The 144,179-nt window shown below is 50.8% G+C and overlaps 1 pseudogene; it reads right to left on the bottom strand.

Annotated features, from left to right (window-relative positions):
* Positions 1-33,736: 33,736 nt before the first annotated feature.
* Positions 33,737-37,259, bottom strand: LOC149525485 (GTPase IMAP family member 2 pseudogene; annotated as a pseudogene).
* Positions 37,260-144,179: the final 106,920 nt, after the last annotated feature.

The following is a 144,179-nucleotide window of genomic DNA, read 5'->3' as shown; positions in this document are numbered from 1 at the left end:
ACCTGTTTGTGGTTTACACACCATGCCGTCAATCATTTCAAGCAACTCAAATGGAAGCAGACTTCTCATTTCCTTCTGCTCTGTTAGGAAGGTGAAGCATCAATTTCCACTAGGGTCAATCAGACTCCCAAGAATGCCATTACCCTCTGGTAAGGACTCTTCCAGGGTTTTCTTCCCTAAATCTTCTGTATGGGGGAACAGGAAGATCACATATGCCCTTGCTTCAAACTGAAAACGTTTTGTATCTCCCTAACCACTTCCTTTTCTTCTTTGGTGAAAGGACCTGGCCGCATGACAGGAATAACAACATGGGGAGAGGAGTTTAACAAAGTCACCTTTTTGGGAGGAAGTCTCGTCATTCCATGTGTGGGAGCATGTCTGCACCAAGAAATTATTTTGAAATAATAGCTCCTGAAAAAACTATTTCAAAATAGCGTGTCCACACTACAAGGCAGCATTGAATTACACACCTACCACCCCCACTGGCAGGTTCCCATGTAGAGGTTCAGTCTCCTCCATATCGCTGCTCTTGACCGGGAGTAGATGCTGCCTAAATGTGAACATGAGCCTGTGCCCGGTGCAGCACAGCTGTGTTCCTTAGTGGTGGCTTGGTGGTGGGAAGGAGTCCCACCACGGAGGCTTGAATAAGGCAGGCCTCTCCAGGAACCTTGGGAGAAGGCTCAAGGGGTTCCTGTGTGAGAAATCCCCAAAACCTCATACTCTTTTTGTGTCTGCAAAATGATTTTTTTATCTGATTCGTAAAGAAACTTACATGTTAATTCAACTTTGTACACTGCAATTTTTTTAATTAAAACATGTTTCCAGTTTAGCTGTATTTTTCTCCCCTCTTTTCCCTTTCATCCAATTTGTTCACCAGAGAAAGATGGAGGAAGGGCAGCAAGTGGAGGATATAGGAATTTCCCTGAAAGTGAAATTTGTTAAATGTTTCTTCTTGACTCAAATTAAATCAAAATCAAGTTGACATGAAACTCCCACCTCCCTCCCAAATGCTTCTATTCCATGTAAGTGAGTGAGAGAGAATCTGGTCTTTTTGTTTGGTAGAATTCTGTCTCTTTGTGTTGCTCAAAATAACCATTCCTGTAAGTGACTTTGCGCTTAAATGATAGCACTAATCCATTTGGCTACGTCTACACTGGCCCCTCTTCCGGAAGGGGCATGTAAATTTCACGAGTCGTCGTAGGGAAATCCGCGGGGGATTTAAATATCCCCCGCGGCATTTAAATAAAAATGTCCGCCGCTTTTTTCCGGCTTTTAAAAAAGCCGGAAAAGAGCGTCTAGACTGGCCCCGATCCTCCGGAAAAAGTGCCCTTTTCCGGAGGCTCTTATTCTTACTTCAAAGTAAGAATAAGAGCCTCTGGAAAAGGGCACTTTTTCCGGAGGATCGGGGCCAGTCTAGACGCTCTTTTCCGGCTTTTTTAAAAGCCGGAAAAAAGCGGCGGACATTTTTATTTAAATGCCGCGGGGGATATTTAAATCCCCCGCGGATTTCCCTACGACGACTCGTGAAATTTACATGCCCCTTCCGGAAGAGGGGCCAGTGTAGACGTAGCCCATCAGTACATTCAGCAGAGCCATAAAAGGAGGCTTTGTGTGTTTCTGCCTGGTGGTCTCTTTCCATTTCCTGGTCCCCCAAACCACATTTCCATTCATCTACTGTATATTTAATAAACACATGTAAAATAAAAGAAGACTCCAGAACTTTTCACCCGGTCCTGATTGCAACCCCAACTATGTACCCAAGGGTGGGGGAACTTTCATACAGCCTTTAGGCTTAGAGAAAGGTGAAGAGTCAGTAAGCGCCAGTTACTGATGAAATTTAAAGAAACTGCACTAGCAGGAAGTTTGTATGATAATGGAGGTATTATCACACAAACTATTATTATAGGGTGGCACAGAGACTTTTCTCTGCAAAGGGCACACAGAAGATTGTAAAAGATTCTTTAGATGGAAGGACTCAACTGTTTTCTTGTGTTTAGTTATACTTTTATGTTAATCTTTGTAATATAAGATTCCTATTGGCTGTCGCAACCATTTTCTTCTAGCGATAACCTTGGTAAATGATTAAGTTGTGTTGTTCATTATACAGGTGTTCTTTCCAGAAGAGGTTTCTTGATTTTCAAGAGAATGCATCAATAAAACAGTCTCACTGTACAATGATCCTGAATGGGGTGCCAATTAACTCATACAACTTCTACCATGGCTGCAATGAAAGAAGAGACTTATTTCATTACATGTAATAGAGGGTTACCCTGACACTTTCTGGGCGTCTCTGGGCAAGGTGGAAAGGAGTATAAAAAGGATGATGTCACAGTAGGCGTTTATTACAGACCACCTAACCAAAAAGAAGAAGAGAATGAGGGAATCTTTAAATGACTAACAAAATCATACAAAGTGCAGGACATGGTAGTGATGGGACACTTCAACTATCTAGACATTTGTTGGAAAAATAATGCAACAGAGCACAGATAATCCAAGAGGTTCTTGGAATGCGTTGAAGACATTTTCAGAAGGTGGAGAAAGCTACTAGTAGGGAGGCTGTTCTAGATTTGATTTTAGCAAATAGGGAGTAAGAGGCTGAGAATCTAAAGTGGAAGGCAGCTTGGGTGAAAGTGATCATGGAATGACAGAGACCTGAGAGATGGGTTGGAAATGGGAGGGAGCGTGGGCTATAATGGCAGAGAGAAAGGAGGGACAGGGAAAAACTGGGAGGCAAGGTCAAATCAGTATCTTAGGTTATGTCTACACTAGCTCGTTAGTTAGAGCTAGGTAGGGTAATGCGGGCAACCGGATTTGCAAATGAAGCCCGGGATTTAAATATCCCGGGCTTCATTTGCATGTTCCCGGGTGCCGCCATTTTTAAATCCCCTTTAGTCCAAACTCCGTGCCCTCGGCTACATGTGGCATGGACTATGTAGTTCAAATTAAAGATCCTAATTCAAACTACCGTTACTCCTCGAGAGAGAGCCAGCGGACACCACCCAGTGGAACTCCATCCAGATGCATGAGTGGAGGAAGGACACCTGCAGAGAGCCAGCTTACAGCCCCGGGTGTTCATAGTGGTAAAGATGATTGGCAGCATTAAGAGTGCTGGGGAGAATCCCCACTGGCGGAAGTGCTGGCAGTCCCCATTGGGTCCTGCAGCAAACTGTGACCACACCCAAACGTGAGCCGGGCATCACAGAATCTGCAGAACCTCTGGTAAAGTCCTACCACTCACTCCCTTTACCCTTCCCTAAAATGGCCTTTACGGTATGCAGGATGAGATGGAAGACTCCCCAGCAATGAAGGGTGAGAGCCACTTTGTTCCTGGAGACCAGCTCCTCTGGCTGCACCTGGGAGATTAGGGTAAATTATTTACAGACCATGAGGACAAGTGAAGTTGTGTGTCTCAGAAGGGTAACTAAAAAGAAGGAGGAAGCTCAAGCACCAAACAAAAGAATGGGTGGTATGGGGACACAAGAAGGTGGGGGAGGGATAAGCAATGGAGAGGGAAGGCAGGCAGTGAGGAGATGCCTGCTCAAGGGGGAGAAGGGGCAGATAGACAAGGCTGGGGGAAGGGAACCCATGTGCCCACAGGCATCTGAATAGCAGGCCCACAGCACCTGCTGAAGGGCCCAGCAGAGCAGAAAAGGGGCCAGGAGGCAAGCAGTAGGGCTGACAATGGGAAGATCCCTACAGAAACTGGGGTTGGTAAGGAAGTTGCACCAGAAAGCAGAAGCAGAGGAACTGGGGGAAGTGAACCAACCCCTGCCCCCAGCACCCCACAAGAGCTGCACCAGCCCCCACCCAGCAACACTAATGGAAAGGATCCTCAATCTCCCCCCCCCAACACAGGGCAGGCTGTGGGGAGAGAGAACCCCAGGGGCTGCCCTAATGCAGCCGCCTTCCCTCCTCCACCTCAGGGAAAGCAGGAGCAGGAGGATTGGTGGAGTGTCTTTATGACACAGCAACAAAGAGAAAGGCCAAATAGACCTCCTGGAAAGTGGAAAAGGGGGTTCTTCCTCCTCCCCCACGCAGAGGCAAAACTGAAGAGGCCCCCACCTAGCCCTGCACCCAGCACCCTCAACAGCAAGCTAAGGTGAAGCGGTGACAGGAGGAAGCCACCTGCAAGAGAGGCAGGTGGGGGAAAAAGGGAGCCTGGCCCAAAATAATGACAGTAGCTGAGGCCTTCCTGCCTGCCCACCACAACAGCCTCCCTCCACAGGCACCCCCCTCCCAAAAAAGAAGAAGAAGAGAGGAGGGGTGCAGGAGAAAGTACAACACCCTAAGAGCATGGGGCTGCAGAAGCTGGGTCCTATTTGGTGTCTGGGAGGTGGGTGGGCATCACCCTACGGGGAGTGTCCACAGAGCCCAGAAAACCAACAGATTAAGTAGCACACATAAAGAGAAAACAGGGATGGGTGTGAGGGTCAAGGGGCTAAAACAAGGGAACAGGATGGGGACACTGAGGAGAAAGCCCCAGACAGAACCCATTGCTCCTTGAAGGTCTAGAGAGAGCCAGTGGACACCACCCAGTGGAATTCTGCCCAGATGAGTGAGTGGATGCAAGAACAGAATAGACCCCACAGTTGCAGGCCTCTCCCTCAGCCAACTTCTGACCAAGAGGTCCCGCCACAGATGGGATGTGTGTAAATTAACAAGTGATGGAGCAAATTACATGGGATGGAGGAGCCAAAAGAGGGGCTGTAAGCTGGCGCACTCGAGATCCATGTGTGCCAGGGTCTCCCTCACGCCACAGAAGGGGAAAGTGTTGGGAACAGGAGTGAACTGTGCCAAGCTCACAGCTCCATGGCGGATTCTGCAGCTGACTGTCACTGGTGGGCCATGGAACCAAGGTGGAATAGAGACTGGCCCACTGAGGCTCCCCACCCTCAAATTGTGGTAGGAGGTCCCGACACTTGGTGTCTGGGCTGGACACGAGGGTGGGGAAGTGGAGTGTGTGAATCACGATCATGTACAGGTGACTCTTTGGCCCGGTTCAGCAGGAGACCGGCTGCAACACATGCAGCTGGCTTGGGTGATGAGGAGCCTGGGGTCGATGGAGGGATCAGGAGAGCCGAAAGAGGGGCAGGTGGGCTGCACCTTCTCACAGGATCATGTCAACATAAAATTGGGCAGTGGGTAGCACATGATGGCATATATGTACTAACGTAATATGTACTAACGTAATATATGCCATCATGTGCCAACAATGCCCCACTGCTATATACATCGGCCAAACAGGACAGTCCCTACGTAAAAGAATCAATGGACGCAAGTCAGATATTAGGAATGTCAATGTACAAAAACCTGTAGGGGAACACTTCAGTCTCCCTGGACACACAATTGCAGATCTAAAGGTAGCCATCCTGCAGCAAAAAACTTCAGGACTAGACTTCAAAGAGAAACTGCTGAGCTACAGTTCACCTTCAAGTTTGACACAATCAACTCAGGATTAAACAAAGTCTGTGAATGGCTCGCTAACTACAAAAGCAGCTTCTCCTCTCTTGGAATTCACACCTCCAGATCAGCTGCTAGAAGTGGGCCTCGTCCTCCCTGATTAGATCCACCTCTAGATCATCTCTAGCCTGATTCTGGCCTGCATAATTATACCTGCCTCTGGAAATTTCCACTACATGCATCTGACGAAGTGGGTCTTTGCCCACGAAAGCTTATGCTCCAACACTTCAGTTAGTCTATAAGGTGCCACAGGACTCCTCACCGCTTTTACTAAAGTCTAGGTATACCATGTCCACTGCTTCTCCCTTATCTACAAGATTCGTTATCCTATCAAAGAAAGCTACCAGATTGGTTTGACATGATTTGTTCTTTACAAAGCCATGCTGGCTGTTCCCTATCACCTTACCAACTTCCAAGTGTTTTCAGATGATTTCCTTAATTACTTCCTCCATTATCTTTCCTGGCACTGAAATTAAACTGACTGGTCTATAGTTTCCTGGGTTATTTTTATTTCCCTCTTTATAGATGGACACTATATTTCCCCGTTTCCAATCTTCTGGAATCTCTCCTCATAGACTCATAGACTCATAGACTTTAAGGTCAGAAGGGACCATTATGATCATCTAGTCTGACCCCCTGCACAGCGCAGGCCACAGAATCTCGCCCACCCCTCTTAGAATAATCCTCTCACCTATGTCTCAGATATTGAAGCCTTCAAATACTTTGAAGGCCCCAACATGCAGAGAGTCCTTCAGCTGTGATCTGTGCCCAATGCTACAGAGGAAGGCGAAAAACCTCCAGGGCCTCTGCCAATCTACCCTGGAGGAAAATTCCTTCCTGACCCCAAATATGGCGATCAGCTAAGCCCTGAGCATGTGGGTAAGACTCACCAGCCAGATACCCAGAAAGTTCCCTATAATGAATGGTCAATTAGTTACCAAGATCATGTTATTTCATCCAACCATCCCCTTATCATAGAATCATAGAACTGGAAGAGACCTCAGAAGGTCGTCAAGTCCAGCCCTCCACTCTAGGCAGGACCAATCCCATCTAAATCAACCCGGCCAGGGTTTTGTCAAGCCGAGACTTAAACACCTCTAGGGATGGAGACTCCACTACTTCCCTAGGTAACCCATTCTAATGCTTCACCACCCTCCTAGTAAAATAGTTTTTCCTAATATCCAATCTGGACCTCTCCAACCACAACTTGAGACCATTGCTCCTTGTTCTGCCATCTGTCACTACTGAGAACAGCCTCTCTCCATCCTCTTTGGAACCTCCCTTCAGGAAGTTGAAGGCAGCTATCAAGTCCCCCCTCACTCTTCGCTTCTGCAGACTAAACAGACCCAAGTCCCTCAGCCTCTCCTCGTAGGTCATATGCTCCAGACCCCTAATCATTTTGGTTGCCCTCCGCTGGACCCTCTCCAATGCGTCCGCATCCTTTTTGTAGTGGGGGGCCCAGAACTGGACACAGTACTCCAGATGTGGCCTCACCAAAGCCGAATAAAGGGGAATAATGACATCTCTGGATCTGCTGGCAATGCTCCTCTTAATGCATCCTAATATGCCATTAGCCTTCTTGACTACAAGGGCGCACTGTTGACTCATATCTAGCTTCTCATCCACTGTAACCCCCAGGTACTTTTCTGCAGAACTACTACTTAACTGGTTGGTCCCCAGCCTGTAACCAGGCTTGGGATTCTTCCGTCCCAAGTGCAGGACTCTACACTTGTCTTTGTTGAATCTCATGAGATTTCTAGTGGCCCAATCCTCCAATTTGTCTAAGTCACTCTGGACCCTATCTCTGCCCTTAAGCGTATCTACCTCTCCCCCTAGCTTAGTGTCATCTGCAAACTTGCTGAGGGTGCAACCCATCCCCTCATCCAGGTCATTAATAAAGATATTGAACAAAACTGGTCCTAGAACCGAACCTTGGGGTACTCCACTAGAAACCGACCACCATCCTGACATCGAGCCGTTGATCACTACCCGCTGGGCCCGGCCTTCTAGCCATCTTTCTATCCATCTTACTGTCCATTTATCCAATCCGCATTCCCTTAACTTGCTGGCAAGAATATTGTGGGAGACAGTATCAAAAGCCTTGCTAAAGTCAAGGTATATAACATCCACTGACTTTCCCATGTCCACTGAGCCAGTTACCTCATCATAGAAGCTAATCAGATTGGTCAAGCACGACTTGCCCTTTGTGAATCCATGCTGACTCCTGTCTTCCATGATTTTCCAAAGATGATAGTTAAAGGCTCAGATACCTCCTCTATCAGCTCCTTAAGTATTCTAGGATGCATTTCATCAGGCCCTTGTGACTTGCAGACATCTTAGTTTTCTAAGTGATTTTTAATTATTTTTTTAATCATCTAAACCTACCCCCTTCTCACTAGCATTCACTGAGCCTGACCAAACACTCTGAGAGGTCGTACAGCACCTGGATAAAACCCACAAGATGGGGCCAGAAGCTGAAGGCCTGCAGAAAGCCCAGAAGATATCCATGGTGCACCCTGTCAAACGCCTTCTCCTGGTCCAGGGACCCTAAACCTGAGCTCCAAGAGATCCTGGACCAAATAAAAATATCAAAAATGCTACAGCCTGGAATGGTGTAGGACTGGTCAGGGTGGAGCACGTACACCAGCAGAGACTGCAGCTGCTGTGAGGTAGCTTTTGCTATGACTTTGTAGTTCATGCTGAGGAGCGAGATGGGACGCCAGTTGCAAAGGTCATAGAGGTCCTCCTTCTTTGGTAGCAAGGAGAGCATGACTCTCCTGCACAACAGAGGGAGGACCCCACTTTCCAGGGATTCGGCTCAGATGGTGACGAGTTTTGGGCTGAGGATGTCCCAGAACATGCAGTAAAACTTCACGGCCAGCCCATTCATACCAGGGGTTTTACTGTTGGGCATGAATCAGAGGGCTTCCAAGAACTTGGCCAGAGTGAGAGGCAGATCCAGCCGGTCTCGGTCACCTGCACTGATCATCTGGAATGCGGTCCAGAGCACCCTGCAGGTGTCAGCTTCAGTCAGATCCAGGGAGAACGAACTGGCATAGAAGGGCCTGGCCCTTCCAGGCATCTCCTCCAGACCCATGAGAGGGGTGTCGTCTTCTTCCAAAAGGCAGGTGACGGGCTTTTTAGCCCCCCGCTTTTTCTCTAGGGCATAGAAGAAGTGGGAGCTGCGTTTCATCTCCTGAAGGAGACAGATGCGGGATCAAACAAAGGACCAATGTTCTGTGAGGGCCAGTTCCTCCCGCTTCACCCAGTATTCTAGACAAAGGGGTGGATCCTTGGGGTGAGATGCCAGGCACCTCTCAAGCTTCAAAACCTCCCACTCCAGCTGCTCTTTTGCCGCACCCCTCCACCAGCTGGAGCCCTTGGAGTCGTCACAGCATAAGAGCTGGGTGTGCACCTTCTGCACATCCCACCATCACTGCGCCAGAGGAAAGGTGGGCTGCTGTCCCTGCCTGCCAGCCAGAACTCCTGGAAGGACACCATAAAGCCCACGTACTCCAGCAGGCTATGGTTAAAGTGCCAACAGGCTGGCCCCAGCCTCTCCTGACTAAGACAGGCTTTCATGGCCACCGAAAGTTGGTGTGTGAACAGGGGCTGCCAGACACTAGAGGTGTAAGCTCATGCTAGGTTGAAACATTATAAATAGATGTGGTCCAACTGGGAGTCATGTGACCGATTGTCCCCCACCAGCAGCCCCCACCCCAGGCAGAAGCAATGGAAGGCAGCAGAAGCAGCAGCAATGTCCAGGGGGAGCAGGTCCAGCAGCCGGGTCCTCAGCAGGCGGGTGGTACCTGGGTAGGGCAGGGAGCGCTCCAGCTGGTGCAGGGACAGCAGGAACAGGGGGGAGAGGAAGGAGAGGAGCAGCAGCTACAACGTGCTCCTTCTCCGTCTCTGCAGTGGGGCACTGTATTTGGAAATCATGGGAGGGGTGGGCGAGCATAGCCCACCCACTTCTTAAAGTCTCTCCCCCAGCCCTACAAGAGGGATGACTAGACCCAGGGTCCAACTGATTTCCGGGGACAAATGATGACAAACAGGATCAAGGTGTGGGGATCAGGTTTAAAACAAAGGAACCGGATGGGGACATTGAGCAAAGAACCCCAGACAGTGCCCACTGCTCCTCAAAGCAGTCGGTGGAGCCAGTGGACGCTTGTAATCCCCAGGTCTTTTTCTGCAGAACTGCTACTTAGCCAGTCGGTCCCCAGTCTATAACAATGCTTGGGGTTCTTCCGTCCCAGGGACAGGACTCTACACCTCTCTTTGTTAAACCTCATCAGATTTCTTTTGGCCCAACCTCTAATCTGTCTAGGTCACTCTGGACCCTTCCCTGCCCTCCAATATATCTACCTCTCTCCCTAGCTTAGTGTCATCCGCAAACTTGCTGAGGGAGCAATCCATCCCCTCATCCAGGTCATTAATAAAGATATTGAACAAAACAGGCCCTAGAACCGATCCCTGGGGAACTCCACTTGAAACCAATCACCAACCTGACATCAAGCCACTGAACATTGCCTGTTGGGCCCAATATTCTAGTCAACTTTCAATCCATCTTCCTGTCCATTTATCCAATCCACATTCCCTTAACTTCCTGGCAAGAATATTGTGGGAGACCGTATCAAAACTTTGCTAAAGTCAAGGTCTATCACATCCACTGACTCCCCCACATCCACAGAGCCAGTTACCTCATCATCGAACCTGATCAGATTGGTGAGGCAGGACTTGCCCCTGGTGAATCCACATTGACTATTCCTGATCACTTTAACATCTTCCAAGAGCTTCAAAATGGATTCCTTGAGGATCCCTTCCATGATTATTCCTGAGACTGAGGTGAGACTGACCAGTCTGTAGTTGCCTGGATTTTCCTTCCTCCCTTTTTTAAAGATGAGCACTACATTTGCCCCGTTATCTGGGACCTCTCCAGATCTCCACAAGTTTTCAAATAAGCACAGAATCATAGAACACTAGGACTGGAAGGGACCTTGAGAGGTCATCGATGCCCAGGGGCGGATGAGAGTTTTGCAGAACCCAGGGCAGCACAATTTGCGGGGTCTCCCTTTGGAGAAAAAAATACAAAAAAAGGCATCAAATGCGCAAACTGAAGGCTATTTTCATATTAAATGGGAATTGGGTGAATTTGATAGAAGCTTAATTTAGTTGGATAATTTTTATTTTAATTATATTGTAATTCATTCTTAAACAAAATTATGCATTAAGAATTAAACATTTTCTTTTGTATTTAAGTCTATTAGGGTATGCCTACACTACCCCGCTAGTTCGAACTAGGAGGGTAATGTACGCATACCGCACTTGCAAATGAAGCCCGGGATTTGAATTTCCCGGGCTTCATTTGCATGAAACCGGCTGATGCCATTTTTAAATGCCAACTCATTCGAACCCCGTGCTGCACGGCTAGACGCGGCATGGGCTAGATAGTGCAGACTAGCAAGCCATTCCGCACTATCTGTACACCTCGTTCCATGAGGCGTACAGATAGTGCAGAATAGCTAGTGTGGGAGAAAAATCATATAACTCCAATTGTGTCAAAGGGGGGACTGTGCAGAAATCAAAACTCTCTGAAAGAAAACTGCTGTAAGGGTTAAGTTTTCCTGGCCTCTCTCCCTGTAACAGAGAGAAATCAAATTAGCTCTAATCAAGACCCTTACAATGCCTCCTATCTCAACTTCATAGAGACTCCTAGTCTGTCACAATTTGTCATGTAAACCCTTATCTTTGTCACAGTTTGCCTTGTAAGACCACTCACTCCACATTCTCATATGGCTTTGTTCTGTAAAACTTACTTCTAGCACTCCTGGGGTGTACAGAAGTCTCAGAGTGCTTCTGCTGAGACTTTGATATGTTAAAGAAATCAATCAACAACTGAACTGTCTAAGCATTCTGTATATAGGATCCCTGAATCTGTCTGTCAGGGCTGCTTCACTCTTGGAAGTGACAGCCTGCATGCATGCATCATAAAGTTTTTCTTTCTAGGTTTCTCTCCTGCCTCACTGATTTGACCTCCGGCCTCGGACCCTTCTGGGGGCTCTGTACCCCAGGGGAGCGAGATTTCCCCCTCAATTTGGTGTTAGAAGTGGGATGACTTGGAACTCCAGTTGGAAAGGCTGATGAAGGGGAATGGGAACGGACTACAGTGCACATCTGGAGGGTAAGGGATCCATTTAAAATTCCCCAGTCCGCTTCCCTGTTCTCGTCACCAGCTGGACCGGCTGGCAGTAAGAGTCATCTTTTACTTAAAATTTTTTTGTTAAGAGGCTTGCGGGAAATTTAAAACGAAAACACTGGGTATAGCCAAATAGGGGTTGGATTTTGTTGTTGTTGTTGTTGTTGCTGACTGATTGGTGGCGAGTCCAAGCGCATGGTTTCGAGTGAGTGAAGTCCGGAGGGGGACCGCAGCCGCACCAGTGCTGACAGTGTCACTGCACAGCTGCTGAAAGCAAGGGCGGTTTCCCCCGGCACATAAGGAGTGTAAGTGAAGCTGACAGTTTGTGTGGACTCCCGCACTATCCTTGGAGAGGGTAGTGCTGCTGGACGCCTGTGCTATCCTTGGAGAGGGTCGTACTGTTGGGCTCCTGCGCTGTCCTTGGACAAGACAGTGCTAACATGGATAAGATTGCTCCCTCAAGTCTGTCTCCGACTGAGGGGAAAGGTTTCTCACAGCCTGGGACTCCCTTGTCTCAGATGATCAGTCAGCTAGGTATTGCCTGCAGGTTTGAAACTAAGGAGACTTAAGGAATTATTGAGCATTTGGAATGGCTATACTCAGGGGAATTCCCAGAATACATGGCAACTAGAGCTTTGATTTACAAAAGCTTTCTTATCTTACAGTTTTCCTCGAGGAAAAACATCCTAACCAGATGGAATATTGGTGCCTCTGGGAGGATGTGGCAGTAAAAAAAAAAAAAGAATCAGAGCATTATGGCTAGCCAAAAAGATTCTATTGAAAAGCTGCAGCAAAAATTGGCTACTCTAAAGAAACAGCTTGATTCCCCAGATGTGCCATCTGCACCCCCACCCCCTTTGGACCCTTGTCAGCTGAACATTCCTTCCTGTTATCTCCCTGTTCTCTTGTAAACCTTATGGGACGTGACTTGTTGTGTAAATTGGGTGCAAACCTTCTCTGTAGAGAGGAAGGGATATTTGTTGACCTTCCCCCCTATCAGGCTCCAAATTTGATGGCATTACTACTCTCAGAGGAATCTGATGAGACCTCAGGAAATACACCCCTCCTGGACCTCTCAGATGTCCCAGAGACATTGTGGGCAGCCCACGCGAATGAAGTGGGGTTGCTAGCCTCTGCAACACCAGTGCAAATAACATACAAACACAACAAGCCTTTACCAAGGGTACCCCAGTGTCCATTGGCTAGGGAGGCACAAGAGGGCATTAAGCCTGTAATCTCTCCCTCCTTAAACAAGGGATACTTGTTTATACAACTTCACCATGTGATACACCTATACTACCTGTGAAAAAGCAAATCTATAGATTTGTAGAAGACCTAAGAGCCATTAATAAGTTTGTAATCCCTAGATTTCCAGTAGTACCTAACCTGGTTTTCTGTAATAGGTTTATGTTCTGCCTTCTTTTCTATTCCAGTGCATAAGAATTCCCAATTTCTCTTTGCCTTTTCCTTTCAGGGTCATCAATTAACCTGGACATGTTTTTGTAAAGTTATTGTAAAAGCCCTACTCTGTTTTCTCAGTTTTTAAAAAGCTGACCTATCTCTCTTCCCTGCAGTTCTGTGTTGGTTCAGTATGTTGATGATGTGCTAATTGCTAGTAAAACTGAGGGAGGATGTAAAACTGATAACCTTGTATGTGTTAAAGTGTCTTGCTAATAAGGGTCACAAGGCTTCCAAAGCCAAATTGCAGTTTGTAAAACAAAGAGTTCAGTACTTGGGACATTTACTTTCAGGAGATGGCTGCCAGTTAACACCTGAGCGAATCTCACAAGTTTTTTCCATTCCTCACCCTTTCACCAAAGTCAGGTATACAAATTTCTGGGTACTGCAGGATATTGCAGACAATGGATTCCTAATTTTTCTGGACTCACCAAACCCCTTACTATTCTACTCTTAGACTTAGCTCCTGACCCAGTGACCTGGTCCCCAGAATGTGAATCTGCTTTCCTTTCCCTTAAAACTCTTCTCACAGCCCCCTGCTCTGGGCTTACCTAATTATAGCCAGCCCTTTACTCTATTTTGCCATGAACAGGATGGAATTGCAGCTGGAGTTCTCTGTCAACCCCTTGGACCCACACCTCGTCCAGTAGCTTATTTTTCTGCAACACTGGACTCAGTAGCCCGTGGGTTCCCACTTTGTCTGAGGGCAGTTGCAGCTGCTGCTGAATTATTAAAAAAAAAAAAAAGCCCAACCTGTCACATTAGGCCACAGCATTATCTTACAGGTCCCTCATGCTGTCTCTGCTCTCTTACAGCGACACCGCACTCAGCACCTGTCTGTTCAGAGACAAACCCGGTATGAGAATGTTATCCTCTCTTCCCCAAATGTGAGAATTCAAAGATGTAATGTACGTAACCCAGCTACTCTTTCTCCTTTACCCTCTGATGGTGAACCACACGCCCATAACTGTGAAGAATTGCTTGAGCACTGTGTAAAACCTCCCCAAAGATTTGTCTGATCAACCCCTGGAAAATGCAGATCTTGTATTGTACACTGATGGCTCATGTAAAAGAAATTCAGTTGGTAAACTAGAGGCTGGATATGCAGTGGTCTCAGATAATGATGTTTTAGAGGCTTTTTTTCTCTTCCAGGAATCAAATCAGCTCAGTCTGCTGAGCTCATCGCTTTAATTCGTGCTTGCCTTTTAGCGTCCGGACAGTCTGCTGCCATTTATACTGACTCAAAGTGTGCTTTCTCTGTCTGTCATGGCACAGGACAAATTTAAAAACAACAAGGTTTCCTTACCTCTTCTGGCTCTGCTATCTCTCATGGTCCCCTTATCTCTCAACTCCTTGATGCTATTCAGCTACCCACATCCCTCTCTATTACCCATTGCTCAGCCCACACAGGTGCCACTGATCCTGTTTCTCTGGGTAATGGAGGGCTGATGCAGTAGCCAGACATGCAGCAACACATGGACCTCTGGCTCCCTTTCAGATTCTGGTCTCTCTTTCTCTCCCTGTTTCTTTGCAGGACCTGATAGAACTACAGCAAGCTGCTCAACCTGCAGAGAAAAACCTTTGGAAGAAAGCAGGCTGCTCCTTATCCCCAGCTGGGATAATGGTTGCACCTGATGGCTGCCCAGTCGCCCCAAGATCTCTCACACGGCAGCTTGCTCAGGTGTCTCATCAAATGACACACATGAGCAAAAGGGGGGTGGCCTCACAGATCCCAAAACAAGGGTACGCCCCAGGCGTGCACCTAGAAGCTGCAAGGCTATCTAATTCATGTGTGATTTGTAAGCAGTTTAATGTTGCAGGAGGAGACTCACAGGCTAGCAGCCACACAGAAAGAAGAAACCTAGACATAAAATGACGGTTAGGAGAGCTTGCACCTGCAGGTGAAGGAAGCCCTCCCCGTACCTACTGATGTACCGTGCCACAACATCCAACCAGGCGACTACGTGTTCGTGAAGAAACATCGCGGAAAGAATTCCCTGACAGCCCGGTGGGAAGGACCGTTCCAATTGCTGCTCATCACCCACACAGCAGTAAAGGTGAAGGAGCGCCCCTCGTGGATCCACACAAGTCATGTACGCCGAACTGCAGATCCAACAGAGCTGACTGACCCCGTCACCCAGGACCCCTCCCCGGAGGAATCACCTGAGGACGAGGTTCAGCGGACCGAGGCGGCAGACTCTCAAACCAGACTGTTACCAAACTGGCCTCCACCAGGAGCTTCGAGGTACAACCTGAGAGGTAGGACTGTACCAGCAAAGACCTACAGGTGAGCCTGGCGCCCCGTAGCTCTCACAAAGGGGAATCCATTCCAGTATTGAGTGAACTAGGAGACTACGAAATCTCGAAGGGTGCCTGCAGAGGCAAGCCAAACAATACTAACTGATTAAGCTTAGTTAAAAGACTGCTTTGCTAGTTGCTAGCTAATTACTGTATTATTATTATCCTTTCTACTTTAGAAATTTAAGATACTATAATAGGATGAGGATTGTTTTCCCTCTTTTAGTAGTCAGAATAGCCTTAGTACATAACTTTCCCCACCCTTATCGGGAAGCCCTGCAGAAGGTTGTGTCCCTCACCAATACAAGTGACTGTTGGATATGTGAACAGCTTATCAAAGGCTCTGAAGGCCTTTTACCATTACAGTTTATCCCAACTCCTGCCTCCCTGTGGACCAGACCCCTAAAATTCAGATTTACTGGTAGTCAGTACTCTACAGGAGAGCGGGAGTGGGTAGATGCCCAGAATGATAACACTGTGCCAGAAGTACATAGTCATGGGGGGGAACAGGCAGATTTGGCATAAAAATCTGATTGCCTCAGGGATTCCCCTAACTCAAGCATTACATCCATCAGGGACTGTTTCCCTTATGTTTTGAAAGCAATATTGGCACTGGTAAAAAGATCTGGTGGTGAATGGGCAGTGGGTCATTTACCCAACTAATTAAGAAACCCTCCCTCTAAGATAAGAATTCATCCCAGCAAAAGAAGAATATCTAAGACTGTCCAGAATAAACTTTGAGTAATACTCCAATAGGAGTATTAAAGGGGGGAATTGTGGGAGAAAAATCCAATAACTCCAATTGTGTCTAAAGGGGGGACTGTGCAGAAATCAAAACTCTCTAAAAGAAAACTGCTGTAAGGGTTAAAAGTTTTCCAGGCCTCTCTCCCTGTAACAGAGAGAAATCAAATTAGCTCTAATCAAGACCCTTACAATGCCTCCTATCTCAACTTCATGGAGACTCCTAGTCTGTCACAATTTGTCATGTAAACCCTTATCTTTGTCACAGTTTGCCTTGTAGGCTCCTCACTCAGGTTCTCATGTGCCTTTGTGTACTGTAAAAACTTACTTCTAGCACTTCTGGGGTGAACAGAAACGTCTCAGAGTACTTCTGCTGAGACTTTGATATGTTAAAAAAAAACAATCACCAACTAAACTGTCTGAACATACTGTATAAAGGATACCTGAATCTGTCTGTCAGGGCTGCTTCACTTTTGGTGTGACAGCCTGCATGCATGCATCATAAAGTTTTTCTTTCTAGGTTTCTCTCCTGCCTCACTGATTTGACCTCCGGCCTCGGACCCTTCTGGGGGCTCTGTACCCCAGGGGAGCGAGATTTCCCCCTCAATTACTAGTCCGCACTATCTAGTCCATGTCACGTCTAGCCGCGTGGCATGGGGTTCAAACAAGCCAGCATTTAAAAATGGCGCTGGCTGGTTTCATGCAAATGAAGCCCGGGAAATTCAAATCCCGGGCTTCATTTGCAAGTGCGGTATGCCTACATTACTAGGAGGGTAGTGTAGACATACCCTTATAGCTGTCTAGCTCTTTTGGGAGTACATTCTTCAATTATGTCATTAAAGTCCTTTTCTTTACACAGGTCATTTTCATTCGATATAATCAAAAGACCTACAAAACACTCCTGGCTCATAGTAGATTTTAAGAAATTCTTTATTAGTTTCACATTAGAGAAACGTCTTTCTGCTGAAGCTACTGTCACCGGACAAGTTAGAAGTATCCTAAGAGCGATATAAATATTAGGATATATGTCTTTCATATTGTTCAAACAAATTATTTTCAAACAAGGGCGGGATGCACTGAAAACCTGGCCGGGGTGATGCAGAAGGGAGGGAGGGGTTAAACCGTGTGTGCGCAGCAGGTCAGTAACCCCTGTTCCGATCCACCGCCAGGGTTTATTTCAAACCGGAGATGCCTGGTCAGGTCCAGCATCGGGATCCCTGGCGTAAGCCGAACAGGGATTCTCCAGACCCAAGAGACAGGCCTGGCCACGGCAGGTTTGCAGGCGCTGCAACTAAACATTTCCCACCCCGTGCACAGGTGAGTGCCCCGCACCCAGCAGGTAAGCACCACTCTGGCCACACCCTGGGAACTTGGTGCCCATCAGGCCCCAGCCCTGGGAAGGGCCCTGAGATGCCCCCTGGAAACACCCATCCCACGGGCCAGTTTGCAAACATTGCAGATGGGTCCCCTCTGCCCCTCCCAGCCTGGATTTCCCTCTGCCCTGTGCGACCCTGCCCCCGCATGGTCTGGGTCCTGAACAACCCCCTCCAGCTCTAAGCCCCCCGCCCCTCACGCACCAGACTGCAACGGTACTGGCAGCTGATCTGGCCCCATGGATTTGTATATTTCTAACTTTTCTAAGAGTCCTTAACCTGTTCTTTCCTCACCAAGGGCTGTTCACGTCCTACCCATACTGAGTTGCCTAGTGCAGCAATCTGATAGTTGACCTTGTCCATGAATACAGAGGCAAAGAAAGCATGGAATACTTCAGCTTTCCCCACATCATCTGTCACTAGGTTACCACTAGGTTGTCACTAGGGGTACATCTAGACCAGTGTTTCTCAACTTTTTTTTGTTCATGGCCCCCTTCTGAACCTCGTTTACCTCTGTGGCCCCCTCATAGCTGCTGTTAGTTTGAAAAAAAGGTACATAATTTACCTAATGTTCCAGTTTTTCTATGTGGCCCCATAGAAGTAGGGCGTGGCCCCTGGGGACCCATATGGCCCACGGTTGAGAACCACTGGTCTAGATTACAGGCTTTTGTCGAGAGAGGCTTTGTCGACAGATACTGTCAACAAAGCCTCTGTTGACAAACAGCGTCTAGACGACAGCCAGTTCTGTTGACAAAGCAAGCCGCTTTTTCGACAGAGAGTCTAGACGCTCTCTTTTGAAAAAGCACAGTGTGGATGCAATAGCGCCTTTTGTCGACAGGACTCTGTTGACAAAAGACATTATTCCTTGTAGAATGAGGTTTACCACCGTTGACAAAACTGCCGTGTTCTGTCGACTTACTGTCGACAGAACTCGGAGGTAGTGTAGATGCAGGTATCGTTTTGTTGACAAAAATCCACTTTTGTCGACAAAACCCTGTAGTCTAGACATACCCTAGGTTACCACCCTCATCCAGTAAGGGCTCCTCCCCCTCTCTGATCACCCTCTTATTGCTAACATGCCTGTAGAAACCTTTCTTGTTCCCATTCACATCGCTTGCTAGCTGCAATTCCAATTATGCTTTGGCCTTCCTGATTACTCCCCTGCATTCTCGAGCTATATTTTTATACTCTTCCCTGGTCACCTGTCCATGTTTCCACCTCTTGTCAGCTTCCTTTTTGTGGTTAAGCTCATCAGGTATTTCCCTGCTAACCAATCTGGTCACCTGCCATACTTAAAATACACCCGGCTCTCCTGGACTCCTTTCCCCTTCATGTTAGCATTCCAGGGGATCCTGCCCATCAGTTCTCTGAGGGAGTCAAAGTCTGTTTTTTTAACTTTATGTACCAGCAATATAGTTCCATTTTTGTTTAGGTGGTACCTAGCTATCCTCTGCTGGATTCCCCTTATTGAAATGGATCCCCAGTTCCTAATAAATCTAAATCCCTCCTCCCTTCACCATCATCTCATCCAATAGGACCTTGCAGTTCTGTGTCTAAGAGACTCTGGGCATAGCACTGGAACTAGTTCAGAGAATAGTGCACTGGAGACCCTGGGTTTTAATTTCTTATCTAACAGCCTAAATTTGGTCTCCAGGATCTTTCTCCTATCCATTCCTGTATCATTGGTGCATACTTGTACAATGATACATCTCCTGAACAGCTGCATGACACCTATGGTTCCCTGGGCTATTTTTCTGTGGTCTCTTCCTAGCATCTTTCTTACTACAGTGCCTTCTTTCTAGAGTTTAATAACATCTGTACCTCCCATCTGTTCCACAGCACCTTCTGACACCAAACTCCTAGCCCCACTGAACTAGCTGAAGGGAAGTCCTTTTTATTCAGTCCTTGCTGGCTCATGAAAGGCTCCAGGTTTCCTGATTAGCCTGACTTAATTGGTTCTAGCAAATTCCTGATTGCTCTGAATGCTGACTTTTTTAGCTTACCTAGGGATAGAGGGACCTGTCTAACCTGGGGTCAATACACCTGCTTTCTATAACTCTTCTGTTGCTATGTGTTCCATCCTCATCACATATTCCAGCCCCCCTCTGGTCAACACTATGGGGTTAAGCAATTTGGGTCAACAAGTATTGTGCCCATGTGTGACAGGGGGTGCATACCCCGCACTGCAGCAGGTGGGGTTAAAACCCTGTGGGAGGAGAAAGTCCTGCCCCTTCACCCAGACTGGGAATGCTCTAAATGCTGGGGAAATGTAAGGCAGGAGAGCAGCTCAGTCTGGGCTGGACTCTGAAGGACCCTGACAGTGGGAATTGGAGACCAAGGAGACCACTGGTACACAGCCTTAGAGAAGATCCAGGGAGGAGCAGCTGCCTGGGAACCAGAGGAACCAGTGATCACATAGGATGCTGACCCACTGGCACTGATTTAAATATCCCATGCTTGATTAGCATATTTGCAGCCGGTCGCCATTTTAAATAGTCAGAAGATAGAAATGGTGTCCCTGGCCTCTGTTTGTCAGAGGCTGGAGAGGGATGGCAGGAGACAAATCGTTTGATCCTTGTCTTCGGTCCACCCTCTCTGGGGCACCTGGTGCTGGCCACTGTCGGCAGACAGGATACTGGGCTAGATGGACCTTTGGTCCGACCCAGTACGGCCATTCTTATGTACTTATGGTCTTATGTAGGCTCATAGCAATGTGTCCACAAGAAGCACCAGAGTGCCCAGGGGCAGCTCGGACTCCATGTTGCAGAGTGCTGTGGTGTCCCGATTGAGGGCAACCAGAGTACGTAGAGACACAAATGCTTTGCTGTCTCTCAGTGAAGTAGACAAGCAAGCAGGGAAACCTGAGAACTGACTTTCTGGAGGTACGTCTACACTACAGCGCTAATTCGAACTAACTTAGTTCAAATTAGTTAATTCGAACTAAGCTAATTTGAACTAACGCATCCAGACTTAAAAACTAGTTCGAATTAGCGTTTTGCTAATTCGAACTAGCATGTCCACATTGAGTGGACCCTGAGCCAAGGTTAAGGCTGGCCGGAAGCAGTGCCGGCAGGGCATAAGAGTAGGACGTAGAGCGTGGAGCTGCTGTCTCAGGCTAGCCAAGGGCTGTGCTTAAAGGGACCCGACCCCCACCCCGGACTGACAGTTCTCAGGGGTTCCCTGCTTGCAAAGCAGTCCTGGCTTGGAGTACCCTGAGTGCCCACACTCAGCACCTCACAGCACTCGGCCATCAGACTGGCTGCACTTGCCGCAGGCTGCCATCCGGTGGGGGGCAATCGAGGGGCTGCAGGAGAGCCCACACTCGGCACGTCACAGCACTTGGCCATCAGCCCTTGGCACAGACTGCCATCCGGAGGGAGGATACTCGGGGGGGGGGGGTGCAGAAGATCTTCTACCCCAAGGAGCCTGCAGAACCACCCCAATCCTCCCCATTGGGGGCTTGTACCCCATTCCTCCCTCACCTCCTTCCACTTACCCCTCCCTAACTCCCTTTCCTGATGTACAAAATAAAGGACACGTGTGTCCAAAAATATAATCTCTCTTTATTGAACAAAACTGGGGGAGACTGGGAAAAGGAGGTGGGAGAGGGGAGGGCAACTAAAATGATCAGGGGTTTGGAACAGGTCCCATATGAAGAGAGGCTAAAGAGACTGGGACTTTTCAGCTTAGAAAAGAGGGGACTGAGGGGGGATATGATAGAGGTCTCTAAAAGCATGAGTGGTGTGGAGAGGGTGCATACAGAAAAATTCTTCATTAGTTCCCATAATAGAAGGACTAGAGGACACTAAAGGAAAGGAATGGGTAGCAGGCTTCAAACTAACAGCAGAACGTTCTTCTTCACAAAGCCAATTTTCAGCCTGTGGAACTCCTTGCTGCAGGAGGCTGTGAAGGATAGAACTAGAACAGAGTTTAAAGAGAAGTGAGATAAAGTCATGGAGGTTGGGTCCATGGAGTTTTATTAGCCAGGGGGTAGAAATTGTGTCCCTGCCCTAAGTTTGTGGAAGGCTGGAGATGGATGGCACGAGACAAATGGCTTGGTCATTGTCTTCGGTCCATCCACTCCAGGGTTTCTAGTGTTGGCCGCTGTCGGCAGACAGGCTACTGGGCTAGATGAACCTTTGGTCTGACCCAGGACGGCCATTCTAAGCTCAGGGCTCAGGGTCGGGGGTCTCAGTGGACCACCTTGATTTTCATGCAAACCTGCTCCTGGGTGGCCAGGCTGGCAGCTCTCCTGCCCTAGAGGACCACTTTCCTGTGCCTAGTGCGGAGGTCGTGGACGAGGTCCACGATGTCTGCACTAGACCAGGTGGGTGCCCGCCTCTTGCGGTCCTGGTCAGGCTCCCAGGAGCCGCCAGCCTGGTCCCGGGAAGAGGCGGAGGGCTGGATGGCAGCGGGTGGCTGGCTCGAGCCGTGCAAGGTGCAGGGTCTGCTGGCTGGGTGCCGGCAGGCTTGCACCTGGCACGGGCACCGTAGCCAGCCCATGCCCCTTTAAGGGCTCCGGGGCTGGGAGGGGGGCAGATGAGTTTCCCTTGTGTTGGCAGAGTGGCCACCAGGGCAAGCTGGGGAGGGCTAGCCTCCCACTAGTTCGAATTAAGTGGCTACACAGCCCTTTATTCGAACTACTTAGTTTGAACTAGGCTTAGTCCTCGTGGAATGAGGTTTACCTAGTTCGAATTAAGCGCTCTGCTAGTTTGAATTAAGTTCGAACTAGCGGTTTGTACGTGTAGCACCCATCAAAGTTAATTCGAACTAACGGCTGTTAGTTTGAATTAAGTTTGTAGTGAAGATATACCCTGGGGGAGTAGGGGGGGCCTTTAAGCACAGACCTCAGTTAGCCTCAGGCAGAAGCTGCACACAGTAAGTTCTGATCTGATGCCCTGACGGAACTGGTTCCGGCCAACCTTAAATGTGATTCAGAGTACACTCAGTGTGAATGCACTAATTTGAAATGCTATTTCAAAATCCATTTTGTTTGTAGACGTGTTATTTTAAAATATCTTATTTCAAACTAACTATTTCGAAATAAGATATTTCAAAATAAGGCTGTAGTAAGGTATGTCTACACTTGCCCCCTAGTTTGGACTAGGGAGACAAATAAAGCATACTGAAGTTGCTAATGAAGCATGCGATTTAAATATCCTGCGCTTGATCAGCATATTTGCGGCCGGTCGCCATTTTAGAAAGCTGGTAGCCCATATTACTGCACCGCGTGTAGACACAGTACGAGGGGAGGCCGGACTCTGGATAAAGGGATAGGAGCCAGCGCTCAGATCCTTTTGCTAGCGAATTGCACTGGCAAAGTGCATAAGCCAGGAAAGTGCCCCACACTAGCAGGACCATTCCTCCACTGCCACATGCACCAAAGAGCCAGTGCTGCTTCCTGATTCTGGGGAACTCCGGCTGCTGGTTGGTGATTAGTAGGGTAGTTATTTGAGGGCATGGGAGAGATCCCCCCCCCCTCCTCCCGCGAAGGGCAATCAATGATTACAAGAAAGTTTGTTTGCTTGAGATGACTCATTTAGATTAGCATGTTTAGTTTTATTGTATGTTAACCGTTCCAATGCAGGGCTCTTATCTGCTGTAGCTATTAGTTTCTTCTTGAGATGAACTTGGTAAATGACTCCTTTAAATTATAATTTCTAGGTGCTCCAATTGCTTCTTCATTTCCAAGAAACTTTCTCAATAAAACTGTTAGGGTACGTCTACACTACAGCGCTAGTTCGAACTAACTTAGTTCGAATTAGTTAATTCGAACTAAGCTAATTCGAACTAACGCATCTAGAACTAAAAACTAGTTCGAATTAGCGTTTTGCTAGTTCGAACTAGCGCGTCCACACTGATTGGACGCAGGGGGGCATTTAAGGGCAGCTGAAACCGGTTCTGGCAGGGCATCAGGTCAGCAGTTGCTTTGTGTGGCTGCTGTCTGAGGCTATCTGAGGCTCGTGCTTAAAGGGACCCCCCTGGACAGCCGGTTCTCAGCTTTTCCTGCTTGCTTGCCAACCTCGCCGAGGGACAGCAAAGCGTCGGTCTCTGTGCCCGTCTGTGTCGGTGCTTCCCTTCGGGGGGGACCGTCGCAGGTGGCAACATGGAGCCACGGCTCGCCCTGCACCCTCTGGTGCACGTTCTGGACTTGCTGCTGCAAGCCTGCCACCAATAGCTTGAGGCTGCCTGGCACCACCTGGGGAACGTCAGCCCCCTGCCTCTCCGCCTGGCCGCCCTGGGGGCCGTGGAGGAGCCGCGGCGGCGCCCCGGCACCGGCGTGCCCCGCCGCGTCTGGCGTCTGGACACCAGCAGCGACTGGTGGGACTGCATCGTCCTGGAGCGCTGGGACGACCGGCAGTGGACCCAGAACTTTAGGATGAGGAGGGACACCTTCCTGGAGCTCTGTGAGTGGCTCGCCTCTGCCCTGCAAAGAAGGGACACTCGCATGAGACCCGCCATCCCCCTCCAGAAGCGGGTGGCCATCGCCCTCTGGAAGCTCTCCACGCCGGACAGCTACCGATCCATCGGGAACCAGTTCGGCGTGGGGAGATCCACCGTCGGAGCGGTGCTCATGCAGGTACAGCGCTCGTCGGCCACCGAGCCGGGGGGGAGGGGGGCTGCGAGGAGGGGATGGGCCGCCCCAGGGACAAAGGGGGGGGCGGGAGGAGGCGAAAGCGCCCCGCACCGGAGGGGTCGGGCTGTCCCGGCCATACTACACGCCGCCAGGGGGGTTGCTTCCGGGAGTGGGGCGCGGGGCACTGCCAGGACACGCACACTCCCAGCCACCCGGGCGCCCCACTGATTGGCGCTTTGCTGTGTCTCTCTCCGCAGGTGGTCAAGGCCATCAACCGGGTGCTGCTCCGCAGGATGGTCCGCCTCGCCGACCCGGACGCCGTCATCCGGGGATTTGGCGCCCTCGGCTTCCCCAACTGCGGGGGGGCCATCGACGGGACGCACATCCCCATCCGTGCCCCGGAACACCAGGCGTCCCGGTACGTCAACCGCAAGGGGTACTTCTCCGTGATCCTGCAGGCCGTGTGTGACCACCAGGGACAGTTCACGGACATAAATGTGGGCTGGTCCGGCAAAGCACACGACGCACGGGTGTACCGCAACTCCTCCGTGTGACAGCGGCTGCAGGACGGGACCTTCTTCCCCGACCGCCACATCAGGGTCAGGGACGTGGACATGCCCGTCTGCCTGGTGGGGGATGCCGCCTACCCACTGCAGCCATGGCTCATGAAGACCTACACGGGGCACCTCAATCCCTCCCGCCAGGCCTTCAATAACAGGCTGACCAGGGCCCGCGTCGTGGTGGAGGGGGCCTTCGGGCGACTGAAAGCCCACTTTCGATGCCTCCTCACCCGTCTGGACCTGGCCGAGCATAACATCCCTCCCGTGGTGGCGGCATGTTGTGTGCTCCACAATTTGTGTGAGCGGAAGGGGGAGGATTTCCTGCCAGCCTGGATGGCTGAGGCTGACCACATGGCTGGACACTACGGTCAGCCCCGCACTGCCGCCGTCCGGGAAGCCCAGCGGGGGGCCGGCTGGATCCGGGAAGCCCTGCGGGAGAGCTTCCAGGTGGAGGAGGAGGAGGACTGACCTCTCCCTGCATGCCCCACTGGGGCATTCTTCCACCCTACCCCCCCCTTCCTCTTTCCCCTCCCAACCTACTGTCAAATAAAGACACCTGTTATTCAAACATAAACGTCTGTTTATTTCACAGAACTGGGGTGGGGGGAGGGAGGAATGAAGGTGGGAGAAGGGAGGGGGAAACCTGGGACGAGGGAGCTGGAAGGGGAGGGGAGGGAAGGGAGGAAGGGAAAGGAAAGCTCAGGGGTGGGAGTCCGGCTGCCTCTCGCGTCTCGCCACACTGCGGGTCCGGGGGCGTCGGTGGGGAATGGTTGTGGAGGGGGGGGCAGAGGGGACAGGAGGTGTGGAGGAAGCAGGAGCGGAAGCAGGAGCGGAAGCAGGGGGAGCAAGAGGGGGAGCAAGAGGGGGAGGAGGAAATGGAAAGCGGTCCAGCAGGCTCTGGAGGTGGCCTAGCAGAGCATGGCCCTGCTCCTCCAGGGCCTCCAGACTCCTCCGGCGCAGCCTCAGGTCCTCCTGGACCCAGTGGTCCTGGAGACGGAGCTGTCGGTCCAGGAACCGGAGGTGCTGCCTTTGGTACTCCTCCTGGTTCCTCGCTGTCCTGCTTGCCCGGGCGCGGGCGGCTGCTGCAGGCGGGGTGGTGCGCCCTGCAGGCCCAGGTGCTGCGGCTGTGGTGCAAGAAGACCAGCGGTCAATTACCCCAGGGGCCCAGGTGTGTGAAACCCAGCTCCCCTCTGCAAGGCCAGAGCCCCTGCAGGATCCCCAGCTGCTGCTCCGTGGTGGGCAAGGCCCAGGCGCACGGTCTCGGGGCTCCCTCTCGCCCCAGCCCCCCCGTACACATAAGGGGAACACGAGGGTACTCACAGGTGGACGCCTCCCCGGCCTCTGACGATGCAGGCGAGCGGGTCTGTGGCGTGCCTCGGGGGTCCTGGGTCCTGGGCAGGCTGGCGGCAGGCTCCTGGCTCTCAGAGCCCTCTTCCTCCTCCTCCTCCGTGTCCAGGAGCAGTCCCTCTGCCCTGGGGTCAATCACGTCCCCGGGGGGCAGGGACGGCATGAGGCCCCAGGATGCGGTCCAGGGCATGGAAGTGGGGGCAGGCCTCCGGGTCGGCCTCTGGAAGGCAGGCCCGGGAGTAGGACTGCCGCAAGTCCTTAATTTTGCAGCGCACCTGCTCCCGGCTGCGCTGGTGGCCCCTGGCGGCCAGACTGGCAGCCATGCGTCTGTAGGCGGCCGCGTTCCGGTGGCTAGTGCGGAGATCGTGGACATTGGAGGCTTCCCCCTAAACCTCGATGAGGTCCACGATCTCCACACTTGACCAGGCGGGCGCCCGCCTTTTGCGCACCCCAGGCAGGCTCCCGGGAGCCGCCAGGCTGGTCCTGGGGAGCAGTGGAGGGCTGGGAGCCCTCGGATGGCTGGCTCATCCTGTGGCAGGTGCAGGCTGTGCAGGCACGAGTGCTTGCAGCCTTGCAACTGGCACAAAGTGAGTAGCCAGCCCGTGGCCCTTTAAGGGCTCCGGGGCCGGGAGGGGGGTAATATAGTTTCCCTGGTGTTGGCCAGAGTGGCCACCAGGGAAACCTGGGAAGCCTTAGCCTCCCACTAGTTCGAACTAAAGGGCTACACAGCCCTTAATTCGAACTAGCTAGTTCGAACTAGGCGTTAGTCCTCGTAAAATGAGGTTTACCTAGTTCGAACTAAGCGCTCCGTTAGTTCGAATTAAGTTCGAACTAACGGAGCGCTAGTGTAGCGCCTAGGAAAGTTAGTTCGAACTAACGTCCGTTAGTTCGAACTAACTTTGTAGTGTAGACATACCCTTTGAGTGTGGGATGATCCTGAATGTGGCATCCAATTCAACTGAGTGATTTCTAACATGACTGCACTGAAATAAGTGATTTTTGTAATCAAATGCAAGACCATGCAGTCCTCACACTATAGCTGAGAATCCAATCTTCAGCTTTCTCTCATTTTCTCTTTGAAGAATGTGCAGCACTGGAGAACTAACTCGATATGCTCTTCAGTGTATTAATGTTGCAGTGCCTGGATATGTTAAACTTTAGGTACTAAATCCAACAGCATGATACTAAACATGCTAATATAAATGAGTCATCTCAAGCAAAAATCTTTCTTTTAATCATTGAGTGCCCAGTGCCCTTCGCAGGGGAAAATCTCTCCCACGCCCTCAAATAACTACCCCACTAATCATTCTAATTAATTGCTAGTGTAGCTTCCTTAGATTAAATTTGTAAACATAGGTAAGTGTAGAATGGCTTCATTTCTTCATTAAGGTATCAGGTAAAAGGGAGAAAAGATTTTCATGTCAGCAGAGGGAGATCAGTCATGACTGGAGAGAAGGCTGGGTTTATCTCCTCTCTGCCACCTTCTACCCAAACCCCTTTTATGTCACTTTCTTTCTCTCTCTCCCATTTTTCATTTTCCTCAGATTGTACAGCAGGAAAGCATTTTACACTATGGGATGTCCTGGACCAGGACAGTGATAGTGACTGTGAAATACTAAAGGAGATTAGAGAGGCTATCAAAATAAAAACTCAATAATAGTGGGGGATTTCAACTATCCCCATATTGACTGGGTACATGTCACCTCAGGATGAGATGCAGAGATGAAATTTCTTTATACCTTAAATGACTGCTTCTTGGAGCCCACAAGGGGAGAGAATATTCTTGATTTAGTCCTAAATGGAGTGCAGGATCTGGTTCAAGAGGTAAATATAAAATGGACTGCTTAAAAACAGTGACCATAATGTAATATAATTTAACATCCCTGTGGTGGGAAAAACACCTCAGCAGCCTAGCACTGTGGCATTTAATTTCAGAAAAGGGAACTACACAAAAATGATGAAGTTAACGAAACAGAAATTAAAAGGTACAGTGATAAAAGTAAAATCCCTGCAACCTACATGGAAACGTTTCAATTACACCATAATAGAGACCCAACTTAAATGTATACCCCCAATTAAAAAACACACTAAGGTTATGTCTACACTTAGATCCATCTAGGGATGTTAATGAGGGCGACCAAAATTGAAAATCAAGCGCGGGATTTAAATATCTTGCTCTTGATTTGCATGTTCCCAGCCGGTCCCCATTTTAGAAATTGACTAGCCCGAAGTAACTGCCCGTGTCTACACGCAGCAGTGAAATGGGATTCCGAATTAAAGCCCTAAATTGAATTAGCTGATAAACCTCATTGCAGGAGGAATACCAGCAAATTCAATTTAGGGCTTTAAATTGGAATCCCACTTCACTGCCGCGTGTAGACATGGGCAGTTACTTGGGGCTAGTCAGTTTCTGAAATGGCGACTGGCCGGGAACACGCAAATCATGTGCGGGATATTTAAATTCTGTGCTTGATTTGCATTTCGGTCACCCTCATTAGCCTCCCTAGATCGATCGAGGGGGCTAGTGTAGACATACCCTAAGAGAACCAAGAAAGTGCCACCATGGCTTAAAAACCAAATAAAAGAAGCAATGAGTGATAAAACGGTGTCATTTAAAAATTGGAAGTCAAATCCTAGTGAGAACAACAGAAAGGAGCATAAACTTTGTCAAATTAAGTGTAAAAATATAGTGAGAAAAGCCAAAAAGGAGTTTGAAGAGCAGCTAGCCAAAACCCTCAAAAAGTAATAGCAGAATGTTTTAAAGTACATCAGAAGCAGGAAGATTGATAAACAATAAGGGTGCATCTAGACAACATGGCTCCATCAACAGAGCCACGTAAAGTAGTTTACTCGGCACAGTCAAAGAAGCGGGGATTTAAATAATCCCCTCTTGGTTAAAATAAAAATGGCCACCGCACTGAGCAAACAGTCAGCTGATCCTGCACAGCACGGCAGTCTAGAAGTGCCGCAGTGAACAAGGGACGCCTTTGTCAACCGCTCCTGTAAACCTCGTTTCACGACGTTTCATGTCATTTCACGACGGAGCCATGTAGTCTAGACGCACCCCAAGTGGGGTGCTTGGACAATGGAGATGCTAAAGGAGCACTCGAAAATGATACAGTCATAGTGGAGAAGCCAAATGAATTCTTTGCTTCAGTTTTCATCACTGAGGATACTTGCAATATTCCCAAACCAGAGCCATTTTCTTTAGGTGACAAATCTGAGGAATTGTCTCAGATTGAGGTGTCATTAGAGAAGGTTTTGGAAAAATTGATAAACTTTATAGCAACTAGTTACTGGGACCAGATGGCGTTCACCCAAAGGTTCTGAAAGAACTCAAATGTGAAATTGTGGAACTATTATCTGAGGCTTGTAACCTATCCTTTAAATCGGCTTCCGTACCTAATGGCTGGCAGATAGCTAATGTGACACCAATATTTCAAAAGCGCTCTAGAGGTGATCCTGGCAATTACAGACCAGTGAGTCTAACGTCACTATTGTCGTACTTCAGTGTTCTGTACTTCAGTACCTTTGGTGGTCTGTACTGTCAGTGTCAGCATCGTCTGCTCCGGGTCATCCTGGCACGTTCCTGACAGGACCTCTACTCCGTCGGTGATGATAAACTTTCGGCTGCGTGCATAACAATCGGTGCTCTCTTTATCTAGAATGTTAGACCCCATACACTTGGGTCAACACAGGCGATCTCTGAGAGCTCTCGGAAATGATAGATGCAGGCAAGGTTTGAAATCAATCGAGCAGGTTTATTGTCACATGCGAAGCTCTACCAGTTGGTAACAGAGATCAGTACAATGTTACACCACTGGGCACTATGGCCCGTGTTGACAAGGTACCAACACCGGGCAGGCCTATTGCCATATAACAGATAATTAACTGCAGTTAGTCAGAGGTAAGCCCCTGTGCATTCTGTAGGTCTTAGGCAATGACACCTGCCATTCAGGCACCTAGTGCGTCCCGCCTCCCCCTCCCTCCCAAGGTCGGGCGGAGAGCAGCCTTTGCAGTGTCCTTTTATAGACAGGTCCAAACAACTTACATCACTGCTTTACTTACCTTGTGCAAGGGGGGGCTTAGCTGCTATTCATCATCCTGTCAGTTCCGACCTGGTCCTGAACCTAGGTTGGTATGTGCAAAACTCCTAGGGAGTCCTTGTACCAGGACATTCCTTAAGGGCTGTGTCTAGACTGGACAGTTTTTCCGGAAAATCAGCTGCTTTTCTGGAAAAACTTGCCAGCTGTCTACACTGGCAACTAGAATTTCCACAAAAACACTGACTTCCTACTGTAAGAAATCAGTGCTTTTTGCGGAAATACTATGCTGCTCCCGTTTGGGCTAAAGTCCCTTTTGTGCAAAACTTTTGTGCAAAAGGGCCAGTGTAGACAGCTGAGATTTGTTTTCCACAAAAAAGTCCCAATTGCAAAAATGGCGATCGGGGCTTTTTTGTGGAAAAGCACGTCTAGATTGGCCACGGACGCTTTTCCGCAAAAAGTGCTTTTGCGGAAAAGTGCCTGTGCCAATCTAGATGCTCTGTTCCGAAAATGCTTTTAACGGAAAACTTTTCTGTTAAAAGCATTTCCAGAATATCATGCCAGTCTAGACGTAGCCAAGATGTTCTGTTACTCCCCTTTGGCTTACAGTCTATACTTGGTGCTTCCCTGTGTCCTTCCATGCTTCACCTAACTTACACAATTATACAGTTATCAGTAGGGCCTCTTTTTTGGCTCCTGTGTTCCTGAACCAAAGTCTCGCTCACTAGATTTCAGACCTATTGCTGCTTCCATGTTACAGGCCTCTATTTAGGCCTGCTGACTCCATGTTACTGACACTGAACTTACTACAAGTACCAGGTAAATTAGTTGAAACTACAGTAAAGAGTAAAATTGTCAGACACATGGATGAACATAATTTGTTGGGGGAAAGTCAACATGGTTTCTGTAAATGGAAATCCTTCCTTACTAATCTACTAGAGTTCTTTGAGAGGGTCAACAAGCATATGGGCTAAGTCTAGACTAGCCCCTTCTCTTGCAAGTAGGAATAAGAGATCCTCCGGAAAAGGGCTTTATTCCGGAGGATCGCGCCAGTCTAGATGCTCTTTTCCAGCTTTTCCCCAAGCCGGAAAAAAAGCGGTGGCCATGTTTATTTAAATCCCGTGGGATTTCCCTATTCTGACTTGCCTGCTTTGCATTCCTCTTCCGGAGAAGGGGCCAGTCTAGACGTAGCCATGGAGAAGGGCAATCCAGTGGATATAGTTCCAGAAAGCCTTTGGCAAGGTCCCTCACCAAAGACTCTTAAGTAAAGTAAGTTGTCATGGGATAAGAGGGAAGGTCTTTTCATGGATTGGTAACTGGCTAAAAGACAGGAAACAAAGAGTAGGAATAAATAGTAAGTTTTCCAAATGGAGAGAGGTAACTAGTGGGGTCCCTCAAGGTCTGTCCCCGAACTGATCCTATTCAACTTATTTATAAATGATCTAGAGAAAGGGGTAAAAAGTGAGGTGCTAAATTTTTCAGATGATACCACACTGCTCAAGATAGTTAAGACCAAAGCAGACTGTGAAGAGCTTCACACTGAGTGATTGGGCAACAAAATAGTAAATGAAATGTAATGTTGATAAATGTAAAGTAATGCAAATTGGAAAACATGATCCCAATGATACATCCAATATGATGGGGACGAATTTGGCTACAACTACTGAAGAGAGAGTTCTTGGAGGCATTGTGGACAGTTCTCTGAAGATGTCCACTCAGTGTGCAGGAGCAGTCAAAAAGGCAAATAGAATGTTAAGATGATTTAAAAAGGGATAGAGAATAAGAATTAAAATAGCTTATTGCCCTCATATAAAACCATGTTATGCCCACTTCTTGAATACTGCATACAGATGTGGTCGCCTCATCTCAAAAAAGATCTATTGGCATTGGAAAAGGTTCAGAGAAGGGCAACAAAAATGATTAGCAGTTTGGAACGGGTCCCATATGAGGAGAGATTAAAGAGACTAGAACTTTTCAGCCTGGAATAGAGGAGCCTAAGGGGGGATATGATAGAGGTCTATAAAATCATGAGTGCCGTGGAGAAAGTGAATAAGGAAAAGTTATTTACTTGTTCCCGCAATATAAGAACTAGGTGTCACCAAAAGAAATGAATAGGCAGCAAGTTTAAAACAAAGAAAAGGAAGCATTTCTTTACTCAGTGCACAAACTGTGGAACTCCTTGCCAGAGGATGTGGTGAAGGCTAGGATTTTAACAGGGTTCAAAAAAGAGCTAGATAGATTCATGGAGGTTAGGTCCATGACTGGCTGCTAGCCTGGATGGGTAGGAATGGTGTCCCTCACCTCTGTTTGTCTGGGAGTGGATGACAGGGGAGGGATCATGTGATGATTACCTGTTGTTTTTACTCCCTCTGTGTTACCTGACATGGGCCACTGTCAGCAGACAGGACACTGGACTGGATGGACCTTTGGTCTGTTCTAATATTCTGATGTTCTTATGGACATGCAAATTATTGTTGCAGCCAGTATTATATGTTTGTGCCAACTCTTGGACAAAGTGGGCCAAGGAAGATGTCTGAAAAGCTGATAATTTGCTGATTTTCTTTATATCACTCGTGTATGTTGCACTTTTGCATTACAAGTGATGAGTATCGACTGTGCATGTTTGCTTCTGGGAGAACCATAGGAGGCTCTGCCAGCCTCTGGTGAGAAGACTATGAGCCAAGTGACTAGTGCTTCACTGACAGTGCCCCTTGGACGCTGCCAATCCACATCTGATCACCTTTGCTGTGAATGTTTGGATGAGCATGGGAGCTGTAGCAGCTGCCTACAAAGCACTGAGTCACACACAGGCAGGTGACTTGCTCATGTGAAACTCCATGTGGGGACAGTCTTTCACACAGCAAGAACAACGGTATTGCCTCCACATGGGCAGGGTAGAAAAAGAGCCCTAGAGGGTCTTCTACTTGTCTTCAATCCAGTGAATCATCTATGAAGGATCTCAGCTTGAACTGAGAGCATTGTTGGTCCCATCTGGGCTTCTCAGGAAGGGACTGATGCAAAACCCTCAAGCTATCATCTGCAGCTCTAGCATTTTATGTTGGTTTTCCCTTTCCCCGTGCTTCCTGTCTTCCAGTGCACAGCTTTCTGGTCTACATCCACTTGCATTGATTTTCTGCTTCCCTCTCTTTGGTTCTCTGTTCACTTCACATTTCTGGTACTTTCTCTAATTCCTGTCAGGCCAGCTCTAACCTCCCGGATGTTTCATTGAGGCTCACTCTACTTTGCTCATTTCTTTAAACTTTTCTTTTGTGCAATTTCTATCACTCAAGATAAGCAAACAGAAAATGACAAAGCTGCAACCTTTTTCTGTTAGTTTCCAAACTTTGCATCTGTGACTCTTGTGGAATCTAATTGGCCAGTTCTTGGAGGATGGACCCCATCACACTGTAAATCCTGCCAACAGTGCATCACTAGGATGCTTTCTATAGGTCCCTGAACTATGTCACATTGTTACCCCTCTTCTTAGCCTTTACTTTGCCCTGTTGATAATACTTTGTGCACCCTGGTTCCTGAACCCCTTTTAAGAGCACGACCCAAAATTACCACATTTTCAGGCTCTAACGAGAGCCTATAAACACCAGGTGGCTTGATTCAACTGAGGAGTCACATGTGACTTAATATGACAACACTGAGATGTACTTATGAAAAACAAGCCGTTTATTAACAAAGTCAGAGATTTAAGAGATTTTGAGTGAGATAATGGGGAAATGGTTACAAATAAAACAGAAGATGAATTCGGGTTAATAAAACAAAAAGACAAGTTCTAGTTTCATAGAAGTGGGTTAGCTTCAGGAAATTCATCTTATCTAAAGCAGTTTCTCATCTGCTATCATTGCCCAGTGTCATTGACTCACATAGACATGATCCAACTTTCAGGATTGCAAAAGCCCTGATCTTTTGGCTTCCTCAGTGGAGGATAACCAAGAGTTTGTTCTGTGAAATGTATTCTTTTCCCAGTGTACCTCAGGGACAGGCCCTTTCCCCCTGCCACTTGTTCTCTGCTGGTCTGATAGCATGCTGCTTTCCTCAGTCTGGGGCTAACGTGATCTTTCTGTTTCCCCTATTCCCCCAAATGTTCCTGACCCTCTATCTGGTTCAAAGTACTTGGTTTATATCAGAGATGTAGGCAGACAGAAAAATCAACATTCCTTTGCATGGGAAGAGCTTGTTTGTCAATCTTCATATTTTCAACAGATGTAAGAACATGAATGCAACTTAATTATTTCCTGTACATACATCACACAACCTTAGGATGCTCTGCTTGAGATAAGCTTACACTTCATCTCTCACATGGCCTTCCTGACAGCCTGTAGACATTGGGCTGGACTTCTAAAGGCATTAGCCATTATTACACTAAGGCTACATCTACACTGGCACCCTTTTCTGGGAAAAGGATGCTAATGAGACAAGTCAGAATTGCAAATCCATGGGAGATTTAAATATCTCCCGCAGCATTTTCATTAACACGGCTACCGCTTTTTTCCGGCTCGGGGTTATGCCAGAGAAAAGCGCCAGTCTAGACGCGCTTTTCTGGAAAATAAGCCCTATTCCGGAACATCCCTTATTCCTACACTGCACGCATGTTCTTGCGCAAGTAAATTTATAGTAAAGCATTGGAAAAGAAGGCTTCTTGTGTAAGAGTTATTCCTCTCCGCGTAAGGAATAAGCCCTTTTAAGCAAGAGTTCTTGCACAAGAAGGCCGTGTGGATGAGCAACAGGGATTTCTTCCGCAAGAAAGCCCTATGGCTTAAATGGCTATCAGACCTTTCTTGCACAAGAGAGTGTCCACGCTGTCATTGACACTCTTTCGCAAAAGCACATGGAAGTGTGGACATGCTCTTACACAAGACCTTTTGTGCAAGAATTCTTGTGGAAAACAGTTCTTGTGTAAAAAGCCTGCCGTGTAGACATAGCCCCTGAGTCCCCACTCCCCGGCCAAACAATGTGGATAACAGCTGGGAACCAGGGGAGTTGTGAGAGACACACAGACCCTCCACTTACCCCTAGGCAGGGAAGCTGTTCTCAGCTTCCTGGCCATGTGCCTGCCCCGGGCTCCCTGCCTTGCCCAGGGATGGTGACAGGATCCGCTTCACACAGCTGCTTCCATGGCTCTCCATAATCCAGCTCCAGCCGAGAGGTTGGCCTCAAAGCTGCAGCCTGGCGACGGTAAGAACCACGTGAACAGCTGTGAGAGCCACAGACCCTCCTTCTGCCCCGGCCATGGAATCAGGGACTGAAGAATGGGCTGGGCACTCCGTCCCTTGGACCTGCCACCCTTCAGGCATGTGGAGGGTTCACCAGGGCTGCCCACAGCTGCCTGGCCCCGGGCGGCTCCTGTCCTGGCTGGCCTGCAGGTCTGAGGCCTGCCCCCGTTGAAGGGTCATGAAGGGTCCTGGGGTCTTGCCACCTGGCCGAGGCAGAGAGCCTGGAGCTGGAGAAGGGGCAGTGGATTCTTTCGGCCTCCAGCCTGAGTCGGGGGCAGACTCCCCAGCCCCTCCAGCTAATGGCTGGGTCAAGGACTGGACCTTGAGGGGAAATGGAGGGATGGGGAGATCCCCAGTCTCACTTTCGGGGAAGGCTCCAGTGCCCCTGAAATGCAGCATATTCCTGTGAGTACTGGGGAGAGCAGCTACATGACTGTAAACCCACATGTCAGAACTTACGTTAACTGAGTAATTCTAAACCCGGAGTAGCCGGGTGTGGAAACTGCCTCAGCGTGTGGAAATGATCTAAAATAGATTGGACATGAAGAACAATAAATGCTAAGAGATTCATTGATATTGTATGAATGCTCATATTATCTAAAGGGTGAGGGTGTCTGAGGGTGTGGGAAGCACAGGAATTACATTGCAATTATATTACATTACATCTATCAGGGATGAGCTAGACAGTGCTGGGTCCAGCGTTGGGGGTAGGGGGCTGGACTCAATTACCTCTTGAGGTTCCTTCCAGTTCAAGAGTGCTATGAGCCTTTGATTCTAATGATGCTTTAAGGTGCCACAGAACTCCTCACCACTTTTGCTTTATTAGCAGCTGCTTGTGAGTGAGAGAGATAATACACGAGAAATGTAAAAACTACAATGACCCCAACGGCCAAAATAACTTTCCTATTGTTTGAGTAAAAATCTTTCACAGCCTTCACCGTAGTTAATTTATTCTTTCTAATAATATCCCTCACTTTTTGTTCAGTTGGTTCGAAATAGATCTCACTGTCAAAATATCTGCCCCTGTTCTCCTGCACCATTCTCTGGATCATTCCCACCAGCGCCGATACCTGCTCCGTCTGCTCTGCCCCAGTTGCTCTGTTGTTGAAAGCGCAGTAGCGGTTCCCACACGCCTGAATCAGCCCCTTAAGATCTTTGTTATCTGAGTATTTCACGTAGTCATGGAGGGAGCCAACCCCTAAATCTTCTTTCCGGGTGAACAGGACAATCATGTGCCTCATGGCTCCATCTCCAAATATCTCCCGGACTCGCCTCACTGCTTCCTTGTCTTCTGCAGTGTAACGGCCCAGCTGGGTCACCAGGACTAGTGCGTGGGGGCCTGGGGATGAGAGCCTGACACAGTAAATGATCTCTCTAATTGCTATTGGATCACAAATATTATAGTCAAAAATGGCAGGTGTGTCAATCACCACAAGCTCCCTCCCATTCCAGCTCCTTTGCCCCTTTTCGCAAGTCACGGTCACTGCCTTGGCCCCAAGTTTGGACTCAAACCTCTTCTTGCCAAGGATGGTGTTGCCTGTGGCGCTTTTTCCAGCTCCGGTTTTGCCAACAAGGATGATTCGGAGCTCCGGTCTATTGCCATCATCTGCGGCTGTTGGAGACAGGTGGACAATCAGAAAATCATTGTACAGATTACGGTACATGAGTCGGAGTTACACCTCATTATACACTTGTTAATTAGCCTGCATTAAAATCTTGTGCCCTGGGGTGGAGAGGCCCAGAATACAGCCAGCCTCTCAGCTCCATCCTCTTGGAGGTTTTGTCATTATAACCGAACGTGACCTAACCTGACCTCCTTATCTTCTCTCCCATACCGTCTCCTCTCCCTGTTCTGTCACTCCTCTCAACACCCCCATTCTCGCCATCCCTCAGGCCTGCAGTCTGGGGGCGATTTTTGACTGTGCTCTCCCTTTATCCTACGCCACTAGGTTATACCAAATCCAACCGATTCTTCCCCGCCAGCATCTCCAAGAGCTATGCATTTCTGTCCAATCCCACACCCACTTTCCTTTTTAGAACCTCACAATAGTCGACCTTGATTATTATTCCATCCTCTCCCTGGCCTCCCAGCCCACAGCTCAGAACCTTCAGTCCACACAAGGCACAGCCTCTGTATTTGTCCTCCTTGTCTGGTGGTTTGATCATGTGACTCCGCTCTTTCTGTTCTGCTCTTGGCTGCTTGCCCAAGAGGAGGGGTTCTTAGGCTGCACCCATCGCTGTCAAATCAGAGGGCCTTGGACTCGGGTTTTACACCAATAACCCGGGCACCATTCACAGAGCAGAGACTCTTCTCACCTGATCTCAGCGTCAGACGTGACACACACAAACAAACCCTCGTGTTCCTCTCAGGCCACTTCCTCCTCCAGATGTTAGAGCAGAGCCTTTCCAATCTCTGAGCATTTGGCATTCACATTTAAACTGCCTGTGTCTACCCTCCAATTTCTATACCACTCTGCACCATTTTCTGCTTTGTCAGCCTTTGCTTTGCCCCTCCCCGACCCTGTCGATGCCAATAACAGCATCCACCTGTTGTTCAGATTCTTGCACAATCCTCTAGTGCAGGGAAGGGTCTTACTGAATCATAGAATCATAGAATAATAGGACTGGAAGGGACCTCAAGAGGTCATCGAGTCCAGCCCCCCGCCCTCAAGGCAGGACCAAGCTCCACCTACACCATCCCTGACACATGTCTATCTAACCTGTTCTTTAGGAATTTTTTCCTAATGTCCAATCTAAACCTCCCCTGCTGCACTTTAAGCCCATTACTCCTTGTCCTGTCCTCAGAAACCAAGAGGAACAAATTTTCTCCTTCCTCCTTGTGACACCCTTTTAGATATTTGAAAACCGCTATCATGTCCCCCCTTAATCTTCTTTTTTCCAAACTAAACAAGCCCAGTTCATGAAGCCTGGCTTCATAGGTCATGTTCTCTAGACCTTTAATCATTCTTGTCGCTCTTCTCTGTACCCTTTCCAATTTCTCCACATCTTTCTTGAAATGTGGCGCCCAGAACTGGACACAGTACTCCAGCTGAGGCCTAACTAGTGCAGAGTAGAGCGGCAGAATGACTTCACGAGTTTTGCTTACAACACACCTGTTGATACAACCTAGAATCATATTTGTTTTTTTTGCAACAGCATCACACTGTTGACTCATATTCAACTTGTGGTCCACTATGACCCCTAGATCCCTTTCTGCCATGCTCCTTCCTAGACAGTCGCTTTCTATCTTGTTTGTATGGAACTGATTGTTCCTTCCTAAGTGGAGCACTTTGCATTTCTCTTTATTAAACCTCATCCTGTTTACCTCTGACCATTTCTCTAACTTGCTAAGGTCATTTTGAATTATGTCTCTATCCTCCAAAGAAGTCGCAACCCCACCCAGTTTGGTATCATCTGCAAACTTAATAAGCGTACTCTCTATCCCAATATCTACATCATTGATGAAGATATTGAACAGTACGGGTCCCAAAACAGACCCTTGAGGAACTCCACTTGTTATCCCTTTCCAGCAGGATTTAGCACCGTTAGCAACAACTCTCTGACTACGGTTATCCAGCCAATTATGCACCCACCTTATCGTGGCCCTATCTAAGTTATATTTGACTAGTTTATCAATAAGAATATCATGCGAGACCGTATCAAATGCCTTACTAAAGTCTAGGTATATGACATCCACCGCTTCTCCCTTATCCACAAGGCTCGTTATCTTATCAAAGAAAGCTATCAGATTAGTTTGGCATGACTTGTTCTTCACAAACCCATGCTGGCTATTCCCTATCACTTTATTACCTTCCAAGTGTTTGCATATGATTTCCTTAATTACCTGCTCCATTTGTTAAAACCAAATCCTGCAGCCTGACTACCATGTGCTCGTCAGCATCCCCCTTTGAGACTCACTTCTGCTGTGCTGCACATAGTGAGTCGGGCAGTTTTGCCTACAAATCACTTCCCCCCTTCCCTAGCTCAATAGACCTGCTCACATGGGATACAACTTGGCAGACACATTTGTTTCCATTTTTGTATTTGAAATTTGAGCTCACATTGGCCAGCTCAGTGCAGAAGTGATTCTGGGAGCTGGGGAATGGGTGGGCCTGATACACAGAGGCTCACTGTCGCTGGACTGCAGCAAAGCCCTACCCTGCTTCCACTCTCACCCCCTTCTCGATCAAAAGTGGCAGGTTTGCAGCTTGCAAATGCAGCAGCAGCATGAGAAATGGTGGAAACCACAGATCCTGGGAAAGAGATTTTCTTTGTAGGAGTTGCCTCCAGCATAAGTAAAAAGTCACAGGGGACATGGACCTACCATTCTCCCGTAATCGTACCTGCGCTAGAGCCCCTCAAATAATTTTGAGTCACTCAAGGTATATTCAGAACATGCCTGAAAGAACAAACAAAAAACTAAAAACAAAAAACCAAGTGAGCTGAATAATATCCAGAGTTGAGACCAGAACAGAGCCTTTAGTGTGCTTATCTTACCATTGATGATTACACTGTCTCCTCTCTGCTTCCTCCCATCTATTTCTCTCTGAAATATTTGTAATCAATGGGTTAGTTACAAACATACTTTAACCAATGAGCTTAGACAGTAGAAACCATATTCCATATAGGAAAAAACTCATTAATACAAATAATGAAAAGTAATTATAATAATCACTGCTATGAAGTTTGATTATGGTCAGAAAAGGGAGTTTCTGAACATGACAGCTTGGTATTTCGTGTTTAACCTTCTTTGGTGTTTTCATCACATCTGCTTAATTTTTAACACACGGGTACTCTTAAGTGACATCAAGGGAGTTACTCAGGTGCCTGAAGTTAAGCACATGTTGTGATAGCTACAGGTGCCCCCCCCCCAATATAGACTCCTATAATCCCTAATTGTATCTAATTGTGATATAAAGCAGGGCCTGTGGCATATCAGGAGAGAGGTTATGGCCTGTCAGAAGGATTTTTTCTATCTGACTATGTACAACATTAGTACACGTGAAGTTATGGGATTGTGTTGTGTGGCTGTCATGGCACTGAAACATACTGTAATCTGAGGGTGACCAGATAGATCGCTCCAGCATCAACACAGAAAGTAGCCATCCAGGTGGGATGTCAAATGACACCGCAACAGCAAGGGAGCTGCAATGCAACGACTCACTTACTCAAGGCCACAGCAGAGGAATTGCTCAGCCTTGCTTGGGGAGTCAGAAATGCCCACCATACATGCCTGGACTTGTGTTCTCCAAGCACATGGGACTACGGGTATGTCTAGACTATCCTGCTTTTTCAAAAAAAAAAAAAAAAAAAAAAAAGCTACCCAAAATGTGCTCTGCTTTTTGCGTAGCTTTTTTCAAATCTTTTGTTGAAAGAGGTTTTGGTGACAATTGGTCCGTCTAGACTGGGCCAAATGTTGGACAAAAACCCTCTTGCGGAAGCCCCCTTGTTCCTTGTAGAACAAGAAATACTGGGGCTGCCGAAAGAGCATGTTTGTTCTTCTGCTAAGAAAGCAGAAGAACAAACAGGTCTCCTGGATGCAGTGGGAGGGTTTTTGGATATTGATGGTATCCCAAATCCCCACAGAGGTGTACCCTGAGGGTATATAGCACAGAACAAAGGGGCTCCATGCTGGGTGTTTCTCCTGCTCCTGCCAATGCTGCAAACAACAAGAACACTTTGGCCACGTCTGTGCTAGGAAACAGTTTCCAAATAACTAAATTTGACTTAACTCCCAGTTTTACAAAATCAAACTAGAATGTTCTCACTATGGAGAAGCCTCAACATTGCTCCGAGGCAGCTTCTATTAATGTGGATGCGCTACCTCAACTTGGAGCCCCAGGAAGCACTGAGGAGTAATTACATTGAATTACACCAGGGAGTAGTTATTTCAAAATAGTGGGACTGGAGCACCTACACTGCCACTATTTCGAAGTAACTATTTTGAAATTAGCGTTATTCCCGAGAAAAGCAGGAGTGCAGATTTGGAAATAACTGGTTCCCTTAATTTGAAATAATGGGCTGGGTAGTGTGGAGGCCCCACTTATAAATTTAACTTGTGAACCCTCGACATGCCAAGTTGTTCACAATGGGGTCTTGACAGAATCCTTCAGCATACTCTCAGGAGTGCAACAAAGGTGCCTATGGTCACCTTTCCTGTTCTTGATCACAATGGTCTGGATTATGAGAAGGACAACAGATGGCCATCAATGGGGCATTCAGTGGATACTTCTGAAACAGCTGAAGGACATTGATTTTGCTGACAATGCCACCCTCCTTTCACACCAACATGAAAGCATGGAAGAAAAGATCAAAACGCTAGACAAAATTGCCTCAATGATTGGACTGAGCATTAACAAGGGAAAGACCAAGACAATGCGGATCAACCAGTCCAACAACACCACCATCACACTGGGAGGGGATGACCTGGAAGATGTGGGGAGTATTATGGGCAGAGACAGAGGAACAGACAAGATCAGTGCTGGGATAGGGAAAGCAGCAGCTGCATTCATGACTCTTCATCCCATATAGGAGTTCACAAATAACATGTGCAAAGACGAAACTTTGGATCTTCAACACAAATGTGAAGAGTGTGCTCTTGTATGGATGCGAGACCTAACATACTTAAAAGTTGTCAAATCACAAGCTACAGACATTCATAAACAGATGCCTGAGGTCCATCCTTCCCATCAGATGTGAAGACTTTGTCACAGATGAGGAGCTTTGGAAGAGAGTGGACAAGAACCACTTACCATTCAAATCAAGAGAAGAAAGTGGGGATGGCTAGGCCCCACTCTCAGAAAGCCATCATCCAGCAAAGTCTGTCAAACTCTCACATGGAACCCGCAAGGAAAACGCAAAAGAGGAAGCCCTCAGACAATGTGGAGAAGATCTACTGAGATTGAAGGATACAACTGGGGCACTCCTGGAGTGAGCTGGAAGTTTTGTCTTGAGACACAGTGAAGTGAAGGAAACTTGTAGATGACCTATGCTCCACTCGGAATGCAAGGATTTAAGAAAAAGAAGAAGTACGTACCCACACAGTTGTTCCAACTGATCGATAGTCTGACATTTCTCCCCTAAGACAGGGAAATTAAACAGCTTCTTCCTGAAAAATCAATTGCACTGCTTAGTACACATGAAAGCCAAATCCCAGCCTGTCTGTGTCCCATTGTTCCTGTGCAGACTGTTTCTTAATTATATTGATATGGTTCTGTGATGGGATGCAGTCACAGAAGACCCCTTGGGGGTGCTTCCCGGAGTGCTGACAAAGCCATTGACATTCACTGCTTTGCTTTCTGGGGCTTCTCGTCACCCTGTTCTGCTGTGTCAGATCTTCTGGTCTTTCCCAGCCAAGGCACAGAGCTGACATTGCACCCCGCCCCTTCACCTGCTCCCTGGTCAGCAATGCACATTCTGAATGACTTCAGGTCTGAGGAGAATGTCATTTCAGGCACAGGAGCCATGAACCCAACCCCCACATGGAATTAGAAGCCCAAATAAACCATTCAGGTCAGCCCCCTTTAACAAAGAAAGGGGGAATGTGCACACTGATTGCTCCCCAGGTAACAATAATTTACACTGGGTTTGGTAATATAAACAAGTGATTTATTTAGTGCAAGCAGTACAATTTCAGTGGTTGCAAGCGAAAACAGGCAAAGTAAATCACAAATGTAGCATAACAGAAAATGCTTAGAAAGTTCGAACCCCCTAAAACTGATATCAATCTTTCCAAAAACTGTTCTTATTTCAGCGAAACCTCCAACTCAGGGAAGTTCTCTTTTCTCTGGCATCTCTGAGTCCTTCTCCTCGGAGTGACATGTCAACCAAAGACAAGGATTGATTGTGCAGGGAAGAAGGTGGCTTTCTAATGCATTTGTTCCTCCTCTAACTTGGGATAGATGCAGGAGCAGGAGACAGTTTGGACTCTCTCATAGGTAGAGTAGCCTCCAGGCTGCCCAAATGACAGGTTAGAACAAGTTAAACCAGCTGTGTTTGTCAGGCATTCTCTGTCCAAACTTTATTCCCACTGACCCTAATGCCCGAATCAGGCAGGCTTTCTGCATCCAAATACCAAGGGAAGAGAAATCGGCTTGCCCCTGCATTTCCTCTGCTCAGAAATATTTTCATTTTTCAAGCTTTGTAGGCAACGTAAAATACCTCCCTTAAACCACCGTTCTCCATGTACCCACAGGCATAGGATCGTGAGTGCACACACATACCTTAGCTTGGAGATCTAATCTGTGATATTGTCTTAGATTAAGCAGGTATTTCGAACCTCTGCACAGTCCTCCCAGCTGTTGCTGTTACTCTGAAATGCCTGAGTATTCTTGTTTCCTCTTTCTGCCAGTAGCTTTGTACTAATAGCTGATGGAACTGTTGTGAAAATGAAAATCAGCTACTCGGTGACTTAGAATTCTTTCTACATAAAGGCAGAGCCAGCTGCTGCCACTGACCAGGAAATACCTCTTGCTAAATAAACAAGTCTGCATTTCACAGGAGGTGGGTCGGTGCAGAATGAATTAGAATCTTTGCCCTGCAGCCAGTGCACCCCGTATTCGAGGAGAGAAGAACATTTAGGGTATGTCTAACCAGCATAGTTCGAACTAGGGTGGTAGTGTAATGTAGTCATACGGAGTTGCAAGTGAACCCAGGATTTGAATTTCCCGGGCTTCATTTGCATGATCCCGGGCGGCGCCATTTTTAAATGTCCGTTAGTGCGGACTCCGTGCCCGCGGCTACACGCAGCACGAACTAGCTAGTTCGGACTAGGCTTCCTAATCCGAACTAGCTGTACGCCTGGTTCCATGAGGCGTACAGCTAGTTCGGATTAGGAAGCCTAATCTGAACTAGCTAGTTCGTGCTGCGTGTAGCCGCGGGCACGGAGTCCGCACTAGCGGACATTTAAAAATGGCGCCGCCCGGGATCATGCAAATGAAGCCCGGGAAATTCAAATCCCGGGTTCACTTGCAACTCTGTATGACTACATTAACCACTGTAGTTCAAAGTAGGGTGGTAGTGTAGACATACCCTCATAGACATAAAGACAGCCAGCACAAGGATCACATAAACAGCATGCAGCTGACATAGCCATGTTGAAAATATGAGCCATTGTATGGGAGAAAATGGAGGATTGTATCTGTGAAGATGTAACAAACCAAGGTGCATAACTGGATTCATCAGAGAACTACACAAGAGAGTGTGTGTGTGTGTGTGTGTGTGTGTGTGTGTGTGTGTGTGTGTGTGTGTGTCTGTGTGCATGCACACATGCCTTTTTGATGCTCTGCCAAAAGTGTCCCTGAAAAAGGTGACAAAACTCAGGCTGGGATATTTTTTTTTTTGATGGCACATTACTGGCATTAGTGACTAATCATAAGCATATGGGTATCTATTACTTGGGAGCAAGTAAAGGCTCCAGTTGGACCCCGTCATCCAGAGCACTTCCTGCTCACGAGGGCTTATGAGACAAAGACACAAAAAGATGAAGAGGAGGGGATGGGATTACAACATACAAACACATGACAATGGTGAAGACTGGAGACGTACAGAAAATTCACCTGATTTCCATAAACACAAAAAATCTACAAGTTACAACCTGGAACACACAAGGTGCATCCTTTGAGGGAAACCATCTAAGTTTGCCGCTATGTTTTGAGGCTATTTCTACACCATTGTCTGACCAGAAAATCAATGAACCCCTGGTAGCTTTGGCAGGAGCAGGAAAGTGTAAAAGCTGTCAGGAGCTGCAGAGCCTCAGTCTGGGTTCAAAAGCCAGATTCCCAGAAGCAGAGGGGAGAATTCCCTGTGCAAACACACAGCAGCAATTATGCAGACACTACAGTGGTTGGACATTCACCACATCCACAGCTACACACGCACCAAGGCCCTGTGGCCTCTGCAGTAACCTGGACCTGAACCCGCTGGCGATCGACTCGTTGTTTTCACGCCCCATAGAACCGAGTTCCCCACTTGCTCCCCTGGAGCTGGACTTTGTGGTGATGGCTGAGTGAGGGGCCCCCGTCTCTGAGGTGAGTAGGGGGACTCAGGCCCTTCCTCGCCTCAGCTCAGGGCTCTGTCTATGCCAGCCCCTGAAAAGGGGCTAGTGTCCCTCCCAGCAGGGAGTCCAAATCCATTGCCCAGGGCCACTCCCACCAGTCCACTAATCCCTTCAGTCTGGGCACGGTCCCTCTAGTCCCCCTAGCAGGCAGCTTGCTGCCCACAGGAGTCCCTCTGGGGTCTGGATAGCACCTTGCTGCCGTCCCAGGCTCCTGTGGGCAGGGAACCACAAACTGGTAGGGACGAGCCCCACAGGGCCCTGGATTCGCTCAGTTACCTGTGGTGCGGGGACACCTCTGCAGTCTCACCTGGCAGGATGCCAGTGCTTGCTGGCAGGGCTGAGCTCAGTCCCTTCAGGCAGGGAGACGGCTAGCCTCTGCCTCTTCACGGGTCAGCGCGAGCTGAGCCAACCTCCCTTCTTTTATCCCACTTCCAGGCTTGCCATTGGCTGCAGGGACACTGGGGTGGGGCTAACTGGACTCAGAGGCTTTCTTTAACCCCTGCTGTGCCAGTTGGCAGTTTCTCTGCTTTGTCTGCCAACTCTCCCCACCTGCCAAAGGCAGAATTCACAGTTGCAGTCCGGCCGGTTCTATTCTCTTTACTTGGTGTCTTCAACCGACTCAGAGGCATAACGCGCTTCCTTGTTGTCTTATTCTGACGTGACACTGAGGCCCAGATGGTCCCATCTGTCATGACCTCGTCGCTTAGAAGGAGGCGGTGAAGGAGCTAGGTACGTCTTCCGCAGTCTCCAGCAGCCCCAGGCCCAGTGGCTGGTGTAATTTACTCCATCCAGATCTGATCCCCAAGGGACCCTACGTCAGTTGGGAGCCGTGGAGGGAAACTGCTCTGCCCCATGCACACCTTGGCCTGCCTCAGACCCCACCTGCTTCAGGATGGGACAGATGACTCAGCAGCCACTTTACATCCTCTGAGAGCTTCCCCCAGCAGGGAAGAAAGAGTGGCCAGAAGGGGGTGTGGGGTGAACAGGGGAAATCTGCCCCTAGTGCTCATACTCCTGAGGGGTTAGCTGCTGTAGGTGAAGGAGAAAACTGAGGAAGGGGAGAAATCCCTTCAGTCCTTTTTATGGGCCTCCTCTGGATTCCTTTCCCATGTGTCAACTTCTTCCATGTATTGAAATGTTCTTGTTTGTAGACACTGTTTCTGGAGCTCTACGCACAACAGGGTTAAGTAGGAGACAAACATTGGAGGCTAATACTCTCTCAAGCTTCGCCCATCATCAAAGCTCTGCCCGCTGGCATGGTCAGATATTATGGTGAAGGGCAGCTGTTGCTGTAATAGGCACGACCTAAATATGTAGCAAGAATTGCACAAGGGGAACTGGTGCTTTCAAGGCTGTTTGCGTCAGGTGAGCCCATTCAGAATGACCCGGGGTGCCAAGGGGTTAGTGACCACTCAGGCACAGTGTAACATCACTCACGCCTCTTGAGATGCAATGAGCCTTCCTTCTTTGGTTACCTGGGAACAGGTATCGCTCACCTGTGTGCCTGAGCGTCTGATGTTGCTGATGCTAGGGATGGTCCCAGGTACGACAGCAGTCATGTTGCATAGATGGGTATCCTCTAGCCATCCCTCTGTCGTAGTCCCTTTCCTCTGACAGGAATTTGAAATAGGTGCACCTCGCTGTGGCTGGCCCCTGGGCACTCTCAATGGCATGCCGAGAGAACATCCAGCCATGCTCCTCTTCTAATAACAACCCCTGGCAAGAGTCTAACTCAGCAATACCAGACGAGGGGAAGCTGAGTTAGTCTGTAACAAAAAACTTCAACAACAACCACCACAGCTAAACCCATAAACTAGACTATTTGCTGTTTCTCAACACTACCAGTTATGCAGCCACGGTACTTAAATGAGACTTCACACACCTTCACTTACCTGAAGAGAAGGGGTGTAATGGACTAAGATGAAATATGACCAGTAATTGAAATCCACAGCAAGTAGCTGAATAAAGCCAATTAACAAACACAGGAGACAATAATAAGCACAACATACGTAACTGTCATTTACACTGCCACCAGTTACCCACACAGTGCATTCACTGCTCGGGAGTCCAGAGTCCAAGACACTTGCTTGCATGGGTGTGCCTGAGGATTTGCAGCACAAGGCAGCAGTGTGTACGTTCAGTTCGTCAGTCAGCCCAGAGTACAAGCTGCACAGCCCCTCTGATGAGCAGAGATGGCTCTTCCCAATGTCAGCTGGGTCCTCGGTCCGTGGGACAATCACTCTGCCTCCCCTCAGACTTAGCCTGTCTGCTGTGCCCCTTCCCTTGTCTTGCCTAATCTAAGATTGCTCATGAATTTCCAGTTACCACGTTCAGGGCTGTCCCGGGATCAGGCCTACTATTCAATTATTTTATGCTTGGGAACCCTGATGGGCACAGATGCAACACTCACACCACAGGAACTCTTATTTATTTGCAAATGTAGTTGATTCGTTCAGTTAGCAGTATCACAAACACCCCAATTCCATAAGAGAACTAGAGAATGTTCATCTGTATTTCCATACCATACACTCACCCCATTCCTTCTAGAAAACCCCAAGGAATTAGCCATCCTCATCCTCATCATATTTTCCTCACTAGGATTTGACTTCCACTTTCAAAGGTATCTTGTTAGCTGTCACTGCTTCTTTCACTTGGTTGTTAAGCCATATTGGCACTTTCTTCATTCTCTTAGTGTTTTTCAATTTAGGGTATACATTTAAGTTGGGACTCTATTATGGTGTCTTTCAAAAGTGTTTATGCAGCTTTCAGGGATTTTACTTTTGTCATTGTACCTTGTTATTTAAATTTAATTCTTAACTCATCTGACTGTAGATAACATTGAGGAAGTTTGCTTTGATGGATGGGACCATGGGGGCCACAGGCCTGTGTTTTGCCATGAATCCAGGGAGGTAGGGAAGTGTCTGAAGAGAAGATCTGGGTTGCCAGCTGGAAGATTCCTGGACTAGAACTTCCTCCCAGGAGGAATACAGGATGTTTTGAAAAAGGGTTTTATGTTTGAAAGATCCATGTCTAAACTGCAGCTTTTTTTTTTTTTTTTTGAGAAAAAGCCCTGTTTTGGAAAAAAGCAGCAGTCGCCATTATGCAACTGAAGCTTGGGATACTTAAATTCCTGCTTCATTTACAATGTCAATGTGCCTAATCTACATCCCTTTGTCGAAAAGACACAGCCTAAGAGTCCCCCACTAGGACGTAGCCTCCTAGTGAAACTGGACTCTGGCTTTGATTCACCTTATCATACACATTCCAGAAGACAACCTACTCTGGTAAAACAGCAGACTCTGTAGCTTGGAGAAACACTGGAGAAATTGGAGAGGACAGCAAGAAGAGCACATTCTGGTTTGAGTCTGAGAAAGCGGCACTGAGGCATGTGTGTGCACGTGCACGTGAGTGTGTGGAGAGGGTGAGTTTGAAACTCCAGTTCTGTGTAAAAGAAAAAGGGCGGTGAACATAGAACACTAGGACTGGAAGGGACCTCGAGAGGTCATCGAATCCAGCCCCCCGCCCTCATGGCAGGACCAAGCGCTGTCTAGACCATCCCTGATTGACATTTATCTAACCTACTCTTAAATATCTCCAGAGATGGGGATTCCACAACCTCCCTGGGCAATTTATTACAGTGTTTGACCACCCTGACAGTTAGGAACTTTTTCCTAACGTCCAACCTAAACCTCCCTTGCTGCAGTTTAAGCCCATTGCTTCTTGTTCTATCCTCAGAGGCCAAGACGAACAAGTTTTCTCCCTCCTCCTTATGACACCCTTTTAGATACCTGAAAACTGCTATCATGTCCCCCCTCAATCTTCTCTTTTCTAAACTAAACAAACCCAATTCCTTCCGCCTCCCCTCATAGGTCATGTTCTCTAGACCTTTAATCATTCTCATTGCTCTTCTCTGGACCCTCTCCAATTTTTCCACATCTTTCTTGAAATGCAGTGCCCAGAACTGGACACAATACTCCAACTGAGTCCTAACCAGCGCAGAGTAGAGCGGAAGAATGACTTCTTGTGTCTTGCTCACAACATACCTGTTAATACATCCCAGAATCATGTTTGCTTTCTTTCCAACAGCATCACACTGCTGACATATTCAACTTGTGATTCACTATAACCCCTAGATCCCCTTCTGCTGGACTCCTTCCCATGCAGTCGCTTCCCATTCCATAGTGATAGAAATGTAGTCGTGTTAGTCTGGGGTAGCTGAAGCAAAATGCAGGACAATGTAGCACTTTAAAGACTAACAAGATGGTTTATTAGATGATGAGCTTTCATGGGCCAGACCATTTTCTTCCACTATTTGATCTGAGGAAGTGGGTCTGGCCCACGAAAGCTCATCATCTAATAAACCATCTTGTTAGTCTTTAAAGTGCTACATAGTCCTGCATTTTGTTCCCATTCCATGTGTGTTAAACTGATTGTTCCTTTCTAAGTGGAGCACTTTGCATTTGTCTTTATTAAACTTCATCCTATTTACCTCAGACCATTTCTCCAATTTGTCCAGGTCATTTTGAATTATGACCCTATCCTCCAGAGTAGTCGCAACCCCTCCCAGCTTTGTATCATTTGCAAACTTAATAAGCGTACTTTCTATGCCGATATCTAAATCGTTGAAGATATTGAACAGAGCCAGTCCCAAAACAGACCCCTGCGGAACCCCACTTGTTATGCCTTTCCAGCAGGATTGTGAACTATTAATAACTACTCTCTGAGTACGGTTATCCAGCCAGTTAAGCACCCACCTTATAGTAACCCCATCTAAAATGTATTTGCCTAATTTATTGATAAGAATATCACGTGAGACCATATAAAATGCCTTACTATAGTCTAGTAAGCAGTGACATCCACGGCTTCTCCCTTATCCACAAGACTCATTATCCTATTTAAGAAAGCTATCAGATTGGTTTGACAGATTTGTTCTTTACAAATCCATGCTGGCTGTTCCCTATCACCTTGCCACTTTCCAAGTGTTTACAGATGATTTCCTTAATTACTTGCTCCATTATCTTCCCTGGCACAGAAGTTAAATTAATTGGTCTGTAGTTTCCTGGGTTTTTCTGGTTTCCCTTTTTATAGATGGGCACTAGATTTGCCCTTTTCCAGTCCTCTGGAATCTCTCCTGTCTCCCATGATTTTCCAAAGATGATAGAGGAGGTATCTGAGCCTCTAGCTATCAGCTCCTTGAGTATTCTAGGATGCATCTCATCAGGGCCTGGTGACTTGCAGGCATCTAACTTTTCTAGGTGATTTTTTAACTTGTTCTTTTTTTTAAATATTACCTTCTAAACCTACTCCCTTCCCGCTAGCATTCACTATGTTAGGCATTCCTACAGACTTCTCGGTGAAGACCAAAACAATAAGTCATTGAGCATCTCTGCCATTTCCAAGCTTCCTGTTACTGTTTCTCCCTCCTCACTGACCAGTGGGCCTACCCTCTCGTTGGTCTTCCTTTTGCTTCTAATATATTTATAAAACGTCTTCTTGTTTCCCTTTATTACCATAACTAGTTTGAGCTCATTTTGTGCCTTTGCCTTTCTAATCTTGCCCCTGCATTCCTGTGCTGTTTGCCTATATTCATCCTTTGTAATTTGTCCTGCTTTCCATTTTTTATATGACTCCTTTTTTATTTTTAGATCCCGTGGTTAAGCCAAGGCGGTCTTTTGCTGTATTTTCTATCTTTCCGACATAGCTTGCTTTTGGGCCCTGAACAATGTCCCTTTGAAAAAGTGCCAACTCTCCTCCGTTGTTTTTTCCCCCTCAGGCTCAGTTCCCATGGGACCTTACCTATCAGCTCTCTGAGCTTACCAAAATCTGCCTTCCTGAAATCCATTGTCTCTATTTTGCTGTTCTCCCTTCTCCCCTTCCTTAGAATTGTGAACTCTGTGATTTCATGATCACTTTCACCCAAGCTGCCTTCCACTTTCAAATTCTCAACCAGTTCCTCCCTATTTGTTAGGATCAAATCTAGAACAGCTTCCCCCTGGTAGCTTTTTCAACCTTCTGAAATAAAAAGTTGTCTCCAATGCAGTCCAAGAACTTATTGGATAGTCTATGCCCGGCAGTGTTATTTTCTAAATATATATCTGGATACCTGAAGTCCCCCATCACCACCAAATCTTTGGCTTCGGATGATTTTGTTAGTTGTTTAAAAAAAGCCTCATCCACCTCTTCCAGCTGGGTAGGTGGCCAGTAGTAGACTCCTAGTATGAAATCATCTTTGTTTTTAATCCCTTTTAGCCTAACCCAGAGACTCTCAACACTTCCGTCTCCTATGTCCATCTCCATCTCACTCCAAGGCTGTGTCGAGACTGCATCCCTTTTCCGTAAAAGGACTGCAAATTAGACATTTAGCAATTGCAAATGAAGCATGGATTTAAATCTCCCGCGCTTCATTTGCATAACCATGGCTGCTGCTTTTTTCCAGCTTGGAGCTTTGCCGGAAAAAAGCACCAGTCTAGACGGGGATCTTTTGGAAAATAAAGCCTTTTCTGAAAGATCCCTTATTCCTTATTTTAAGAGCTCTGGGAGAAAAGAAGTGGGTTACTACCTGGCCCTCCATATATTTTGAGATGCCTGATGTGGCCCTCAGGCCTAAAGGTTTGGCCACCCCGGCTTCTGGCATCCTTCACCATTTACTTTGCTATTTACTCGTGTGTTGGCTGGGTAGGGGTGTCTATACTCCGCACACCCTTGCAAGAGTGGATGCAGTCTAAGGCCATAATCCCAAGCAGTAGCAAATCTTAACTGACCCACTTGCCATCCCTTTTCTCTCAAAGAAGAAAGGAAAAGGGAGGGTGGGGTCAGGCAATTTTCCAGGATTACCTTGATGTGTCTCACTGAATCACTTCTCTGCCATTGCAGGGGTTGGACACTGCATGCCCCAGTCCCTCCTATTCTCTGCCTCTGGCATCATCACGGAACCCCCAGAGCACAACCTGGAACTGTGGGACCACTGTGCCCATATGGTGGGGTGGATCTCAGAGATCTGCTTGACGTTGTTGCCCAGTGGGTTGTTCATGGCATTGCTCCACCTCTCTGCCCTATGGGGCACCCTGCTGGGCCAGTTGCTCTGATCTCTGGTCTGCACCAATACAGCCACAGAGCTGAGGTAATAGCCCCCTTGCAGAACATCCCAGACACTGAACCAGCTCAGCTCTGAGTGGTCAGTTACAGGGAGCAGACAGCATCTAAAAGCACAGCCCCATCTTGAATCAAATCCCCAAATAAATCTCTGTCTTTGTATGAACGTTTTACACAGAGAAGTCTCATAACATGCCCCCTCTTTATCAATACAAATGAGACATACAACTGTTGCCCCTCCCCCATTATAATTTTTACACTGGGTTTGCTAAAAAGCAAACGTGTCTCATTAAATAGAAAAAAAAGGTATGAAATAAGTGATTTCAAGTGAAAAACAGATCAAAATGAGTTACTAATATTAAATAAATAAAAGACACCAGATATGCCTAATACACCAAGAGAAATTGTTATCAATCACATTTCTCACTATTCCCTATTCCTAGTAAAATCCTTCAAGAAGGAGCTGATCTTTTTCTCTTACCTCAGGTTCTGAGGCCATTTCAGAAGCCAGCTGAAGATGATCATTGAGTGCTTCTCACCACTTAAATAGATTTTCCTTAAGACAGGAAACCTTTTTGCAGTTTCCCTCTTCTCCCACCCTGGAACAATAGAAAATTCAAAATGGATTCCAGCACCAGGTGTGAGAGGTTATGTGCCTTTTTAGGGCCAAGCACGTTTCAGTATTACAAGAAAAACAAACTCCTTTGCAGATCATTGTTGGGAGCATGAGACTGCTAAGGTCCCTAAATATCACTAATGCCATTCACTAGCAGACCTAGAATTAATAAAACAGATTTCCACTCAATGTTTCTAGCTTCACATGCAAGAATGATACACACATGCAAAAAGAATATACACATTCAGGGATCACAGGCTCTTGAATGATAGATTTCTTGCTCTGTTTTGCTTAAAGCATATTCAAGTTATGCATTTCAATACACAGAAAATTGTTTCCATAAAAATACAGGAATATAGCATCTCATTTTCCCCTGAGTCACTGACAGAGAGTTGTGCAGTGTCCAGTGCAGGGGCAGTGTGTTCAAAATTCCTGTTTGCTTTCTGTTACACTTCCACACAATGACACTAAATAGTATCATGTCATTCAGAGTTTTTTTTTCTCCCCAAAGTTCTGGGTTCCTGCCCCAAGTGCTTCAAAACATGTTGGGGTGTGAAAGTGCTCCCTGAATGCAGATAACACCAGCTTTTTGTAGTGGTAAAGTGGGAACCTAGCATTCCACCCAAATTAAATCCCCCTGCTTGTAAGGTATATGCCCACACAATCGTAACTCGACCCCCCTTGAGTCATGACCCAATATGGTCTTAGCCCAAACAGAGTGTGTCTACACAGCAACGTTAATTTGGAATAACCGCTGTTATTCCAAAATACCTTTGCAAGCGTCTACACAGCAATTCTGTTATTTCGAAATAATTTCAAAATAACAGATGGTTTTTTCCAACTTCCGTAAACTTCATTCTATGAGGAATAACGCCTAATAGACACTTCACTGATGCTATTTTGAAATAGCCCCTCACCAGGGCCATTCCAAGTTATTCCTCCCTGAGACAGCACATCTACATTAGAGAAGCCTCCCTTGGGCTAATTTTGAGGCTTCCCTGCAGTGTAGATGTTCTATTTCAAAATAAGCTATTTCGGCATAACCATTCCAGAATAGCTTATTCCAAAGTCACTGTGCAGTGTAGATGTAGCCATATTGACAAGTTGGTGTTGGAAATAGTGCAGCTCTCTCAGGGTATGTCTACACTACCCCCCTAGTTCGAACTAGGGGGGTAATGTATGCATACCGAACTTGCTAATGAAGCCCGGGATTTGAATTTCCCAGGCTTCATTAGCATAAAGCCGGCGCCGCCATTTTTAAAAGCCGGCTAGTGCGAACCCTGTGCCGCGCGGCTACACGTGGCACGGACTAGATAGTTCGGATTAGGGTTGGACAAAGGGTACGTCTAGACTACCAGGTTTTGTCGACAGAAGTTTTGTCGACAGTATGTGTCGACAAAACTTCTGTCGACAAAGAGCATCCAGACACACTGAGTTCTGTCGACAAAGCAAGCTGCTTTGTCGACAGAACCCTGTAGTCTAGACGCAACCCTACAGGCAATAACACCTTCTGTCGACAGAACTCTGTTGACAGTAGGTGTTATGCCTCGTAAAATGAGGTATACCAGCGTCGACAAAACTGCTGAGTTCTGTCGACGTTATGTCGACAGAACTCAGAGGTAGTGTAGACACTGGTATAGTTTTGTCGACAAAAGTCCACTTTTGTCAACAAAACTCAGTAGTCTAGACACACCCTTAGTGTGTGGGGCTGCTGCCTCAGGCTAGCCGAGGGCTGTGCTTAAAGGGACCCGACCCCCACCCCGGACAGACAGTTCTCAGGGTTCCCTGCTTGCTTGTCTACCTCGCTGAGGGACAGCAAAGCATTTGTGTGTCGTAGTGCTCTGCTTGCCCTCACTCGGGGCACCACGGAACGCTGCAACATGGAACCAGAACCATGGAACCATGCATGTCAGTGCATCTCATGGGGTCGATGCCATCAGCCCAGCTGCATTTGCTGCAGGCTGCCATCCGGGAGGTCCATTGGGGGGCTGTCAGGATCCAGAAGGCCCTGCAGGAGAGCATCCACCCCGAGGAGCCCGCAGAGCCACCCCAGTCCTCCTCATCGGGGGCTCGTGCCCCATTCCTCCTTCTTGTCCTTCCACTTACCCTTCCCTAGCCCCCCCTTCCTGATGTCAAATAAAAGACACTTTTTTCCAAAAATATTAACTGTCTTTATTTAACACAACTTGGGCAGGGGAATGAAACTCTGGGGAGACAGGGGAAAGGAGGCAGGAGAGGGCAGGAGAGAGAGTGGAAGAGGGGAGGGGGAAACTGGGAGGAGGGAGCTGGAAAGGGAAAGCAAGGGGAAGAAGGAGGAGGGGAAGCTCAGGGCTGGAGGTCTTGCCAGGCCAACCACCTCCCAGCACAGCGGGTGCGGGGGCTTCGGCATCCCCGGGGGGATGGGGAGAAGGGTGTGGAGGTTGAGGTGGGGGGAGTGGAGATTGAGGAGGAAGAGGTGGGAGGGGGGCAGGAGTGGGAGGAGGAACAGTAGCTGGGGGGGGCATCGGGCACGGGACTGGAATGGGGCAGCACACTCTGCACCAGGGCCTGCAGATGGTGACAGATGGCATGACCCTGGGCAAACAGCTCCCACAGGAACTCCCGGTTGTCCTGCGCCTGCTGCTCCATGATCTGGGTCTGGGCTCGCAGGGCTGCCGGTGCTGCTCTCTGTGCCCCTGCCACATGGTGGTGGGCCTGCTGAGGCTGCGGGTGCGGGAACATGTCCTGGGCCGGGTGGTGCGCCCTGCACGAGCAGCTTGTGCAGCTGTAGAGAAAGAAGAGAAGTGGTCAGTTCTCCCTGGGGACACAGTGGATGATGCCCAGCCCCTCTCGTGACGTGAGGGTGACTGTGTCCTGAACTGTCAGAGCCGATGTGCTTGCACAGAGGCCGTGGTCAGGATGTCTGGCTCTCCCCAGGACTGGGCACTGCCCCAAGACCACACCCACGCCCCTGTGCCGTGTATAGTGCGGCCAGGGCGGGGGAGGGGAAATGTCTCCTGCCTCCGTGTTGAGGGTGTGTGTGAAGGGAGGGTGTCCTGCTGGGTCTTGCCCCGGGATCAGGAGCATGTCAGGTCTCTTCACACACGCGTGTGCCTATTGGGCCACGGCCCCTGGGTGTCACGCAGATGGAGCCACCTGCCCAAGGGTAGCACAGCATGTGCTCGCATGTGCACAGGTGGCTGCATGATCCATGGGATACATGGCCCATGTGTGCAGTTCCTGGTCTCCCTCTCCACCTCCCCCCCAGGTAGGAGACAATGCTGGCACTTACCTGCTATGGCCTCCCGGGACAACCCTGCCGACTCTGGTGCCAGGATAGCGGGTGGTGGCCCTCCTGGCATTCCCGGGTCAGGGCCCTCCAGTCCCAGCTCACTGCCTCCTGGGCTGGCGCGGACTGCCCTGCCCCCCAGGATGCGGTCGGGGGGGGGGAGGAAGTAGGGACAGGTGGCAGCTCCTTGACCTTTACGTGCACCTGCTCCTGGGTGCACCTGTGGTCTTTCCTGGCCATGATGGCCATGTTCCTCTGTCTAGTGCGGAGATCATGGAAGTTGGGGGCTTCCCCCCAAACCTCAATGAGGTCCATGATCTCTGCACTAGTCCAAGAGGGCGCATGCTGTCTATGGCCCCTAGCTGGCCCCTGGGTGCTGTGGGACTGGGCTGGGGAGAGCTGGCTGCCCCTGGTTGCCATCCTGTGGCCAGTGGCTGATGGTCTGCGGCTGCTGGCAGGCCTGTCTCTTGCACATGCCCAGTGGCCAGAGTCTACACCTTTAAGGGCCCCAGGGCTGGGGAAGAGGAGAGGAGTTTTCCTGGTTAGGCCCAGAGTGACCACCAGGGGGAACTGGGAAGGGCTGGAGGCCCCCTAATTTGAAATAAGTGTCTACAAGGAACTTATTTCGAATTAGCTATTTCGAATTAGGTGTTATTCCTCATATAATGAGGTTTACCTAATTCGAAATAAGGGCTCCTCTATTTTGAATTTATTTCAAATTTATTTCGAAATAGTGGTTTGTATGTGTAAACAGCTATTACAGTTAATTCGAAATATTATCCATTATTTTGAATTAACTCTGTAGTATAGACATACCCAAAATGATTCTGCCACCCCAAACAACCCCACATGTCTTAAATTGTACAACTCCTTCACACACTTTTATATCCTATTCATTGTTCCAAGGATTCCAACTAATAATATTTACTAACCCTTGATTAAACTGGAAAATGACTTATATCCCAATTCACTGTTGACAACCTTTATGCTCCACTACAGACACAACCTTCACAACTCAGTTCTTAAATGATGCATACATGATCCCACAAGGCATACACACTTCTTTTTCCTTAGATCACATAACCTGGGGGGCATCACAGCTCATATCACAATCACAGCTCTCAGATAATTCTCAAACTAGTACCCAGATCTGCTCATCTCACAATCACATCTCTACCAAACTGCTGCAATTAATGCCTGTCCAATACAGCTACACCTAACACAGGGAATGAAATTGGAATGGATGCAGATAATTCCCAATGGCTATTACCACTTTCAGGGAGGCAGAATTCAGATTATGAAAACATGTATATTTCAGTAAAGTCATTCCCACTTTCAGGTTACATTTGTATTACATCACGATATTGGTAATTTAACTTGTTCACTTCAATCAGTATTTCAATATTTTAAACGAATTATTTTGAAATATTGGAATGACATTTCAGAATATTTCATTTCACACTTTTTTGACATTTGAAAGATTGGTTCCCAAGGAGGTGGTGGAATCTCCATCCCTAGAGGTGTTTAAGTCTTGGCTTGACAAAGCCTTGGCCGGGTTGATTGAGTTGGGATTGGTCCTGCCTAGAGCAGGGGGCTGGACTTGACGACCTTCTGAGGTCTCTTCCAGTTCTATGGTTCTATGATTCTATGACAAACCCTTCAGTGGGTTGATTTAGTTGGGCTTGGTCCTGCTTTGGGCAGGAGACTGGACTTGGTGACCTCCTGAGGTCTCTTCCAGCCCTAGGATTCTATGATTTTGTACTAAATTAGGACAAAGCCAAATTTCTATGTCATGAGTTTTAGTGAGGAAAATTCCATTTTTCCAGTCATTTCAACCACAGTTAAGTGTGCCTACGCATTTCAGGTGCAGAATTTAGAAACCAGTATTCACAATCAGGTCCAAATTGTTTTAAAAAATTTTAAAGATGTTTCTTCCAAGTGTGTCATTCACATTTCTCTTCTTTTACATTTAATTTTCTAGCATAATCCTTTCCAGTTCAAAGGCAAAGAGGTAACTTCATAAGGAACAAATGTCTTCAAATGTGGTTGTTGAAGTTTCTCATATATGAATCATAGTAATATGTTCTTCAGGGTTCTTCAATATTTTAAATAACATTGTTTTTCAACAGATATTTCAACAAAAAATGGAAAGCTGGATAGAGAAAAAAACAAACTGCTGGAAAGACAAATCTGTGGTTTGTAACCTATCCTTTAAATCAGCTTCCGTACCTAATGACTGGTAGGTAGCCAATGTAACACCAATATTTAAGAAGGGCTCTAGAAGCGATCCTGGCAATTACAGACCAGGAACTTTAACTTCAGTACCGGGCAAATTAGTTGAAACAATAATAAAGAATAAAATTGTGAGGCATGTAGAAGAACATAATTTGTTGGATGAAAGTCAGCATGGTTTCTGTAAAGGGAAATCATGTCTTACTAATCTATTAGGCTACGTCTAGAATAGCCACAAATTCCGAAAAAGGGATGCAAATCAGGTAAGTCAGCATAGGGAAATCCGCGGGGCATTTAAATATCCCCCGCGGATTTAAATAAACATGTCCGCCACTTTTTTTCCGGCTTGGGGAAAAGCCGGAAAAAAAGCATCTAGACTAGCGCGATCCTCCGGAATAAAGCCCTTTTCCGGAGGATCTCTTATTCCTACCTTCAGGGCTTTATTCCGGAGGATCGCGCCAGTCTAGATGCTTTTTTTCCGGCTTTTCCCCAAGCCGGAAAAAAAGCGGCGGACATGTTTATTTAAATCCACGGGGGATATTTAAATCCCCTGAGGATTTCCCTATGCTGACTTACCTGATTTGCATCCCTTTTCCGGAATTTGTGGCCAGTCTAGACGTAGCCTTAGAGTTCTTTGAAGGAGTTAACAAACATTCGGACAAGGGGGATCCAGTAGATATAGTATACTTAGATTTTCAGAAAGTCGGTGACAAGGTCTCTCACCAAAGGCTCTTGTGTAAATTACATGGCCATGGGATAAGAGGGAAGGTCCTTTCATGGATTGAGAACCGGTTAAAAGACAGGAAACAAAGGGTGGGAATAAATGGTAAATTTTCAGAATGGAGAGGGGTAACTAGGGGTGTCCCACAAGGGTCAGTCCTGGGACCGATCCTGTTCAACTTATTCATAAATGATCTGAAGAAAGGGGTAAGCAGTGAGGTGGTAAAGTTTGCAGATGATACCAAACTGTTTAGGATAGTCAAGACAAAAACAGACTGTGAGGGACTCCAAGAAGATCTCACCAAAGAGAGTGATTGGGCAACAAAATGCAAATGAAATTTAATGTGGATAAGTGTAAAGTAATGCACATCGGGAAAAATACCCCCAACTATACGTACAGTATGATGGGGGCTAATTTGGCTACGACAAATCAGGAAAGAGATCTTGGAGTTCTCGTGGACAGTTCTCTGAAAACTTCCACGCAGTGTGCAGCGGCGGTCAAAAAGGCAAAGAGGATGCTAGGAATTCTTAAGAAAGGGATAGAAAATAAGACCCAGAATATCTTACTGCCCCTGTATAAAACTATGGTACGCCCACATCTTGAATACTGTGTACAGATGTGGTCTCCTCACCTCAAAAAAGATATTTTGGCCTTGGAAAGGGTTCAGAAAAGAGCAACTAAAATGATTAGGGGTTTGGAACGGGTCCCATATGAGGAGAGGTTAAAGCGACTGGGACTTTTCAGTTTCGAAAAGAGGAGACTGAGGGGGATATGATAGAGGTCTATAAAATCATGAGTGGTGTGGAGAGGGCCGATAAAGAAAAGTTATTTATTAGTTCCCTAAATAGGAGAACTAGAGGACACCAAATGAAATTAATGGGTAGCAGGTTTAAAAAGAATAAAAGAAAGTTCTTCTTCACACAGCGTGTAGTCAACCTGTGGAACTCCTTGCCAGAGGAGGCTGTGAAGGCTAGGACTATAATAGAGTTTAAAAAGAAGCTAGATAATTTCATGGAGGTTAGGTCCATAAAAGGCTATTAGCCAGGGGATAAAATGGTGTCCCTGGCCTTTGTTTGTCAGAGGCTGGAGGGAGATGGCAGGAGACAAATCACTTGATCATTGTCTTCGGTCCACCCTCTCTGGGGCACCTGGTGCTGGCCACTGTCGGTAGACAGGATACTGGGCTAGATGGACCTTTGGTCTGACCCAGTATGGCTGTTCTCATGTTCACTATGGTCAGGAGCGTGTGCCAGGAGCTAAGAGATCTCTTTGCCTGGATAGGTTGGCTCTCCAAGGTCCTAACAGGGACCTGTTTTCTGGACACAAATCCATAAAGGGAACATAGAGAAACCTGTTGGAGAACACTTTAATCAATCTAATCACTCTTTAAAAGATCCCCAGGTGCTGTCTTGTCACAAACCAATTCTACTAGCCACATACACAAAGAGGCATTGAAATTACAATGCATCCACTAATTCAATTCTCACACTGATGACCTCCTCAATCGAGATAATGTGGGACATTATCACCCTAACATTCAATGAAGGTGCCGACAGCTCTTTGTCTGTGTAGATTCTTGCCTTAGTACCTCCCTATCTAATTGCTATCCTATGATCCTTATCTGCTTCTTTTAACTATCCAAGGTTTAGGTGCTTATAGGTTACCAGTTCTGCCTACTTGTTTTTCCCTTTAATATTCAAATACCCTCTGCTCCTTGTTTCCTATCCCCTTCCTTTTTTCCTTCCCTCCTCTGCCTTCTCCACTATTTATTTTGGGTCTGCACATCCTAAACTCAAAACTCCAGTCATCTGAAGAAGTGGGCTGTGCCCACGAGGGCTCATGATCCCATCTACATGTTTGTTAGTCTATAAAGTGCTATCAGACCATTTGTTGTTTTTTAAGTTTATAAATATGCAGGCCAGAATCACCTCGTCATCTCCAGCCTGATCCTGGCCTGCATATTTATACCTGCCTCTGGAAATTTCCACTACATGCATCTGACGAAGTGGGTCTTTGCCCACAAAAGCTTATGCTCCTACACTTCAGTTAGTCTATAAGGTGCCTCAGGACTCCTCGCCGCTTTTGCAGCTGTCTATGTTTCTAATCAACTAATCCCCCATTTTATGTTAATGGTAAATGATCAGACTCTTCTGGGAACATGGCTGTGAAATAGAAATCCAATAAATCATTAAGCTCAATTTCTTCAGCTTATCTGAAGGATAAAGTGAGCAACACCCATAAGACTCAGTGATATTGTAAACAAAGGCAAAGCCAAAAGTAAAACTAAAAATAAAAGCTATAAGGAAGTCTTTCAAGGCCAGTAATTCTGTATGTTGTCTGCTGTTTGCAGCTGCCAGCAAGTTAATGTTTCCCCACTACCTTACTGTAACTGTTATTTAGAAATGATCATAAAATCATTTACTGTTCATCTTGTGGAATGGGTCCCCATCCCTGGGCATGTGCCCCAGCTCAGTATGTGACCAAAGGTTGCCTGCTCCCTAACAACACTTCAGGTGGGTTATAATCTCTGGATCTGGTGGAGAGACATGGCTGGAAGTTACAGATGAGCCCTGCTGTGGGAAGGCTGAGATGTGGAATGGGGGATGCAGAGAGACCCTGGGAAGAGGTTTGGATATGGAGAGGTGTACTGATAACCCAACGGCTGTGTCTAGACTGGCAAGTTTTTCCGCAAAATCATCTGCTTCTGTGGAAAAACTTGCCAGCTGTCTACACTGGCCGCTTGAATTTCTGCAAGAACACCAACGATCTCATGTAAGATTGTCAGTGTTCTTGCGGAAATACTGTGCTGCTCCCATTCGGGCAAAAGCCCTCTTGCGCAAGATCATTTGCGCAAGAGGGCCAGTGTAGACAGCTCAGATTTGTTTTGCACAAAAAAGCCCCGATGGCGAACATGTCGATCGGGGCTTTTTTGCGCAAAAGCACGTCTAGATTGGCACGGACGCTTTTCCGCAAAAAGTGCTTTTGTGGAAAAGTGTCCGTGCCAATCTAGACGCTCTTTTCTGAAAATTCTTTTAACGGAAAACTTTTCCTTAAAAGCATTTCTGGACAATCAGGTCAGTGTAGACATAGCCAACGTGTAAGTGGACATGGGCAGAATTTGGACCGTCCCGGGCTTGGGAGGGGTTGGAGACAGAGTCATGTTTTCCATACACAGAAAACTCACTTCACAGGAAACACTAAAAGCAAGGCAGTTACAGGTTAAGACACCTAAATGGACATATTCGCTCTCCCTTCAGCGAAGGCACATACTGCACTGCTCCAACAGCTACTGACCATGCTTGGTCACACACTAATGCCATAATTGTGCTCTCCTCAAACCTCTGTTCTGCATACAAGCCTTTACCAAACTGCCCTCTCCCATTAATATTACTCAGTGTGACAACGCTCCTATGAGAACTTGGTGGGTCCTGCGCTTCCTGCTGGATTTACTTGCCTCAGAGGTTCACTGCAGCCCACAGTTTTAGGCCAGCATGCCCAGGACTTTAGTTTGCTGTTTGCTGAGCTCTTTTCATCATTGGCCAGTGTGTGGTAAAATCAAGAATAAACTCCACAGTCATTTTCCCCGAGTGAAAATGGGGAGGTAGGTGTTTTGGGGTGGGGGAGTACTAGGGCTCACCCTCTGCTCTGGGTTCTAGCCCAGGGCCCTGTAATAGTAGCTGCCTGTGTGAATTCCTGACACCTGCTGTAAGACAGCTCCAAAGCTCCTGGCTACTTCCCCACACGCTCCCCAGCACTGTCCTTCTCTCTGGGTCATCCTCCTGGGCTATGTCTACACTGGCAGCTTCTTGCACAAGAACTCTTTTGTGGACGAGTTCTTGTGCAAAAAATCTTCCACAAGAGCGTGTCCACAATGCCATGTGCTTTTGCGCAAGAGCATCCATGGCAGTGTGGACACTCTTGCGGAAGAAAGCTCTGATGGCTGTTTTAGCTAAAGGGCTTTCTTGCGCAAGAAATTCATGTTGCCTGTCTACACTGCCCTCTTGTGGAAGAGCTCTTGCGCAAGGGGGCTTATTCCTCATGAGGAGAGGAATAACTCTTCCGGAAGAAGCCCTGTTTTCCAACGCTGTACTGTAAATTGACTTGTGCAAGAATGCTCATGCAGTGTAGACAGCAAGCAAGTTTGAGCAAGAACGACTGTTCTTGCGCAAGAAACTCCAATGTAGACATACCCCTCGTGTCCATTTGTTGCCTCTTTTCCTTCTACTCCCAGAAGAACTCTCCTCTCAGCTACACACTTCAACAGTTGGCAAAGCCTCTTTACAGCTAGTCTGAACTGGTTTTCTTAATTACCCTCTGGTGTCATAATTAGCCCAGGCTGGCTTGACTATTCTGTTTGGTGCCTGAGCCTTGCCTTCTTTTCTTGTCGCCCTCCCCCTCACAAAGTTTCACTTACCCCCATGCTGTTGCTAATATAATCTACCCCCGCATCTCCCCAGTGCATCCAGAAGAGCCGGTCTTACCATGCTTTGCTGGGAGCTGTTCCCCTTATTCCTTTGTTCCCCTTTCTCCTTTCTGTATTGTTGCCCTCCCACCCCACTTCCAGTCTAGTGCAGGTGGGGGAGAGGGAGAATGGTGAACCTTCTTCTCCTCCCTTCCCTCCCTTGCACCCTCCCCTGATATTAATGGACTCTCCCAACTGTTTGCTCCTGTCCTTCTCTACCTGCCCATGACCACAATGGAGAGGCTGTCTTGTGATGTCCCTGCTGCGCCTTCCCCCCCACATTTACCTCTGCCAATGCCAATCCCACTGTGGCTGCCGGGCTACCTGCTCATACAGCGGAGGTGGTGGACATGGATGGGGATTGTGGGTCCCCGACTGATCCTGCCATGGTACCTTCTGCCACCAGGGTCACCATTCAGAAGCCCGCCCCCACCCCCACTGTCATGGCTCCTTCCCCACTCTGGCACAATAAATGCAGAAGCGGGGGGCCAGAAAAAGTACCCCAAAACTTGATCTACCAGGCTTTGGTATAAAACTTCCCCCCAAAATCTTAAAAACCTAGATTTTGGGAATAAAACTTCCACTGCCACCACCCAAATATTGATAAAGCAATCAGGGGAAAGATCATTTGGGAAATCTCACCCCTAAAGTAAAAATCAGGGCACCCAATTAACCAATCTCAGGTTAATAAAAAAGAAAAGAGAGAGAACTTTTACTATCATAACAATATTCCTGTTGCAAGCATAATGACCAGGTAGGAAAGTAACAAGGTGATATACTCATGGAGAAACCCCCTGGGCCTAGAACTTAGTTACAGAGAAAAGCCAAAACATCTTTTAAACAGTGTACAGACATCAGATGCCATACCCAAATCATAAAACAAGGAAACCTGATAGATTTTTCTAAACTTTACCCTACTTACAGAAAGTGAAAAATTGTTTCTTGGGGAGAGAGGCATGTCTGTCTGCCTCTCTGTAGCTACAGAGCAACTCCCAGAACAAAGAAGGGAAAAACCCAAATTCCTTTGTCCCAGTTTGAAAGTGCTTCCCACATTCCTATTCCCCTTAATCCCCAGGCTGCTGGCTAACCCTCATAATCATGACACCCACACAAGGGCAGAAAGAGCCAGGGGACCAAAAAGGTCAAGAGCCCCACCCAGAAGGCTAAACATCCCATAGTGGTGGCTCACCCCCTGGCTGTAGCTTCTGTGTTGGCCACAGCTTCCCCTCTTTCCTGCCCACCTGTTCCTTCCACTAGCTTTGGGAGCGACAGTGTCCCAGCACCCAGGGTGTACGCCCAGGTCGCTGCCAGCCCACACCCCGCCTGCCACCTCCCAATCCACTTGGGCCGCCTCCTGGAATTCCATCCCCGACACCCAGGGCCTCTTTCCCACCCTGAACAGGAGGCACGGGGTCCATTGCCTCCTGGTGTCAGCCTCGCCCCACAGGGAAACCTACATGAGGCCATTGGCATATGTGGTGGGGTCCATGGCTGTGGCGGCAGCCTCTAAGATGTTTGGGAAGGTTTTCTTCCTGGCAATTGGGGCTGCTGCACAGGAGGCAGTGGAGAAAGGTTTGGTGGTGGTGGGAGTTCACATCCCACTCGAGCCTCTGGAGGACCTGGGCGTATGGGTGGTATTTTCCTCCATTCCTCCCTCCCCACCGCCACCCTATTGCCTTTCCTCTCCACCCTGGGGAGGCCTTTGTCAGTCCCAAGTCCCATTCCCTTGGGCTGCAAAGATCCTGCTCTCCGCCACATCCTCTCTTTCCACTGATATGTCCAAGCCCAACTGCTGCCCTTGGGGCATGGTGGAGAAGCCCTAGAAGGGTCATTGCTGGTGTCCGATCCAGGGGCCCAATACTGGGTGTACTACACCATGGGGGAGGCCCGGTGCTTTCTCTGTGGGCAACAGACCTAGTGCAAGGGGACTGCCCTGGCCCAGCCTGGAGAGGCACTTGGGACACCCGACAGGGTACTAGCCTTACCCACCTTCCAGACATGACCATCATCTATCCCACTCGGACTTTGCAGGGCGCAGATGAGTGTGTGGGTGCTGCTGCCACTGCGATAGCCTGTAAGGTCCAGCCTGTGAAGAGAGTCACTGCAGAGTCAGTGATGGGACTCGGACTGGAAGGTTTTCCCTTCCCCTGATGCCCAGCCCCTGTCTTCCCTCACCCACCCATTGATGTCCTAGTCCCCTCCCCCTTCACCCTCTAAAGTCCAGCCCTCCTAATCACCCTACCTACTGAAGAGGTGGATACTCTCCTCATTCCTTTGGGGTGGACTTCAGAGACAACCAGTCCCCTGAGCCCTCGGTTGCTTCACAGAACTGCGGGGTGGCTGAGGTGACCACGGAGGTTGCAGAGGGGGTGAACACCTCCTTCCCAGAGTCCCTGAGTGGGGAGGCCATGGAGGATACTCCCATTGCCTACACGTCTGCTGTGCCCTCCACCTCCATGGAGTCGACTGCTGACCCTGACCCTAACAAGGGCAACCACATTTTGTGGTGGGCAGCAGACTCCTCTTCCTTTCACAAGAGGTGGAGGCCCCACGTTTGACCCCGCTGCCTTAGAGGGGGATTGTCTCATCCTGGAGGGATGACAGCTGCCCTCTCCTTCAGTTCTGCCATTCTCTCCTCTCCCTGCCTCTGAGTTGCTCCAGGGTGTGACCATCCGCCCAGCTACTAGCAATGCTTCAGCTGTGGCCACTGGGCCCCTGGGTGCTTCTAGTGGGTGGGAGTTCCCAGAGTTCCCCTTTCTACCCCCCTTTCCCAGTGCTGGGACCTCTGGCACTGCACCACTGGGGCCTGGCACTGGGGAGAAACTAAGATCCCCTACCACCACTACTCTGCCTCTTCTGCTGAGGCTGTTGACTGTCTTTCCACTCCCAACCCCATCCTATCCCTGGGTATGTCTACACTACCCTCCAAGTTCGAACTAGGAGGGTAATGTAGGCATACCGCACTTGCAAATGAAGCCCAGGATTTGAATTTCCCGGGCTTCATTTGCATAAACCGGGCGCCGCCATTTTTAAATCCCGGCTCGTTCGAACCCCGTGCCACACGGCTAGACGTGGCACAGACTAGGTAGTTCGGACTAGGCTTCCTAGTCCGAACTACCGTTACTCCTCGTGGACATACCCCCTGTTACCTGCCCAATCCCTCTCCCATCTGAATTTCACATTCCTCCTGTTCCCCTTTCATACCTTCCTTTTATCCCTTTTCCTGATCCCCCTCCTCTTCACCCCACCTTTGTTCTTTCTATTCTTTCTCTCCCTGATCTTCTCCCTTCCCTTTCCTTCCCCTTATTCCACAGTGTGTAGGCATCTTGGCACTTCTTTTTTTGAGGGACAAAAAGGTATCTTTTAAGAAGTGGAAGTCCAATCCTAATGAGATAAATAGAAAGGAACATAAACACTGTCAAATCAAGTGTAAACATGTAATAAGAAAAGCAAAAAAAGATTTTGAAGAACAGCTAGCCAAAAACTCAAAAAGAAATAATAAAATGTTTTTTAAGTACATTAGAAGCAGGAAGCCTGCTAAAAAGCCTGTGGGTCCCCTAGATGATCGAGCTATAAAAGGAGCAATCAAGGACGATAAAGCCATTGCAGAGAAACTAAATGATTTCTTGCTTCAGTCTTCACGGCTGAGGATGTTGGGGAGATTCCTGAATCTGCACCGTCCTTTGTGGGTGATGAATCTGAGGAACTGTCCCAGATTGAAGTGTCATTAGAGGAGGTTTTGGAACAAATGGAAAAACTAAATGTTAACAAATCTCCGGGACCGGATGGCATTCATCCAAGGGTTCTAAAAGCACTTAAATGGGAAATTGCTGAGCTATTATCTGCGGTTTGTAACCTATCCTTTAAATCGGCTTCCGTACCTAATGACTGGAAGGTAGCCAATGTGACACCAATATTTAAAAAGGGCTCTAGAGGCGATCCTGGCAATTACAGACCAGTAAGTCTAACTTCAGTACCCGGCAAATTAGTCGAAACAATAGTAAAGAATAAAATTGTGAATCATGTAGAAGAACATAATTTGTTGGTCAAAAGTCAACATGGTTTCTGTAAAGGGAAATCCTGTCTTACTAATCTATTAGAGTTCTTTGAAGGGGTTAACAAACATGCGGACAAGGGGGATCCAGTAGATATAGTATACTTGGATTTTCAGAAAGCCTTTGACAAGGTCCCTCATCAAAGGCTCTTGTGTAAATTACATGGCCATGGGATAAGAGGGAAGGTCCTTTCTTGGACTGAGAACTGGCTAAAAGACAGGAAACAAAGGGTAGGAATAAATGGTAAATTTTCAGATTGGAGAGGGGTAACTAGTGGTGTACCCCAAGGGTCAGTCCTGGGACCAATCCTTTTCAACTTATTCATAAATGATCTGGAGAAAGGGGTAAGCAGTGACGTAGTAAAGTTTGCAGATGATACCAAACTGTTTAGGATAGTCAAGACAGAAGCAGACTGTGAGGGACTCCAAGAAGATCTCACCAAACTGAGTGATTGGGCAACAAAATGGCAAATGAAATTTAATGTGGATAAGTGTAAAGTAATGCACATCGGGAAAAATAACCCCAACTATACGTACAGTATGATGGGGGCTAATTTGGCTACGACAAATCAGGAAAGAGATCTTGGAGTTATCATGGACAGTTCTATGAAAACTTCCACAGTGTGCTGCGGAGGTCAAAAAGGCAAATAGGATGCTAGAAATTATTAGGAAAGGGATAGAAAATAAGACCCAGAACATCTTACTGCCCCTGTATAAAACTAGGGTACGCCCACATCTTGAATACTGTGTACAGATGTGGTCTCCTCACCTCAAAAACGATATTTTGTCCTTGGAAAGGGTTCAGAAAAGGGCAACTAAAATGATTAGGGGTTTGGAACGGGTCCCATATGAGGAGAGGCTAAAGCGACTGGGACTTTTCAGTTTAGAAAAGAGGAGACTGAGGGGGGATATGATAGAGGTCTATAAAATCATGAGTGGTGTGGAGAGAGCTGATAAAGAAAAGTTATTTATTAGTTCCCATAATAGAAGAACTAGAGGACACCAAATGAAATTAATGGGTAGCAGGTTTAAAACTAATAAAAGGAAGTTCTTCTTCACACAGCGTGTAGTCGACCTGTGGAACTCCTTGCCAGAGGAGGCTGTGAAGGCTAGGACTATAACAGAGTTTAAAGAGAAGCTGGATAAATTCATGGAGGTTAGGTCCAGAAAAGGCTATTAGCCAGGGGATAAAATGGTGTCCTTGGCCTCTGTTTGTCAGAGGCTGGAGGGAAATGGCAGGAGACAAATCGCTTGATCATTTTCTTCGGTCCACCCTCTCTGGGGCACTTGGTGCTGGCCACTGTCAGCAGACAGGATACTGGGCTAGATAGACCTTTGGTCTGACCCCGTACGGCCGTTCTTATGTTCTAATGTTCTTATGTTCACTTAGCCACGAACACAAAAATACAGTTCTGCCTCAGGTGCCCTTTTCTCATAATGCACAAATTCTGGAATGCCCCTTTTAGAGGTGAGAAGCTTCAAAACTAATTACAGGCAATAACTGTGAAATGCCAGTATCACAAGGCTTCTTAACATACAGTGTGTTCTGTGGTACATTTCTGAACAGTTTCCAAGGTTTTTGCACAAAATCATGAACATTGGACATTTTTACAACATTTCTTGGTAACAACAGCACATAACCCCTTGGTTATGAAAGTTGACATCAGCAATGGGAACAAATCCATAGCATATGTACATTGACAATTCTGGCCTTTTACATTTAAAAAGCTGCAGCCTTCCTTGGCAAACACAAGTCTTGCCCTTCCCCCTTGCCCTGTGGGTTCAAATGCTGAACTCCTTCTCCCAGGCTATATCTAGACTGCAGGCTTCTTTCGAAAGAGGTTCTTTCGAAAGCATCTTTCGAAAGAGCGCGTCTAGACTACAATGCGCCCGAGTTGACTGCTGGACGCTCTTTCGAAATTGAAAGCCCCCCAGAACTGCTTCTGCCAGGGCATGGGGGCAGCATTTCCTTCCGGGTGCTGCTGCCTGCCTGCCCTTTGCAGAGACGCGTGGTGAAAGGGACGCCCCTGAACACCCGTTGCTCTGCTCCTGCAGCTGCCTTTGCTGTCCCTCGAGGAGGTAAGCAAGGCATTGCAGTGCTGGTTTGGAGTGCTCAGCTTCCTGGGACACCCCAGCAGCTTTTTTCTCTTGAGGTTTTTCTGCTTTAGACCCATTTTTGTGGCATGGAGCCAGAGCTGCCCCTGGGCAGGCGATGGCCCCACACCACCATACTGCAGCTGTTGCTGCATCTTCATGACACAGTCATGAGGCTACTTCCTTAGCTGGACCCAGACCAGAGGTACGAGGGGTTCCTCCGTCAAACAGCCGCACTGCCCTTGCCTCCAAACTTCTTTGTGGACAGGCGTGTTTGGAGGTTTGACACCAGCTCTGACTGGTGGGACCGGCTCGTGATGGAGATCTGGGATGACCAAGACTGGCTACGCAACTTCCGGATGCGAAAGACCACTTTCCAGGAGCTGTGTACCTGGCTCGCCCCTGCTCTGCAACGGCAAGACACCCACCTGCGGCCCGCCATCCCCCTGGAAAAGAGGGTCGCCATTGCCCTCTGGAAGCTGGCAACCCCGGACAGCTACCGCTCCGTGGGACACCAATTTGGAGTGGGCAGGTCTACCGTAGGATCCATCCTGATAGAGGTAAGTCATTGTCTGGGGACAGTCACAGTTTGGGGTGGGGGGAAGGGAGACTGTCAGGAAGGGCCAAGTGGAGTGGGAGTGGGAGGGAGCTCCTCCACTCACCCTGAATTGTGGGGAGGGGGGGTTCTGAGGAGGGGATTCCCGGGGTGTTTGAGAGGGAAGGTGGGTGGTGGGTTCTCTTCCTAAGACATGAGGCACCCCTTCTAACATTTTGTTGTCTGTCTCATTCTGCAGGTGGTGAAGGCCATCAATTCAGAGCTGCTGAACAGGCTCGTCTGTCTACCAGATCTGGACAGCGTCATGGCCGGCTTTGCTGCCCTCGGCTTCCCGAATTGCGGAGGAGCGCTCGATGGGACACACATTGCAATCCGTGCACCGCCCCATTGAGCAGCCCAATTCATAAACAGAAAGGGCTACTTTTCTATGGTCCTCCAGGTCCTGGTCGACCATCGTGGCCAGTTTTCGGACATTTGTGTTGGGTGGTCAGGGCGGGCACACGATGCCCGCATCTTCAGGAACTCATACCTGTACCGGAGGCTTCAGGCAGGAACATTTTTCCCCCATCGCCAGTTTGCGGTTGGGGATGTGCACATGCCGGTGTGCATAGTGGCTGATGCCGCCTATCCCCTGATGCCGTGGCTGATGAAGCCCTACACCGGCCAGCTGGATGCGAGCAAGGAGCAGTTTAATGCTCACCTTAACCAGGCTCGCAACCAGATGGAATGTGCGTTTGGCCGTTTAAAAGGCAGATTCCGGTGCTTGCTCACACGCCTCGACATGGGGGAGAGCAACATCCCCGAGGTGGTGGCCGCGTGTTGCGTCCTCGATAACCTCGTGGAGAGGAAAGGGGATGCCTTCCTATCAGGGTGGGGTAGAGCTGCTGATGCCCAGGAGAGGCTCTTTGCCCAGCCCCGGACAGCTGCCATCCGCCAGGCTCACCGGTCTGCTGTTGGCATCCGGGAGGCCCTCCGGGAGCAATTCTCCAGTGGAGGCCACTGAGACTGAGTGCACTGAGGGGCTTCTGCCTGGGGACTGGGCCCTGGCCCAATAGAAGCTTCCCTCCACAACCCATCTCCTGACCCTGTTTGGACACATCAGTTACACCAGGGTGTGTTTCAAAATAAAATGTTCTGTTTCCTTATTGTTTGATAATATGTACAAAATTATAAATGTTGCAAACAAATTTTTTTTTCATTTTTGTTGTTGCCAAACTATTTAAAATAAAAAAACATTTCGTTGAACCCTTTGTTTAACTGGGGTAATGGGGGTGCTTGAAACCTGGAGGGGGGAAGGGGACTGGAAACCTGGAGGGGGAAAGGGGACTGGAAACCTGGAGGGGGAAAGGGGACTGGAAACCTGGAGGGGGAAAGGGGATCAGGTTGAACGGGGCTTGCCAGATTTCCCTCTCCTGCCTGGGCCTCGTGTTTGGGGTGCTCCACGGCTGCGGGATCGGGTGGTGCACCTGTCGGTTGGCTGGCTGGGGTGCTCTTGGGACGTGGAAGCCTGGGGGAGAGGAGGGCCAGGGGGAGAGAGGGGCTGGGGAACTGGGGTGGCCTGGGGGAGAGTGAGGTCCAAGGGGGGAAAGGGATGCTGTTGTGGAAGGGGGGTTTGGTGGGGTGGGGTCATGGGGTGCTGGAGGAGCAGGACCAGGCACAGGAGCAGGCAAGCCGCAGACCTCCCTCAGAGTGGCATACAGGACCGTGCGCTGCAGGACCAGCTCCTCCATCAGCCGGTCACGCCACCAATCCTCTGCCTCCGCCCTCTCTCGCAGGATGGAGTTCAGCTCCTGCACGGCCTCCACGTGCTGCCTGAGGATGTCCGCATAGACATGCCTGTGTCTGCAGCTCCCATGTCCCTGAGATGGAGATGGAGGTGGGGCTGGGGTGCTGCTGCCCTCTTCCACGGCTGGTCCGGCTGTGGAGGAAAAGAAGAAGATACAATCAGTCCTAAAATCTGGACTCTGCAGCACTTAAAATACTAACAGGATGGTTTGTTAGGGGATGAGCTTTCGTGGGCCAGACCCACTTTCTCAGATCAGAGTAACATGGCTACATTTCTATCACAATCAGTCATGTGTGCAACAGCTGTCCAAAAGGGCATGCCCTCTCCTTGAGACAGGGGAAGCAGACATTCTGAAGGTTACACTGTGTGTGTGTGACCTGGGCATCAGCCTGAGCATGACAGGTTTCCCTTGTGCATCACCCACTGTGCACCCACCTACCTCCCCCCCACCCCCGGGTGTGACACAACCTCACTGCACTCACCTGCTGCTTCCTCTCCCACGCCAGATGACGCCTGGGAGGCCTCTGAGGTCTGGGTGACTGGCTCCAAGGTGGTGAGGGTCGCCGTCTCCTCGCTGTCCTCCTCCTCTGGGACCATGTCCCTGTCTCCAGAGTGCTCTGGGTCCTGCTCAGGAGCATCCATCACGGGGTCTGCCAAGCCGGACTGTACGAACCTCCGTGGTGTGCGTGCTTCTGCACTGCCACCCAGGATCTGGTCCAGCTTGGTGTAGTAGGGGCAGTAGTGGGGGGCTGCCCCAGAACGGGAGCTCTCCTCCCTGGCCTTAACGTACCCCTGCCGCAGCTCCTTCACTTTGGAGCGCACCTGGTCGTGGGTGCGGGGGTAGTGGCCCTTCTGGGCCAGGGCTTCAGCCATGCGGCCATAAATGTCGGCATTTTGCCGCCTGCTTTTGAGGGCTTGTAAGGCCTCCTCCTCTCCCCACAGCTCCAGCAGGCTCTTGATCTCTGGGCCAGACCAGGATGGTGCCCGGCGCTTGGAGCCCTTGGCTGGGTCCCCAGAAGGCTCGGTGGAAGGGCCAGGACGGTCTTGGGGCTGGGACATGCTGCAGCAAGGTCGCCGTGTGCTCTGGCTCCTTGTCTGCAACAAGTGTCTGTGAGGGTGCCTGTCCCTTTAAGGAATGGCTGCAGCCAGGAACCACACACGTGCAACCCATGGCCCAGATTGTCCACCAGGGCTTCTTCCTGGAGGCCAATTCTTTCGAAAGAAAGGGCTCCCCCCGTCCAGACTCACGTTCTTTCGACGGATCTCCCTCGAAAAAGGTGTTCTTCCTCGTAGAATTAGGTGTACCGCCGTCGAAAGAAAAGCCGCGTTCTTTTGATTTACTTTCGAAAGAACGCGGCTTGAGTCTGGACGCAGGGGAAGTTCTTTTGAAAAAAGGCTACTTTTTTCGAAAGAACCCCTGAGTCTGGACACGGCCCCAAAGACAAAGGGCTGGCCGGGCATGTCTTGCCTGCTCACAATGGCCATGGAATTTTCTTGCTGCCCCCAGCTAATCGGATAACAAGCAGTCCAGACATTAACCTGGCACCCTGCTGCTTTCAACCTAGTTTTCCAAGTGGGCCACTGCCACACAGAGACAGGACCTGGGTGAACTGGCCTGGTAGACTTACAGATCTCTGGGCCTTCCACCACCAACCTCTGCTTCCTCCTGGAATGAGATTAAACTCACTGATACATTACAAGTGCCCACAGCATCCAGAGATGGGAGTTTACCTGCCATCTCCTGCATTCCATAGAGATTCACTACAACACTGTTCTGTTCTGCATACTCAGCTACACAGTCCTTCCTCTGAACGTGACACACACCTGGTCCACTCACAGAAACAGACAGAAAGATTCTTGTCCCAGCAACACCCCTGCCACCAGTAAGTTGGTCAGCCCTAGTCACTTGGTCACCAGAGGGCTGGTTCATCCCTCTGGCTGCTTCCACTTCATCTGAAACAGCCTCCAATCCCTCTGCAACATCTTCACCACTGTCCATATTAAATCCTTGTAAATCCAAGCCAGTGGAGTCACTATGAACAGAAACATTTTGTCTATTAGGCACTGAATTGGGTGTCTCACAAAATAACTTGCTGCTTTTCATAGGCAGAGCCTTCTCCTGATCATCAATCTAGCCACTGTCACTCTATTCAGGTACAGCAAACTGCTGGCCAACACCTTCATAAAGTTTCTCTTCCTTATGAACTTCTGTAATCAGAAGCTCACCTTCCTGTGGCCCTACAGAAGCATTTCTCTGCTGAGCCACCATCAACCCCGCCTGAGTTTCCCTTTGTGATGAGGTGCAGTCACAGACCGCCCCTCAGAGGTGCCTCCCAGGGTGCTGACATGGCCACTGCCACTCGCCTTCCTGGTCTCTGAGGATCCTCAATGCCTGGTCCTGCTGGGCCAACTCCACTGGTCTCCCTCCAGCCAAGGCCCCGAGCTGAGGTCCCTGCCCCCGCCGAGAGGCAGCACAGACACTGAACCTCTTCATGTCCAAGGAGAGTGCAGTTTAGGGCCCAGCCTCCTGACAGAGCTCTCCCCAGATGGGATCAGACCCCAGAGAATTACGTGAGCCTCCTTTAGCAATGGAAGGGGGAATGTGCACACTGGTTGTCCCCCAGGTAACAATCGTTTACACTGGGTTTGATAGAAACAAAAATGATTGGATGAAGTACAAGCAGTAGGATTTCAGTGGTAATAAGTGAGACCAGGCAGAGCAAAGCAGGTTCCAAATCAAAAGAAACAAAACGCTTGGCTAATTCGACACTGAAACCTCAGCACGAACTCTTCACACTCACCCTAAAACCTCTTTTCCAGCTGCCCCTCCCAACCTGGGCTCTCCTCTACACCCTGCTGTCCCTGGCCTCTTCCTTCAGGTGCAGCCCAGCCCAAAGACCCAGGCCTCTGCTTTCCTATTGTTTTTGTTAAAGCATTGAGGTTGCTCCCTACCACCCACTGCTCAGACTTCAGGACAAAAGAGATTACCAATTGCTCATCAAGACTTTGAGGGTAACACCCTCCATGTCTCTCATTCACACATTTAAAACCCACAAAGTATTCCCCGCTTCATGCATACATCTAGACTATACACTTCTTTGGAAAAAGAATGTCCAGACTCCTTAAAGTTGATCGAAAAAGGGGTCCACTTTTTCAAAAGAGAGCATCCAGACTCCCTGGACACTCAGTCAAGAAAAGGGCACCCCGAACCACTTCTGGCAGGGCATGGGGGCAGCATTTACCTCTTGATGCTGCTGCATGTGCAACCGCCACTGGCTGGCTTTGGATCTGGAAGCTCAGAAGCTGAGTATAGGAGCCTCTACCCTCTGAGCTAAAAGCCAGCTGCTTCCCAGCCCATGTTGTAGAGGTCTCTTGGTCTTATCTGTTGTTGTGGTCTAGGTGCTTCTGCATTGGTCAGTGAATCACACTAGGTATGTGGGTTACACATGCCCTTTGCAGAGACGCACGCTTAAAGGCCCCCCCGCCCGACAGCCATTTCTCTGCTGCTGCAGTTGACTTGCCTACCTCTGAGGGACAGCAAAGTTGCTGCAGTGCTTGGCCTGGTTGCCCTGCTTTCTGGGACACCACAGCACTTTGCTTTTTGGCTGTTTTTTCTGGCTTTGATCTTTTTTTGTCATGGAGCAAGAGCTGCCCCTGGGCAGCCCCACAAATCCATGCTTCAAATTCTGCTGCTTCTACATGACACCATCATGATGCGCCTGCCCCATCTGAACTCAGAACCCAGACTTGAGACCCACACCCTGGCTGTGTCTAGACTGCATCCCTTTTTCGTAAAAGGGATGCAAATTAGACATATCGCAATTGCGGGGATTTAAATCCCTCCCACTTCATTTGCATAAACATGGCTGCCGCTTTTTTCTGGCTCGGAGCTTTGCCGGAAAAAAGCACCAGTCTAGACGCGGATCTTTCAGGGAATGAAGGGGCTCCCCTCAGGGTCAGAGGGTGGCCACTCCCACCCACTACAAGCCCCTGAGCAGTCAGTAGCCCAGCTAAAATCCCAGGCAGAGGCTGCAACAGTCAAGCAATCCAAACAAACAATCCGTAGCCCTGCCCTAATACAAGGCAGGGGCTGCAACAGTTAGCAGTTAGGAGCCCAGCCCTAGGGCAGGGGAAAGGCTTCTCCCAGGATAAACCAACCAAGTCACAGTCAGTACACTCAGGTACATAGTCTGTCTCCTTACTCAAGAACGGTTCAGGTCCTTTGCCTGTGGTTGCACACCGCCGGAGGGGAGACTGCCACCCAACCAAGTGGTGGCGGGGGGGTGCCACGCGCCCCGGCCCAGGGCCCTAAGAGCAGCTGGTAATCAGCCACCAGGTCAGCCGGGATCTGGGCCAAAACTCAATGACCTGTTGCACCGGGGTCATTGGGGAATCCACTCCGTAACCCACTGGCCCCAGGCCAGACCAAGGTCAGCTACCCCAGGGCCTGCTCCAATTCTCTTCTCCGTCCCGAGTACCTGGTTCCCTGGGAAGTCTTCCGGGCAGCCAGGAGCAGGGTCCTCTGGCCACAACAGCAGGCCTGCATGGTAATCTTCCTGAAAAGGGCCAGGAGGCCCAGGCCAGTTGTCCAACTCCACAGGCTCAGGCCCTGGCTCTGGCTCCTCCATTGACCAGCGTGGGGAGGCTTTTGGTTTCTCAGTGGTCGCGGAGGCCTCTGGCTACCTTGCTAGCTAGGGAGAGAGTGGCTGTGCCTTTGCCTCTGCCTCTGGCTCCTCCATTGACCAGCGTGGGGAGGCTTTTGGCTTCTCAGTGGTCGCGGAGGCCTCTGGCTACCTTGCTAGCTAGGGAGAGAGTGGCTGTGGCTGTGGCTGTGGCTGTGGCTCTGGCTCTGGCTCTGGCAGGACCCCAACTGGCCTTACAGGAAGTCCTTTTATATCGCTAGGCCCGCCGCCTGACTTCTTCCCAGGTGAGTCTTTCAGATGAGCCCAATCTGGATCAGGGAGGGGCACTTCCTCCTCAGGATCAGTAGGTGGCCACTCCCACTCACTACAGACTCCCATCTCAATCCATGCACCACCCGATTGAGCAGCCCAGTACGTAACCAGGAAGGGCTTCCACTCCATGGTGCTGCAGGCCCTGGTCAGCCACTGGGGACAATTCACTGACATTTGTGTTGTGTGGTTGGGCCGGGTACATGGTGCCCGCATCTTCTAGAACTCATACCTGTACTACAGGCTGCAGGCAAGAACATTCTTCCCGCAGCAGAACTTTGTGGTCAGTACACCATGTCCAATGCAGCGTCCCCCCTTATGCCCTGGGTCATGAAGTCATACACTGGCCACGTGGACATGAGCAGGGAACAATTTGCATGCACCTGAACTGGGCTCACTGTCTGAAGGGGAGGTTTAGGTGCCTGCTCCCTCTCCTCGACATGGGGGAATGCAACATCCCCAAGGTGGTGACCGCATGTTGCATGCTCCACAACCTGGTGGAGAGCAAAGGAGAGGCCTTCCTCTACAGGTGGGGGACATGGACTGATGTCGAGGGGAGGCAGTTCGAGCAGCCCTGAACAGCTGCCATCCGCCAGGCCCACCAGACCAGAATGCGCATCCAGGAGGCCTGAGGGAGAGATTCTCAGAAGGAGCCCAATGACTCGCCCCATGGCCTCCGCAATGAGGTCTGGGGCTTGGCTCCCTAATACCTTTCCCCCAAAAAACCCATCCGTGCCCCACTTTCAGGACATTAAAGACAGACACCAGGTTTTGTTTGAGAAATAATCTTTGTATTAAATAATAAGCAATGTAAATAACAAAAGCACAATGTTGGTTTCAAAAATACGCTTTGTTTTAAATATAAAAATGTTTCTTTAATTGCAGAGGAGGGGGGCTGTCAACCTGGAGGGAGAAGGGGGGCTGTAAACCTGGAAAGGGGAGGGAGGCTCAGGACAGAGGGTGTCTCCTGGATCACAAAGTCCTGCAGTCTTGGGTCCATGGTCCTAGACGTGATTGGGATTGGGTGAGGCCTGGGACTGTGTGTGGGGGGGGCTGCATCTGGGTCTCAGATGGCAGGGGGTGGGGGGGTGCAAGAGCAGGTTGAGCAGGAGGAGTGGCAACAGGAACAGGATCTGGGAAGGCCATAACCTTCCAGATTGTGGCACATATTCTTGTCTGCTGCTGGCTGGATGAGATCGTCCAGCAAGAGGTCGTGCCACACAGCCTCTGCCTGTATCCTCTCAGCTACGGTCTCCGCCAGCCTTTTGAGGATCTGAATGTGCTGGTGCCTGAGGTCTTGATAAACGTACCAGTGCCTACAGCTTCCATGGACTCAGCTGAGTGGTGGGAGAGGTGTCCCACCTCCCCCGCCTTGTGTGTGTGGCAACTTCACAGCACTCAACCAGATGTTCCATCCCTGGAGTCTGAAGATTCCTGGGAGGTCTCCTGGGCCTGGGGGACCAGCTCCTGGGTGAGAGTCACTCCACTTCTGGGTCCTCCTCCTCATCCTGGAGCTGCTGGTCTTTGGGGGTGTCCTCATGAAGCTCTGGCCAGTGCTGGATGGATGTCTCCATCCCTGACTCCACAAGCACCTATGCAGACAGGAGTTCCCCATCCTCAGGATTCTGTCCAGCTCCTCATAATATGTACAATAGTGAGGCACGTCCCCAGAGCAGGCGCTGCGCTCGCGGGCCCTGACATACTTTAACCTTAGTTCTTTAACTTTGGCCCGTACTTGGTCCAAGGTGCGGGGGTGGTGGCCTTTCTTGGCCAGCCCCTTGGCCATCCTGCCGTAAATGTCTGCATTCCTGCAGCGTGAATGCAGAGCCTGCAGGGACCCCTCCTCTGACCGAGGTTCTAAAAGGGTCAGGACCTCAGGCCCTGACCAGCTGGAGCACAGCGCTTTGTGCCCTTCGATGGGTCCTGAGATGGCTCCCTGGAAAGTCAAGCAGGGTGTCAGGGAGGTTGTGCTTGTGCCATGGCTGGATGCACCTCTGGCAGGGAGAGCCATGTAGTCAGGGTCCTGTTCTGGCTGGCTTCCTGCCACAATGGCTGCCCCGGGTGCCTGTGCCTTTTGGACATGGCTGCAGACAGGAATAGAGCTGTTCAATGGAGACGGAGTGACCACCAGGGCTTTTTCCTGGAGGCCTTTTTTTTTTAAATGGCTTCCTCGTGTCCTCACAGGCCTTTTTTGAAAGATCTCTTTTGAAAAAGGTGCTATTCCTTTTAAAATGAGGTTTACTGCTGTCAAAAAAACCACCACGTTCTTTTGCTTTGATTTTGAAAGAACGCAGCAGCAGTCTAGATGCAGGTGAAGGTTTTTAAGAATAAAGGTCACTTTTTTCAAAAAAACCCTGTAGTCTAGACATAGCTGTAGCCAGACAGGAATCCCCTTGTAACATCCATTTTTGCTTGCCTGGAGCATACAGGGCACACAGAGCAGAAGGCCCAGGCTGTGTGACCGTGAATGGCTATAAACAGAGATACGCCAATTGTTGACCAAGAGGCTGCCAAGGAGTGCCCTTGACTTAACCCATATTGATACGAACACACATCCATCCGCGGGGGGAGGAATCTCTCGCCCAGTAAAAAAATGTCTAGTGCTCACAATTTAGTTATCTCTCTTGCAAGTGTAAATTAACTTGAAACTTGCTTGTAAGAACTGGCGCCACAAAACGGACCAGTAGAATTCGGCATCTTAGATAAGAAAGAGAATACGGGCCCCCAGGGGTATAAAGATAGGTCCAGCAGCGCATTCTCTTTGAGTGTCAATCTACCATTTATCTGCTGGTCGGGTTAGGTGTTTGATCTCCCGAGGTTCCAAGGGGACGCCCACCTCGTATTCGTCTTTCCTAGGAATTGAGAGACCGGCCCTGGCCTGACACGCTGGAGTCGAGAGGCACAGAAGGGGGTAAAAATTGTACCTGGATATGGTCCTTTGTTTAAGTATATATATACATAGACTTAGAGCTCTTTAAAGATTAAGCTGTCACTTGGTACCATTATTTCTATTTTCTATCTTTATTTTCTTTGTAACCATTTTTAAAATCAGTATTTGTTAGCATTTAAGAAATAGAGCAATAGCCATTGTAACCATATGCTTTTATAAGTCTTTTAATAAACCTGTAACTGTTTAAGCTTTAACCTGACTCCTTCAGTTGCTGTAACAGAACCAAGCACAATTTAAAAGAACTTCAGCCGGTCATAAAGGGACAGACATAGGGAGAGCTTGGGCGTTTGGATCTGTGTCACTCCCAGGTGACAGATCCGTTGGGGCACCTTTCCAGCCTTTCCCAGGCTGCCCGCTGCGAAGGAACCCCTGTGTTCTAGCAGTTAAAATCTAAGGTGTAATAAGCTCTTTCTATATAACGGGGCGTCTGTTGGCCTGCTGGCCACCCTCTGCGACGGGACCCCGGTCCTAGCAGTAAAGACACGGACGTTAAACCTTTTCTCGGAAGCATACACACACACACTGCCCTGACCGTCGGCTGACACTAGCCCATATGTCTAATTTTACACCCCAAAATGATACATATACCAAAGTAAGATAAAGAGAACCAGTGGATCATGACATGAAGATTGGTGGGTTACATGAAATAATTCGCTCAAAGCCCCTTTGAGTTATGTAAATTCATGTCCATGGGGAGGTGTCTGTCCCCCCTTACACTCTGAACAGGCAGGTCTCCACACAACTCCCTTTCAGGCAACCAAACAGACTTCTCTGGTAAGATGTCAGAGACATCTCCCTCCCCCTTGAAGCTTTCTAGGCTGCTACACCCTTCCACACTGTCAGTAGATACCACAAGTAACTCACTCTGATGCTCTCCCTGTGCCCTGGCTGGGGTACCACCCTGATCATACACAGTCATTCTCCCCTCCCCCAGCATCAGGCAAAACACAAGCACCAGACTGGCATGATTCCTGGGATCCTGACATGATACTGACTGGACCTGCCCGAGTCACAGCACCACTCTCCCCAGCAGACACAAACCTAGGGCCCTCCCCTTTCTGGGCTTCCATTGTCTCCAGAACTAAATCTGGATGCACCGCACGTTCCTCAGCCACCCCAGACTGACAGGCACCCCGTGCAGACACAGAACTGGGAAAAAAACCCTTCCCCCGCAGGCATACTGCTACTGTACTGCTGCCACACTAGGGCACACACCTGTCTGCTGAGGCAGCTTTTTTCACTGACACACTGCCCCTCCCAGCAGCCAAAATGCCTGTCTCCTCACACAGAGGTTTCTCATGCTGAGTACCCTCACACTTACTTTTTCAAGTGCAGTTTTTCACACTTCACCAGCCAACAGCTAATCACCCTCACTCTGGCCAACCACTCCAGACTGCCCCAGAGAAACACTCCCCTGATCACTGGTTTCTGCTGCTCTGTGTCTGATTCCAGCCTCACCTCTGAGACATCAGGCAGACATGCAGAAACCTCACTCACAGACACACCCAGCTGTCCTGCATAGATACACAGTGAACTCCCATAGGCAAAGAGTTAGAAAAACTTCTCCCTGGGTTACAGTAGGACTGATTAACTACAGACAACTCCCCAGAATCACACATCCCCCTTCACAAATCTCCCTGGGTATGTCTACACTACAGCACTAATTCGAACTAACTTAGTTCGAATTAGTTAATTCAAACTAAGTTAATTCGAACTAACGGATCCAGACTAAAAAACTAGTTCGAATTAGCGTTTTGCTAATTCGAACTAGCATATCCACACAGAGTGGACCCTGAACCAGGGTTAAGGCTGGCCGGAAGCAGTGCCGGCAGGGCAACAGAGGAGGACTTAGAGAGTGGAGCTGCTGCCTCAGGCTAGCCGAGGGCTGTGCTTAAAGGCTCCCGACCCCCACCCCGGACAGACAGTTCTCAGGGATGCCCCGCTTGCAAACCAGTCCTGGCTTGGAGTGCCCGGAGTGCCCAAACTGGGCACATCACAGGACTCGGCCATCAGACCGGCTGCACTTGCCGCAGGCTGCCATCTGGAGAGAGGGGGCAATTGGGGGGCTGCAGGAGAGCTTCCACCCCCAGAAGCCCGCAGAGCCAGCCCAGTCCTCCTCATCGGGGGCTCGTACCCCATTCCTCCCTCACCTCCTTCCACTTACCCCTCTCTAGCCCCCCTTCCTGATGTACAAAATAAAGGACAATTGTGTTCAAAAATAGAATCTGTCTTTATTGAACAAAACTGGGGGAGTCTGGGAAAAGGAGGTGGGAGAGGGGAAGAGAGAGGCTGGGAGAAGGGAGGGCAACTAAAATGATCAGAGCTTTGGAACAGGTCCCATATGAAGAGAGGCTAAAGAGACTGGGACTTTTCAGCTTAGAAAAGAGGAGACTGAGGGGGGATAGGATAGAGGTCTATAAAAGCATGAGTGGGGTGGAGAGGGTGCATCAAGAAAAGTTCTTCAATAGTTCCCATAATAGAAGGACTAGAGGACACCAAAGGAAAGGAATAGGTAGCAGGCTTCAAACTAGTAACAGAAAGTTCTTCTTCACGAAGCAAAGAGTCAACCTGTGGAACTCCTTGCTGCAGGAGGCTGTGAAGGCTAGAACTAGAACAGAGTTTAAAGAGAAGTGAGATCAAGTCATGGAGGTTGGGTCCATGGAGTGCTATTAGCCAGGGGGTAGGAATGGTGTCCCTGGCCTCTGTTTGTGGAAGGCTGGAGATGGATGGCACGAGACAAATGGCTTGGTCGTTGTCTTCGGTCCATCCCCTCCAGGATCCCTAGTGTTGGCCGCTGTCAGCAGAAAGGCTACTGGGCTAGATGGACCTTTGGTCTGACCCATTACGGCCATTGTAAGCTCAGGGCTCAGGGTCGGGGTTCTCACTGGACCACCCTGATTTTCATGCAAACCTCCTCCTGGGTGGCCAGGCTGGCAGCTCTCCTGCCCTAGACGGTCACTTTCCTGTGCGTAGTGCGGAGGTCGTGGACAAGGTCCACGATGTCTGCACTAGACCAGGTAGGCACCCGCCTCTTGCGGACCCGGGCAGGCTCATGGGAGCCGCCAGCCTGGTCCTGGGAAGAGGCGGAGGGCTGGGTGGCAGCGGGTGGCTGGCTCAAGCCGTGCCAGGTTCAGGGTCTGCTGGCTGGGTACTGGCAGGCTTGCACCTGGCACGAGCACCGTAGTCAGCCTGTGCCCCTTTAAGGGCTCCGGGGCTGGGAGGGGGACAGTCGAGTTTGCCTGGTGTTGGCCAGAGTGGCCACCAGGGAAACCTGGGGAGGGCTAGCCTCCCACTAGTTCGAATTAAAGGGCTACACAGCCCTTAATTCAAACTGCTTAGTTCGAACTAGGCGTTAGTCCTCGTAGAATGAGGTTTACCTAGTTCGAACTAAGCGCTCCGTTAGTTCGAATTAAGTTCGAACTAACGGAGCGCTAGTGTAGCGCCCATCAAAGTTAATTCGAACTAACGTCTGTTAGTTTGAATTAACTTTGTAGTGTAGACATACCCATAAAGACAGTGCTAAAACTTTTTGAGTTTGACATAATATTTTATTTAAAAATGAAGCCAGGCCAACAAGCCCCCAATTGGGACCATACTCCCATTTCACTGCAGCATCATAACACTCCTGTACCACCTGACCCCAAATCTGAGCCTATCATACACTGGAACCCCCATCCTGAGCCTCTTACATCCCCAAACTCCTGCATCCGCACATCCTCAGTCTTCTGCTGCAACACTCCTGCACCATCCACATGCACATATGGCAAATCTGTGCCCTGAGCCCATCATACTCACAACCTTCTTGCCCTGAGTCCCTCACATATCCAGCCCAAACTCCAGCACCCTCACATCCACAAGCCCATGGCTTGCTCAGCACTCCAACCTTCCACCTGAACCCAACACTTCCAAGCCTGGAAAACCCTTCCTGAGCCAACAGCCCCTTCTCCTGCATCCAAATTCCCTCCCAGAACTTGTACTTCTCACCCCTTCCCACCCCCAAATCCCTCAGGGTATGTCTACACTACATAGTTAGTTCGAATTCACTTTGATAGGCGCTACACAGGGGAACCGCTAATTGGAACTTAATTGGAACTAGCGGAGCGCTTAATTCGAACTAGGTAACCCTCATTGCACAAGACTAACGCCTAATTCGAATTAACTAGTTTGAATTAAGGGCTGTGTAGCCACTTAATTTGAACTAGTGGGAGGCTAGCCCTCCCCAGCTTGCCCTGGTGGCCACTCTGGGCAACACCAGGGAAACTCATCTGTCCCCCTCCCAGCCCCGGAGCCCTTAAAGGGGCATAGTCTGCCTACAGTGCCCGTGCCAGGTGCAAGCCTGCCAGCACCCAGCCAGCAGATCCTGCACCTGGCACGGCACGAGCCAGCCACCTGCTGCCACCCAGCCCTCCGCCTCTTCCCGGGACCAGGCTGGCAGTTCCTAGGAGCCTGCCCGAGGCCGCAAGAGGCGGGCGCCCACCTGATCTAGTGCGGAGATCGTTGACCTCATTGAGGTTTGGGAGGAAGCCTCCAACGTTCACGACCTCCGCACTAGGCACAGGAAAGTGGCCATCTGGGGTCAGACCAAAGGTCCATCTAGCCCAGTAGCCTGTCTGCCGACAGCAGCCAACACTAGGTACCCTGGAGGGGATGGACCGAAGACAACGACCAAGCCATTTGTCTCGTGCCATCCCTCTCCAGCCTTCCACAAACAGAGGCCAGGGACACCATTCCTATCCCCGGGCTAATACCACTCGATGGACCCAACCTCCATGAATTTATCTAACTTCTCTTTAAACTCTGTTCTATTTCTAGCCTTCACAGCCTCCTGCAGCAAGGAGTTCCACAGATTGACTATTTGTTTTGTGAAGAACTTTCCATTATTAGTTTGAAGCCTGTTACCCATTCATTTCATTTGGTGTCCTCTAGTCCTTCTATTTTGGGAACTAATGAAGACCTGTTTCAAACCCCTGATCATTTTAGTTGCCCTCCCCTCTCCCACCTCCTTTGCCCAGTCTCCCCAAGTTCTGTTCAATAAAGAGAGTTTCTATTTTTGATCACGTCCTTTATTTTGTACATCAGGAAGGGGGGGTCGGGAGGGGTAGTTGGAAGGAGGTGAGGGAGGAATGGGGTACGAGCCCCCGATGAGGAGGACTGGGCTGGCTCTGCAGGCTCCTTGGGGTGGAAACTCTCCTGCAGCCCCCCAATTGACCCTCCCAGATGACTGCCTGTGGAAAGTGCAGCTGGGCTGATGGCCGAGTGCTGTGATGTGCCGAGTATGGGCACTCAGGGCAATCCAAGCCAGGACTGCTTTGCAAGCAGGGAACCCCTGAGAACTGTCTGTCCGGGGTGGGGGTCAGGTCCCTTTAAGCAAAGCCCTCGGCTAGCCTGAGGCAGCAGCTCCACCCTCTAAGTCCTAATCTGATGCCCTGCCGGCACTGCTTCCGGCCAGCCTTAACCTCGGTTCAGGGTCCACTCAGTGTGGACTTGCTAGTTCGAATTAGCAAAATGTTCATTCGAACTAGTTTTTAGTTCTAGACGCGTTAGTTCGAATTAGCTTAGTTCGAATTAACTAATTCGAATTAAGTTAGTTCGAATTAGTGCTGTAGTGTAGACAGACCCTCATTCCCACCCCACACCTCCTGTCTCAACCTAGTGAGAGCGTATAAAGGCTGGGGATAGCAAGTGATGGAGAGGAGGGGAACAGAGCAGATGATGCCTCAAGGAAAGGGGTTGGGAGTTTTTGGGGAATTAATATGATTTTCATGCATTTGTGGGGATTTTCAATGAATTGATGGGTCCCTTTCCCCCCTTTTTTTTTGCTTCACAAACCTAGGGGTTCCTTGAAATTCTGAAAAGCTGAAAAGGTTTCCTCGGCCAAATAAAATTAGGAAACACACCTTTAGCTCATCTCACTGGTGCTTCCGCTTCCATTCACCTCGTTTCTGCCTCTGACTCTATTGCTGTTAGCATCATCTGATATTGTGTGTGCACTTGCTTCATTCCTAGTAAGAATTCCATCCAGGGGTGGCCCTAGACTAGCTGCTAACAACTGGCGCCCTAGGCGAACCATGCAATCTGCATCCCCCAGAACCCCAAGGGCAGATATCGACTGAGGGTTTTAGTTCTGTTCTGGGGAGAGGGGGGCTGGAGATGGAGTTCCGTGGCTGGAGGCCAGGGGGATGGAGTTGGAGTTCGGGGGCTGGGGGCTGGGAGGTCAGGGTCCAGGGGGCTGGGGATGGAGTTCTGTGGCCGAGGGCTGGGGGCCAGGGATGGAGTTCCGAGGGTTGGGGCCAGGGAGAGGGAACAGGGTGCCAGTCGGGGGAGAGAGTCCCCTGCACTCGCCTCCTCCCAAGATCCCACCTCCCCAGAGAGAAGCTGGCATGCGCCTCTCCCGGGGCAACCCCCCTGCCCCCCGCGGCACAGGGGAAACCCTCCCGCATTCCTCCTCCCCCAGAGCCAACCCCCCCCCATGGCACAGAGGAACCCCCCCCCCCCAACGTGCTGCCTCTCCCAGGACTTACCCCCCGCCTGGCCTCAGGGAAGCCATGCTCCAGGTAAGGCACCGGAAAGGGAAGGGGCAGGGTTTGGAATTTGGCGCCTCATGTAACTTGGCTGCCTAGTTTGCCTATAGGCATGGGCTGCCCCTGATTCCATCTCTTCCTTAGTTAGAGATCTGCCTGAAGGAACATGCTCCTGTCTCCCCTCCTTGGGGTGTGAATCTGCCCAGGAATTGGATAACGTGCCCTGACCTTGCCTAGCTATTCAGTTTCCCTGAAAGCTACAGAAAAAAAAAGCTGTTTGGTTTGGACAGTATGGCTGTGTCTAGACTGGCCAGTTTTCTAGAAAATCAGCCACTTTTGCGGAAAAACTTGCCAGCTGTCTACATTGGCTGCTTAAATTTTCGCAAAAGCACTGACTTCCTACTGTAAGAAATCAGTACTTCTTGCGGAAATACTATGCTGCTCCCGTTCGGGCAAAAGTCCCTTTTGCGCAAAACTTTTGCACAAAAGGGCCAGTGTAGACAGCTCAGATTTGACTTCTGCAAAAAAGCCCCAATCGCGAAAATGGCGATCGGGGCTTTTTTGTGCAAAAGCACGTCTTGATTGGCCACAGATGCTTTTCCGCAAAAAGTGCTTTTGCAGAAAACCTTCCGTGCCAATCTAGACGCTCTGTTCCAAAAATGCTTTTAACAGAAAACTTTTCCGTTAAAAGCATTTCCAGAAAATCATGCCAGTCTAGACACAGCCTATGGCTTTAGCTTAACAGCTTAACTTTCTGTTTGCCTCTCCTCAAGGTACCAACGGAAAGAAAAAGAAAAGAAAAAATCCTCCAAAGCTTGCAACTACTCAATGAAAAAACTGTGTCTTTTTAAAATCCTGGATTCTCCAAATGATTCCACCACTCTGCCACCATGCCAAGCCTGTTCCCCACTCTGGCATGATGAATGCAGAAGTGGGGGCCCGCAAAAGCACCCCAAAAACCTGATCTCTACAGGCTTTGGTACAAAAACTTCCACCTCAAATCCTAATACACGGACTTTGGGGAATTTCTGCTGCCACCACCCAAGTTATTTCCACAAAAACCAGGGAAGAAATCACTTGGGAAATTTCCTCCCTAAAGCCCCAGGGGTATCCCAAGGTCTTTTCCTCAAACAGCTTGAAAAAGAGAAAAGAGAAGATAAGATGCAGTCTGTGATAGCTGACACCTTAATGAGGCAGGTAGATACACACACACATTCCAGGACATACAAATCAACCAATTCCGGTTAATTAGAAAAAAAAGAATAAACTTTTATTATCAAAACAAAGCCACTGTTGCAAGCACAGTCAGGTAGCTAGATGGGAAAGAACCACCAACTGAGTTAGATACTCGGGCTCCTCCCCACTGGGAACTGTAATCTGATAGGGTATGTCTACACTACAAAGTTAATTCGAACTAACAGCCGTTAGTTCTAATTAACTTTGATGGGCGCTACACATACAAACTGCTAGTTCGAACTTAATTCCAACTAGCGGAGCGCTTAATTCGAACTAGGTAAACCTCATTCCACGAGGACTAGCGCCTAGTTCGAATTAAGTAGTTCGAATTAAGGTCTGTGTAGCCACTTAATTCGAACTAGTGGGAGGCTAGCCCTCCCCAGCTTGCCCTGGTGGCCACTCTGGGCACCACCAGGGAAACTCATCTGCCCCCCTCCCAGCCATGGAGCCCTTAAAGGGGCACAGTCTGGCTACGGTGCCCATGCCAAATGCAAGCCTGCCAGCACCCAGCCAGCAGACCCTGCACCTGGCATGACATGAGCCAGCCCTCTGCCTCTTCCCGGGACCAGGCTGGTGGCTCCCGGGAGCCTGCTTAGGTCCGCAAGAGGCAGGCGCCAGCCTGGTCTAGTGCAGACATCGTAGACCTCATCCACGACCTCCTCACTAGGCACAGGAAAGTGGCCGTTTAGGGCAGGAGAGCTGCCAGCCTGGCCACCCAGGAGCAGATGTGCATGAAAATCAAGGTGGTCCAGTGAGAACCCCGACCCTGAGCCCTGAGCTTAGAATGGCCGTACTGGGTCAGACCAAAGGTCCATCTAGCCCAGTAGCCTGTCTTCCGACAGCGGCCAACACTAGGGACCCTGGAGGGGATGGACCGAAGACAATGACTAAGCCATTTGTCTCGTGCCATCCATCTCCAGCCTTCCACAAACAGAGGCCAGGGACACCATTTCTACCCCCTGGCTAACAGCACTCCATGGACCCAACCTCCATGACTTGATCTCACTTCTCTTTAAACTCTGTTCTAGTTCTAGCCTTCACAGCCTCCTGCAGCAAGGAGTTCCACAGGTTGGCTATTTGCTTTGTGAAGAAGAACTTTCTGTTATTAGTCTGAAGCCTGCTACTCATTCATTTCATTTGGTGTCCTCTAGTCTTTCTATTATGGGAACTAATGAAGAACTTTTCTTTATGCACCCTCTCTACACCACTCATGCTTTTATAGACCTCTATCTTATCCCCCCTCAGTCGCCTCTTTTCTAAGTTGAGAAGTCCCAGTCTCTTTAGCCTCTCTTCATTTGGGACCTGTTCCAAACGCCTGATCATTTTAGTTGCCCTCCCCTCTCCCACCTCCTTTGCCCAGTCTCCCCGAGTTCTGTTCAATAAAGAGAGTTTCTATTTTTGAACACACGTGTCCTTTATTTTGTACATCAGGAAGGGGGGCTAGAGAGGAGTAAGTGGAAGGAGGTGAGGTAGATACGCTTAAGGGCAGAGATAGGGTCCAGAGTGACTTAGACAAATTGGAGGATTGGGCCACTAGAAATCTCATGAGATTCAACAAAGACAAGTGTAGAGTCCTGCACTTGGGATGGAAGAATCCCAAGCATAGTTACAGGCTGGGGACCAACCTGTTAAGTAGTAGTTCTGCAGAAAAGGACCTGGGGGTTACAGTGGATGAGAAGCTAGATATGAGTCAACAGTGTGCCCTTGTAGCCAAGAAGGCTAATGGCATATTAGGCTGCATTAAGAGGAGCATTGCCAGCAGATCCAGAGATGTCATTATTCCCCTTTATTCGGCTTTGGTGAGGCCACATCTGGAGTACTGTGTCCAGTTCTGGGCCCCCCACTACAAAAAGGATGCGGACGCATTGGAGAGGGTCCAGCGGAGGGCGACCAAAATGATTAGGGGTCTGGAGCATATGACCTACGAGGAGAGGCTGAGGGACTTGGGTCTGTTTAGTCTGCAGAAGCGAAGAGTGAGGGGGGACTTGATAGCAGCCTTCAACTTCCTGAAGGGAGGTTCCAAAGAGGATGGAGAGAGGCTGTTCTCAGTAGTGACAGATGGCAGAACAAGGAGCAATGGTCTCAAGTTGTGGTGGGAGAGGTCCAGATTGGATATTAGGAAAAACTATTTTACTAGGAGGGTAGTGAAGCATTGGAATGGGTTACCTAGGGAAGTAGTGGAGTCTCCATCCCTAGAGGTGTTTAAGTCTCGGCTTGACACAGCCCTGGCCGGGTTGATTTAGATGGGATTGGTCCTGCCTAGAGCGGGGGGCTGGACTTGACGATCTTCTGAGGTCTCTTCCAGTTCTGATTCTATGATAAGGGGATGGTTGGATGAAATAACATGATCTTGGTAACTAATTGACCATTCATTACCAGTTGGAAATAGGTCAATGGAGGGATGATAGGAGTTGCTATAGGGAACTTTCTGGGTGTCTGGCTGGTGAGTCTTGCCCACATGCTCAGGGTTTAGCTGATCGCCATATTTGGGGTCAGGAAGGAATTTTCCTCCAGGGTAGATTGGCAGAGGCCCTGGAGGTTTTTCGCCTTCCTCTGTAGCATTGGGCACAGATCACAGCTGAAGGACTCTCTGCATGTTGGGGCCTTCAAAGTATTTGAAGGCTTCAATATCTGAGACATAGGTGAGAGGATTATTCTAAGAGGGGTGGGCGAGATTCTGTGGCCTGCACTGTGCAGGGGGTCAGACTAGATGATCATAATGGTCCCTTCTGACCTTAAAGTCTATGAATCTATGAATCTATGAGGGAGGAATGGGGTACGAGCCCCCAATGGGAAGGACTGGGGTGGCTCTGCGGGCTCCTTGGGGTGGAAGCTCTCCTGCAGACCCCCGATTGACTGCCCCCCAGATGGCAGCCTGCGGCAAGTGCAGCCGGGCTGATGGCCGAGTGGTGTGATGTGCCCAGTGTGGGTAGTCCGGGCACTCCCAGCCAGGACTGCTTTGCAAGCGGGGCACCCCTGAGAACTGTTTGTCCGGGGTGGGAGTCAGGTCCCCTTAAGCACAGCCCTCAGCTAGTGTGAGGCAGCAGCTCCACCCTCTAAGTCCTAATCTGATGCCCTGCCGGCACTGCTTCCGGCCAGCCTTAACCTCGGTTCAGGGTCCACTCAATGTGGACATGCTAGTTCGAATTAGCTTAGTTCGAATTAACTAATTTGAACTAAGCTAATTCAAATTAGCGCTGTAGTGTAGACATACCCATAGCTCCTCCAATAGCCCAGAAATAGAAAAATTGTATTCCCTCCTGATGCCATATACTGCCTGGCTGAACAAGTGTTTATTGCATGTTACTCTAAGGGTGTGTCTAGACAAAGTGGCCTTTTTAAAAAAAACTTCACCTGCATCTAGACTGCTGCCATGTCCTTTCGAAATTAAATCAAAAGAATGCAGCAGTTTTTTCAATCGTGGTAAACCTCATTTTACAAGTGCTCTTTCAAAAAAAGGTGTTATTGAATGCAAACAGTGCTTTTTCGAAAGAGAGAATCGAGACTGCCTGGGTGTGTTTAGACTACAGGCTTTTTTCGAAAAAACTGTACCTGCATCTAAACTGCCGCCGCGCTCTTGTCAATAGTAAATTGAAGGAACGTGGTAGTTTTGTCGACAGTAGTAAACCTCGTTTTATGAGGAAGAATGGCTTTTTTGACAGAGGTGTGTGGATGCAGGGAGCCTGTTCTTTAGGGAAAAAAAAGCCTCCAGGAAGAAGCCCTGGTGGTCAGTTCATCCTTTACATGTTGAACAGCTCTATTGTTCCTGTCTGCAGCCTCTTAAAGGCACAGGAACCCAGACAGGCATTGCTGTCAGGAAGCCAGACAGAGCACCCATGATAGCCACGTCCCAGCCTCAAGGCCCTCTTGGTCCTTCTCAGGACAGTGAGGAGAACCCACCCAGGGGCACCAAAAGGTGGGCACCAGCCTGGTCAGGGCCAGAAATTAAAAACCTGCTGGAGCTTTGGTCTCGGGAAGAATCCCTGCAGGCCCTGCAGTCACCCTGCAGGAACACGGTCATATATGAGCACAAGGCCCAGGGACTGGCCAAGAAAGGGCATCACTCCCACTCCATGGACCAAGTGAGGGCCAAGGAGAAAGAACTGCAGCAGGGGTATGCCAAGGCCCAAGACCAGAGCTCCCACTCCAGGGCAGCCCACAGAGCTTCCCATATTATGCAGACTTGGAGCAGATCCTGGGCAGTGGGGAAGCCCAGACTCCACTGTATATGTCCAAGTTACCCCATCATATTGTGGACCAACCCTTGAGGGAGGATGAGCAGGAAGGAGGGATGGAAGAGCTGTACCAGGAGGAGGAGGAGGAGGAAGAGGCAGCAGTGACCCTCTCCCAGGAGCTGGTCCGCCAGACTCCAGAGGCCTCCCAGGCATCCATGGACAGTGGGGAGGGGGGGGGGGGGGGAGATCAGGTGAAAGCTTTGAGGAGTCACCACACACAGGAGGGTTGGCAGTGTGGGGAGTCATCTGGTCTCATTGCCACTGTGGGGCCACTGTGAGACTTTCAGGCCACTGCCCAGCTCACACACGGTGTCACGTGTAACACCCCTGAGTCTCCTGTCTAAAGGAGAGCCTCTGTTAGCCACGGCATGCCCTCGGGGACAGTGAGGATGCAAACAGACAGTGATTGTCTCCTCTTTTCCTTCACAGCCGAACCCTTTACCCAAGAGGGGAGCACCACACCTGCCCCACCACCATCCCGGATCCGTGGCACCCACAGGCACTGGCGGGCCTACACGGACCTGCTGAGGGAGCACATAGTGGCCCTGCAGGACCTCAACAGGACCCTTCAGCAGAGGACAGAGACAGAGGCCGAGTGGCGCAACAGGTTGCTGGATGAGCTGGTCCAGCAGCGCACTGACATCTGTGCCACAATGCGGGAGATCCTCGGCTTGCCTGCCCCTGTCATGGACACTGCTCATCCTGCACACCAGGCCCCTGCTCCCCCAGCCCCTCTTGCTCCTCAGAGGCCCAACAGCTATACTCCCCCCCCCCCCCCCCCCCGCCCAGGCCAGGCCTGGCTCTCGCTTCACCCAACCCCAGGGCCATGGCTGTGTCAGGACGCAAGGTGGAAAGATCCTGCGATCAGGAAAGCAGTGGCCTACTTGAGCCCCCCTCCCCCTGCAGGTTTTCAGCCCCCTATTATCCCACAGTTAAAGACCATGTCAGTGATGTAACTATAAATCTTTATTTTGTAGTGAAAGATGTCACTTGCAAATAAACAATACACACTTAAAAAAAGAGAGAAAGTTTTGTTTTAAACGGTTTGCACATTTTCTTACTGATATTTTTTGTAATAAACCTCCAGTTTTCTTAGTTCATACATCTTGGCTTTTAGGTGCTCTTTATGGGAAGAGGGTGAGGGTGACGGTAGTGGAGGGACAGGTAGGGGTGGGCCAGGCCAAACCCCTCCAAGGGGGAGGCCCTGGGGAGAGTCAGTGGGCTCCTTCTGAGACTCTCTCCCTCAGGGCCTCATGGATTTGGACACCAGACTGCTGAGTCTGGCGGATGGCAGCTGTCCAGGGCTGCTCGAATTGCCTCCCCTCATCATCAACACCTGTCCCCCACCCTGGCAGGAAGGCCTCTGTGACAGGATGCGGTCACAGACGACCCCTCTGTTACCAGATTTGCCCAGTACTCTGGGGTATGCTCATTTATCAGGGTTACCCTTATGGGACTGGGGGAAGGTTAACAGTTCTATCAGTGTGCTGTTGGTGCTTACTTGGGTTCTCCTATGGAGCTGAATTCTCCCTGCTGCCAATTCCCCCTCCCACTGGAGCTCTCCTGCAGGAACTAGGTTCCTCAGGATGGGGTTCTTCCCACCTTGGCAACACACACACAGACACTCACACCCACTAACAGAGCACGTCTGAGAGGACTGGGTACTCAGCACTCACACACTGACCCCCTCATATGTCCCTGGACTCAGCTGGCTGGGTTTCACAGCAATGCCACACTGCACCCTCATGTGCCTTTGGACTCCGTGGGCTGGATTAAACAGCACTTTAAGCTGCCATCCTCATAAGCACCCAGGTTCAGCACCCCCTAGCCCCACATTGGCTATGTCTAGACTGCAGGCTTCTTTCGAAAGAGCGCGTCTACAATACGCGGATCGGAAAATCGATATGCTTTTTCGAAAAAGAGCGTCCTGACTGCTGGACACTCTTTCAAAATTGAAAGCCCCCCAGAACCGCTTCTGCCAGGGCATGGGGGCAGCATTTCCTTCCGGGTGCTGCTGCCTGCCTGCCCTTTGCAGAGACGCGTGGTTAAAGGGACACTCCTGAACACCCGTTGCTCTGCTCCTGCAGCTGCCTTTGCTGTCCCTCGAGGAGGTAAGCAAGGCATTGCAGTGCTGGTTTGGAGTGCTCAGCTTCCTGGGACACCCCAGCAGCTTTTTTCTCTTGAGGTTTTTCTGCTTTAGACCCATTTTTGTGGCATGGAGCCAGAGCTGCCCCTGGGCAGGCGATGGCCCCACACCACCATACTGCAGCTGTTGCTGCATCTGCATGACACAGTCATGAGGCTACTTCCTGAGCTGGACCCAGACCAGAGGTACGAGGGGCTCCTCCGTCAAACAGCCGCACTGCCCTTGCCTCCAAACTTCTTTGTGGACAGGCGTGTTTGGAGGCTTGACACCAGCTCTGAATGGTGGGACCGGCTCGTGATGGAGATCTGGGATGACCAAGACTGGCTACGCAACTTCCGGATGCGAAAGACCACTTTCCAGGAGCTGTGTACCTGGCTCGCCCCTGCTCTGCAACGGCAAGACACCCACCTGCGGCCCGCCATCCCCCTGGAAAAGAGGGTCGCCATTGCCCTCTGGAAGCTGGCAACCCCCGACAGCTACCGCTCCGTGGGACACCAATTTGGCGTGGGCAGGTCTACCGTAGGATCCATCCTGATGGAGGTAAGTCATTGTCTGGGGACAGTCACAGTTTGGGGTGGGGGGAAGGGAGACTGTCAGGAAGGGCCAAGTGGAGTGGGAGTGGGAGGGAGCTCCTCCACTCACCCTGAATTGTGTGTGTGGGGGGGGGGTTCTGAGGAGGGGATTCCCGGGGTGGTTGAGAGGGAAGGTGGGCGGTGGGTTCTCCTCCTAAGAGATAAGGCACCCCTTCTAACATTTTGTTGTCTGTCTCGTTCTGCAGGTGGTGAGGGCCATCAATTCAGAGCTGCTCAACAGGCTCATCTGTCTACTAGATCTGGACAGCGTCATGGCTGGCTTTGCTGCCCTCGGCTTCCCGAATTGCGGAGGAGCACTCGATGGGACACACATTGCCATCCGTGCACCGCCCCATCGAGCAGCCCAATTCATAAACAGAAAGGGCTACTTTTCTATGGTCCTCCAGGTCCTGGTCGACCATTGTGGACAGTTTTCGGACATTTGTGTTGGGTGGTCAGGGCGGGCACATGATGCCCGCATCTTCAGGAACTCGTACCTCTACCGGAGGCTTCAGGCAGGAACATTTTTCCCGCATCGCGAGTTTGCGGTTGGGGATGTGCACATGCCGGTGTGCATAGTGGCTGATGCCGCCTATCCCCTGATGCCGTGGCTGATGAAGCTCTACACCGCCCAGCTGGATGCGAGCAAGGAGCAGTTTAATGCTCACCTTAACCGGGCTCGCAACCAGGTCGAATGTACATTCGGACGTTTAAAAGGCAGATTCCGGTGCTTGCTCACACACCTCGACATGGGGGAGAGCAACATCCCCGAGGTGGTGGCCGCGTGTTGCGTCCTCGATAACCTCGTGGAGAGGAAAGGGGATGCCTTCCTACCAGGGTGGGGGAGAGCTGCTGATGCCCAGGAGAGGCTCTTTGCCCAGCCCCGGACAGCTGCCATCCGCCAGGCTCACCGGTCTGCTGTTGGCATCCGGGAGGCCCTCCGGGAGCAATTCTGCAGTGGAGGCCACTGAGACTGAGTGCACTGAGGGGCTTATGCCTGGGGACTGGGCCCTGGCCCAATAGAAGCTTCCCTCCACAAACCATCTCCTGACCCAGTTTGGACACATCAGTTACACCAGGGTGTGTTGCAAAATAAAATGTTCTGTTTAATTTTTGTACATATTCTCAAACAATAGTATAAATGTAGCAAACATAACAAATTTTTTTTTCATTTTTGTTGTTGAAAAAACTATTTACAATAAACAAACATTTTGTTGAACCCTTTGTTTGTGCTTTAACTGGGATGATGGGGTGCTTGAAACCTGGAGGGGGGAAGGGGACTGGAAACCTGGAGGGGGGAAGGGGATCAGGTTGCACGGGGTTTGCCAGATTTCCCTCTCCTGCCTGGGCCTCGTGTTTGGGGTGCTCCATGGCTGCGGGATCGGGTGGTGCACCTGTCGGTTGGCTGGCTGGGGTGCTCTTGGGACGTGGAAGCCTGGGGGAGAGGAGGGCCAGGGGGAGAGAGGGGCTGGGGAACTGGGGGGGCTGGGGGAGAGGGAGGTCCAAGGGGGGAAAGGGATGCTGTTATGGAAGGGGGGTTTGGTGGGGTGGGGTCATGGGGTGCTGGAGGAGCAGGACCAGGCACAGGAGCAGGCAAGCCACAGACCTCCCTCAGAGTGGCATACAGGACCGTGCGCTGCAGGACCAGCTCCTCCATCAGCCGGTCACGCCACCAATCCTCTGCCTCCGCCCTCTCTCGCAGGATGGAGTTCAGCTCCTGCACGGCCTCCACGTGCTGCCTGAGGATGTCCGCATAGACACGCCTGTGTCTGCGGCTCCCATGTCCCCGAGATGGAGATGGAGGTGGGGCTGGCGTGCTGCGGCCCTCTTCCACGGCTGGTCCGGCTGTGGAGGAAAAGAAGAAGACACAATCAGTCCTAAAATCTGGACTCTGTAGCACTTAAAATACTAACAGGATGGTTTATTAGGGGATGAGCTTTCCTGGGCCAGACCCACTTCCTCAGATCAGAGTAACACGGCTACATTTCTATCACAATCAGTCATGTGTGCAACAGCTGTCCAAAAGGGCATGCCCTCTCCTTGAGACAGGGGAAGCAGACATTCTGAAGGTCACACTGTGTGTGTGTGTGTGTGTGTGTGTGTGTGTGTGTGTGTGTGTGTGTGTGTGTGTGTGTGTGACCTGGGCATCAGCCTGAGCATGACAGGTTTCCCTTGTGCATCACCCACTGTGCACCCACCTACCTCCCCCCCCCCGGTGTGACACAAACTCACTGTACTCACCTGCTGCTTCCTCTCCTGCGCCAGATGACGCCTGGGAGGCCTCTGGGGTCTGGGTGACTGGCTCCAAGGTGGTGAGGGTCGCCGTCTCCTCACTGTCCTCCTCCTCTGGCACCATGTCCCCGTCTCCAGACTGCTCTGGATCCTGCTCTGGAGCGTCCACCACGGGGTCTGCCAAGCCTGACTGGACAAACCGCCGTGGTGTGCGTGCTTCTGCACTGCCACCCAGGATCTGGTCCAGCTCTGGGTAGTAGGGGCAGTAGTGGGGGGCTGCCCCAGAACGGGAGCTCTCCTCCCTGGCTTTGGCGTAGCCCTGCCGCAGCTCCTTCACTTTGGAGCGCACCTGGTCGTGGGTGCGGGGGTAGTGGCCCTTCTGGGCCAGGGCTTCAGCCATGCGGCCATAAATATCGGCATTTCGCCGCCGGCTTTTGAGGGCCTGTAAGGCCTCCTCCTCTCCCCACAGCTCCAGCAGGCTCTTGATCTCTGGGCCAGACCAGGATGGTGCCCGGCGCTTGGAGCCCTTGGCTGGGTCCCCAGAAGGCTCGGTGGAAGGGCCAGGACGGTCTTGGGGCTGGGACATGCTGCAGCAAGGTCGCCGTGTGCTCTGGCTCCTTGTCTGCAACAAGTGGCTGTGAGGGTGCCTGTCCCTTTAAGGAATGGCTGCAGCCAGGAACCACAGACGTGCAACCCATGGCCCAGATTGTCCACCAGGGCTTCTTCCTGGAGGCCAATTCTTTCGAAAGAAAGGGCTCCCCCCGTCCAGACTCACGTTCTTTCGACGGATCTCCCTCGAAAAAGGCGTTCTTCCTCGTAGAATTAGGTGTACCGCCGTCGAAAGAAAAGCCGCATTCTTTCGATTTACTTTCGAAAGAACGCGGCTTGAGTCTGGACGCAGGGGAAGTTTTTTCGAAAAAACCCCTGAGTCTGGACACAGCCTTTCACACCACAGTCATTCACTGGTAAACCACACGATGAGCAAACCCCACAGGATTTTAGGCACTACAGGGATCTTTTGCTTGGGTACAAGAAGCGTTGTTGCAGAGCGAATGGGGAAGCCAAAACAACACCCCTTAAGGAAGAGTGAGCAAAAGAGAAAGAAAGAGAGAAAAGCAACCAGCTTAACAATGAAAGTGATTTATTTCTGAGTAGTGAATAGATATCAAAAGGTTACAATATTAAACCTAACAATTACAATATTAAATCTAAATTGAAACTGATTACAAATGTTAGGTAACCATATCACAGTTTACACAGGGCAGGGTCAGGAGGCTATGCTTAGAGAGGTAGTTGATGAGAGAGAGAAAGAGAGAGAGAGAGAGAGAGAGAGAGACCTCACCACTCCACGGAGCTTGCACTGATCGGGGTTCCCAGATGATGATGGTAGCCGGGGGTCCAGAGGGCAGGAGAAAAGCAGGACAGAGCCCCCAGCACGATCAGACAGGAGATGAAGAAGTCTCAATGGAACTGATGCAGTTTAAGTCCAGGTATCAGAAGTTTTCTTGGGGCAAGGAGAGGAGTTTTTATAGGGATAGTTCAAAGAGAAAGAGGAGAGACAATAGAGACTGATCACCCCTGGTTTGGGTGATGTTCCTTGAACGAGCTCACAATGCAACTAGGCAGTTTCAGTATTTTAGGTGTCAATAGAATCGTTACTAGAATTGGTCTGATAGGGTATGTCTACACTACCCTCCTAATTCGAAATAGGAGGGTAATGTAGGCATACCGAAATTGCAAATGAAGCCCGGATTTGAATTTCCTGGGCTTCATTTGCATAAGCGGGGAGCTGCCATTTTTAAATCCCCACTAGTTCGAACTAGGAAGCCTAGTTCGAACTACCGTTAATCCTCATTTCACGAGGATTAACGGTAGTTCGAACTAGGCTTCCTAATTTGAACTAGCGGGGATTTAAAAATGGCGGCTCCCCGCTTATGCAAATGAAGCCCAGGAAATTCAAATCCCGGGCTTCATTTGCAATTGCGGTATGCCTACATTACCCTCCTATTTCGAATTAGGAGGGTAGTGTAGACATACCCATAATGACTAATTTGGGTGTGAGCAGGCCTAGGTTCATTAGCATCTGGAGCAGGGATTTCCCATCAGGCAGTGCTTCTCTGCTTTCGGTGTCCCATAGTTCAGTGCGGTTCCTGCCTTGGAAGAGCTGCTCTCCATTCTGTATGCTAATGAGATGTCCCTCTGTTCCATCTTTAATGTAAATGAGGCTGGGGTGTTTCCTTAATTATATCACCCTTGTCTGAAGCAGTTTCGGTGTGTCTTCCCCGGCCTTTTCATTGCTTTGTCTTTGATTCTAGCAGAGGCCTGAGGGAGGGGGATGGTTTTCCATGAATGTCACTTCTTGGCTCCCCAAGAGCACAAGGCTGACAGGTGACCATATTCTGGTTTCCCCAGAATCACAGATCTGGTGGTTAACACTCGGGGGTGCCTCCCAGTGTGCTGACATGGCCACGGCTACTCACCTTCCCACCCTCTGGTGCTCCTCACCTTCCGGTCCTGCTGGGCCAGCTCCCAAGTCTCCCCCAGCCAAGGCCCCGAGCTGAGGTCCCTGCCCCCGCCGAGAGGCAGCACAGACACTGAACCTCTTCATGTCCAAGGAGAGGGCAGTTTAGGGCCCAGCCTCCTGAGAGAGCACCCCCCAGATGGGATCAGACCCCAGAGAATTACGTGAGCCTCCTTTAGCAATGGAAGGGGGAATGTGCGCGCTGGTTGTCCCCCAGGTAACAATTGCTTACACTGGGTTTGATAGAAACAAAAATGATTGGATGAAGTACAAGCAGTAGGATTTCAGTGGTAATAAGTGAGACCAGGCAGAGCAAAGCAGATTCCAAATCAAAAGAAACAAAACGCTTGGCTAATTCGACACTGAAACCTCAGCACGAACTCTTCACACTCACCCTAAAACCTCTTTTCCAGCTGCCCCTCCAAACCTGGGCTCTCCTCTACACCCTGCTGTCCCTGGCCTCTTCCTTCAGATGCAGCCCAGCCAAAAGACCCAGACCTCTCCTCTCCTATTCTTTTTTGTAAAAGGATTGAGGCCCCTCCCTACCAACCACTGCGCAGGCTGAAGGACAAAAGAGATAATTTAACAGTTGAAGGTGACACCCTCCATGTCTCTCATGCATGTTTGAAACCCACAAAGTATTCCCCACTCCATGTGTCTAATTTTACACACACAAATGACACATACAAGTAAGATAAACAGAACCAGCAGATCATGACATGAAGATTGATGGGTTACCCAAAATGATTTGCTCAAAACACTTTTGAGATATGTATATTCATGTCCATGAGTCCAATTCCAAAAGCATGGCGGGGGAGAGTCTGTCACAGCATCCTCCTTCCTCTCCACCAGGTTATGGAGAACACAGAATGTGGCCACCACCTCAGGGATGTTGCATTCGCCAATCTCCAGGCATCTGAGGAGGCAACGGAACCTCCCTTTCAGGCGGCTGAACATGCATTCCACCTGGATGCGAGTTGTAGGAAAAACGTTCCTGTCTGCAGCCTGCGGTATAGTTAGGAGTTGCGGAATATGCAGGCATCACGTGCCTGCCCCGACCACCCAACACAATTCTCTATAAACTGTCCCTGGTGGTTGACCAGGGCCTGCAGCACCATAGAATAGTAGCCCTTCCTAGTAATAAATTTGGCTGCTCGATGGAGCAGTGCGTACATTTGGATGTGTGTCCCATCCAGGGCTCCTCCACAGCTTGGGAAGCCAAGGGCCTCTTCAGCAGCTCTGCATTGAAGGCCCTCACCACCTGCAGCAAGAGATGAATAGAGAGAGAAAACAAGGAGTTAGACAGGTTACCTAAGCGCTTGGGAGTAGAAACCCGCCCTCCCCTCCCCATCCCTCCCCTTGTCACTACAGGGTTGGCCAAGGAGCTGCCTCCAAGTGCCACTCCCTCCCTCCCTCTTGCCCTTGCCGGGCAGTCCCCCTTTCTCCCAGGACCTGTCCTCTGAAAGTGACTTACATGCAACAAAACGGCCCTGATGGTAGACCTAAACTGGTGTCCCACAGAGCGGTAGCTGATGGGATTGGCCAGCTTCTACAGGGCGATTGTGACCCACTTCTGCAGGGGGATGGCTGGCCACAGCTGGGGGTCCTGGTGTTGCAGAGCAGGGCTAGGCACAGAGCTCCTGGAACATGGCCTTCCACATCAGGAAGTTGCGGAGCCAGTGGTCGTTGTCCCAGAGCTCCATGACGAGCTGGTGTCACGTTGCTGAATTGGAGGGAAGCAGCCAGATCGCTGCTGCACCCCTGGGTGGGGGTGTTGGCCCCAGAAATTGGTATGGGGGGATTGAATGGGGATTGAATTGTTTGTTGATCTTATGTACGCTATTTATGTGAATGTATAATGTCTATGTGTGTAGGTAGGAATCTGTAATATGTGTGGAAGCTGAATATTTCTGTGAATGTGGTTGAGCATTGCTATGGACAGGCTGGGTAGCAAAGCCCTGTGGAACAATGGCCCTTGATGGCCCAAAGACACACCTAAAGCAGGAGGGCGGAGACCCAAGGGCTGCCAGCAGAGAGAGGCTGAGGACCAGGTGACCGGCTGAGACCAGAAGAGGCCAGGAAGGAGATAAATAGGCCATGTGGTCGAGGCCATTTTGGTTCTCAGCTCAGCACTTCATCCCAGAGGCAGCACTGCAGGGATTGAAGAGCCCGGAAGACCTGGGAACCCATCCTGATCGTAGGATGTGCAATAAGGACTTTTAACCAGCAGCTGCAACATCTCTGCTAGAGCCTGCATCGAGAACTGGGAGATTCGGTGCATGTAACGTACTGTACTTTAATAACCTTACTCTCAGGCTTTTCTTTCTTGTAACAATAAACCTTTAGATATAGATTCTAAAGGATTGGCCCAGCGTGATTTGTGGTAAGGTCCAGAGGGTAAATTGACCAGGGATCTGTGGCTGGTTTCTTGGAACCGGACAGAACTTGTTCGGGGTAGGTGGGATTGGGTGCTAGGACCCCCCACCTGTGTATAGGCCCGGGGCCATCTGGGGCACGGATATTGCTGGGGTGTCGGAGGGGTTTTGCTCGGGAGGCTTCAGGCAGGCTGCTGAAGCGCTCTGTGAGACTGGTTTGTGGCCTGTTTGGAGAGGTCGCCAGTCAGGGGGACTGTAAAGAGCCCCGGATTTGAGCAATTCGCCCTGAGCGGACGCCCTCAGCTGTGCCCAGACACGGCCCGGTCCGTCACAGTGGCGTAGTCGGCAGGATCCACAGATCTTGGTCAATTGAGCTTTGGGATCAAGACCCCACGCTGTCTAAATTTGATTTTTAGTACTGAGAGTGCGGTTGGTTAAAGGGCAGCCGAAATGAGTCAGCAGCGCCCATATGAGAGCCTGAGCAGAGAGGCTCTGAAGGATTTGTGCTCACAGAGGGGCATTGGCTTCCTACAGAAGACTACTAAGCAGCAGCTGACAATTTTGCTGCTGCAGGACGACCTGCGGGCCAAGGAGCAGCCCCCACCCGAGGCTACAGATGCGGTTACGGAGGAAATCAAGAGGCAACAGGCAGCGAGAGAAAGGGAGCTAGAACACGAGAGGGCCCTGGCAGAGATACGTGCAAAGGTGGAGAGAGAGGCCCACGCATGGCGCATGGAGGAGAGGGCGGCGGAGGAGAGTTCCCAGCGGCGCCAACTCCAGATACTGGAGGCACAACAAAGGGTCCAGCAACCTGCGAGCCCAGCCCCACTTGCCAACAAGAGCTGGGAGAGGATCTGTCCCGTCTACAGCGATAATGACGATATCGAGGAGTTTTTGGCCACCTTCGAGCGCATCTGCAACGTGAACCGGATCCCAGACGAGCAGCGCATGCCTGTCCTGATGACCAAACTGACTGGCAAGGCCAGGGAGGTATTCAATGACATGGGGGAGGAGGAAGCATTGGACTATGGGCGGTTTAAAGACTATGCACTGAGGCGGTTCAGGGTCACCCCTGAATCCCACCGGGTTAAGTTCAGGAGTTTTAGGATGTCCAATGATTGTTCTTATGTGGAATGTGCCCATAAGCTGATGGGCTTTGTTAAAAGGTGGGTGATGGGGGCAAAAGTAAACGGGGATTATGAGAAACTGCTGGATTTGGTCACCCGGGAGCAGTTTCTGAATGTGGTGCCTGACGAGGTCAGGGCGGCTGTGTGTGATCGAGAGCCCGAATCGGTCCTACGGGCTGCAGAGATTGCAGATGCCCACACCCAGAACAGGGCGCGGGATGGGCACAGACCCGGGGGGAAGACTCGGCTCCTATCCCCCCAGTCTAAACGGAGGGAGGGGTTCAGGAGCAGACCTGGCCCAGAATCCATCGAGGGGATGCAGAGGAGCCCCGAGAGCAGGGGTGCCCCCCTCAGGGATAGGCAGGCCAAGTGCTATCACTGTGGCCGATCTGGCCATATAAGGCCTGACTGTCCAGACCTAAGGAGCGGCCCCAGGCTGGGGGCTCCCAGCCGTTCTATAAGCACCAATTCAATTCCAGTGTGCACGCAGGCTGGGCTCTTGGACCCCAGCGAGGCCCCTGACACCGCCCTGAGTCCAGATGTGAGTGATGCAGTAGCTAATGTTAACAATGTAACCTGCGGAGGAGTGAGGGGGGGCAGTGAGCTCACCCAGTATGTCAGGACGGAGGCGTGGAAGGGCAGTGAGAAGTTTATGGGGGAGGTGAAGGTCAATGGAGTTAGATGCAGTGGCTGGCGAGACACTGGCTCGGACATCACAATAGTCAAGGGGCACCTGGTGAGACCGGAGGACATGGTGCCCGGGGACAGTATAACCATAGTGGCCTTGTCGGAGTACTCGGTGAGCCTGCCTGTAGCTAGAGTCCATCTTGAATGGGGGGACTTCAGGGGGCAGGTGTTGGTGGCTGTCCGGGACTTGATTCCCGCGGATGTCTTGGTGGGGAACGACCTAGCGGATATGCCCAGCCAGGTTAACGTGGTGACCAGGTCACAGAAGGAATATGGGGGTGAAGCCGATGCCCCGGCAGGTAGCAGCGGGGCGGAGGGAGATCAGGCCCAGAGTGTGCCCCAGGCGGGGGAGGGCGAGAGGGCGCCCAAGGGGGCGGATGCTGCTCCAGCGCTGAGGGGCACACAGCAGGAGTTCCAGGAGGCCCAGCAGAGCGATGAGTCCCTGGAGAGAGCCAGAAGGGATGCCCAGAACCAGACCCCGGCTACTGAGGAGAGGGGCAGATTTCTCATACAAGAGGGGCTGCTATACAGGGAGCCCCCCCTGGGAAAGAAGGGTTTCCAGGCAGCGACGCGCAGGCAGCTGGTGGTGCCGGAGGCGTACAGGGAGGAATTATTGAGGGTGGCCCATGACGGTCCATTCGCAGGGCATCTGGGAGTGGGCAAGACTTGTGACAGGCTGGAGCAGAACTTCTACTGGCCGCGCATGTTCGGGTCGGTGAGGGAATATTGCCGAAGCTGCGAGTTGTGCCAGAAGCGGAAGGGATCCAGGGGGCCCCGCAAGGCGCCCCTGCAGCCTCTGCCCATTATTGGGGAAGCCTTTGCCCGAGTGTCAATGGATATTGTGGGCCCACTTCCGAGGCCCTCCAGGAATGGGAAGAAGTACATTCTGGTAGTGGTAGACTTTGCTACGAGGTACCCAGAGGCCGTGGCTCTGTCCAACGTGGAGGCAGAGACGGTGGCAACAGCCTTGTTCACTGTGTTCAGCAGGGTGGGTTTCCCCAGGGAGGTGCTGTCTGACCGCGGGTCGAACTTCATGTCCGTGGTGTTCAGGCAGTTGTGGGAATTGTGTGGGGTCAAGCACCTGAAGGCTGCCCCCTATCATCCACAGACGAATGGGCTAGTAGAGAGGTTCAATGGGACTCTGAAGTCCATGCTGAAGATGTATGTGGACAGGCGCCAGAACGACTGGGATGTGCTGCTGCCTTACCTGTTATATGCCTACAGGAGTGTGGCCCAGGACTCCACGGGGTTTGCTCCCTTCGAGCTGCTCTATGGGAGGCAGGTCCGGGGGCCCCTGGACTTGATCCGGGATGCCTGGGAGGGCAATGTAGAAGTGGCAGAGCAGCCGGTGACTGAGTATGTGACACAGTTCAAGGACAGGCTGAAGGAAATGATGGAGTTGGTTCGGGAGAACTTGAGTGACAGCCAAGGGGCCCAGAAGGCCTGGTATGACAGAGATGCCGTGGAGAGGGCATTCGAAATAGGGGACTTGGTGTTGGTGCTGGACCCGGTGAGGAGGAATAAGATGCAGGATGTTTGGAGCGGGCCCTATGAGGTAGTGGAGAGGGTGAACGAAGTGACCTATGACGTGAGGAAGGCCAGTGGCCGGGGTGGGGTGCAAACGGTGCACGTGAACAGGATGAAGGCGTACATGGAGAGGGGGGTGAATGTGAACATGATCTGTTGTGCTGAGGAGGAAGCCATGTCCATCCCTTTGGTGGATATGGTGGCGGAGAGTCAGGAAGAGACGCCCCTCGAGAGCATAGAGATGGGGGAGGGTTTGACCTCCCTGCAGAGGGGGGAGTTGCTGGCGCTACTGAAGCACCACCGGCGAACGTTCTCCAACAGGCCGGGGCTCACAGACAGGATATCACATTCTATCCACACGACGGGGCCCCGGCCAGCACCCAGCAGAGCTTATAGGGCCAAGGGGGAGATGCAGAGGCAGATTCAGGAGGAGGTGGAGAGCATGCTGGCCATGGGCATAATCACCAGGTCCCGGAGCCCCTGGGCATCCCCTATTGTGATGGTACCTAAAAAGGACAGGACCATGAGGTTTTGCGTAGACTACAGGAAGTTAAATGCTGTCACGCAGCCTGACCCCTTCCCCACCCCCAGGATAGAGGATCTGTTAGATACACTGGGGGGGGGGCAAGGTTTATAAGTACTCTGGACCTGACTAGGGGGTACTGGCAGATCCCCCTGGATGCGGATGCTCAGGAGAAATCTGCATTCATAGTGGAGTCTGGCCTGTATGAGTTCAAGGTGCTGCCCTTCGGCATGCGGAATTCCGGGGCCACCTTTATGAGGCTGATCAACGAGATCCTGCAAGGGCTGGGGGGTTTCGCCATGGCCTATATTGACGACCTGGCCATTTTCAGTGACTCCTGGCGGGACCACCTCAATCACGTGGGGGCAGTGCTGCGGCGACTCGGGGAGGCCAACCTGACTGTCAAGGTGTCCAAATGCAGGATGGGGGCTGCCGAAGAGACCTATCTGGGGCACAGGGTCGGCAGTGGGGCGGTGCGCCCCGAGCCCCTGAAGGTGGAGGCCATTAAGAATTGGCCGGTTCCCCAAACAAAGAAGCAGGTCCAGGCATTTGTGGGCCTGGCCAACTACTACAGGAGGTTTGTGAAGGGGTTCAGTGAGGTTGTAGCCCCGATCACGGACCTCACCAAGAAGGAGAGGCCGGACCGGGTGGTGTGGTCAGCGGCCTGTGAGGAGGGGTTCCAGAGCATAAAGAATGCCTTGGCCCAGGAACCCGTGCTGGTCAGCCCGGATTTCAACAAGCCCTTTTGGTTGTGCACCGACGCCTCTAACATTGGGTTGGGGGCAGTGCTGATGCAGGACGGGGCGGGGGACAGGAGACACCCTGTGGCGTACCTCAGCACAAAGCTGTCCCCCGCGGAGCAGAATTACGCTACAATTGAGAAGGAGTGTTATGCCATCGTGTGGGCTGTCAGGCAGCTCAGACCCTATCTGTACAACAGGAGGTTCACTGTGCTGAGTGACCATGCCCCTCTGGTCTGGTTGCACAAGGCCAAGGGGACCAACTCCAGGATGCTGCGCTGGAGCCTGACCCTGCAGGAATACGACATGGACATAGTCCACATAAGGGGGAAGGAGAACATTGTGGCGGACGCCTTGTCCAGGGCGGGGGAACCCATGTGATGCCCTCAGTGATGTTACTGGCATCACTTCCTGCATCAATTTTGCGTTGGGGGTGTCACGTTGCTGAATTGGAGGGAAGCAGCCAGATCGCTGCTGCACCCCTGGGTGGGGGTGTTGGCCCCAGAAATTGGTATGGGGGGATTGAATGGGGATTGAATTGTTTGTTGATCTTATGTACGCTATTTATGTGAGGGTATAATGTCTATGTGTGTAGGTAGGAATCTGTAATATGTGTGGAAGCTGAATATTTCTGTGAATGTGGTTGAGCATTGCTATGGACAGGCTGGGTAGCAAAGCCCTGTGGAACAATGGCCCTTGATGGCCCAAAGACACACCTAAAGCAGGAGGGCGGAGACCCAAGGGCTGCCAGCAGAGAGAGGCTGAGGACCAGGTGACCGGCTGAGACCAGAAGAGGCCAGGAAGGAGATAAATAGGCCATGTGGTCGAGGCCATTTTGGTTCTCAGCTCAGCACTTCATCCCAGAGGCAGCACTGCAGGGATCGAAGAGCCCGGAAGACCTGTGAACCCATCCTGATCGTAGGATGTGCAATAAGGACTTTTAACCAGCAGCTGCAACATCTCTGCTAGAGCCTGCATCGAGGACTGGGAGATTCGGTGCATGTAACGTACTGTACTTTAATAACCTTACTCTCAGGCTTTTCTTTCTTGTAACAATAAACCTTTAGATATAGATTCTAAAGGATTGGCCCAGTGTGATTTGTGGTAAGGTCCAGAGGGTAAATTGACCAGGGATCTGTGGCTGGTTTCTTGGAACCGGACAGAACTTGTTCGGGGTAGGTGGGATTGGGTGCTAGGACCCCCCACCTGTGTATAGGCCCGGGGCCATCTGGGGCACGGATATTGCTGGGGTGTCGGAGGGGTTTTGCTCGGGAGGCTTCAGGCAGGCTGCTGAAGCGCTCTGTGAGACTGGTTTGTGGCCTGTTTGGAGAGGTCGCCAGTCAGGGGGACTGTAAAGAGCCCCGGATTTGAGCAATTCGCCCTGAGCGGACGCCCTCAGCTGTGCCCAGACACGGCCCGGTCCGTCACAGCTGGTCCCACCAGGTCTTGTCGGTCTGGTCCAGGTCCACATGGGACAGGAGATTCATGACAGAGTCATGAAGATGCAGCATGGCAATGTGGGGCCATCACCTGCTCGGGGCAGCTCCAGCTCCATGGCCAAAAACACAGTGAAAAGTAGAACCACCTCCCCAGAAAATAAACTGCTGTGATGTCTGAGAAAGCAGGGCAACCAGAGCAAGCACTGCAGCAGCTTTGCTGTGCCTCTAGGAGGTAGGCAAGCCAGAAGAAGGAGCAGAGCAACGGCTGTCCAGGGGGATGCCTTTAAGCAAGCGTCTCTGCAAAGGGCAGGCATCAGTACCAGGAAGTAAATGCTGCTCCCATACTCTGCTAGAAGCACTTCCGGGTGCCTTTTTTTTTTTTTTTTTTTTTTTGAAAGAGTGTCCAGCTGCCTGGACTCTCTTTTTTGAAAAAGCAGATCAATTTTTTGATCTGTGTAATGCAGTCTAGATGATCTTTTTCAAAAGAAACTTTAGGTGCTCTCTTTCGAAAAATCTCTCTTTTTTGAAAATACTGGTTGCTGTCTAGATGCTGTCTTTAGAAAGAGGCTTGTAGTCTAGATGTAGCCTAAGTGACTGCTTCCTACCTGTCTTGGTTCTACATGGCTTTTGGGAAGTGGCTGGCAAGTTCCTGCAGCCCTAGGTGTATGGGAGTCCTGGGAGGCTCTGTGCACTTCCCCCATCCTGAGCACCAGCTCTGCAGTTCCAATTATCTGCTGAACCTGCTGAACGCTTCTGAGAAGTGAGCTTAGGTAAACACTGCCTGGACTCCATGCCCTAGCACTTCTGCCTCAGACCTGAGAACCTTCCTAAACTCCTTAGCCCCAGCCTGCAGTCCCTCATTTACCCCAAACCCCTCATCCCCAGCCCCACCTGAGAGACTGTACCCACTTCCTGAGCTCTAACCCCCACCCTCAGTAACTCCCTACCCTAACCCTGAGCCCCTTTGCACACACAAACCACATAGCTGTATCTCTTAGCCCTGCCTCAGGATGAATACTTCTTCTACACTAATACTCTCTCTCCCATACCCCAAACACCTCATCTCCATTGCCCATTCTCTCAGCCAGAGTCCTCATCCCCTTTCTAATCCCAAACCATGCCCTAGCCCAATGAAGGTGAGTCAGGGAAGAAGAGGGAGGGGAAGTATCAAGTTAATGGAGTTAAGGCCTCAGCGAAAGGTTGGAGCAGGGATTCAGGGAAAGGAAAGGGGGGAATTCATCTGTAAACACTTGGAAGATAATAAGGTGATAGGGAACAGCAAGCATGGATTTGTAAAGAACAAGTCATGTCAAACCAATCTGATCACTTTCTTTGATAGGATAATGAGTCTTGTGAAGAAGGGAGAAGCAGTGGATGTGGTATACCTAGACTATAGTAAGGTATTTGATATGGTCTCACATGATCTTCTTATCAATAACTAGGCGAATGCAACTTAGATGGGGCTACTATAAGGTGATTGCATAACTGGCTGGATAACCGTACTCAGAGAGTGGTTATTAATGGTTCACTGTGATGGGGTTCCCGGGGTGCGAGCTCCTCACCCCTTCTCCCCCGGCTGATCCCAGCCCAAGTCTGGGGAGGGGGCGGGGCCCAGCGTACCCCTCCCGTTTGAACTAGGTTCGTTGGCCGCCCCACCCGGGGTCTGTGTAGTAGTCTCTAGTTGCGGGAGCGATCACCCCTCAGCCCCCGAGGGACTGGGGGGGGCTCTGCGACCCCTTCGTCTATCTTTCCTGCTCCTCGACTTGGCGGAGTAGGAGAGGGTTGTGGCATGGATGGGGAAGGGGAGTGGGGGACCCGGGCCCTCCCTCACCGCCGGGTCCCAGCCCGAGGCCCTAAGCGGAGGTCAGTGACCGATTGTCGCCCTCCGCGGTAGACGGGGCTGCGGCCCTCAACTCGTCTGCCCACGGGTGCCAAAAGGGTCCCGCCTCGGGCTCCTTCCACTCCCCGCTGACTTGTCCCGCTGGCGGAACAAGTTCAGTATCACTCACCCCATCGGAGTCGTCGAGCCCGTCTCAGGGTGAGCTGCCAGCTGCCGAGTCCTTCCCTCCGGGTTGCCCCGAGGGATGGGGGTCTGGTGCTCCTGGACGCCAGGGCGCCCGCTGCTGCACTCTCCCCCCTCTTGCCGGGCCGCTCCCGGCTGTTATGGTCGCCGGGGGATGACGTCGGGGTGGTAAGCTCCGCCCCCCCGGTGCCGCCCCTTTCGCGGGCTTTCCGGCGTGCTCCCGGGCGCCCGGTTGAAGTGTCAGTCGGGGCAGCAGGGGTGGGCACTTCCTGGCTGCTCGTGCTCGGCCCCGCCTCCTGCTACCCGCTCCTGTCGGCGCTGCGGGGTGTCCTGCCCTCAGCGCCGTCACCTGGGAGTGTTCGGCCGCCACGGCAGCCGCTTTTCCCGTCGCGGGGGGGGGGGGGTTTCCCCTGCGGGTTCAAGTGCGGACCCCACCGAGTCCGTCACATTCACAATCCTGCTGGAAAGACATAACAAGTTGGGTTCCGCAGGGGTCTGTTTTGGGACCGGCTCTGTTCAATATCTTCAACGATTTAGATATTGGCATAGAAAGTACGCTTTTTAAGTTTGCAGATGATACCAAGCTGGGAGGGGTTGCAAGTGCTTTGGAGGATAGGGTCATAATTCAAAATGACCTGGACAAATTGGAGAAATGGTCTGAGATAAACAGGATGAAGTTTAATAAGGACAAATGCAAAGTGCTCCACTTAGGAAATAACAATCCGTTTCACACATATAGAATGGGTAGCAACTGTCTAGGAAAAAGTCCCGCAGAAAGAGAGCTAGGGGTTATAGTGGACCACAAGCTAAATATGAGTCAACAGTGTGATGCTGTTGACTCATGATTCTAGGATTCATTAGCAGGTGTGTTGTGAGCAAGACAGGAGAAGTCATTCTTCCGCTCTACTCTGCACTGGTTAGGCCTCAGTTGGAGTATTGTGACCAGTTCTGGGCACCACATTTAAAGAAGGATGTGGAGAAATTGGAGAAGGTCCAGAAAAGAGCAACAAGAATGCTTAAAGGTCTAGAGAACATGATCTGTGAAGGAAGGCTGAAAGAATTGGGCTTGTTTAATTTGGAAAAGAGAAGATTGAGGGGGAACATGATAGCACTTTTCAGGTATCTAAAAAGGAATCACAAGGAGGAGGGAGAAAAATTGTTCTTCCTGGCCTCTGAGGATAGAACAAGAAGCAATGGGCTTAAACTGCAGCAAGGGAGGTTTAAGTTGGACATTAGGAAAAAGTTCCTACCTGTCAGGGTGGTCAGACACTGGAATAAATTGCCCAGGGAGGTTGTGTAATTTCCATCTTTGGAGATATTTAAGAGCAGGTTAGATCTCAGGGATGGTCTAGACAGTATTTGGTCCTGCCATGAGGGCAGGGGACTGGACTCGATGACCTCTCGAGGTCCCTTCCAGTCCTAGTGTTCTAATTACTGTTTACAGAATTTCTAATTAAATCAATATTTTTCTACACTACAAATTTTCCAAATCAATAAATTACAGAGATTACAAGAACTTTAACACTAAAAACATTTTATACAGAGCCAGTGAGGATAAGCAAAAGATACAACAAAGAAAAGTATCTACATACTTACCTATTTTTCTAGGCTACAAGAATGAAGGGAAAGAGCATGTTATATCAGGAAGGATAGTATCAGTTATGGCTGGTCTCTTAATCTGTCTTTCTAGATTGCAGAAGCAAAGGGGAAATAAAATATGTTTAAAGGGTAGTGCTGTGGCTGAACTCCTTAATCACTAATGTAGAGCCATCCCAAACCCCTATTAAATTGTACATATCCCAACACTACCTATGCCCTTTGCTCTTCTCTTTTTGCAATGAGCACCAGGTAGGACCTATCATCACCTGGGGCCCAAGGTTGGTGATGATGTGGTGGATGGTTTCTGATGTTCAAACAGATTTTGCTGAAAACATGTACTGGTTCCAGAGGATCATTTTCCATGACCTCCCTCTTCTGAGCTGCTGTCAGTTCAGGAGCTACCTTTACTTGTCTCAGGGTTTTGGTCAAGAGGGCTGGCTCCCTCTGGACAGATGCACAAGCCTCCCACTCTTGCCAAGGCTTCAGAAAAACTTGGTACTTTATATTAGTTCTTTTTTCTTGTGTCCTGGTTGCCATACCTTATAATTTACCTCTCCTATAGGTTCCTCATAGGGCAGGGGTGTCCAAACTTTTTTCAAAGAGGGCCAGATTTGATGAAGTGAACATGCGTGAGGGCCGACCATTTTGCCTGACATTCTTTGAACCATTAAAATTAAATGCAAATTAACTATTTTATGCAAAGTTTATTGCAAACGGCATACTTTTCATTTCGTCACATGGATGACAAATCTAAACAGGTGTTAAATCACTCTACCTTTCATATCTGAAGGCCAGATGAAAAAAAATCCAGGAAGCTTAAATATATGTCAGGAACATTGTAAAGTACATTACATATTATTGGTACTAAAGGTTGTCTGTCAACTTTTAAGTTCAAAAAATATGAACAGGAACATAACACCAAGTATACATGTTGTGTCCAAATATATTTATAACTGATTTAGACCAACTGACATTAACTGAGATTTTACAATGTGTTCATCTCAATACATATGGATTCGTTGGGGGCCTTAAAAAATAGATATTGCCAAATTACCTGTGGGGCCGTATTAAACCGGAACACGGGCCGCAATTGGCTCCCGGGCTGGACTTTGGACATGCCTGTCATAGGGGCTCTGACACCGGGCCAATAGTTCTCTCAGCAGTGGGTACCATGGTATCATGAGCTTTCATGGGCACAACCCACTTCTTCACATGACTGGAGTTTTAGAAGTTCAGATCCAAGAATAAATAAGGAAAAGTGAGGGAGGAGGAGGGGGGAGAGGGAAAAGAGACAGTGAGTAGATTGTTCAAGTGGTTACAAGAGGCTTGAAAAATCTGTTTACTGTCTTTTCCCCCACACACACACTTTTGGTCATCTGAAGAAATGTGTTTTGTCCACGAAAGCTCATGATACCATCCACATGTTTTGTTAGTTTTTAAGGTACTATTAGACATTTTTTATATAGTTTTTCCAGTTACAGACTTACTCGGCTACCCCTCTGAAACTTTCAATACATTGTAGTTCCATTGCCACTTCAAAGTCCACAGCTGTGTCTCGACTGGCCAGTTTTTCCAGAAAATCAGCCACTTTTCCGGAAAAACTTGCCAGCTGTCTACACTGGCCACTTGAATTTCTGCAAAAGCACTGACTTCCTACTGTCTGAAATCAGTGTTTCTTGCGGAAATACTATGATGCTCCCGTTCAGGCAAAAGTCCTTTTGTGCAAAACTTTTGTGCAAAAGGGCCAGTGTAGACAGCTCAGATTTGTTTTCTGCAAAAAAGCCCCAATCGCGAAAATGGCGATCGGGGCTTTTTTTTTCAGAAAAGTGCATCTAGATTGGCACGGATGCTTTTCCGCAAAAAGTGCTTTTGTGGCTGTACCAGCTCCCTGCCGGCACCCACAGTCCCACCCCCTTTCCTAGGGGCGGTCAAATTTAAGTATCGCCTGTGCACCCTGGAAATGAGGTTTGTTGGGGCGCTTCCTTATCCACAGATCCTCCCGCTATGCGCGGGATGGGGGAAAAGGGGGCCCGGGCCCGCCCTCACTCATGGGCCCCAGCCCAGGGCCTTAAGGACGCGGAACCGCCTAGTTCCAGTCCGGCTGGCAGGGCATCCTGCCGTAATGCGCCAGCCCACCAGCCTACAAATGGCTCTGCCCTGGGCTGCTTCCTTTCCCCCTCTGTTCCCCCCTGGTGTTGGGGCTCACCCTGCCTTTGGCTGACAGACTGCCGGATCCCCTCTGTCCCACCATCGGCCACCTCCTCCTTCCGGGCGTGTCTCCCCCCTTTCCTGGCAGGGTCGCAGCGTTTTAAGCGTCCCGCTGCTTACACCCGGCCTGACGCCATCCGCCAGAACGGGGGCAGGGCTGTCCATCTCTCCCCGCTGCTTCCCTAGTCCCTGGGGTGGCCAGCGCCAGAGAACACCTCCGTATGGCCCCAGCTCCTGCTGCTGTGTCGCGGGCCCCTCGCCGGTGGGGTGGCTGGACCCGTCAGCCCTGGCGCGGCACGGGAACATGCCGTGCAGCGCATAAGGGCCCCCTGCAGCGGCACGAGCAACGCCGGCTTGACCGGAGTCGCGGGGCGGGGTAGTCCCGCACCGTCACCGGCCCCCGGCGGCATCCTGAGCAATGCCTGCTAGGCCGGAGTCGTGGGGCGGGGGGATCCCGCACCGTCACAGCAGCAAAGCATCCGTGCCAAGCTAGATGCTTTTTTTCTGAAAATGCTTTTAACAGAAAACTTTTCCATTGAAAGCATTTCCGGAAAATCATGCCAGTCTAGATGTAGCCCACTTGTTCAACATTTGCAGTCATCGTGATATACCCACAACTCGGAAGTGATCAGAGAAATGAGAGGTTTCCTTGCTCATCCTTTTGGATGAATGTCCTCTATTCAATACTTCAAGATTTTTAATATAAGATAACAGACATAGCTTAGCTTCATCTTTTTGCTTTTTATTATTATTATTTTTTACTGGCAGACTCAGAGTTTTGCTTCATTAGCAGTAAAAAACTGACCTTGCTTTTTAGACAGAATAAAAATGTCTGAAAGAGCAGGGGCACAGCTACAGGTGGGCCTGGATGGGCCGAGGTCTGGACCACCCATCCCCAATTAGGCTAACATCAGTGGCACTGAAACATTTTTAATGGTGCAGTGCTGAAAGCCAGCCCCTGTCTCTATTAGATGCAAATCCAGACCTGAGCGCAGGCCATGGGCACAGGAACTAAGGGTTCAGGCAAGGCTGCTGACCTCGGCCCATCCAGGCCCACCTGTAGCTGTGCCCCTGCTCTTTCAGACATTTTTATTCTGTCTAAAAAGCAACATTGCAGGGTCTGGAGCATTCACAAGGAGGGGGCAGCTTTCCTGTTTCAAAGTGTGATTTTTTCCTGCTGGCCATGCAACTTACTGGCTCTTCATGTGCTGGACACCCCTTCGTCCCTGCCACAGACCATCATGGGTGGCTCCCTCGCCACCCTCCGAGCAGCTGCCACTGACCAGGGTGGCAATCAATAGCATGAAGACGGTCTGGAAGGCTTCAGAGGAACTTTCCTGTTTCAAAGTGTCTTTTCTCTGGCCAGCTGTGTGGCTGCCCTGTGGTCACACTGCTTGATGCCTCCTCCCAGCTCCTCTGAGACTGCAATCTGCAGTGAACCTCCCTGCTCTCCTGCTCGCCACAAAATGGCCACGTCCTGTGCAGGCACAGGGGAGTGCCAGACCTGGTGCTGGACACCTGGGAACCCCATGTCGTTTTAGGAGCCCCGTGGCAAGGCATGGTATGTTTCATTTTAAATCCACCCCTGCTAGCTACATCTCTAGCTATGGTCTCAGTAACAAATTTTACACTGAACAATCTTTAGCCTCAAAAGCATAGAGCATCTCAAAAGAAATTACAGAATATTCCATCCATGTTGGTCGTGTATATAATGGGAATCCCATGATATCCAGGAAGGACATATTCAGGTTAGGCTATGTAATATATTCTATAGATGGTGACATCACCCTATTTTTTTTAAGGATTTTTTAGGGTCACCATAATAACAATTTGATTTTAAGAAACCTCACTCTCTCCAGGAATGCAAGTATAGCTTAATGATCATCTTGCTGAATTGAAATGAGATGTGTCTCTTCTGATCTGTCTTTATTTCAATGTTGATGCTGTCAATGTGATACTTACTGATAGCGATGTAATGAGGTTAATCATACATGATGGTGACAGACTCATTGACTCTTTCTTAGAGAGGGATGCAATTTAACAGGGGAATGGAAATTTCCCCACAAACTGATGTTCTACAACAGTGTTTCTCAACCTCTGGTAAGAGTACCCTTAGAGGTACTCATGGAAAGTCTGGGGGGGTACGTCAACACAACTGAAATTTGGATACAACTGAATTTTGTTTTAACTTTTACAGCACTTTATTATTTTTGTACTTTTTGCACCCCAAAAAGTCATTGCCCACCAAGCTACAATTAAGTTGTTTAAACAAATGTATTAGAATGGTAGACAAAATTTTGTGTGTCTGAAAACTAGCTACTGGGAGCACTTATAATTTTTTTTGAAAAAGGGGTACTACTAGCTAGTAGAAAACATATTAGTAAAACTGATGGATATAGATGTAACTTTGCTTTTCATAGGCTCTTAGTTCTTGCCAGACCGGGGAACTGAGTCACTGTAATATTCATATGATTTGGATATGGACAAATAATAACCTCATTGTTGGATGAAACTATACCTCATATCTCCAAAGGTGATTTTGAAAGTGGCATCTTTATTGATGGTGTTCCAGGTGTATGATATTGTGTTTCCACTAATCTCACCTTCTAGGCTCCCAGGATATCCAAGGGCTTAATTAAGACATAGCGTGAAGTTTGTACTTCTGTTTTCGGGAAAAGCCCCAGAGTTGATATTGCTGGCAAACTGATATAAAACCCATTGTCACTTATTTATCTCACTCTTTCTCTCTTCACAGGGGAATCATATTAATTGATGTTAGTGTCAGGGTATGTCTACACTTGCACCCTCTTTCAATAGAGGGATGCAAATGAAGACATTAGAAATGTAAATGAGCTGGGATTTAAATATCCCATGTTTCATTTGCATAATTGCGGACCAGCAATATTTCGAAATAGCACTATTTCGAAAAAAGAAATGCTGTGTAGATGCGGTATTTTGAGAGAAAACCTTTCTTTCGAAATAACCCTTATTCCTTATACAATGAGGTTTAACAGTTAATTCGAGAGAAGGGTTTTCTTTCAAAATGACCGCATCTACACAGTGTGTTTTATTTCAACATAGCACTATTTTGAAATAGTGCCAGTCTGCGAATATGCAAATGAAATGTGGGATATTTAAATCCCATCTCATTTACAATTTTGAAGTCTTCATTTGCATCCCTCTATCGAAAGAAGGTGCAAGTGTAAACATATCCTCAGAGAATTGAGAAGTTTCCATTTAGCTTTTAAACTCAGTGGACTATCTCAAACATTTCACCATTTTTCTCCCCTTTCCTTTCTCTGGACACAGTTTCAGTCCCAGTTCCAGTATTCACAATTTCAAGGTTAGCATTCCAGGTAAATCACTAAACTCTTCTGGGAATATGGTTGTGAAGTAGAAATCAAGTTAATTATTAAGAACCATTTCTGCAGCTTATCTGAAGGGGAAGCATGTGAGTAAGACCCATAGTAATACATTATAAAGAGGTTAACCTGAGAGTAAAACTAGATAAAACAATAAGAGAATGTTTTTTTCAAGATCAGTAAGGGTATGTCTACACTACAAAGTTAATTCGTTAGTTCAAATTAACTTTAATAGGCCCTACACATACAAACCGCTAGTTTGAACTTAATTCAAACTGGGTAAACCTCATTCTGTAAGGACTAACGCCTAATTCAAATTAAATAGTTCGAATTAAGGGCTGTGTAGCCACTTAATTCAAACTAGTGGGAGGCTAGCCCTCCCCAGGTTGCCCTGGTGGCCACTCTGGGCCAAACCAGGGAAACTCTTCTGCCCCCTCCCGGTCCCGGAGTCCTTAAAGGGGCACGGTCTGCCTACGGTGCTTGTGCCGGGTGCAAGCCTGCCAGCACCCAGACAGCAGACCCTGCACCTGGCTCGGCATGAACCAGCCACCTGCTGCCACCCAGCCCTCCGCCTCTTCCCAGGACCAGGCTGGCGGCTCCCAGGAGCCTGCGCGGGGCTGCAAGAGGTGAGCACCCGCCTGGCCTAGTGCAGAGATTGTGGACCTCATCCAGGATGGGGGGAGGCCTCCAATGTCCACAACCTCCGCACTAGGCACAGGAATGTGGCCGTCTAAGGCAGGAGAGCTGCCAGCCTGGCCACCAAAGGCCACATGCAAACCCAGGTGTCGTACCTCGGTGTTTTCGTACCTCGGTACCATTTGTGGTCTGGACTGTCAGTGTCAGCGTCGTCTGGCCCGGGTCGTCCTGGTGCGCTCCTGACAGGACCTCTACTCCGTTGGTGATGAGAAACTTTCAGCTGCGTGTGTAACAATCGGTACTCCCTTTATCTAGAGTGTTAGACCCCATGCACTTGGGTCAACACAGGAGATCTCTGAGAGGCCCCGGAAACGACAGATGCAGGCAAGGTTTGAAATTGATTGAGCAGGTTTATTGTCAAATGCAAAGCTCTACCAGTTGGTAACAGAGATCAGTACAATGTTACACCACTGGGCACTATGTCCTGCGTTAACAAGGTACCAACACCAGGCAAGCCTATTGCCGTATATAACTTTAGGCAATGACACCTGCCGTTCAGGCGCCTAGTGCACCCCCGCCTAAGGTCAGCCGGAGAGCACCCTCTGCAGTGTCCTTTTATAGACAGGTACAAATAACTTACATCATTTCTTTACATACCGGGTTACCACCCTCTGTTGCCTAGTTACCACCCCTCACCTTACGGAAGGGGGGCTCACTTACTATCCTTCATGCTGTCAATTCCGACCTGGTCCTGAACCTAGGTCGGTATGTGCATTCGTGTTTAGGGAGTCTTTGTACCAAGACATTTCTTATTAAAATGTTCCATTACTCCCCTTTGGCTCACAGTCTGTACCCAGTGCCTCTCTGTGTCCTTCCACGCTCGACCTAACTTACACAATCACACAGTTATCAATAGGACTTCTTTCTTGGCTCCTGTGTTACTGAACCAAAGTCTTACTCACTAGATTGCTGGCCTGTTGCTGTTTTCATGTTACAGGCCTCTATTTAGGCCTGCTGACTCCATATTACTGACCCTCAACTTACTACACCAGGAGCAAGTGTGCATGAAAATCAAGTTGGTCCAGTGAAAGCCCCGACCCTGAGCTTAGAATGGCCGTACTGGGTCAGACCAAAGGTCCATCTAGCCCAGTAGCCTGTCTGCTGACAGCGGACAGCACCAAGTATTCCAGAGGGGATGGACCAAAGACAATGACCAAGCCATTTGTCTCTTGCCATCCATCTCCAGACTTCCACAAACAGAGGGCAGGGATACCATTCCTACCCCCTGGCTAATAGCACTCCATGGACCCAACCTCCATGAATTTATCTAAGTTCTTTTTAAACTCTGTTATAGTTCTAACAGAGTTTACAGAGATCACAGCCTCCTGTGACAAGGAGTTCCACAGGTTGCGCTGTGTGAAGAAGAACTTTCTTTTATTAGTTTTAAACCTGCTACCCATTAATTTCATTTGGTGTCTTCTAGTCCTTCTATTATGGCAACTGATGAAGAACTTTTCTTTACTCACCCTCTCCACACCACTTATGATTTTATAGACCTCTATCATATCCCACCTCAGTCTCCTCTTTTCTAAGCTGAGAAGTCCCAGTCTCTTTAGCCTCGCTTCATATGGGACCTGTTCCAACCCCCTATTCATTGTAGTTGCCCTTTTCTGAACCCTTTCCAAGGCCAAAATATCTTTTTGAGGTGAGGAGACCACATCTGTACACAGTACTGAAGATATGGCGTATCATAGTTTTATACTTCCCCTCCTCCTTCTTCCCCTGGCTTCCCCCTTTCAGCTCCCTTCTCCCAGGTTTACCCCTCCCCTCTCCCACCCTCTCTCTTCCCCTCTCCCACCTCCTTTTCCCAGTCTCAGCAGAGGTTAATTCCCCCTCCCCCAGTTTTGTTAAATAAAGAGTTTTTTGAACACATGTGTCCTTTATTTTTTACATAAGGAAGGGAGGCTAGGAAGGGGTAAGTGGAAGGAGGTGAGGGAGGAATGGGGCACAAGCCCCCAATGGGGAGGACTGGGGTGGCTCTGCAGGCTCCTCAGGGTGGAAGCTCTGCTGCAGGGCCTCCTGGATCCTGACAGCCCCTGGTTGACCCCTCCTGATGGTAGCCTGCGGCAAGTGCACCCGGGCTGATGGCCGAGTGCTGTGATGTGCTGAGTGTGGGCATTCAGGGCACTCCAAGCCAGGACTGCTTTGCTGTCCCTCATCGAGTTAGACAAGCGAGCGGGGAACCCTAAGAACTGTCTGTCCGGGGTGGGGGTCGGGTCCCTTTAAGCACAGCCCTCGGCTAGCCTGAGACAGCAGCTCCACGCTCTAAGTCCTAACCTGATTCCCTGCCGGCACTGGTTCTGGCCACCTTAACTTCGGTTCAGGGTCCACTGAATGTGGACATGCTAGTTCGAATTAGCAAAACACTAATTCGAATTAGTTTTTATGTCTAGATGCACTAATTTGAATTAGCTTCTTTTTAATTAACTAATTCGAATTAAGTTAGTTCAAATTAGTGCTGTAGTGTAGACACACTAATTCTGTATATTGTTCATTATTTGCAGCTCCTTTCTTCCCATAATTTTGAGTATTTGGAGTTCAGAGTCCCAATTTAGTTACAATTATTTAGTTATGCTCATGAAATTCATTCAAGTCCATAAGTAAATAATCGATTATGGAATGTGTCTCTGCCCTTTGGCTTGTTTCCAGCTCAGTATATGACCAAAGCTGTCCGTTCCACAAGGACTTGCCATCTACCCCATAATCTTCAGCATGGGTGGAGAGAGACATGGTTGGAAGGTACAAAGTCGTTCTGCTAAGGGTGGGAAATGACATGTGGCATGTGGGGATATCCCTCAGGTAAAGGGGTTGGATATGATGAGAGATGTAGATAACCCAGTCCTCAGAGTGGACTTGGATGAGTTTTAGACAGTCCTTGGCTTGTGATGGAATGGAGACTGTAGTGGGGTCTATTTGAAACCATGGGAAGGTGGGCGGGCAAAGCCCTCCCTCATTCTAAAAGCCCCTCCCCAGCATTATGGGAGGGACAATTGGACCCATGTCCAGCTGATTACGGAGGGCAAATAATGACGAAAGGATCAAGGAGTGTGGGTCACAGGTTCAAAATAAGGGTACTAAAAGGGGACATCGAGCAGAGAACCCCGGACAGCACCCACTGCTCCTCAAAGCTATCGATAGAGCCAATGGACGCCACCCAGAGGAACTCTGCCTGGATACGTGACACAAGGGAGGAACAAAAAAGTAGGCCCCACAGTCACAGAGAACCCCCTCGTCTAACATCTTACTCCTGATATTATATATGGCAGTCTTAGCTAAGGCCAGGAGGAGGTTGACGAGGTCTCGCGACTTTGTGGGGCCACGGATAGGGTGTGCGTAAATGAATAGGTGGGGGGAAAGTGAAGCCAGAACCTCAATAAGAGGTTCTGGAGGAGCCGGAATAGGGGCTGCAACCTGGCGCATTCGAGGTAGGTGTGCGCCAGGTTCTCCCTCACGCCGCAGAAGGGGCAGGTGTCTGGGATGGGGGTAAACTGTGCCAAGTACACGCCCGTGCTCACGGCTCCGTGAAGGAGCCGCCAACTGATGTCCCCGATGGGCCGCGGAATTAGATCGGAATAGACGCTGGCCCATCGGGGTCCCCACCCTCTATGGGTCTTAGATAGTCCCACCATTTGGTATCAGGGCGGGACACGGGGGTGGGGAAATGCAGGGTGTGGAGCACGAGCGTGTACAGATGTTGCCTTGGCGCGGTTTGGAAACAGACCGGCTGCAGATTTTGCAGCCGGCTGGGGGTCCAGGGGTGGGGAGGCCGGGGGGGCCCGCGGAACAGGGGCCCAATAATAAGGGACGGAGGTTTTGCAGGAGGGGAGGGGCGGGGTGTACCCTCTCGCAAGGACCGCTGCAGGAAGTCGAGAGCGGGCCGCGGCAAAGCCGCCTTCACATCCTGGAGTAGGCGCAGGGGAGTTCGGGGGGTGGAGAGCCCCATGCGCCGAGCGAGCGCTCGGGGATCCACCCAGTCCCCCCTGTCGTAGTCCAGGAGGTCCCCGACCATGGTGGTTTCTGCCAGGATCAGCCTCCGGCGCACCGAGGGAGACTCCGCCACCTGCACGCACAAGGCTGGATTGTGGAGCAGGGGCTCCGCGAGGAGATCTGCCCCCTCGGAGGCCACAACGGACCTGGTCACCGAGAACAGCTTCCAGGTCTGGAGGAGGTACTGGTAGAATTCCGGCAGCTCTGAGAGGTCTCGCGGAAGACCTCCCGGGTGGATAAAAAAGAGCTGCCGGTCGTATCGGAGCCCTCGGAAGCGGCGGAGGAAGGCGCGCGCCAAGGTGCCCCATGCCGGACTACCTGCACTGAAGAGGAGTCTCTGCAGGGCCAGGAGGCGGAAGGTCTGGACCTGGCTGCGTATGCAGACCAGGCCCTGACCCCCCTCCTCCAGGGGGAGGGACAGGACCCCTGCAGAGACCCAGTGCAGTCCTGGCCAAAAGAACCCCAAAGCTGCCCTCTGGAGCTGGGCCGGGACCTCCGGGGCCGGGCGCAGGGTGTTGAGCCGGTGCCAGAGCATGGACAGGACCAGCTGATTGAGTACCAGCGCTCTCCCGTGAAGGGAGAGACACCGGAGCAGTCCCGTCCATCTCCGCAGCCGCTCACCCACCCTGGCCTCCAAACCTTGCCAGTTTTCCGGCGGAGAAGGATGCGTGGCGGATAAATAAACGCCCAGATAGAGCAGCGGACCCGCGCTCCACCTGATGGCCTGAAGCGCGGGTGGGAGGGAGCCGGCCCGCCACCCGTCCCCGACCACCAGGCCAGAGCTCTTGACCCAGTTGACCCGGGCGGAGGAGGCTGCCAAGTAGACGGCTTGACAAGCCTCCACCCGCGCCAGGTCGCCCGGGTCCTGGACCACGAGGAGCACGTCATCGGCGTACGCCGACAGGACCAGCCGCAGCTCCGGCTCCCGAAGCACCAACCCCGTCAACCTCCTACGGAGGAGACAGAGGAAGGGCTCGATCGCCAGAGCGTACAGCTGGCCCGACAGCGGACACCCCTGACGTACCCCCCGCCCGAAGCTGACCGGCTCGGTCAGGGTCCAGTTGAGCCTGACCAAACACTCCGCGAGGGCGTACAGCACCTGGAGAAAACCCACAAACCGGGGCCCGAAGCCGAAGGCCTGCAGTGTGCCCAGAGATACCCATGGTCCATCCTGTCGAACGCCTTCTCCTGGTCCAGGGACAGGAGGGCGAACGACAAGCCGTCCCTACACCCGAGCTCTAAGAGATCCCGGACCAAATACAAGTTATCAAATATACTACGGCCCGGGACGGTGTAGGTCTGGTCGGGATGGATCACGTCCGCCAGCACGGACCACAGTCGCAGCGAGATGGTTTTCGCTACGATCTTGTAGTCCGTGCTGAGGAGCGAGACGGGACGCCAATTCTGTAGGTCGCGGAGGTCCCCCTTCTTCGGCAGTAAGGCGAGCACCGCTCGCCTGCACGACAGAGGGAGGACCCCGCTCTCCAGGGACTCGGCCCAGACGGTGACGAGGTCCGGGCCGAGGACGTCCCAGAACACGCGGTAGAACTCCACGGTCAGCCCGTCCATGCCCGGGGTTTTGTTGTTGGGCATGAGACGGAGGGCTTCCGAGAACTCGGCCAGAGTGAGAGGCAGCTCCAGCCGGTCTCGGTCGCCCGCGCTGACCGTCGGGAGCTCGGTCCAGAGTGCCCTGCAGTCGTCGGCTTCGGTCGGATCCGGGGACAACAAACTGGCGTAGAAGGCCCTGGCCCTTCCGCGCATCTCTGCCGGATCCATGAGGGGGGTGCCTTCCTCCGCCAAAAGGCAGGTGACGTGCTTTTTTGCCCCCCTCCTTTTCTCCAGGGCATAGAAGAAGCGGGAGCCGCGATCCATCTCCCGAAGGAGGTGGATGCGGGATCGGACAAAAGCGCCCCGGGCCCTGTGATCTTCCAGGGCTCGGAGCTCCTCCCGCTTCTCCCGGCACGCCTCGCGGAGGAGTGGATCTTTGGGGGCGGACGCCAGGCACCCCTCCAGCTTCAAAACCTCCCATTCCAACTGCTCTATCGCCGCATCCCTCCGCCGGCTGGCGCCCCGGGAGTAGTCACGGCAGAAGAGCCGGGCGCGCACCTTCCCCACGTCCTAACATCACCGCGCCGAGGGAAAAGCCGGCCGCTGCCCCCGCCAGGCTTGCCAGAACTCCCGGAAGGACGCCACGAAGCCCACGTCCTCCAGCAAGCTATTGTTGAAATGCCAATAGGCCGGCCCCAGCCTCTCCGAAGTCAGAGAGGCCTTCACGGACACCAAATGGTGGTCCGTAAACGGGGCCGGCCGGATGCTGGAGGAGTGGGCTCGTGCCAGATGGAATCGTGATAGGTAAATGCGATCCAACCGGGAGTGGCTCAACCGTGTTTTCCCCACCCGGACGTAAGTGAAGGTGGTACTGTCGTCCGGGTGGTGGTCTCGCCAGACGTCCACCAGGGAGTGATGTTCCACGATCTCCCTGAGGACGTCCGCCGCGGCCTGGCAGTTCGCGAGTCCTACACGGTCCCGGTCATTGAGGGTGGTGTTGAAGTCCCCGCCCAGGACCAGGCCCTCGCGAGGATCCAGAGTGCCGAGGAAGGTGGCCGCCTGCCGATAAAAGGTGACCTGGTCCGGGCCCACGTTCGGGGCATAGACGTTGACCAAGTTCAACGTCCGCCCCTCCACGCGGGCCCGGACGTGCAGCAGGCGGCCCGGGACAACCTTGGCGGTCCCTAACACCTCGGGCCGTAGGGCAGGGGAGAACAGGGTGACCACCCTGGCCGAGCGAGCACTGAGGTGGCTAAAATACACCCTGTCCCCCCACTCCAGCCACCAGCCAGCCTCGACGGCTGGAGTCGTGTGGGTCTCCTGCAGGAAAGTCACCGAGTACCCCCCCTCCCGAAGGAAGGAGAGCACCCGGCTGCTGCGGAGACCCGCCCTACAGCCCCGGGCATTCAATGTTGCAAAGGTGGTACAATTCATAGTGAGGGCTGGGGTAGATCATCGCGGACAGGCGAGTCGGCGGCCTCACGCAGGCCCCGCAGCAGACCGCTCTCTGACCCGAAGGTCAGGAGAGCGTCTCGAAACCTGCGGATCTGACGGTAGGCCATGTCGTCCTGCCTACTGGTCCCTCTCTCCTCCTGCAACAGGGCTCTAGTGGCCTGGAGGATGGAGTGGAAGTCCTCCCAGCGCTGGAGGGCGAGCTGCACCTTTCCTTTCGCCCCGCGGTTATCCGTGAGGAATTGGCGCAGCTCGCCCTTCAGCACCGAGGGGGAACCAGGATTCTCCTCCGTCCGGGCCCCCGGATGAGACTCACGGGCCACGGAGACGGACAAGCAGGGATCCGATCCCCGACGCGGCGCCATTACTGCTGGCGCCGCGCTGCCCGCCTCCGACCCAGGCAGGGAAGGAGGCGGCGGAGGGAACAAGGCATCCCCCAACAGGTTGGGGACCGGGGATGCAAAAACGACCCCCGAAGGGCCACCCGCAGCTAGCGGGAACGAGATGGCCCTCGCGGGGGTGGCACTGGCGGATGTTTGGGGGGGGCGGTAGGGACAGATCGGACAACATGACGGGGACCAGGATGGGAAAAGAAGGGGGGGACGGCAGGGGAGGGGTTACCTCCACGACAGAGCCGCGGGGAGGGGTAGGTTCAGGGCCGGACAGTGGGTCGGGGACAGGGAATGGGGCAGAGGTGGGGGTAGGAAAGGGATCGGGAACAGGGGAGGACTCGGGGCTGGAGATGGGTTCGTAAAGGGCGGAAGCGGGAGTAGGGGGAGGGTCGGGACATGGGAGGGAATCGGGATCCTGGACGGGGTCTGGGAAGGGGTCCCCCGTGGCAATCCCACCGAGCTGCGGCGCCTCCCGAGTGGGGACTTGGGGGTCGGGAACAGAAAGGGGGTCCGCGCCGACGCCGGGCTCAAGTGGGGAGGCAGGTGTTAATGCCTCGGCGTCAGCCTGGATGGCATTTTCTGCTGGGCCCCCAACGGGAAAGGGGGATGACTGCCCCGCCTCGGTAGCTGGAGAGGGGGCACCCCCAACCCCGGGACCCGGCCGCTCGGCGCCAGCCGTCGCCCCGGAGGGTTCGGCGGCATCCGTTCCGGCGCTCGAGTCGGCCGGGCCAGTGGGCAGTATCAGGGGCGCCCCGAGCGTGAGGACGGGGTCAGCCACCTGGGACACGGGATCGGGGAGAGGAGGGGGCGGCGCCATAGAGTCGCCGCCCAGACCGAGGCCCGCTGGCGGAGGGTCGTCCTCCCCCTGGGTGAGCGGGGTCAGACCCAGGGCCTCGATCTCCTCGAAGATGGAGCTAAGCTCCATCCCCTCGGCCCCGGAGCCCTCCCCTCCGGCCGCCGAGGCAACAATTACCTCAGCGGGGACGGAGGGGGGCTCAGTTGGAACCGGGGTCGGGGGGGCTCCACCCGAGGCCTCCTCGTGGAGAAGCTCCGCAGGGGGGACGTCGTCGTCCCCCCTCGCCGCCGCGGCTTCCTCGGCCGGCACCTCCCGCTGATGCTCGTCGGGAGCGCTCTGGGCAGCGCCGGCCCCCCTCGGGATCTTTCGGAGGGGGGCCTTCCTGCCCTCCTCATCGGAGGGGGGAGATTGAGTCCGCAACCGGCGGGCTTTGCGCTTGCCCCCGACGAGCGTCCAGCCCTCCGTGGTGGAAGTGGAGGGCTGGTCAGCGAGGGCAAGGCCGGGGGGCACTTTCGGTGTTCGGGGATGGCGTTGTGGCAAGGGTGGGAAAGAAGGGGATACCTCCAACCGGGAAGGGCCCTCTCCCTCGCCCTGTGGCAACCACGCCACCCTCTCCGCCTCGGGCCCCGTGGTGACTGATCGAATAGAAGTGGGGCCCGCCTGCCCGCTCGGGCACGCCAGAGGGGACGCCTCTGGCTCCCGAGCAGGGCCGTCGGTTGGAGGAGGGGCGGCCGTGGAGCCCGGACTACCAGGGGGGCCGGCGGTGGTGGGGCCGGCGCCCTTACGGGCCCCGGGGGGCCCGGACGCCTCCTCCGACCGGGCCAAGGGACAGTCCCTCCGGAAGTGCCCCATCGACCGGCAGAGGAAGCACCCGGTCTCCCCCGAGGAATAGTGAATTCGGTAAAGGGCCCCCTGGTAGGGCACCAGGAAGGACCCCTCGAGCGCCTCCCCGCCACGCGCCGCTGGCAGCAGCTGAAGCTGTACCTGCCGGCGGAAAGATAGGACATGGCGGAGGGCGGGGTCCTTACAGCCCAGCGGGAGAGGGCTGATGGTTGAGATGGGTTTCCCCAGAGTGGAGAGGGAGGGCAGTAGGGCGGCATTAGGGAGGAAGGGCGGGATGGAGGTGAGGACCACCCGTATGCCCAGGTCCTCCAGCGGTTCGAGGGGCACGTGCACGCCCCCTACAGCCAGGCCCCTCTCCACCGCCTCCTGGGCAGCGGCCTCCGAGGCAAGGAAGAAGACCGCCTTGCCGTACATTTTGGAGGCCGCCACCACGGCCGAGGCCCCCACCACCCTCGCCATCGCCCGCACGTATGTTTCCATGTGGGGCGAGGCGGTGACCAGGAGGCAACGGACGCCATGCCTCCTGGTCATGGTGGGAAAGGGGCCCCGGCCACCAGGGATGGAGCTGGAGGCGGCAGTCGGGGTTGATGACGGGGCAGGTGAGGGGGCGGCAGCGGCCACCTGGGCGTACGCTCTGGGGGCCTTAGTTGTGTCACCCCCAGAGCTGGTGGAGGGGATAGCAGGGGAAGGAGGGGCTGCGGAGGGTGGGGCGGCTTTGGCCGTGATGGATTTGGCCTTTGGGGCTGGGCTTTTGCCCTTTTTCTTCCCCCCGCCCTTTTTTCCCGGCCGAGGTGATGGTTGCTCCCGAATCTGAGGGAGCGGCGGCCGGGCGGCGGCGGAGCTTGGGCCTAGGGTCGGGAGGTCAGCCGCAGCAGTTGTCGGGCCTGGTGGTAGCGAGGGGGCCGTGGTAGGGACTGCCTCCATCATGGAAGGGGGGGGTAGGAAGGAGGCACAGATAACAGGAAGGGGAGCAAAGGTTCACCACTCCTCCCCACCAGACAGCAGGCGAGGGAGGAGGGTGTCCGAAATGGAGGGGGTGGGGGAGAGGGAGGGCGCTGGTTTTGGGGAGGGCAACTGAAGATATGGGGGGGGAGTTAGCAGCCTCACCTCCCTGCTGAGACTGTAGCAGAGGAGGAGGGCGCTAATACAGGGGCAGAGGCACGCAAGGGAAGGGGAGGGTGGGGGTGCGTATATTTGGGAGGGAAGGGGAAAAGGGGAAAAAGGGGGGCAACTACTCCCTCCCGCTGACTAGTTGCTGGGAGGGAGAGAACCAAAAAGGGTGGGATAGAGCAGGGGAACCGAGGGGCCAGCAACCACTCCTCCCCGCAAGGCTGGAAGCAGAGGAGGAGGGTGCCGGCAGGGCAGACAGGGGGCAGGGTAACGGGTACAGGGCGGGGGCTGGCTCCTCCGGCTGCACTGGGATACAAGGGGGGGTTATGGGGCCGTTGGGGAGGTGCAGTGAGCAAGGGGGCTAACTAAAAAGGGGGGGCACAAGCGCTCAGGGCAGGGAGGGGGCGAAGCAAACCTGGTGGTGCTCAAGGGCTGGCGGGTGGCTGGGGGGGGGCGAGGGATAAAATGGAGGCAAACAACAGCTGGGTGGGGCGGGGCACACACTCTTGGGCTGGCTGGGGCAGGGGCGTGGCAGATGACTTTGGGAGCAGGTGTGGTGGGTAAGTGACTTTGGGAAGGGAGGGAAGGAACCAAACTAAGCTAACAGGGAGGGGCAGGCAGTGGGGAGAAAACCAAGCTGCTGGGGTAGGGTGGGTGACCGGGGGTAAGGGTGGCCCCCCAGCCAGATGTAGCTGAGGGAGGGGGGCCAAGTCCAAAAGAGGGGGGAGGGAGCACACCCACGAGCACTGTGTGGGGCTCAACCTCGCCCACCGCTGCAGCAGAGTCCCAGGTGGAAGGCAGGGCAGCAAACCCCACCAGGGGGAGAAGAGACAGTCCAGGTGGTGAAGGGTGGTGGAGGGGGCGTTGGGGGTGGTGGCAGCGGGTGGGTTGGGGGAGAGGGCAGCTGGACTGGGGGGAGGGCTCTGAGCCTCTCCCCCAGCCCCCCTTTTAACAGTTCAATTCACCACCACCCCGGAGCAGATTGAAAGAGCTCAGTCAGTAAACGAACCCCCTCCACAGTTCTTGATGGTTTTCCTCTTCTCCCCCTCAGCGGGGTGCAGCAGCAGCGGGCAGGCGGCGGTGGAAGGCCTCCGGGTGGTGGGTGCTGGTGGGGTGGTCCTCCTCCTCTGGAGCAGTGGTGGAGGGGAGAGGGAGGGCAGCTGGCAGGCCCCTCCTCTCCCCCCAGGCAGCAACAACAGCAGGTGGTGGTAGCAGTGGTAGTGGTGGTGGTGGGGGGGTGCAGCAACGTCCAGGGAGCAGGCCTCAGCAGAGGGGCAGGCAGGGAAGCAGCTGGGTGGGGAGGGCTCCGGCTGGTGCAGGAGCAGGAGCAGGAACCAGCGGGGTGGGGGGAGAAGGAAGAGGGCAGCCCCTGCACCTTGCTCCCTCTCCTCCTTCTCTAGAGTGGAGTGGGGTCTATTTGAAATCATGGGATGGGATGGTGGGAGGGCGAAGCCCGCCCACCTTCTAAAAGCCCCTCCCCAACCTTATGGGAGGGACACTGGACCCATGTCCAACTAATTGCTTGGGACAAATAATGACTAAAGGATCAGGAAGTGCGGGCTAAAGGTTCAAAATAAGGGAGCCGGATGGGGACACCGAGCAGAGAACCCCAGACAGCGCCCACTGCTCCTCAAAGCTGTCGATGGAGCCAGCGGACGCCGCCCAGAGGAACTCTGCCCGGATTCGTGACACAAGGGAGGAGCGGAAATAGGCCCCACAGTCGCAGAGAACCCCCTCGTCTAGCATCCTCCTCCTGGTATTGTAGATGGTGCTCTTAGCCAGGGCCAGGAGCAGGTTGACGAGGAGGACCTGAGCAATGCCAGATAAATGGGCTAGTGTTCTATGAAAGCAGAAGAGTCCAAAAAGGGCTTTTAGTGTAATTCCAATGGTCATCTGAGAAATAAGTGCTCTGTGCGAGGAGGAAGCTGGCAAGCAATAGCTTGTTAGTTCTGCTGTCCCCAACACAGAAAATCTCAGGTGACTGACACTTTCATATTGCTTTTTTGAGATTTGCCTTTGAAGAACCAGATATTGAGAATGTTAAGTTTGTTATACTTAATGGCAGGGAGGACTTGGGGTGGAAGGATCCAGGGACCCAGATCATGTTGGTTAAGCAAAGTGAGGTGTTTTTTGTGTGTGTGTGTGTGTGTGTGTGTGTGTGTGTGTGTGTGTGTGTGTGTGTGTGTGAGCTAATGTCCATGTGATGTAAAAAAGGTTACAAAGTGTTTTCCCTAGATGACCTGCTTCTTGGTAGCACTATTTTCCATGTAGCTGAGGTTAAGGTATCTGCCTGTGTCAAGAAGTAATTTCATGCTAGGAGCCAGAGGGAAAGGATGCTGTCTCAGGAACTTGCAAGAGAATGGGTGTATGTCTACACTACCCCCCTAGTTAGCCTCAGGCTCAGCCTTCCCCTGTGTGACTCAGAAGGGGGCAGGCCTGACCTAGGCAAGCAGGCTTTAAAAAGCCAGAGCAGTGCGACCAGGGGAGCGAAGCGGACAGGGGACTGCAGACAGGGGAGTTGAAGAGGGAGTGACTGATGGTGATGAAGACCCGAAGCGCTTGTGCCAGTACTTCTCCTGTCTCCTCCACCTGTGCCTGTATCCAGACAGAGAACCTGAGCATGGATGCCTCTACCCAGGTCCTGGTGTGGTCTTGCTGTATTTGTGGCTTGCAATTCCCACTGAGTGATCTCCAGGCTGGGGGAGACAACCGTTGTGAAAGGTGCCTGCTGGTGGAATCTCTCAGGCAGCAGGTGGGAGAGCTACAGGAGGAGATGGCCAGGCTGAGGAGCATTCGAAGCCATGAGGAATTCCTGGACAGTATTCCTGTGGAGTCCACGGAGGTCACTGTCCTAGGATGTGGGACTGTTGACCAGCCACTTATGGAGGAGGCAGTGGTGCAGGGTGAGCACTGGCAGCTGGTTACTTCCGGCAGCAGGCAGTGTTCCACCCCTGCTCCTAACCCTCCCACTGTGTTGTTACATAACCGTTACACTTTACTTTCTGCAGGAGACAAGGAGTCACCCCCCACAGTGGAGGAGACCAGGCCTTGCACCACCAAGGTTGAGCAGTCTCCTGCCACCACTGCGAGGAGGAAACGTAGAGTAGTGGTGGTTGGAGACTCTCTTCTGAGGGGAACGGAGTCACCCATCTGTCACCCTGACAGCTCATCTCGAGAGGTATGCTGTCTGCCAGGGGCCCGTATCCGAGATGTTATGGAGGCATTGTCGAGGATTATCCGGCCCTCTGACTACTACCCCATGCTACTCATCCACGTGGGCACAAATGATACTGCCATGTGTGACACTGAGCGGATCAAGTGTGACTACAGGGCTTTGGGAGTACGGGTGAAGGAGTTTGGAGCGCAGGTGGTATTCTCTTCTATCCTTCCTGTCAAAGGTAGGGGCCCGGGCAGAGAGAGGTGCATCCTGGAGGTGAATGCCTGGCTGTGACGATGGTGTCGCCAGGTGGGATTCGGCTTCCTTAATCACGGGGTGCTCTTCCAGGAAGGACTGCTTGGCGGAGATGGAGTTCACCTTTCCAGGAGCGGGAAGGCCTTGTTTGGACACAGACTGGCTAACCTTGTGAGGAGGGCTTTAAACTAGGTTTGTCGGGGGCAGGTGAGCAAAGCCCACAGGTAAGTGCTGAATGTGTGGGACTGGGAGATGGGTTGGAAATGGGGGGGACTACGGCCTATAATGGCAAGGAGAAAGGAGGGTCAGGGCACAATAGGGAGGCAAGATCAAATCAGTATCTTAGATGCCTATATACAAATGCGAGAAGTATGGGTAATAAGCAGGAAGAACTGGAATTGCTAACCAATAAATACAACTATGATATCATTGGAATTACAGAAACCTGGTGGGATGGGACGCATGATTGGAATATTGGTATGGAAGGGTACGGCTTGCTCAGGAAGGACAGACAGGGAAAAAAGGGAGGAGGGGTTGCCTTGTATATTAAAAATGTACACACTTGGACTGAAGTGGAGATGAACGTAGGAGATAGCTGTGTAGAGAGTCTCTGGGTTAAGCTAAAAGGGGTAAAAAACGAGGGTGATATCATGCTAGGAGTCTACTACAGGCCACCTAGCCAGGTGGAAGAGGTGGATGAGGCCTTTTTTAAACAATTAACAAAACTATCCAAAGCCCAAGATTTGGTGGTGATGGGGGACTTCAACTATCCAGACATATGTTGGGAAACTAACACAGCGAGGCACAGGCTATCCAATAAGTTTCTGGACTGCATTGGAGACAACTTTCTGTTTCAGAAGGTTGAAAAAGCTACCAGAGGAGAAGCTGTTCTGGATTTGTTTTTAACAAATAGGGAGGAACTAGTTGAGAACTTGAAAGTGGAAGACAGTATAGGGGACAGTGATCACGAAATAATAGAGTTCATGATCTTAAGGAAAGGTAGAAGGGAGACGAGCACAATTGAGGTAATGGATTTCAGGAAGGCAGATTTTGATAAGCTCAGAGAACTTGTAGGTAAGGTCCCATGGGAAGCAAGACGGAAGGGAAAAACAACTGAGGAGAGTTGGAAGTATTTCAAAGGGACGTTGTTAAGGGCCCAAAAGCAAACAATTCCGCCGTGTAGGAAAGATAGAAAATATGGCAAAAGACCAGCTTGGCTTAACAAGGAGATCTTGCATGATCTCAAAATAAAAAAGGAGTCATATAAAAAATGGAAACTAGGACAACTAACAAAGGATGAATATAAGCAAGCAACACGGGAATGCAGGGGCAAGATTAGAAAGGCAAAGGCACAAAATGAGATCAAACTAGCTACAGGCATAAAGGGAAACAAGAAGACCTTTTATAAATACATTAAAAGCAAGAGGAAGACCAAGGACAGGGTAGGCCCACTGCTTAGCGAGGAGGGAGAAGCAGTAACAGGGAACTTGGAAATGGCGGAGATGCTCAATGACTTCTTTGTTTCGGTCTTCACCGAGAAGTCTGGAGGTGTGCCTAACGTAGTGAATACAAGCAGAGAGAGGGTAAGTTTAGAAGATAGGATACACAAAGAACAAGTTAAAAATCACTTAAGAAAGTTAGATGTCAGCAAGTCACCAGGTCCTGATTAAATGCATCCCAGGATACTCAAGGAGCTGATAGAGGAGGTATCTGAGCCTTTAGCTATGATCTTTGAAAAATCATGGCAGACAGGGGAGATTCCAGAAGACTGGAAAAGGGCAAATATTGTGCCCATCTATAAAAAGGGGAATAAGAACAACCCAGGAAATTATAGACCAGTCAGTTTAACGTCTGTCCCAGGGAAGATAATGGAGCAGGTAATTAAGGAAATCGTATGCAAACACTTGGAAAGTAATAAAGTGATAGGGAATAGCCAGCATGGGTTTGTGAAGAACAAGTCATGCCAAACTAATCTGATAGCTTTCTTTGAAAAGATAAAGAGCCTTGTGGATAAGGGAGAAGCGGTGGATGTCATATACCTAGACTTTAGTAAGGCATTTGATACGGTCTCGCATGATATTCTTATTGATAAACTAGGCAAATATAACTTAGATAGGGCCACGATAAGGTGGGTGCATAATTGGCTGGATAACCGTAGTCAGAGAGTTGTTGTTAACGGTTCTAAATCCTGCTGGAAAGGGATAACAAGTGGAGTTCCTCAAGGGTCTGTTTTGGGACCCGTACTGTTCAATATCTTCATCAATGATGTAGATATTGGGATAGAGAGTACGCTTATTAAGTTTGCAGATGATACCAAACTGGGTGGGGTTGCAACTTCTTTGGAGGATAGGGACATAATTCAAAATGACCTTAGCAAGTTAGAGAAATGGTCAGAGGTAAACAGGATGAGGTTTAATAAAGAGAAATGCAAAGTGCTCCACTTAGGAAGGAACAATCAGTTCCATACATACAAGATGGGAAGCGACTGTCTAGGAAGGAGCATGGTGGAAAGGGATCTAGGGGTCATAGTGGACCACAAGTTGAATATGAGTCAACAGTGTGATGCTGTTGCAAAAAAAGCAAATATGATTCTAGGTTGTATCAACAGGTGTGTTGTAAGCAAAACTCGTGAAGTCATTCTGCCGCTCTATTCTGCACTAGTTAGGCCTCAGCTGGAGTACTGTGTCCAGTTCTGGGCGCCACATTTCAAGAAAGATGTGGAGAAATTGGAAAGGGTACAGAGAAGAGCGACAAGAATGATTAAAGGTTTAGCGAACATGACCTATGAAGCCAGGCTTCATGAACTGGGCTTGTTTAGTTTGGAAAAAAGAAGATTAAGGGGGGACATGATAGCGGTTTTCAAATATCTAAAAGGGTGTCACAAGGAGGAAGGCGAAAATTTGTTCCTCTTGGTTTCTGAGGACAGGACAAGGAGTAATGGGCTTAAAGTGCAGCAGGGGAGGTTTAGATTGGACATTAGGAAAAAATTCCTAACTGTCAGGGTGGTCAAATATTGGAATAAATTGCCAAGGGAGGTGGTGGAATCTCCCTCTCTGGAGATATTTAAGAACAGGTTAGATAGACATCTGTCAGGGATAGTGTAGACGGAGCTTGATCCTGCCTTGAGGGCGGGGGGCTGGACTCGATGACCTCTCGAGGTCCCTTCCAGTCCTATTATTCTATGATTCTATGATTCTAATGTAGTCATACGGAGTTGCAAATGAAGCCCAGGATTTTAATTTCCTGGGCTTCATTTGCATGAAGCCGGCCGGCGCCATTTTTAAATGCCAGCTAGGTCTGACCCCGTGCCGCGTGGTTACACGTGGCATGGGCTAGCTAGTTCGGATTAGGCTTCCTAATCCGTGAAACGAGGCGTACAGCTAGTTCGGAATAGGAAGCCTAGTCCAAACTAGCTAGTCTGTGCCGCGTATAGCCGCGCGGCACGGAGTCATTTAAAAATTGCAGCGCCCGGCAATATGCTAATGAAGCCCGGGAAATTCAAATCCCGGGCTTCATTTGCAACTCCGGTTGCCTACATTACCACCCTAGTTCGAACTAGGGTGGGAGTGTAGACATACCCACAGAGAGCAGTTATGGCAAAGCTGCTGCGGAAAAGCTGCATCTGATTAAAGACCAGCCATTCTTTTGTACAGCCTCAGACCAGCCTGTTCAGAGAAACCATCAGGAACAAAGTGGTGTTCTGTAAAAAAAACTGTACAAGAGGATTTCAGTCCAGCAGCTTCCTCTGTGCTTACTTCTGTTAGGGCTGCTCCCCTACTCCTCCTGGACTTGTCATACAAACAAACCAGAGTCCGACATGAATGCAATGTCAGATTTATTGGTGTTAATCCAGCAAGGATCTTCAGACCTCTCAATGCCAGAGTTTCTCCTGTTCCCTTTCCATTTCTGTTCAGATGCAATTACACCGGCAGTACACTTCCCTGGTCTCACCCCTTATGGCAGGGCTACTCAACACATGGGTCGCGGGCATGAGGCCCATAGCCTGTTTGTTTGCAGCCCAGGGTTTGGATTTATGTGGGACTCAACTCGTGGCCCATGGGTGGGATCCTTTGAACATGGCCTCCTCTGGGAACATGCTCCACAACAATGTGTCTCCCAGGTAGGGTGAGCACTGAAAGAGGCCACTGGATGGGCTGGCTGGAACAGATGGGTACAGGGTCTCAATGTTTTTAGCCCCCAGGGAGGTGGTGCCAGGAGTGCAGGGGCATTGTGGGAAGTGCTGGCTGCTTAGCCTTATGGACAGAGCCTGAGAGCTGCTGACTGGCTCACACTGGCCACGTTTGGGTCCAGCACTGTGGCTTAAGGCTTATTCTTTGTATTCATGCCTTTCAGTGTGAAATAAGCTATTTGCATATATTTGCATGTATATTTGCATATACATGCCACCACACTTAAGTTGCAGCCCTCGGCATGTGCTGTGGGTATCATTGTGGCACCCAGGGCTTCAAGAGTTCAGTAGCCCTGCCTTATGCTCATGTTCTGTTTTGGCGGATCATCGGTCTGGGGACTTGGTGCCACCTCTTTTGTATCCCATGGGAGAGCCTGGGAGTGACGCTGCACACCGGCCAAGGCCAGGCCTCTCTTTGGCTTTTAGTGTTTCTGATGACTCCTTTCCCTCTCCATTACTCCTCCTAACTGGTCGCTTGAGCTTGCTTTGTTGTATATTAAATTCATACCAGGACCAGCAACATTTTCTTGTCTTTCCTTTTCTTATCTTTTCTCTACACTAACAACCCATCTGGCTGGGCAGAGGAAACACACATTGTCTTTGTCTTTTGTTCACACCTGTTGGCAAGTTGTAGTGTGGAGATGTGGCCTCCCACACTTCTTTTTGCAGTGAGAGAGGTACCTCAGGGTATGTCTACACTACAAAGTTAATTCGAATTAACAGCCGTTAGTTTGAACTAACTTTGATAGCGTCTATACATACAAACCGCTAGTTTGAACTTAATTCGAACTAGCAGAGCGCTTAATTCGAACTAGGTAAACCTCATTCCACGAGGACTAACGCCTAGTTCGAATTAAGTAGTTCGAATTTAGGGCTGTGTAGCTACAGGCAGTCCCCGGGTTACGTACAAGATACTGTAGGTTTGTTCTTAAGTTGAATTTGTATGTAAGTTGGAACTGGTACATATTGTAGGGGAAACGCTAGCCAAACATTTTTTTTAGTTTTGGATAGCATAGGGAAAGGTTAACTCCCCTCTAATGTTTGTTTTGCTGTCTGTTCCCCTGTTCAGAAGATTTCACATCTATTTCTGTCCCTGTGACAAACTCAGGACTAAAGGAGTAACTCATCAAATACCAAACAGCTCTGCACCATGCTTTGAGCGAATAGCTTTATTTCCACACACCACCCAGGGTTCTAGGAGGAGGGTCCTTTCTTTGCTAACACAATGAGGCCAGCACTTTGTTTGTTTTGGTGGAGTCTTTGTTTGCCCAGGGAGCCCAGCATGTATAGGGGGAGGAGGGGCGGAGAGGCTGCTTTTGTCTGCTGTTCGGCAGCCTGTTGCTCAGGGGAGGGGGCAGCCTGTTGCTGGCAGGGGGGGAGGGGGGAGGCGTGCAGGATGCGAGGCCGCGGGGGGCGGGGGGGCAGCGGGCGTGGGGAGGCACTTTTCCTCTGCCCGGCAGCTCTGCGGGATCCCTGTCCCTGTGGCCAGCTGCTGCAGGCAGAGGCCAGTTGGAGCCGGCCGAAGAGGAGGAGGAGGTGGATTCTAGGACCCAGGTGAGCGAGCCCCGGGGACGCTGCTGCGCTCCGGGAGCCCAGCATGTATAGAGGGGAGGAGGGGCAGAGAGGCTGCTTTTGTCTGTTCCGCAGCCTGTTGCTCAGGGGAGGGGGCAGCCTGTTGCTGGCAGGGGGGTGGGGAGGGCAGCGGTGAGGAGGCACTTTTCCTCTGCCCGGCAGCTCTGCGGGACCCCAGTCGGAGCCGGCCCAAGGAGGAGGAGGATCCTAGGACCCAGGTGAGCGAGCCCCGGGAATGCTGCTGCGCATGTGCGGGAGTTGCCTCACCCCGTTCGTATCTAGGGATCCGACGTAAGTCGGATCCACGTAAGTCGGGGACTGCCTGTACTTAATTCGAACTAGTGGGAGGCTAGCCCTCCCCAGCTTGCCCTGGTGGCCACTCTGGGCACCACCAGGGAAACTCGACTGCCCCCCTCCTGGCCCCGGAGCCCTTAAAGGGGCATGGTCTGGCTACGGTGCCCGTGCCAGGTGCAAGCCTGCCAGCACCCAGCCAGCAGATCCTGCACCTGGCACGGCACGAGGCAGCCACCTGCAGCCACCCAACCCTCCCCCTCTTCCCGGGACGAGGCTGGCAGCTCCCGGGGGACTGTCCAGGTCCGCAAGAGGCAGGCACCCGCCTGGTCTAGTGCAGACATCGTGGACCTCATCCACGACCTCCACACTAGGCACAGGAAAGTGGCCGTCTAGGGCAGGAGAGCTGCCAGCCTGGCCACCCAGGAGCAGGTGTGCATGAAAATCAGGGGGGTCCACTGAGACCCCCGACCCTGAGCCCTGAGCTTACAATGGCCATCCTGGGTCAGACCAAAGGTCCATCTAGCCCAGTAGCCAGTCTGCCGACAGCGGCCAACACTAGGTACCCTGGAGGGGATGGACTGAAGACAGTGACCAAGCCATTTGTCTCATGCCATCCATCTCCAGCCTTCCACAAACAGAGGCCAGGGACACCATTTCTACCCCCTAGCTAATAGCACTCCATGGACCAAACCTCCATGACTTGATCTATCTTCCCTTTAAACTCTGTTCTAGTTCCAGCCTTCACAGCCTCCTGCAGCAAGGAGTTCCACAGGTTGACTTTTTGCTTTGTGAAGAAGAACTTTCTGGTGTTAGTTTGAAGCCTGCTACCCATTCATTTCATTTGGTGTCCTCTAGTCCTTCTATTATGGGAACTAATGAAGAACTGTTCTTTATGCACCCTCTCCACACCACTCCTGCTTTTAGAGACCTCTATCATATCTTCCCTCAGGGTATGTCTACACTACCCTCCTATTTCAGAGTAGGAGGGTAATGTAGTCATACCGCACTTGCAAATGAAGCCTGGGATTTGAATTTCCCGGGCTTCATTTGCATGAAGCTGGCCGGCGCCATTTTTAAATGCCAGCAGTTCGAATCCCGTGCCGCGCGGCTACACGCGGCACGGAGTAGCTAGTTCGGATTAGGCTTCCTAATCCGAACTAGCTGTACTCCTCATGAGTACTCATTAGGAAGCCTAATCCGAACTAGCTACTCCGTGCCGCGTGTAGCCGCGCAGCACCGGGTTCGAACTGCCGGCATTTAAAAATGGCGCCGGCCGGCTTCATGCAAATGAAGTCCGGGAAATTCAAATCCCGGGTTTCATTTGCAAGTGCGGATGACTACATTACCCTCCTACTCTGAAATAGGAGGGTAGTGTAGACATACCCTCCGTCTCTTCTTTTCTAAGCTGAAAATTCCCAGTCTCTTTAGCCTCTCTTTATATGGGACCCGTTCCAAACCTCTGATCATTGTAGTTGCCCTCCCCTCTCCCAGCCTCTCTCTTCCCCTCTCCCACCTCCTTTTCCCAGTCTCCCTGAGTTATGCTCAATAAAGAGAGTTTCTATTTTTGAACACACGTGTCCTTTATTTTGTACATCAGGAAGGGGGGCTAGGGAGGGGTAAGTGGAAGGAGGTGAGGGAGGAATGGGGCACGAGCCCCCGATGGGGAGGACTGGGCTGGCTCTGCAGGCTCCTTGGGGTGGAAGCTCTCCTGCAGCCCCTCCGATTGACCCCCCCCCACACACCCTGGATGGCATCCTGCGGCAAGTGCAGCCGGGCTGATGGCCGAGTGCTGTGATGTGCCCAGTGTGGGCACTCAGGGCACTCCAAGCCAGGACTGCATTGCAAACAGGGCACCCCTGAGAACTGTCTGTCCGGAGCGGGGGGTCAGGTCCCTTTAAGCACAGCCCTCGGCTAGCCTGAGACAGCAGCTCTATGTCCTAACCTGGTGCTCTGCTGGCACTGCTTCCGGCCAGCCTTAACCTCGGTTCAAGGTCCACTCAGTGTGGACATGTTAGTTCGAATTAGCAAAATGCTAATTCGAACTCGTTTTTAGGTCTAGATGCGCTAATTTGAATTAGCTTAGTTGGAATTAACTAATTCGAATTAAGTTAGTTCGAATTAGTGCTGTAGTGTAGACATACCCTCAGTCCTCTACAGGATTTTCACCCTTCGAGCTGTTATATGGACACAGCCAAGGGGAATCCTGGACCTGGTCAGGGAGACGTGGGAACAAGAGACCCCGGCTCAAGGGTCAGTTCACTATGTGATCCATCTGAGGGAGAAGCTGGAAGAACTAGGATAATTAGCCCTAGAGAACCTGCAGAAAGCTCAGGAGGAACAGGCCCAGCAATATAATAAAGGGGCAAGGGCCAGAACTTTCCGACCTGCCGATAGGGTGCTACTCCTGCTTCCTTCCATGGAATGCAAGTTGCTAGCAAAATGGCAGGGACCGTTTGAAGTGACCAGAAGACTGGGCACTGTGGATTATGAAGTACTACTACTGGGGAGGTGTAAGGAGACCCACATATACCACATAAACTTGTTAAAGATCTGGAAGGGGCAAGATACCATGCCCCAGAGCCAGAGCTGGGGCCATAGGTCACCCTGGGGAATGCCCAGTAGTAGATCTTTGGCGGAGACCTGAACCAGATGCAATGACAGCAAGTAGAAGGCCTGATGGCCAGATTCTGCATGTCCTGTCAGGTCAGCCGGGGAGAACCACACTAACAGGTCACCACATTGTCACCGTCACTGGCCAGAAAGAGAGAGACAACAATTGACCCCTACCCCAAAAAATGTGGGACACCGTATGTCGGGAGCTGAAAGAAATGGTGGACCTTGGGGTCATAGAAGAGTCCAGAAGTGAGTGGAGGAACCCTATCGTGTTGGTCCCCAAGCCTGATGGGTCAGTACGGTTTTCCGTTGATTTCTGAAAAGTTGAGGCCATATCACGGTTTGACGCTTGTCCAATGCCCATGGTAGATGAGTTCTCAAGTGAATTGGAAAAGCCGTGTACATCTCCATGCTGGATCTCACAAAGAGGTACTGGCAAATTCCCTTGACCCCTGCCATGAAAGAAAAGACAGTCTTTCCAACCTCCTTCAGGCTGTACCAGTTCACAATGATGCTGTTCGGTCTGCACGGAGCCGCTGCTACATTCCAGTGCCTAATCAATCAAGTCCTGAGACCCCACAATGGGTATATGGCGGCGTACATCGACAATATCATCATCTATAGCAGGAACTGGGAGGAGCACCTTCACTGGGTTGGACCCATCAGGCTTGGGGACCAACACGATAGGGTTCCTCCACTCACTTCTGGACTCTTCTATGACCCCAATGTCCACCATTTCTAGAAAAGGTGCTAGAAGCCCTGGGAGAAGCTAAGCTGATGGCAAACCCAGCCAAGTGCCACCTAGACGAACGAGGGGTGACATATTTAGGATACACCATGGGAAAAAGGGCAGTAAGACCATTAGTGGATAAGGTGCAGGCCCTCTGAAACCATCTCACCCCGACTACAAAGAGGCAGGTGAGGTGGGTACTACTGAAGATTCCACCCTAGTGGTCCCCTTGACCGATCTGACCAAGAACAAATGGTCATGGAAGGTGGAATGGTCCACGGAGTGTGAAGAGGCATTCCAGACCCTGCAAGACCAGCTGCTCTGAGAACCAGTCTTGGCTCAGCCAGATTTCACAAGGCCTTTCATCCTCCAGACCAATGCCTCAGAGATAGGACTGGGAGTCGTGTTATCCCAAGAAACAGACTGGGAGGAACACCCAATTCTTTACCTCAGCCGTAAGTTGTATCCCTGGGAAACTAAGTACTCAACAATTGAACAAGAGGCCCTGGCAGTGAAGTGGGCCATTGAAACCCTTCACTATTACCTGCTGGGTGGGTCTTTTACCTTAGTGACTGACCATGACCTGCTCAGATGGCTGCAAACTATGAAGGACACCAAGGCCCGAATAATGCGCTGGTATTTGGCACTACAGCCTTACTCTTTTCAGATGGCCCATAGACCGGGGGGATGCATGCAAATGCCGATTTCTTCTCCCACAGTAGCCCGGGGAAGGGAGAGGAAGAACCCACCGGGGAAGCCAGATTAAGGGGGAGGAAGTGTGAAGGGGCAGTCCAGCCCCGCACTGGTCAAGGGAGAAGCAAACTGGCCTGCTGGGCTCCAACTGGGGGCCAGGTATAAAGGCCAGGGAGACAGCTCAGTTGGGGCTGGCTGCCAGGGAGGAAGGAGCTCCTGCCCAACCTCCAAAGCCCCAGCCAGACCAGCTGCTGGAGCAAGAGCCGCCAGAGAGAGAGCTACCAGACCCGCCGCCGGAGCGAGAGCCACCAGGCCTGCCATCTCCGCCGCTACAGTCCCCAGGTCGAGCGCGACCACAATGCTGACCGTGGTGGGCAGCCCACCCAGCCACTGTTGATGCCCTTGTCAAAGCCACCCCAGATGTCGGGCCTGCCAACATCACAGCTGCCACCAGCCCATCGGCCACGGAGCAGGGGGAGGAAGCAACCCAGGGCAGAAGGCAGAAAAACCCCCGGTGGGCTTGGAGCGTTTCAGGGAGAACTCCCCACTGAGCCAGTGATAGGAACAACCCACCACTGATAGGGCCCTGAGTTGGGGCCCGGTGGAGAGGGAGGGCCCAGGTCCCTCTTCCCCATTCTCCCAGAGAAGGGACTAGACCTCAGTGCCTGCGAGTGTAATGGACCAGGCCTCCGGGCTGGCAGCTGGAAAGGCCCGATCCCTGTGCCAAACTGTGTGGGGTTGGACACTCCACCACATCAGGTGGAGAATGTGAGTACCCTGCAAGCGATTCCATCCCCCCCTCCTGGCAAGAAGAGGGAAGGTTGTGGAGGAGCTACCCAGGGAGGAAGAGAGTAGGTAGCCGGTGCAAGCACGGACCGGGATCCTGGCCCACACGGGGGCCTTCAAGGAGAGTTATCGTGCAATGCGGGGAGCCCCAAAGGCTGAGTGGAGACAGCGTACCCCCAAAAAGGGGAGACAAGCACACAGGCAGGAGGTAACCCCCATACCCAACAGAGGATCGGTTAGGCTCCAGAGAGGGGAGGCGGCATCAGCCTCCGGGGGGGGTGGGGGCTCCCAGCTGGTGAGCGGATGCCAGCAATTCTGGGCTATGCCGGAGGATACAAGGACCGCCAGAAGGGGCAGTTGGGGCGAGTGGGCCCATTGGCGGATTGCAGCTACAGACATATATTGGTAGCTGGGGCCCAAACGGAAAAGGGCGCCCAGGCAAAAATAGTAATCCCTGTGAGTGTGAATGGCCAGCGGACAATAGCCCTAGTGGAGTCTGGGTGTGGGATGACACTGATTCAGAAGAGACTAATCCCCAGGCCAGTCCGGGGGGCGCCCCTATACAGTTGCAATGCATCCATGGGGATGTAAGGTTGTACCCCAAAACCTGGGTGAGGCTGGCGATAGGACCCCATGAAGAACACCAGACGGTGGTCATAGCCCAGAGACTGTCTTACCCAGTGGTGGTAGGCCAAGATTGGCCATATTTCATGAGTCTCTTGCAGGAGGGGGGAAACCTACCCCGACCCCTGCGCCGGCAGAATAGGCCAATCCAAGGCCCGCAGATGACCCGGGTGAGGGGAGTTCCTGGGCCTCAAGGGAGAAGGGCCGGTCCCCCACAGTCACCTCGAGCCTGGACCCCCAGCAGGCCGGCATAGACCTAGAGGGGGACTTTTGGGAAATGCAGCGGAATGACCCGTCCCTTAGCCAGGCATGGGAACAGGCAGAAATCCTAGAGCCAAGAGAACCGCAACCGGTGGTCAGAGCACAGAGGCCCTGGTTTGAAGTCCTCAAAGACCACCTGTACTGGCTGGTCCCGGACCCCCAGATTCAGGGAGACATCTGTCAGCTGTTGGTGCCCCAATGCTTCCAGCGGCCGTTACTTCAGCTGGCCCACGCAATCCCCTGGGCTGGGCACATGGGCCAGGAGAAGACATTGCAGAGGGTGGCCCAGCACTTCTTTTGGCCTGGAATACACCGAGAGGTAGCTGACTATTGCGCCTTCTGCCCGGAATGCCAGAGAACGGGTACCGGCGGGGTCCCACGGGCACCTTTAGTGATACTCCTGGTGGTCGGTACCCCATTTGACCATATAGGTTTGCATCTAGTAGGCCCCCCTTGAAAGGAGCATGAGTGGAAATAAATATATCCTGGTAATCGTGGACTATGCTACCTGTTACCCGGAGGTGGTTCCCCTGCAGTAGACGACAGCCAAAGCCATTGCAAATGAGCTGCTGAAGGTGTTTGCAAGGTTCGGCAACCCGAAAGAGATCCTAACTGACCAAGGGACAAATGTTACATCAAAGCTTATGACCAAATTGTGCCACCTTTTGAACATACACACACTAAGGACCTCGGTGTACCACCAACAGACTGACGGGCTCGTCGAGCATTTTAACAGAACCCTGAAGACCATGCTACGCAAATTCGTAGATGACGGCCCCGTCTATGGGACAAATGTCACTTCTTTTTGTGGGGTGGTCGGGCAGAGCACATGAGACCCACATCTTTAGAAACTCCAGCTTGTACCTCAGGTTGGAGGTGAGCAACTTCTTCTCCCGCTGGGACCTTGCAACTGGGGACATATAGATGCCACTGTTCATCGTGGGGGAAATGGCCTACTCCCTGATGCCATGGCTGATGAAGCCATACACC

Source organism: Pelodiscus sinensis, chromosome 2 (assembly GCF_052426305.1).
Source record: "Pelodiscus sinensis isolate ZL-2025 chromosome 2, ASM5242630v1, whole genome shotgun sequence".
Classification (NCBI taxonomy): Eukaryota; Metazoa; Chordata; order Testudines; family Trionychidae; genus Pelodiscus; species Pelodiscus sinensis.
This window is presented reverse-complemented; position numbering and strand designations above follow the sequence as displayed.